This window comes from Aplidium turbinatum, chromosome 16, assembly GCF_918807975.1.
Source record: "Aplidium turbinatum chromosome 16, kaAplTurb1.1, whole genome shotgun sequence".
NCBI classification, from domain to species: Eukaryota; Metazoa; Chordata; class Ascidiacea; order Aplousobranchia; family Polyclinidae; genus Aplidium; species Aplidium turbinatum.
This window is the reverse complement of record NC_137487.1, coordinates 4,502,158-4,644,537: the sequence shown is the minus strand read 5'-3', so window position 1 is coordinate 4,644,537 and position 142,380 is coordinate 4,502,158. Positions and strand designations below refer to the sequence as shown.

The window sequence follows — 142,380 nt, the reverse complement described above, 5'->3', positions numbered from 1 at the left end:
ACTTGAGCGCTATGCATCGGTGTACGCCTTCCGACGTACACCTGACCCACGCTGCAGCCGACAGCAATGTCTGTTTCCGGTTGTCTACTTTACTTATGACTTAAATTTGGTACTACCCATTACTCGAAATCGATCACTGGGTAGAGGCAATTATCGTAAAGTTTCTTGCCTAGAGAAACAACAGCAAGTGCGGGTGGCTGGAGTCGAACATGCAGGCTTTCGACTGTGAGCCCAACGCGCTAACCACTCGCCATTGCTGCCGACATTGCTGCCGATTTAAACCGACGGCATCCAAAGTGACTCTTTGCAGTTTGTCTATTATTTCGTTGTTTTGGATATGGACAGCTTTGTCTGACGCAAATAAATAATAATAATATAATTAAGTAGTTGAGTGAGTTTCGCTTTTAGCAGCATGATCGTTTCTTACTTCACAGTGTAGATTCAAACTATCTGTTATAGCCTGATGCTGCGGGTTCTTTTTGGCAATATCAGGCTATAACAGATCGTTTGAATCTACACTGTGAAATATAATTAAGTATAGCCTTATTATTAGCCTAATGGTTAATCCGACCCTGGAGATAAGTCTAGCCTGTCTCTCTGCTTATTTAAATTTGCGGACGGATCATGTAGTTGTAGAGTTTTTCGATCAACACTATCCCCCCACAGGTACCTTGACTCCAACCTGGCCTCCGTGACTTCAACTGGTTGTTCTCTCTACGGCAGAGGTGACGAACCTGCGGCCCGCGGGCCGCATGCGGCCCGTCAAGGAATTTTGTGCGGCCCGCAAAACAATTTGACAATCGCTCGTGCATTAAAGACAAAAGACATCTCAAAACCTACAATTAGATAAGCTGTGTGGTGTTACTACTGATCAGTGATGGCGCACCAACTATGGTTGGGAAACATAAAGGGTTGGTATCATTGTTGAAGAAGGAAATGGATGCAAAAGGAATTAGACATGATGGGTTGGTATTGCATTATTCACCAGCAAAGCTTTTGCGGAAAATCTGTGAAGTTTGATCATGTGATATCGGTAGTTATAGACTGCATTAACTCTATTAAAAAATAGATCTAAACAACCGCGTATTCAAGCAAGTTCTCAAAGACTTTGATGCTGACTATGATGATCTCTTTTATTTCTGTGCTGTTCGTTGGACAAGTTGTGGGACTGAGCTGGAAGATAAAAATTGGTTGTGCGATTTAAGATTTATGGTAGATGTCACTAAGTATTTAAACGACTTAACAGTACAACTTCAAGGCCAAATCAACTGTAGCACTGGATGTTTTTACGAGGTCAAATCTTTCATGTCAATGCTGAGCCTTTGGGGAAATCAGTTGAAAGATAACAATTGCACGCATTTTCCCAGATTAAAAAACACAATCCAACTTCATGTACTCAATACGCTTTGGAATCTTCAAGTCTTTTAGAAAGTTTTAGTGTTAGATTTTAGGATATCAAAAGCAAAGAACTGGAGCTTGATGTATTTTCTATCCCCTTCAATGTTACACCTGTTTCTGCACCCTATAAGCTCCAACTTGAACTCATCAAACTACAGAATGATGACACGCTAAAAGCGATGGATGTGAACAAGCCGTTGCTTGAATTTTATTGTGTATGTTTATCAAAGGAAGAGTTTCCAAACTTGAGAGCTCATGCTCTCAAACGGTCATTTGTTTTCGCCAGCACGTAGCCTACCTTTGCGAACAGATCTTTTCTAAAATGCATTTCACAAAAAGTCGTTACAGGTCGAGGTTGACAGATGAAAATCTTAGTATGCAGGTGAGAGTTGCCACATCGTCTGTTCGACCTAATATTGAACGCTTAGTCAAGCAAAAAACTTTCCAAAAATCCCACTAAGCAAAAAAATTCAATGCTTTAATGTTATTTTTTAATATTTTATGCTTCAATGCTGCATTAGATAGCTTCAGTTGTATGATTCGCATGGGCTTTTATTTGTTGTTCGAAAAAGAAATTTCATTAACTGGTTTGTTGTTTCGGAGCATAATGGTAGAAACATTTAGTCAACTTGAGCAAAAAGGATAGAGCCAAACAAAGAAGAAATCATACTCATATGAAAGCAAACGCCTCGAAAATTAAACTGTCTTCATTATCAGTGCAAGTGCTATTGCTCTATCCTTTTTGCTCAAGCTGATTTGTTTTTATTTTTTACTGTTGTGTGTTTCGATTCTGCGTAAGATAATTTCAACTGTGTGGGTTTTATTACTTTCATCTGCCGTTTGTTACTTTTCATGAATAATATCATGAGTCGCTTCTAAAAGATTTCATACCCAGTAAACATTGATTGTTGGGGCAACATTGGCAAGAAGTTGGCCGCAACATTGGCAAGATGCAGACGCCAACATTGGCAAGATGTTTTATGCACCATTTGGATGCATCTGGCCAGCGTTGGCGTCTGCATCTTGCCACCGTTGGCTTCTGCATCTTGCCAACATTAGATTATGCATCTTGCCAACGCTGGCTTCTGCATCTTGCCAACATTGGCTTCTGCATCTTGCCAACGGTGGCAAAATGTTTTATGCACCATTTGGATGCATCTGGCCAGCGTTGGCGTCTGCATCTTGCCAACGCTGGCTTCTGCATCTTGCCAACGTTGGCTTCTGCATCTAGCCAACATTGGCTTCTGCATCTTACCAACGGTGGCAAAATGTTTTATGCACCATTTGGATGCATCTGGCCAGCGTTGGCGTATGTATCTTGCCACCGTTGGCGTTTGCATCTAACCAACGACGACTTCTGCATCTAGCCAACGTTGGCTTCTGTATCTTGCCAACGTTGGCAAAATGTTTTATGCACCATTTTGCTTCATCTTGCCAACGTTGGCATCTGTATCTGGCCAACGTTGGCAAGATGGCTTGTGCACCATTTTGCTTCATCTGGCGCCTAAATTCTGGTTGACTTTTATGCACCATGATGCTGCTTCATCTGATCTATTGACTATTGTGATGCCCGCGCTTTGACCAAGGTTGGCCATGCGAAGCAAGCTGGTGCATAAAACATCTGAACAGCATTGGCATCTACATTTGCCAAACGTTTCTGTACTTAAACCTCGCTCATCACCAAAAGTTTATTGTTGAACCTAGCTAATCCTTGGGCGAAAGAACAGCAGCAACACGGATTTATAAGCAACACTTCTCCCTTTGTGACAAAGCAAAGTAACAGCCGAGCTTCGTATATTTTCACATTTATTAGAAACAAGCCACATCAAATCGTATTGATAGATGGAGATTCATTGCACATCAGCAGCTTTTTCTTGTGTATCTTTATCATTGTGAATTCCTGCGAATGAAACAAAAATATTTAATTCAAGAGGGCTGTTTGGCAACAGTGTAGGAATCATAGGCGTAGCCAGGGGGGCAAAAGGGGCCATGCCCCCCCAAATTTTCAAACTTTGGATTCCGAAGTTGAGCCCTTTGTTGAAAATGCAATAAAGTTTGTAGAAATTTATATCGTTTTCCAAGACATCTGGCTATTAACACCCCCAAGGACTTGTTTTACAGAAAGACAGAAAAACACAAGAAACAGAAATTACAGAAAGACACACAGAAAGACACCAATAAATTTTCCAAATCGTAAATCGCCCAAAATTTACGCGATTTACATTTCTTTGAACTAATTTGTGGAAGCAATTTCAGAATGGCTTACTCTGTTGGGCTTTTGTGTAGTTATTGAGTTTTTGTTTAGCTGTGTTTTTGGTGTTCTCTAATTTAGCCGCAGTTTTTGCCAGTTCGTGTGTAAGAGCTATCTTTAATAAGTTAATAGCTGTTTATCTGCTAATAAATTCCATACAAATATTACCCTAAAAGTGTTTTCAGAAAGCGCTATAATCCATTATTTGAGTGTAATTTTTCAAAAATTGTTCGGGGGAGCATGCCCCCGGACCCCCTTAGAATACGCGTGCCTTCGGCACGCTCTAACCCCGCTACCAGTTTTATTGCTTCAACCCACCAGGATACGCCACTGCACATCAAGTGGCGATGGCTTTAAATCAAACACTTTGTTGTTCTCTTCAATTCATCAAATATTTGGTCCCCCCAAAACATTTTTGTGGCTACGCCACTGTGTAGGATTTTGATCAGTTGTCGTTCAGGATACTACGAAGTTAATTGACAATCTGCAATATCAATGTAATATCCCTCTCTCCAACGTGCGTGACAAAAAACTTATCATTCGATTCTGCGCCACGCAGAGCAATAATCAAGTTCCAATACATTCTAATTGCGTGTACAGTAGTTATTCAACAACTAAAGCAACACATGCGCTGTTGTCTTTCAAACATATAACAAGCTCACCAAAAGTTAGTTTTTGCCGTTTTCAGCCACCTTGCCTGTCCTTCCAATTTCGAAATCACTCTGAAACTCTTCATCAATTTGCTGCACGGCAGCAGCTTTGTCGTGCGCCATCACCATGTCTAATCATGAAAGTAAAAAAAGAAGTGTTAAATCAGTATATAAATGCCGACATAGCCTACTAACCACCATGTTCGTTGTTCATATCAATGCGAATACACCACTAAAACATTTTCATACATTACTCAATACTCTTCACAATTACATCATACATTAATCAAAAGAACAAAATGGCATAGTTATGACATAATCATTTAGTCGTAGTAAAAACATTTATCCGTACTCACCAAGAACAATCTTTTTCAGATTCTTTTTTAAACAATCAAACGAGGGCTTAGACTTCACGACGTTTTTTTTTTCCTTTCTTTTTTCTCGACATGCTTTGAACTGTGTTGTGTTCGATAATAATAGTTGGTAATAAGTCCACTGATACAATCGCTTGCATTTTTGCCAACAGCTTGACTTAAATTTGCTATCTGAAAAATGTAAATCGAATGTAATGACAGGGGTTTCATCCATCATATTAAAAAGCTTCAGCACTTGTTAACAGACATTTTCGACTGTTACAAATGACAGCCAACGTTTAAAGTTTATTTCGGGATTCCAGTCGTCTGTTTTGTTGCGTATGTAGGTCGCAGTGTAGGCTACTGTAGGCTATGTTGTCGAAATAGGCGCAAAATAAAACATGTTATTATTATTATTATTCAGTTGACGGCAATGAAAGCTACATTTGCAAATACTCTACAACCATCACAGACCTATCCACACGACATAAAAATACAAACACATTCAAGCAGTCAGGCAAACACTGCCGGAGCAGCAAAATCAAAGATTGAGCAGAACCCTACACATGTTGTGGGACATCACAAGCTCTGCTACTTTGCTGATATCTTCTTAGCACTCATCTAGAAGCACTGGCACTAAATTTGTCACGAGAATATTTCATATGAAAGTTTTCCATTGGTCATTGAGTTTTATAACTTTCTCTAAATTGAGTTTTATAACTTTCTTTAAATTGTGTAAACGTAGCCTAGTGACAAAAACGACTTTACACAATTATTTCAGGTTCAATGAATAAAAGACATTCACTTACCAGGTTTTCATAAACATTGTCGTAAGTCATTCCTATAGTTTCATTTTGATCATTTCTAAAACTTCTTTCGGCCGTAATAGGCCTATCTCAATTGAATTCGATTTTTTATATTTTCGATGCAAGAAGCGAAAATTCCTCTTAGCGCTGTTCACATAAGCATTGTGCTTTCGGCTCTCCACGTAATTGTGTATTGAGCACAACCGCCATGATTGAACAGTCGAAGTGAATCGAGTGACGTCATAATCCCTTTAGCAAAGGATTACGTCATGGCCTTTGTCTTCCTTAATAAAAAAACCAAGTTCTTCTGCTAAATTGCATCTCCTCACGTTGATATAACACATCGCCGCATTCTAAAGCTTTGTTGCCTCTTTCACTTCAACGCGTCATATTGCCCAGTCAAAGTTTAAGTAGTGACGTCATAATGGAGTTTTCACAACAATTATTGTGCCTGTAGTATTGTTCTATGCACCGCGAGAGGAGAAAAAACGATTCGCCGCATCGTTGAAAGTAAAAGTAGCGATCGTTTTGTGAAATCTCGCTTCAAGAAATTGAGGAGAGATTTCGACGCAACATGACTGCTCCTGAAGCAGGCCTATTGTGCAAGCTTTGCTACATTTAAAGTAAAGACGCCCCTTTGTTGGCGACACGAGAATCTCACCCACGTGGTCAAAATCAGACAGTGAGCGAGACTGCTCTCAGAACAAAATCAACAAGTGATACTGCATCAATCGATTTTTTTTACATTGATTCAGCGTCTGCAGACAGGTCAGCAGCGCGGCGGCAGTGCAGCCGCAACTCAATGATTACATGATCACCACAATCATGCTGCTGTGTCGAGCGCTACTAAACATCAACAAGTGAATTCGATTAAGCTTACAAGTTGTTTTAAATTTTCTTGGACTGCACGCAAATTTTGAGGTTAGTCCTGAAAAAATGTTTTCAAAAATATTACAAAACATTTTAGTATAGTTAAACTTGAAAATTAAAAAAGCTTTTGTTAAACACAAGAAAAAAATGAAGACCTGGCAACTTGAATTAGCAACCACGTTTTTAAGTTTATCGCTTGTTAGTTACCTTACCAACGTCTGCAGACGTTGAATCAATGTAAAAAGAACGGATTATGCTAGTTGGGTATTGCAGGCGCCAAAGCCTAAACTTTCTGGAAGTGTTCTCTGAATCACAATACATTTATTGCACTAAATTATCTGAAGCAATTGAATATGAACAAACGATTTTTATCATGGCGTTGTTGGTACAAGAATACGGTATGCGAAAGAAACTGTGTTTTTCCACTAAACCACATGAGTCATTTAGTTAAAGAGTCATTTTATTGTTGGCTATTAATATTTTCAAAGAATAAATCCAGTGAAGCTGAAATAAAGTAGCCAACGTTGCAATTGTTTATTTTGTAGAAACGCGTAGGGCGAATGGAAACTTTAAACTGGTTCGGTATCAAGCACGTTATCGCGTTCGCGTTTTGTTGCTCCAGCCTTTTTCTAGACCTCTGCTCCGTTTGGCATAAACAAACTTGGCAAACTGTTGGCTACCCTTCTGACCAACGCTGGTCTTAAATATTCATAGTATACTTGTACGGTATCAAAAAATAATAACAGCATTGATAGCATATTATAAAAATGTAAAATTGTAGCAAAATCATGGTATACATTTGCATAATTTTAAAGAAAACACCGAAATTGTTATGAATTGGCACAACGCTGGCAATGCTTCTGACCGATGTTAGCCAACCACACAACTGTGTTTTGAAGCAATACCACATGAAAAGAGGTTTGTGTTAGTAATTTTAAAGATTAAAACAAATAAACCTGAAATAAAATCTTTGAGACCTTTTTGAACGCATGATAAGAAATAAGTTATTGAAATTGATGGCGTATTGTTGGCAACATGTTGGACATAATTGCCAATCTTGTGCCCTCACATCCAGCATATAGCCGACATTGCAATTGTTTATTTTGTGGAAACGTGTAGGGCAAATGGAAACTTAAACTGTTTCAGTATCAAGCACGGAATCACGTTCGCGTTTCTGTTGCTCCTACTTTTTCTAGACCTCTGCTCCGTTTGGCATAAACAAACTTGGCAAACTGTTGGCTACACTTCTGACCAACGCTGGTCTTAAATATTCATAGTATACTTGTACGGTATCAGAAAATAATAACAGCATTGATAGCCTATTATTATAATGTAAAATTGTAGCAAAATCATGGTATACATTTGCATAATTTTAAAGAAAACACCGAAATTGTTATGAATTGGCACAACGCTGGCAATGCTTCTGACCGATGTTAGCCAACCACACAACTGTGTTTTGAAGCAATACCACATGAAAAGAGGTTTGTGTTAGTAATTTTAAAGATTAAAACAAATAAACCTGAAATAAAATCTTTGAGACCTTTTTGAACGCATGATAAGAAATAAGTTATTGAAATTGATGGCGTATTGTTGGCAACATGTTGGACATAATTGCCAATCTTGTGCCCTCACATCCAGCATATAGCCGACATTGCAATTGTTTATTTTGTGGAAACGTGTAGGGCAAATGGAAACTTAAACTGTTTCAGTATCAAGCACGGAATCACGTTCGCGTTTCTGTTGCTACTACCTTTTTCTAGACCTCTGCTCCGTTTGGCATAAACAAACTTGGCAAACTGTTGGCTACACTTCTGACCAACGCTGGTCTTAAATATTCATAGTATACTTGTACGGTATCAGAAAATAATAACAGCATTGATAGCCTATTATTATAATGTAAAATTGTAGCAAAATCATGGTATACATTTGCATAATTTTAAAGAAAACACCGAAATTGTTATGAATTGGCACAACGCTGGCAATGCTTCTGACCGATGTTAGCCAACCACACAACTGTGTTTTGAAGCAATACCACATGAAAAGAGGTTTGTGTTAGTAATTTTAAAGATTAAAACAAATAAACCTGAAATAAAATCTTTGAGACCTTTTTGAACGCATGATAAGAAATAAGTTATTGAAATTGATGGCGTATTGTTGGCAACATGTTGGACATAATTGCCAATCTTGTGCCCTCACATCCAGCATATAGCCGACGTTGCAATTGTTTATTTTGTGGAAACGTGTAGGGCTAATGGAAAGTTTAAACTGTTTGGGTATCAAGCACGTTATCGCGTTCGCGTTTTGTTGCTCCAGCCTTTTTCTAGACCTCTGCTCAATTTGGTATAAACAAACTAAAATGAAACTACTTTGTTGGCAAACTGTTGGCTACCCTTCTGACCAACGCTGGTCTTAAATATTCATAGTATACTTGTACGGTATCAGAAAATAATAACAGCATTGATAGCCTATTATTAAAATGTAAAATTGTAGCAAAATGATGGTATACATTTGCATAATTTTGAAGAAAACCCCGAAATTGTTATGAATTGGCACAACGCTGGCAATGCTTCTGACCGATGTCAGCCAATCACACAACTGTGTTTTGAAGCAATACCACATGAAAAGAGGTTTGTGTTAATATTTTTACAGTTTAAAACAAATAAACCTGAAACAAAATCTTTAAGACCTTTTTGAACGCATAATAAGAGGTATTGAAATTGTTGGCGTAATGTTGGCAAAATGTTGGACAAAATTGCCAGCCTTGTGCCAACATACCCAGCATATAGCCGACGCTGGCCCAGCAATCAATGTTTGCTGGGTAGTAGGTTACGATTTAAAAGTTGTGTGGCCCGGTAACTCATGTGTAATTGACAAAGTGGCCCGCGACCGCAAAAAGGTTCGTCACCCCTGCTCTACGGGATCAATCACCACCTCAAAATCATGCCGCCTGGTGGTGTGGCCGGCCAGCTTTTCGAAATCTTTGATGTGGTTAGGCCTATGTGTTATTGTGCTCACCTCACTGTGTCAATCTTTTGTAGGAGAAGAGTAGAGGACCCAACAAGTAGACTTAGAGGAAATTTTAACAAAACACGATGATATGTAAATGAACATTCAAATAAAGTTACCGTACTTTTCTATGTATTAATGGAGGCGATCGCTCGGCATAGATCGCCACTGTTCCTTTGTACCTGTGAATAAACAACTGAACAATTTACTTGGTAGTTGTGCATCCTGCCATAACCCTCGAAACTTTTGTAACTTTACATTTGCACTAAAACTGCAGGAAGTGATTGAAGCACGTTGCATTTCTTGAAATTGAAATGACGCAAGACATGTTCAGCGCGCGAACTGTTTTCTTACCTAGCCCTACAGCAACTCTCCGGACGTGAAAGATTTTACATCGACCGGCAGTGTAAATATCAAGGCCTGTTGTAGCCTACGCTACCGCTGGGTCTTATCTGCTATTCAGCGCATGTTAAATGATTCAACCTTTTCAATTTCTGCTCTTTTATTGCAATTTGATAGTACCGGTAATTAGGCTAATACCAGACATGTACCGTACATTTGGTGTTTTCAATTCCTAACAAACGAAACAGAAGTTCATTCAACAAAACACTTCAACGTTGTAGTCTTACCATCCAATTTCGTAACAAATTGTCTGGCCTCGTAGCTCACTCTACAAACCCGATTTTACAAACGAAGGATACGAAAGCTGCAGAGCTTTAACTTTCGTATACAATCGAGCAACGCCCTTCCAAAACGATGTTCTAACGTCACTTCAACTTTACACGATCGTCGTCGTCGTGTGAGCCACTGGGCAGAGAGTTTATCTTTTTACCACTCCAGATTCACGATGTTCCCGGAATACACTGGAAGGCTGCTAGAGCAGCCAGTCTTCGGTTAATCATCCAAGACGCGCAGACATTTCACTGTGAGGTCGGAATTTCTGATGACCAGGCTATGCAAAACGGCCATGATTGAGCTTCAAAGAGACTGTCTTTGTGTGAAGACAAAACAATTTGTTTCTCGACTGACGAGAAACACATGTTTTTGGGTAAAGTCTTGATGGTTAGTGTGGAGGCTACACCCGTACACCGGCATGGTTAGCGAAACACAATGCTCGCTGTTCTATACTGAGTGCTCAGGTGGTGCTGACGCCAAGAAGATCACTCCTTCTCAACTGACAAAACAATATATTAAACGATTTAATGCAAATTTTTGTTTCTTGTATTTCTAATGATTATAAAGTATTTTGTACAACGCCATATGGTCCAACATTTCCGTAAAATTACGACAAAAAAAATGCTTGACAGAAATCGTTGAGAACAGTAATGCAATATTTCCAGCCAGTTTCTACCCATGTGCGCATCCTTGCATGTTTATGATCATTAAGCTAACAAAATTGGTCTTTTCACATTCATTGAACATCTGCAGACGTTGAATCAATGTAAAACGACCAATGTTCATCCAACAGTCGCAAACTGCTTGTCTTCTTGGGCGGCTAGCCGACAATTTTCATCTATCTAACATTGTCATGGAATTCAATTTCAATATTCACCATTAAAGCAAAAAATCATTCAATAGAACATACAAGCCGCAACAAACGACCCAACTTGTAAATCAGTCCATACATTAAATCGACGTCTGCGGATGTTCAATTAATGCAAAATAGACTGATTTGCTAACCTCGTGTAATCAGGCCGCAAATTATTTTTTGTATTGTTTTAAAGTCAGCAGACGTTGAATGAATGTATCACGAGGTTGATATAAGAGCTGAGAAAGATGCTCATCTACCCGACAAATCCAATTTCAACGCCCACTTCACATTCGATGACGTTTCAAACGCGACATACATGGATCGAACGCTTGGAAAAAAGTGTGGATTTTTCTTAAAAAAGTCAAGTTTACACAGAAAAAAAGCGTGAAGCTGTGTATTGGTTAAAGCGATGAACTCGTAGGAGCTTCTCGCATAGGAAGAAACTATACGACTAGTCAGAGCATGCTGTTATAACAGATGGCACGACAAAAGTAAAGAATGACAAACTGAAATGCTTTAAAGCAAAAAGCGTTTTTGATATTGCACTGGCCCAGCAAAATCAGTCCTTTTCGCATTGATGTAAAAAGGATGGATTTAGCTAGTTGACCTGACGTCAAAAGTGAGATGAACATTTAATTTAACAAGTCTTCATAGAACAATACGTAATACACTAAAAGCAAAGTAAAACACAAAGATTGAACACAAAGTAATAGCCATTTAAACAGTTAACAATCCCAGTTGATACCAGTCACAACTTATGCTGCCAAAAAAGTATGCGCGTGTTACAACTGTTACATTGCATTTCTTATGATTACTTTATCATTACAAACCAATCATAAGAAATATAATCTTCCTTTACCTAGTGATTCAACGTCTGCGGACGTTGAATCAATGCAAAAAGAAACATTTTTCTTGCCCCGATTATCTTCTCAATTCCACCTAGCAACATCGTTTTTATACATTGATACAAGTTTGCAGACGATGGTTAGATGATACAAACCAACCATAAGCTTGGAGAGCAAGATGAGCATGGCTTGCAGCTCAAGAACAAAATTCACAAGCCACAACATTAAACATGGAAGAACACAAACCAATTAGTTGTAACAAAGACATAGGAGTTGAATGTAATGCACTGAATGAGTTTAGAAAGAAATTATGTAGCTTGGCTGATACTGTACAAAGAAACTAGGATTCAATGAAAAATGGAGGCAAAGTGGTGATTGCATCAAAGACAAAAAGTCATGCTGGAATCATTTGCGTTGTATTTTATAAAATTACGAGTCAGTTTAGAAACTATGAGAAGAAAATGCACCTCAAACTTCACAAATGGATGAAAGCGTTTGAATTTTCCGGGAAGATTGAGGTGCCATACTTCTCAAACTCAACGAAAAGATGCCAACTACAACACATTTTAATCAGTTGGTCCGCCAGAGAAACAACTTGGTTCACTCGCAACAATGGGTTGTGACTACGAAAACTCTACGACTTCTATATAGCTTGGTCTGGTGCATGGCTAATGTATAATACGTCAGCACTCAGCAGACGACGGTAGAAAAAACTAACAACTGAAAACAGCTGTTTCAGGTTAGTGTGCCTTGTCTGTGTTATGCCAAGTCTGATCTTGTGAGGTGAACCATCATTTATTATAATCTAGCAAACAAAGCGATGCAGTAAAAAGATGAGTTGTACGTGGCCACTGGCCACCAGCACGAGACAACGCTTCCATCTTCATGCCGGATAACCGTCACTGTGTGTGGAATGTGAGCGTTGGAACTAACATCGGGAAGGGATTGCATCTTTGCGAATGATTTGCAGAGTAAAAAACTTATAAATTCAATTCAAAACCACAGCAAAAGTCCCTATTATTGAAAAATGAAATCACTGTAACTCAAGTGACAAGAGAAATAAAGTAACAAAACAACAACTCAATGTTGAAAACATCCAACCAGCCAGTAAGACTAGTCGTTATTGCAATAATTCAACTGAAACTTGCTAGTTGGGAAAAGTCAAACTTGATATTGTCGTTGAGGTCAACTCTTTGAGATGTTCAATCTAATACTGAAAAGATTATATCGCCTAAAGAAAGTTACAGTTAATCTGAGTCGTACAACTGGTTGGTAAGTTAGCTTTAATAAAAAATTCAGTGGAAAACATGGGGAAACAATTACAGAACATTGATAAGCGCTAATGAAAAGGCTGTGACGAAAGAAAAAGATACGAACAAAAGAATGTGAATGAAATTTTACTCAGTATGATCAAACAAGTCATTGAAAACCTCAGGGTTGCAATACTGTATCTTGACAGCAAAATCCGTCATTCAACGTCTGTAAACGTTAAATCAATGAAAAAAAGACGGATTTTTCTATCTGGACATGTGATGTCATGAAAGTACCCTGAGGCCAAGTGACTACAAAACCAATCCAAATCAAACTATGCAGCCAACCTGTGACCTGCACGATAGGCAATTACTGATCACCAAAATACGACACCCTACATTACTATTTTAGAGATAAATTATTCAACCAACTCACCGCTTATACTCAGCTTTTATTCTTTATTATTAATAGTAACCATGATCTATTCGACTTGAAATCAGAAAACAGGCAAAATTTCAACTGACGCTATAAAAATTTATAGTACGGTAACTATACCAATTATGTAATGTGTGAGAAGGTACTTTGATAATTTCTGAATTCAGTAGCGTACTGGCACTACTTCGTTCAGTGGCATCCGGCTTCAATATTGATATCCGGTTTACGTGGGTTGGTGAAAAACACCACATGTAACCAGGGTGTAATACACGGCGGCCGAGAGAAAGGAACTGGCCACTCTGCTCTCCTTAGGCGAGTGGCAAAGGCTTTGAAGAATGAGAAGTTGAGAACCTTATCTTCTCATCAACCAACGATCAGTGTTGTAATATGGGACCATCTTTGCCTTCTTCATCCATAATTTTCAGCAATCAAGATGCTGTTGTGTTTCGTTTTTATGTTTTCAAACAGTGTACACTGTACACGTTTACAAATTTACATACACATGAAACATGTCCTGGAGTGTCCAAACCTTACCACAAAGTATATATTTAAAGAACCTTAACGCTAATGCAGCAGCAAGCCAAAAGGACAAACTATCCGTTGGGTAACATACAAACAAAAGAAAATAACATTGCGAAGTATCCACACAAACATATAGTTTACAAAGACAGCTTCATCTTTAAGGCAAAATGATTGTAATGCTTGGTCCATCTAAGTAGAAAATATACAGGCCAAAATGTAAAAACTCACGCTAGTAAACGTTTCAAAAACAAACCTGTTTCCATCATCAGTGCCACAAATAAAATTCAATTTTAGCAGTTGCTGTGACAACAGTTTATTTTTCGAAACACATGCAAACACGAGTTTTCTTAAATCAGCTTTTTGAGCTCTGCATTTTTTCTAAGATTATCCAAGCTTGTTTCATTTTTTTGCAAGAACTGGTTAGAATGTGGTTTTGTAGTGCTCAATAATAATGCAAATTAATTACAGCAGTTTCCAATACAAAAAGATTACATTCAAGCCAAATTGGTCCCGGTGAGCAAATCAGTTATTTTTTACGTTGATTCAAACTCTGAAAACGTTGAACCAATATAAAAAAGAACAGATTTCACGATTGGGTAACTACTGGTAAATCGCACATGACAGTTTGGCATATAAACATAACTTCATTACTCATTAGTCACTACTGGAAATGGAGAATGAAATGATTCCTGGGGTTAGACTAAATGCCACCACACCTTCAAATATACGCACACCAAACCTTAAAGTGAAAGCAGATTGTTTAAGTCGATTTCAGAAGGCAAATAAGTTATTTCCAATGTTTAATAAATATTTTTTAAGGTAAAATTGATTAAGCAAATAACATGTTTAGCTGGCTGACATCTGAAACAGGGGGACGAGATGCTAGAAAACATCTCAGCTAGTAAAATCAGTCAACTTTTACATTGATTTAAAATCTACATATAATGTGAAGAGAGACTGAATTCTGGCTGAGATTGTGCATATTTGAGTGAAAATGATAATTTATCAGTATGTTTGTGTGGGTGATAAAGAGTCCAGAAAAAAGAAGGGGTTACTTTACTGAATGGGGGGCACATCTGGGGGTCTGTTAGAACCATCTCGATCGTTCTGAAATAAAAATTATGAATAAACTACTTTAAAAATTCTTATTTTGTTTATTCAATTTGACTTGACAAAAAATCATGTGCTGTTAATGGTCCAAGGCTTCAAGCATTGTTGTGGGTTTGACACCTGTCAAAAAACTGATTGTGATAATCTTCCCCAGACGAAGAGAGCCTCTTTGAGAGCTTGTCTTGATCCTGGCAGTTGTACATACAGTACTTGTAGAGGCTTTGAACCAATAAAGCAGGCCCGATTACCCTTATTGAGAGTCATGAGAGAGTCATGTTACTGCTTATTCTAGTGTAGTCAGTAAATTCTTCCATCCACTAGGTTCCACTTAATGAAGAACAGTCAATAAACACGTTGCTCAAGCGCACACCCGAACAGTTGAACCAACACTGCTTGATCTTTTTTGTTTCTTTGTGCACAAGTTAGGCATTTTACCAATTGAGCAAAATCAAGATTTTCAATCAAGCAATCATTACACACGTCAACCAAAAATGGTAGTGTTTTCAATTTTCATCATCATCGAGTTTTGTCTTTTAACGTGCGTCGTGCAGGATCTGTGAGGAAGTTTTACACTCGTAGCCCCACTTCACATGACTATTGACTAGCTAGCTGCACGCATGGCAGATTTGCAAACTGCACAAAATAATTATTATTGTGAAATAACGGTAGTTGCATGTCTGTTTGGCAACAATTCAATACCGATTGACATTATGATAAAGAATTCTAAATACTACCGGGAGTAGGCTACTTGTGAATAAACAAAAAACAACATTTAAATCAGTGTAGAAACTCACATTAGCACTTTTATGGGGACCAATCGATTTCCTCATACTGGCAGGCCGACTGAAGAACAGAGCAACAAGAAGAAACATCCACAAAACAACAATAAAGAACATTCCCGTGTCTTGCTGGGGTGGTCCAGCTGGTGCTGTATTACAAGTTATAAAGAATGGTATGAAAGAAACAGGGTTGTCACTTGCCAAAAACGTTTCTATACAACAATTAGAGATAGAATTTGTCTTTGTTGTCATATTGCTTATAACCAGGCCAGTCTGACAGCTAAAACAAAAGCCTTTATCTACTATCAGTTTATGCCAAACCCGGCTGCCCCACAGCCCACACATCATCAATTATTGTGAGTCTTACTGGCATAGAAACTACACTGATGTGGTTAGTAATAGCAGAAATTATTTTATTACTGATATATACTTTAATTAATTTCATTATTTAATTACTTTGAATAAAATCTACTGTTTCATACAGAGTACTGAGCTTGAGCACTTATAAGTGAGCTCATTTCTCAACAGTTATATATAGCATTTGTACGGTGAAAAACTTACGTTCGGTTAAACATTCTGTGTCAGTGCAATAGTCCTGAGTAGTTCGCAACAACGATAACAGCCTTCGCATAGCCCACTGAGTACTACAGATGCATTCACATGGATCAAAATTGCCATCAGCCATTGTGTTGTATCTTACAAAGCAACAGACAAACACGTCAGTAGTTCTATGCACAAAACAACCTAAAAGTTATCAAAACAACGTTAACAATATAAAATGTGTTTGGCTGATTGAAATTCTTACTTACAGCCTACTATAAGTAAACTAAGCCTTTTTGTAGGAATGGAGTCTTTTAGGCAATATGATACTTACAGAAACAATCAAAACTATTAATACTACAAAAAGTGCTCAATGCCAAGCAAAAAGCAAAGCAGAGCAAATTAAATCAATAATAAGGACCTTCTGATGATCCTCCTTTGGGTGAAACAAGCTGTCAAGGGTTTAGATCAGTGGTTCCCAACCGGGGTGCCGCGGCACCCTGGGGTGCCAATTGCAATTCTCAAGGGTGCCGCGAGATATTGAGATATTGCAATACTGCGGCCCATTCTTTCTTTTAACTTTAACTCGTTAAGTGCAGAATTTATTTTTTTCTAACCGAGTTTCAGTGCGTATTAAGTTTTGCGTCTCCCAGTTATTCCCGGCTCCTTTCTGGGGAGTCACTTAGTGGGGAAGTCGCTGGCGGCAAGTAGATAATCTGCGGTATGCCTTTGTTTTCTCGTCCAGAAAAAACAGCATGAAAGAGATTTTGACTAGTTGCTGTTCTTTCCATAAAAACGTTTGAAACGCATCATTATTGCCAGGTTTCATGATTTTATTTTGCGTTTCACGGCACACAATTGGGTCTCCAAATTAGCGTATTTAGTAGATATCTTCGACCATTTAAATAACGTGAATGGCAAACATGAAACTCTCTTAACTTCAACCGATAAAATAAAAGCACTGAGAGAAAAACTGCAAATGTGGTCCTTAAAAGTGGAGAACGGAAACTTTGACATGCTTTCACATTTCTTTGAAATGAAGAATAAAGAAATTGTCTCATTAATTACTCAGCACCTAAAATCATTGGAAGAATATTTTCCCAGCTTGTTCACGGAAAATTACGCATGGTGGGTAAGAAATCCATTTTTAATGGACTTTGATATTGTTTTGAATCTTAAAGAAGGAGAAGAATAAATTGACATTCGTAGCGATGGAAATTTTAAGCTTATGCACAAGCCGATGCCTCTTGACGAGTTCTGGATAAAAATTCAAAATGAATATTCTTGCGCTGGAAAGAAAGCTATTGTGCTTTTGCTGCAGTTTTCCACGTCATACCTATGTGAAAGTGGATTTTCCGTATTATCGAATATAAAACTAAACAACGAGAACGACTGCTTAAAGTCGAGGAAGAAATGCGGGTGGCTTTATCGAATATGCCCCCAGATATTAAGGGACTTTGTGCAAAAAGTCATGCCCAAATTTCACACTGACTTTTGAATAAATACATTTATTTACACGCGTTATACTGTACAACTCATTCTGTGTTATTTCATACAGTTATTTTTAATACAGAAACCTCATAAAATTGATCCAGTTTAGCCAGGGTGCCGCAAATTATTTGTCTCTTTGATTGGGTGCCGCAAGGTCAAAAAGGTTGGGAACCACTGGTTTAGATAGTAATAACTATATTTGATTTTATACTTAAATCAAATATAGTTATTACTATCTGAAGCCTTTACAAATTGTTTCACCTAACGGATCATCAGAAGGTCTTATTCAAATAGAATCTTTTTGTAGTATTAATAGTTTTCATTGTTTTGATTTTATACTTACATAATATATATATATATAGGTAATACAGAATTGCAGTGAATGAATACAGAATTGCTACAAATTTTCCATGTAATACCGGTAGGCTACTGAATAAGCTGAAGTAGATCTACCGTATATTGCATAGTCTTATTGCAATCAGCCAACGATTTGCGTCTCTTTAACAAAACTTAACTTGTAAACATAAGACGTGCTAGAGCAGGCAATTAATTACATACATTTTCAGAACAAAATCACTTCAAATAAAAAGGTAGAAAACAATGCAACTTTCCGAATACAAAGCAGAACATGAAACCATTTAGGCTAAGCCAAAACAATGTTTTAATTTAGTTTATTTTCTTTTGGATTGATGTGTACAAATGACGTCAGAAATTTATTTTAGGAAATTGACCGCTACGAGTGCTAGTCAAAATTAAATGCATTTTTTTAAAAAGGATTAAAAAAGCAAACAAGGAAGGCAAAAAGATTGGTTTTCAAATGAAAATGAACAAAAAAGTCATTGTAATACCGGTTTTTAATACATTGACTGAAACAAGTAGCAATCATAAACTTGATGAAATTGAGGTGTTGCGGCCGTGCCATATTTTAAATCGATTGTCCTACTTTGGTAGGCCTATCATGCACGATATAAAGTTTGCGTTTTATCTTCTTCTTCTTTTTCAATTGCCTTGCCTGAACCAGGCATCGACGGCCTCAGATGAATAATTAGACCAAATGTTCTTATTATATGTTGCATGGATGATTGTTTCTGTCTTGTCGTTAAATTGTTTCAGATGTGTTTGTCTTTGTCTGCCAGGTGCCCGCTTTCCAAAAATTTTACCAGTTAAAGAGAAATGCTCCAGTTTTTGCTTTCTTATTACATGACCAAGAAATTTATATTGTCTGGTCTTCATACTTTTTAATAGAGTTCTGGTTAGGTTCACTTGGTGTAAAATTTCTTTATTTGCTTTCTTTGCCAGCCATGAAAGGCGTTGCATTCTACGGAAACACCACATTTCAAAAGCATTAATTTTTTCAGCTATTTTTGTTGAGATATTTCAGGTTTCAGAGTTGTAATGAAAAACAGGATAAATGTAGCATTTTAAAACTCTAGACCTTGTCTTAAAAGAGATACTTTTGTTGCAATGAATTGGTTTCATTTGTTGGAAGCTTGCTTTTGCTTGGGGCTGTTCTTATGTTGAGCTCTGTTTCGTCTCTTGCATCCCAATTCACAATAGTAAGCTACAGAGGTATTTGAATTTTTAGACCTGTTTAAAAATTAATCCATTAACTGATAAATTACAAATAAGAGTTTCGGCTGCTTTTTTCTTTGTTATGACCATTGTTTCTGTTTTCTTTTTTTTTTAAAGGTCGGGTGATAGCACACAACCTTGTCTTACTCCTTTCTACGTTTTATAGCTTCTTCATTGTAATATTCATGAGGTAGGTTGAGCCATGATTTGACTAGCAGAGGCCATTGCTAGTGCTAGAGCTCCGTTGGCCTACTAGGACTTTGCCCCAGCGTTTCTCGATCCTTACGATGAGGAAGTGGAGTTGATCTTCAAGGATCGTTTTATCGCTTCTTCATTTTCTAGACTTCTGCTATATGTTTGGCATATATTGTTTTTGTCATGATGGTCAGAAATAAAAACAATCTGAACGGGAATAACTAACAAAGAAGTTGATCAATATATTTACAAAAAATAAAAAAATAAACTCAAACTGAACTGAACAGAACATAGGCCTACCATGCCAAGGCCTACTGATTACTTTCTATCACGAATCACGAATATTTTCTTTTTTTGTTGCAGTGGCAACGTCCATTGGATGAATGCAAAAGTAAAATCAGATACACACAAGTTGTTTTATTGGTTCACTGCATTACTAACGTTTTGCACACCATAACATTTGCGTAGGCTACTACTAGGCTACTGCACTGCAGTCAGGGGCGCCGGAACGATTTGTGACTAGGGGGGGCAAGATTACGAAAAAAGGGCACTTTTGTTTACTAAAAGGCCAATTTTTTTCAAGTTTTAAGATAAGATATAGCAATAATGATAATGCGGTATACAAAGAAGGGCACCATGTTATGTTATAATGATGTAACTTACTGTCAAGCCTTAAAACAGCCTGCGGCCATGGCCGCTAAGTAGTGCTTGAATGACCGCCGGTGCTACCTCCTCAATCGGCCAAGTTTGGCCGCCGGTCTCTTCTAGACAATTATTTAATTTCGCAATAGAATGATTGTGGATTAACTGTCGAAAACATGTAGTATCAAAGAGTGACGCAAAATTAGGTCAGCGCGTCATAGCCTAATCGCCACTGTTGCATTGTGCGGGAATATTTGTAATTGATGGAATATATCCATCTGCGATCGCCAGCGTTGTAAGTCTTATTTGTAATTCCCGACGTTTATTTTAACAAAGTGTTAATCCGAAGTGCTAATTTACATCGGCTGGCAATATTGTTTTTATGTCGATTCGATGTTGTCGGACATTGAACAGTTGTTAAAAAGGAGAACTAAGTTAGTTGACATCCGAGGGGAAAACATTTTTTGATCATATTTTGCAAAAATTATGCTTCTTTTAGTAATGTCCTTCACATCATTGAAATACTTATTACCTTGCTGTCATCGTCAACACAGTCATGTCGAACGTTGTTTTTCGTTGCTAAAAATAATTCTAGGGGAGTGGCGAACTTCTTTAAAGTTAGCCACATTGGAGACACTCGTTTGAATAGTACTGGATTACAATCCCGATAAAGCAGTGATTGCGTGGTGCAACGATTCTATTGTAGGACATCGCCCAGGCCAAGACTTCAACAACGCTAAGTGATCATTTTAGCATTGTTGCAAGTTCAATTCTATTTACTTGTGCTATCGTTATTTTTATTTTGTATTTTGGCCTCAAAGCATGCAGATTTGGCCCCCGAGAAGGATCTCCCGGTAGGCCACGATGGCTGCCGAAAAAAAAACGAGTTTTAAGGCCTGTACTGTGTTGCAAAATTTTGTGCCGTAAATATTATTTTGAGGCAAAAATGAAAGATTATAATTAGGCTAAAAGCGAATAGCAGAAATTGTTATATTGCAAAATGTGCAGTAGCTTACATGACTTTAAAAGGGCACCATTGCCCCCCCTGCCCCTCTATCTGCAGAAAAATTGAGGGGAGGGGGGGCATTCGCCCCCCCTGCCCCCCTGCTTCCGGCGCCCCTGACTGCAGTGCGGTTAAAGGCAAGAGGAAAATGAAACATAGATTTATTTTTTGCAGTGACCAAAAATTGTGCCACAGTGGCGTTAACAGGAAGGTCGAGGAGGTACTTTTAGACCCTTCCTCAGGACGATTTTAACGGCCCATAACTATTCTAAGGTGCTTGGAAACTAGAAGAAGCCATCGCGTATTCATAGGATATAGCCTACTGTGTAGGCTATATAGTGCGCTTTACTTATAAGTGTGTTGATTTGGGGCCAAGAATCTCATTGATACCGCCACTGAAATATCCTCTCAACGGCCCTGCGTGCAAGCGATTACTTTCCACGTTGCTTAACATAAACCTTTCATACAATTAGGCCGAAGCAGTGTCAAATCAGGTATGAAACCTGTTCGTGAAGATAATAAAGATTCATATAGTATCGGTAGCAAATTCCCATCGTTCCGGTGGAGCACATTGCATTGTTATGACGTAATGTTTATGTAGCAGCTTCCTGCTGTGGTCAGTGGCGGATCAACGAGGAAGAGGGCGATTGAAGCGGTCTCTCCCATCCATGAAACACTGAAAAATAACTCATGTTTGGTATACGGTAGCCTATTTGTAAGGTCGGATTAATGTAGATCTACACCAGCGTTTCTCAAAGTGGGCGAAATCGCCCCTTCGAGCGCCAGGGGGGCGAAAACACTCGAAGGGGGCGAATTTATCAAACCACCAATAAACAGTCCAATTTATCAAACCACCAATAAACAAACCACCACTAAACAGTCCAACCACCAATAAACAGTCCAGACCGCCGGTGCTACCTCCTCAGTCGGCCAATTTGGCCGCTGGTTTCTTTTAGCTAATTATTTAATTTCACAATACAATGATCATGGATTAACTGTCGAAAATATCTAGCACAAATGAGTGACGCAGAATTAGGTCAGCGCGTCATAATCACCACTGTTGCATTGTGCGGAAACATTTGCTATTGTATGGAAAATATCCAGCTGCGATCACCAGCTATAACTCTTGTTTGTAATTCTCGAGGTTTATTTTAACAAAGTATTAATCCGAAGTGCTAATTTACATCAGCTGGCAATATTGTCGTTTTTATATCGATTCAATGTTGTCGGACATTGAATGGTTGTTAAAAAGGAGAACTACCCAGACAACAAAATTCGTCATTTTTACCCTGATTTAACAATTGCAAACGTAGAATCAATGTAAAAATGACGGATTTTGTTGTCCGGGTAGTTTAGTTGACATCCAAGGGGAACCCACGTGTCTTCAGAGTTGAGCAAAGTTTCCGCTGTGGGTTAGTGACTTCACACCCTGAATGGTGACATCATAATGGTATAAATGGTTAGGTTTTATGAAAGGCGGTAATGCAGTTGAAACCTTTTACTGAGCAGCGAGCAGTTCAAACAATTTAGAGTCGTTAGGTGGTCCCGCAATACCGCATTACAATCCCGATAAAGCAGTGATTGCGTGTACAACGATTCTATTGCAGGACGTCGCCCAGACTTCAACAACGCTAAGTGATCAATGTGGCATTGTTGCAAGTTTAATTCTATTTACTTGTGCTATCGTTATTTGTATTTTGGCCTCCAAGCACGCAGATTTGGCCGCCGAGAAGGAGCTCTCGGTAGGCCACGATGGCTGCCGGAAAAAAACACGAGTTTTAAGGCCTGCCTACTATATCCAAAATCTTTTTAACAGGACTGACACATAAATGAAAAATGGTCTTATTGCCTCTTATAACCTATCTTTGCTCATTGCAAAAACGGCCAAACCTCATACTATTGGCGAAGATCTTATTATGCCAGCTGCAAAAGAAATAATCGAAACAGTTATACAACAAAATGCTTCATCAATTTTGAGGGCTGTATCTTTAAGCAACGACACAGTTCAGCGTCGTATTGATGAAATGAGTTCTGACGCGTTGGAACAACTTATTGAGGTTCTACGTGTGACAAACCATTCACTGCAAATAGATGAATCCATCTTGACTGAGAATGTATCGCTGCTGCTTGGATATGTGCATTTTGTTCATAATATGAGAAAAAGAAATGATTTTGCGCTCAGTCTTTGCACAGACACTCGGCATCAAGCATCTTTAATGCAGTGAAAAACTTCTACGAAGAGAAGGGGATTCCACTGAAGAATATTCTACATGCACAACTGATGGTGATCCGGCAATGGTTGGAAAGCATCGAGGGTTCAGTGCACTGATGAAAAGAGAAATTCTTGGACTTATTGCAATACATTGTGTAATTCACCGTGAGCATTGGTTGCCCGTAATCTCAGTCCTGAACTGCATAAATCACTGAATATTGTGATAAAATGCGTCAACAAGATAAAAACGTATGCTCCCAACAACAGATTATTTCGTTCACTTTGTTGCCGCAATGATAAACAATTTGAACGTCTTTTATTGCATACCGCGGTAAGATGACTTGCAAAGGTGCTTGTTGGAGCCGCATTTATGCCCTTTTTGTTTCAGTTATCGAATTCCTATCAAACACTGACGACTTTAGCTGAAGATGTGATAGCCTACCCTTAAAGAATGACATCGCATATTTGGCGGACATTTTCAATGCCTGGACCTCCATGCTCCAAACTGGGTGGTACAACCATTTTCTACCGAACCCACAGACACAAAAGAGCAGCTTCAAGAGCAGTTCATTGATATGCAAACAGATGATGAGTCAAAAGTAAAATTCAGAAATGATAGATACAAATTGTTTTGGTGCCAGGTTGCTGGCAAATATGAGATTCTCTAGAAAGAAGCTAGGATGTGGATTTTGTCGTTTCCTACTTCATATAGGCTATGGTTGAAAAGGGGTTTTCGGCTGTGACATTAATGCTTTCAAAGTAAAGAAATCGCTTGCTAGTTCATAAACGGGTTGATCTTCGACTCTATCTTACGAAGATGTCGCCAAACATTTCAAAACTTTGTAAAAGTCGCCAAGCTCATCCATCCCATTGAACATTATCATGTTACTGTCAATTTCGTTGATTAAATCCCCAAAACTAAATTTGTCTATCACTCTATTATCAATGTTTATTTTACGTGACAAAACTAGGGGGGCGAAATTTTATTTCAATAACGAAAAGGGGGCGATGAACTAAAAAAGTTTGAGAAACACTGATCTACACAGTAGGCTTTTGTGTTTTTTTAAACCCCCCTCTCTTAATCTACTTGTTGGATCCGATCCTGGCAGTAGTGCGTTGGCTAGAAATTTGTTTATTTTTTTCTGGTCAGTTTATTCTGTGATCTTCTTTGAGCAAGTGCAAACTGCGAGCTTATTTTTCATCTTCCATATTTTTGACAGCTCTGCGAGTTTTTTAACACAAAATTTTTGTTGCATAAATATATATATTACCCGCGATTTAATATCTTCTCAGGAAGTACAGGTTTAGAGATTTTTTTTTGGCAGATTAAATTACAGTTGTAATATTTAATATCTTTTTAGAATTATCGATTCTTTACTGTTTGCATGTTTTTTTCAGACCTTCTGATGATCCGTTAGGTGAAACAATTTGTAAAGTAGTTGAATGAGTTTCGCTTTTAGCAGCATGATCGTTGCTTACTTCACAGTGTAGATTCAAACGATCTGTTAGTGATGTTTGAATCTACAGATTGTTTGAATCTACAGTTTGAACAGATCGTTTGAATCTACACTGTGAAGTAATTTGTAAAGGCTTCAGATAGTAATAACTATATTTGATTATACTACCCGCGATATGTTTTGTATGGCCCGCGCCTGTAGTAACACAATGTGCTATTTTTGGCCTACAGACACACAGAAATCATACAAATTGAACTTGGATTTTTCAAAAATAAATAAAAACAAATTTTCTCACAGACAAAAGCGAGGCGAGAAGAGTTAGAATCATTGTTGCGTCATAATTGCGAAATCAACTATATTAATGCCTGGAGAGTAGGTAATAATGTGATATAGTCGAACATTCATTCATTTTATTGCCAGCAAATTCAACGATCGCTTTTGAAATTTTGCGGCAAATGTCAATGCTTGTTGTTATTCACTTTTTTCTTCTTGAACCCTGATGAGGCCCCTGTTCACCTGAAGCTAATTGAGCTTCTCAGCGACGCCGACAGCAACATCTTTTTCTGATGTCTTTTTACCAACAGCTGAAAAAAGTAAATAATTAATTGATTAAAATGAGAAGCAATGATGGAAACAAGAAGTCAGCTTAAGTATCTGCTTTTTACATCAATCTAAAGTCACTTAACGTTGAAACAATGTAAAAACGGCTACTTTTACTGACTACGGTAATAACAGATGGCTGAATAACTAGCCCATTAAATCTGACCTATTTCTACTTTCCCAATTGTCTTTATATACTCATTTTTGAATTTTTTTAAGCTGAAATACAAAAGAGTCACATGAGGAATATCTGCGTGATGTGTTACAATTAGCACAAACACTCATCTTTTGTTTTTCTTTTGCTTTTCATATCCAGATAAGCAAAAGTTTACAAAGAAATGTTGAGTTTGTTTATATTTGTATAAGCAAGCTGTTCTCGATTATGAACTTGAACAAGAACCGCCGGATATCAAACCTGAGCGACTCTCACTTATGCGATAGGCCTATTCTATGCTTGTCTACCACTACCCTCGAACCAAACTTGACCTGCTGGGTACAAAAATCAAGACGTCACTTTCATCTTTCACCTAAACATAGCTGTGTTTTACCAAGTTTTGGAATGTGTTAATTTCTGATGAAAAAGCATATAACTTACACACGTAATGACGTAACTTACCATATCCTATAACATGTAGGCCTATACAATAAAATACTAACCTGCACATTGCTTTGTTGTATGAAAATGACATTAATAGGCTACAATATTGCTATATAGCCTGTGCATCTTTCTTACCCGATACAAGGTTGCCAAAGGTTGTTGGCCCGCGGTCACTTCCACATTATCAAATACGGCCCGCCTGGCAAAAGGTTTAAACAGCCCTGGGTGAAGCATTTAATTTCCTAAAATATGTTAAAAATATGTTTCCTTCTGAAAAAAGAACAGCTTGCCGAATAACGTTTGTGCTTTAGAATCCAGAGGGATTTACACCAAAATACGATCAATCTAGCCTGCAAACCATCACTTTTTATATTTAACGTCTACGAACCTTGAATCAATGCAAAAGAACAATGATTTGCTGGCTGGGAAGAAGAAGTTTACCCTAGCTTGATCTAAATAGCCATTGATCGCGCCAAAAATGAGAAGCAATGATGGAAACAAGAAGAAGTCAGCTTAAGTATCTGCTTTTTACATCATTCTTAAGTCATTAAACGTTGAAACAATGTAAAAACGACTAGTTTTAATGATTGAGGGAATAACAGATGGCTGAATAACTAGCCCATTAAATGTGATCCATTTCTGCTTTCACAATTGTCTTTAGGTAGGCTACTCATTTTTGAATTTTTTAAAGCTGAAATACGAACAAGCTTTGGTAGAGAGTTTGCTTTGTTGAACAAAACGGTTACAAAAATCAACCAATACAAAAAAGTTACATAAGAAATATCTGCGTGATGTGGCAATTAACACAAATACTCATCCTCTTCTTTTCTTTCTTTGCCTATCATAGGATTGGAACCAGAAAAAAATTGAAATCGTAAAATCAACGTTTTCAAAGATTTTTAGTTTCTAGGCTATAATGCCAGTTAGTGCAGGCCCGTAGAGGCAAAAATGAGCACCTTTAGGCTAAACGTGTTACACGTTGTTTTTTTGCATTTTTTTGTAGTTAATGAATCTAACTTCAATTTTAGTGGGTGCCGCAACTTTTTGGGTCACGTGATCACCCCCAAATCGGAGATTCCCCCTTATACGTTATTTTTTTACATTTGGACAGACTGCCACTATAAAATACACGAGATAAAAATCACATTAAATTATGTTATTAATGACGTCATTGTGACGTCATATATTAATTTTTTTGCTTGTTTTTTTCTTATTGTAGTCGCTTGTTTGTTGTTGGTGTTACTTTTTTGGTTACAATAAGTTACCAATTCTAAAATAATTACCCCTTCAAATATGACGTCAGCATTGCATCATGAATGATGTCATAATTTTGTTATGTGATTTTTTTCCAGATGTTTTTCTTATAGGTTAGTATGGCAGGTAGGCAATAACTACCTGCCATAGGCAATAACTATAGGTAGGGGCATATATGGTTTAACCCCAAAAAAATTGCAACGAAAGGTTTTTCAACTGATTTGATTAGCATTGGGTGTCAGTATTAACATATTCAAAATGTTAAGGAATCTAACTTCCGGAAAGTGGTTATTTTCAAGATGGCCGCCAAACCATTGAAATAACAGTAAATTGACCATAACTCGAAACTCCATAACTCGAAAGCACTAATCAAAACAAACATCGGAACAACCAGACGAATCGATATTATAAAAGGTGTTAAGCAAGGAGATGTCTTGTCTGCTATCCTGTTTTGCATCGTAGCTGCTGCAATAATCTCAGAAACAGAAAATGAGTGTACAACTGGATTCACCATCGGCGGTCATGTAATATCCAACTTATAAGCTACGCAGACGATATGGCCATTTTGAATAATTCTAAACTGAAAATGCAGGAATACCTAGAATCCTAGATGCTCTGTCAAAAAATGCTGCTAAATAAATGTGTCCAAAACCAAATGTATGACAACCGACAAAACTAACAACACACTCAATCTCACTCTCTATGGAAAACAAATAGAACAAGTACCAGAATTCATATATCTTGGCCACCGACTATCCGCGACCAACGATGGAAAGAGTGCAGTGCAACACCGAATTGGCTTAGGCTGGGCAGCATTTGAAAAGAACAAAAAGATTCTAACATCCAATAGACTCCCAATCAAACTGAAAGCAAAAATCTTCAACACCTACGTTTTACCAGTCGTGCTGTACGGTCTAGAATGCGTAAATTGGACATCATCAACAATGAAAAAACTCACTACCTTCCGAAATCACATCATGAGAAGCATGACCAACAAAAGGTTACTTGATCACACGAAAATAGAAGATCTTCTAACTATGACAAAACTACATCCAGTTGCAGCAATAATAAAATCAAAAGTTAAAACTGTTCGGCCACACTAAATAATCACAATTCGGAATCAGCAAAGTTTGCACAGAAGGCAAAGTAGAAGGAAAAAGAAAACGTGGCAGACAACCAAAACGATGGCAAGACAACATTCAATCATAGACCGGACTCAACTTGACGACACTGGGCGAGTTGGCTCAAAATCGCCACTCTTGGAAGCAAATAAGCCATGTTGATGCGCAATCAGCCGCAGGCGGAGATAACGACTGATGATGACCATAACGCGGTCATCACATGACCAAAACATGTAGTTTTCGTGTCTATATCTAGGTTTTTATACCCTGTGAAGTCAACGAGACCATTCTCAGAATTGTTAAATTATCTGATAGCCTATAAATTCAATATGACCGCCAAACCATTAAAATAATATAGTAAATTGACCAGTACTCGGTCATCATATGACCAAAACATATAGTTTTGGTGTCTATATCTAGGTTTTTGCACCCTGTAAAGTCATTGAGACCATTCTCAGAATTGTTAAATTATCTGATAGCCTATAAATTCAATATGGCAGTCCAAGATGGCTGCCAACCAAGACGGACTAATATAGTCCGTCTTGCTGCCAACACAATTAAAAATGTACAATAGCAATGCATTGTTTATTAAAAAAACCGGTAAATCTCTATATATATTTGGGTAAACTGAGCAGGCATAAAAAGAGTTTATGCGATGCGGTCAGTAGACTCTTGACATAATCAGCGTAAAGAAAGCAAATGAATCAAGTATTACTAATGCTCATCGCTGTCACTCTCGATGTCATCGTCTGTAATTATGTGATTGCTGTATGGACACATGAACCAATTTGTCATGGTCCACATCTAGCATGGTATGGTAGCACATATCTCCGGCAACTGTAGTGAGGTGGACACGATTCGCAATTGCAGTGTAATCATTTTTAGTTGGTTGTCCGCAGGGGCGGATCCAGAGGGGGGCGATTGGGGCGATCGCCCCCCCTAAAACCTAAGAAAGTAGCTTTATTCTTCATTTATATGTAGGCTATAGGCTACGATTTGGAAAACGACATATCGAAAGCAATGCTGAATAAGTCTTTCGCCATGTTCAAAGATTAGGTTAGTTAGGCTAAGGTAGGCTATAATAATAACATAGTATTGAGGGCTCCAACTCGTGTCCGAGCATTGGTTTGTCTTCAAATCGAATTTGGCTTTGGATGGTGATGTCGTATGTGGCTTTGGAGGCCCAGTCTATGATGGAAAAGACGTGGGCAAAAGGCACATTGTATGGAGGATGGAGGGTGTGGTAGTTTTAGTTTTTCTTTTCTAATCTTTCGTTTTTCTTGGACATTTTGTATCTTGTTTTTTTTTTGAAATTTCCGTGCCTTCCCTGGTTCTTTTTCTCCAGAGCGATATGTCACTAACATTGTATAATAATAACATAGTAGCCTATAAGCAGTGCTATATTCGTAAAAAAAGCACAGGGTACACTGTCAGATTTGCCAAAATGAAAAATAATACACAACTCGCAAAATAGGCTACTAAGCTTATTACTAAAATTTAAAAAAGTTTCTAAACTTTTTGCCGGCACTAGAGCATGGTCGCAACTTTGGCGGTCAGACGTCCATGGGCGCCTAAGCCGTGGGGGCGCGGGGGCCAGGCCCCCACGCATATTTCTGCGTGGGGGCAACTTTTTAAGCTGTATTGATACATAAAACAATAGATGAACTAGCGATCGGCAGCAGGAAAACATTTTTTGAATGCGAACCGCAACAGCTTCGCGATAAATAATCACTAGAACGAGTAGCGATGCTACAATCCCACACCAGACAACAAAATCTGTCATTTTTACATTGATTTAACGTCTGCAGACGTTGATTCAATGTAAAAATGACTGATTTTTCTGCCTGGGACATGTGTTGGTTTTGCGTTGCAAAAATCTACCATTTTTTGTGTTGCAAAAATCTACCATTTTGTGTCGATTCAATGTCATCAGATGTTGAATGCACCCAAAAACAACATAATTTGCTACGTTGACGCAGCGTGCGTTTAGCTTTATGCGCTTGCAAACGGACTCGATGTCGCTTTCGAAAGTCGAAATCTCTGCATTGAATTGTCGCTGCAGTGAATCGCTCGCTGTGAAAATGAACTTGAAGTCTCGGCCCGAGGTAACCACTAACCAACGCAACAAGGGCTGGTACAAACCGCATCGCGCACAAGCGGCATAATCAACGCAACAATGGACTCGCGCAAACTGCATGGCGCATACACGACCGTTGCCATAGAAACCCGATCAAAGGCGGGAATATGCGCATCTTTTGTTTCATCTGCAACACGAAAACGGGCGTTTTACAGCGAATTGAAAGCAGGTCAGTCATAAGTTGCGATATTGTAGGGAAAATGGAGCAATGTCAAGTCGAAAACTTAATCAAACGTCTCTCCCTAACTATTTTTCAAGGGCTGTTTACTCATGTCAGCAACTTTTAAACTTATTCAAGGTGACGTGCTGTTGAATTGATGTAAACATGAATGATTTTACTTTCAACAGGTATATTTTCAAGCGTATGATTCCAGTATTTGCATTCCATTTTCAAAACGTTGTCATTCTATTTACAGTATACCTTTTAGTAAACCTTTTCGTCTCTCGTTTCATACTAATAAATCTAGTTCGTTGCTAAACTTGTGCTCAAAGAGTTGCAGTCCATCAACCGCTAGCCAACGCAGACGCATGGCATGTGTTTGCTAAACCGAAGTGGTCGAGTTTCGTTTATAATAATTAACGGTAGGTCGAACGTAGCGATAACTCCAAGTGTGGCAATAAAAGCAATCCTAGTGTGACGACATAATTACGTCATCCATCTGCGTGACATTTTGCTGAATTTACGTTGCTGTTGATGAAACACGCTTTCGCCCCCACGGCTAAAAAAATAGTTAGGCGCCTATGCGTGGAACTAAAACCATTGGAATTCTTACATACGTTTTGAGTTGAAGAAGTGTAATTATGCGAGGTTAATTTGTAAGCTTATTTTTGTAGAGCATTTAATATGATATCTCTCTTTTAGTCTTAAAGGAGCTGAGTATTGAGGAGCGACACCATAATGAAACTATATTGCAGTAGGCTATTACATGCTTTAAAAGTTGTCAGCAAAATTAAACGACGCAGATCGCAAGAAACCTTGGATTTTTATATAAAAGAGTGACAGGTTGTGTTTTGAAAGAACCGTTAGAGCATGGTTGTGATGCCAGTTTTGTTAGCACTGAAACTGAACTGACTGGGGAATGTTCTGCTGCCGTCGCTAATGTCAGTGATAGGCCTACCAATAAGACTTTCATTATTCGACAGAATGACGTAGGATGCCACATTGATTTGATTTCTAATATTAATGACTTAACAAAATGCGAGTTTCTAAAGAAACCCTGGAGACCTTCACATGATTTTAATCTGCCATTTTCTACTCGTCATAAAAAAGGAAAGGAAGAAAAAAGATACTGGAACCAGTCCCACTTGGATAAATTCCCGTTGTTGGTTTATTCTGATGCCAAAAAAGGACTATTTTGTAAATATTGCAGCTTATTTGTTATTGGCCGCGTGTTGAAGGATCTTACAAGCACGTAGGCCTACCCCTTCAAAAACTTGTTACAAAGCCTTTGACTGTTTTTGCGAAGCTTCTTGAAAAAGATGGCGATCTAACAACTCACGAGAAACAGCAGTACCATAGAGATGCAGTGGAAGGGGGTAAAGATTTTCTGAAGACCTTCCACACACCAAGACAACACATTGCAAACCAGTTATAACAACCTCAATGTCTATAGCCTATCAATATTATGCTGTGACATTGCGAAGATAGAATTAATTACCTGTTATTATCTTTCGGTGGCCAATTTTTAAATTGCTGTGGAACAATCAAGAGTGAAACCATCATCTCAACTATAGGCCTAAATACGGCTAGGTTGTTCAGGCTTTAAGTTCAACTTGACATGGCAAGGGCACATCAGCCCTTTATCCCTTCCTTTTTGTTTAACAACAGCATTGTTGAGTTTTTTTTTTAAGTTATAGAATTTCTCATAATTAGTGTTCGAAGTGCTCTCAGAACGCACCAAATTTAACCTAAATTTTCTAGGGGAGACCTCCCGTCGTTGTTCGTGCCAGGCTGATCACTTGTCTGAATGTCAATGACATCGCCCCCCCTAACGTTAATACCTGGATCCGCCCCTGGTTGTCCGGGGCGCGAAATTTTTTTTCCCACGAACTTTCTGTCTCATTGATTCTAGTCACTCTAAAAGTAAAATTTTCCGAAAGTATTTTGAGAGATTGGTTACTTCAGATTGCGAAATAACTATTTGCCAATGAAATTCTGCAATGATAATAAAATATAAGCTTTCCCTAAACCCTACTTTTTTTGAAAAGCTCTTGTGCACCACAAAAATTAATTTAAAGAAAAAAAAAGTTTGACTTCGACGGGCGTCGAGCCCTCGTTCTCACGAACACTTGGCAGAGGATGAAACCCCTGAACCAACCGTGCCAACGAGAAAATGGTGCATTTACACGGTTTTAATACACACTTTTACCAAAATATGTAAATGAGACAGAAAGTACGTGGGAAAACAAATTTCGCGTCCGGGCAGCTTTCATGTCCGTCATGATTGGAACCATCTGATTATTGTCTACTTTCCATCCTCAGTCTAAAGCAGAGGTCACCAAACTTTTTTCTCTGAGGACCGGATTGCTGCGACATTAGCAGCTGCGGGCCGGATGCAAATTGCGAAAAGATATGCAACTGTTTAGAATCTCCATTGACTTGAATTGAGCACAATAAGTAACAAAGTCAGCGATGGAATAGCAAAGTTGTGATGAAAATCGAAAGGTTGCTGGAAAAGCTATCGACTGCTGTGATACATTACAGGGCATCGTGCTCTTGAAAAAACATTACATCTTTCCAAATTCGGCCTAGGCTGTCCCCATTCGTGGTGGCCTAATGATAAAAACAGAACACCAACATGTAGGCTGCCTGGTAACTTTTTTCTTTAACAGTTGTAGTGCGGCTGTTATTTCCGCAGCACGTGGCCGGCCGGAATCAGTTTGCGGCCGTAGTTTGGTGACCCCTGGTCTAGAGCATCCATACCATCGTCAGTAGCCTACTCATCCTGACCATAATCTGGTAGTAAGCTCTGAAGCAGTGGAATTTGGTAAAGGATGATGTAGGTGGCAAACGTTCAGGGTGAACAAAGGACTTTGCTGTTTTAATTTTCTTGACCAATGTATTGTAGCGCTGTGTTTCTAGGTTACTACTGCCATCGTTGCCAAACATAACGGTGATAGCTTTGTTTCCAAGATCCTTAATGATGTGGTCTGTCTGATTTGGGAGAATAAAACAATTTGCACATTCTTTGATTACTGGTTGACCTTTTACTAGTTTCCTGAAAGCCGTCAACTTCCCGATACCAAATATCCTTGACGTTGAATCACAGCCGGTGAATGCATGAATGAAGAGGAGCTGTGAGCATATGTCTGGTTCGATGATTGCTTTAAGTTTGTTGATGTCGTGTATCTTGGTTGAGTAATCTTTGTCGGAGCGGAAGTAAGGGTCTTTAATGTCTGGGTCAGTGTCAGCATAGTGTATAGTAACAATATTAAAAGGTCTGTGTCTTCACCAAATAAAGTCGTGCTATGTCGATGGGAGCAATCCATCTGCCGTCTTGACGATGTCCACATCTGCATCACCTGGTGCATTGATCATATTGCAGCTTCTATTCCTCAGTTGAGCAGAAATTAGAGAAGTCAATCTTTCTTTGTTGGAAGCTCGAGACAAGAACTGCTCCTTCTTTCCAATGAACTCGGTGTCTACAGTAAAGTGAACAACCGGGTGAACGTTCATGCCGCGTCTTTGATGGGTATTGTCTTTGATAGACGGACCACCATATCCATCAAAGACCACCGTTGCTAAGCGATAATGACGAATGGTAAAATCTGCATACGACTGTGCAATAGACCCATAACTGTCTCCAGCTTCCATGGCACTTGATGCAACAAGAACCCTCCATCAAGGACGCAGTGATCAGTTTTCGAGGCTGATTCTTTCACTACTTCATAATCGCCTGACATCACACTGCTGGCATGTTCTGTGATGGCGGTAGCAATTTGAAGCTTATCTTCTGCAAGAAACAGGCGAGGGTCTGGATGTTACGTGGCTGTCACAAGTAATACTCGTCTTCCTCTCAACTGGTCTGAGTTTTTGAGAAATGACAGCAACAAAACTGCGTTATATCAACTGGTTCAACAAGCTGTGATAACTTCAGTCGATCCAAACTTGTCTACGATTGTTGTTACATCGTTAGATACAGCTCTTAGCAATCAAACATTGGACATGTCTGAGGTTTCCCCGTGTGATCACGAAGAGGCAGACACCCGTATGCTTCTCCATGTGAAACATGGAACTTCCGATGCCATAGTCAAAACAGTAGATACTGATGTGGTAATTATTGGAATTTCGCGTTTTGACAAGTTATAAATCTGTAAACTATGGATTGAATTTGGAGTTGGAGAAAAAACTCGCTTCATTCCAATCCATGACATTGTTTCATCTTTACCTCAATCTCTAATGATTTGCGCTTCTTTACCTTTGTTTTGTACTATCACAATCTGTGATACTGTTTCGTCTTTGGAAAAAAAAAAGGCTTGGGATTGTTGGATGCTTAATCTTACCGAAATGTGTGGCTTATTTAACTCTCTGAATTTCTCAAGCTTTCCTAGTTCTATAAATGACATACAAAAGTATGTCATAGCATAGCTCTTTATGGCAATGGTCCTACTATCACGGATGTAGACGAATGCCGTTATATGATGTTTACCAATGGTTGCACTATTGAAAAGCTGCCACCAACGTCAGCTGCTCTGATGCAACATACACGCAGAGCGATATATCAAGCTGAAATATGGTAATCAAGCCTCGTAAATGTTCAGCAACTATCTTTTCCTTTAGCTTGGGGTTGGAAACATAATGATGCAAATCAGCTTGCTCCGTTTTGGACCTCAAATCAATCCGCATCATCGATTCACGAAATGATAGGTTACAACATTGTAATTGTCAGTCTACTTGTGGCTCTCGATGTTCCTGTAAGAAAAAATCCATAAAATGCACAAAACTTTGTTCATCCGAGTACGAAACATGCAATTCGACCACACAATCTCCAATCCTCTCTGCTGTTTCATCTTCAATCCACATTGACGTTTCATCTCTAATCCACACTGATCATTCAAGAAATGCTTTTGACTTTCTAAATTCTATGTTGTAACTTGAAAAAACTTGTCGTACGAATTTTCTTAACATCAAATTACGTATGGTATGAATTTAACATCGAAAACCACTAGTTTTTTCATCTTGAATTGACAGTGTTAAGACTCTGACATTGCATCATCTGGTGTCGTGTATTAATTTGATTTGTAGATCATAATTACTGTACATATTATTTTAAATTTTAAAGTGGCATGACTAAAAGGGAAATTCACCCCTGGTAGCTGCTCTTCTGGTTATACCCTCGATGACGTCGTTATTGCGTCATAATGTAGTGGAATTATTGTTATTGTTTGCAATTGTAAAATTTTAAGCATTTGCAAAACTTAGGCCAATAACACTGGTCAACAATACTTTTCTTGCATGGAGTTTTTCAATGGATTTAGGGTAATTTGGGGGCATTTCATTTTCATCACGGGTATTTCATCACTTTGGGGACCGGTCGTATAGCAGATGGTACGCTGGGGCAGTGCCGGTCTTTGGTGTGTGCAAACCGTGCGATCGCACAGGGCCGGCAAATTAGGGGGCCCGCAATTTACTCAGAAAATGCAGCAATTTTTGTCATTTCCAATGGAAAAATTCAATTCGATTCACAAGCAAGTGCCGGTATCCTTGAAGTCAGTTGCGGCTTTAGGGTGAGGCAAGTGCTGAGATTGTCGCGTCGGGCCACCTTTACAAGCTTACATGCTTTTAGGCCACACACGACATTTCTCTCAAATTTTTGTTGAACATGCTCTCAGAATGCACCAAATTCAAAGCAATTTTTCAAAAATTTCTGGAGAGACTCCCCAGACCCCCCACCGCAGGTTGTTCGCCCGCCGGCCGTCAAAACCCCCCTCCCCCTTCAAAATACCTAGCTACGCTATTGAATTGGATCATTGTCATTAGGGCCCGCAAATCATATTCCGCACAGGGCCCGAAATACCCTAAGACCGGCACTGGCTGGGGTATTGCAAGTGATGCTTGTTTTTCTTATAAAATACATTGACGTTTATAAGGCAGAAGTAGCAGTCATCTACGAGTCGCTGAGCTCAGATTCGGATTCAGCAACCCAAAATTACCCTAAATCAGTTCTCAAAGCACATGCAAAAAAAAAATTTTTTTGCTGACCAGTGTAATGAGAGTATTTGATCGCTTTTTTCGGAATAAACTTACCTTTGGTTCCTGAATTTCAAGTTGTCTAGTCTTAATAATATAATGATGACGTCATAAAAGATGCAATCATGACGAAACTACTTTTAGGAATTGTGAAATGGTTTTAGTAACTGGTACTCCAACTAAAACCAACAGCAAACGACCAAAATAGGTTAAAAAAGCAAAAAAAACTGTGATGACGTCATAATGACGTCATAATGACGTCATCAATCAAATGATTTTGTGTTTATTTTGTCTCACTTATTTGTATGTGCTTTTTAAGTTAAAATGTGAAAAAATCAAATACGTAATTGCACAAAAATGCCGTAAAAAAAGCTGAAACTTGATTTCTGGGGAAATCCCCGATTTGGGGGTGATCACGTGACCCAAAAAACTGCGGCACCCACTAAAATCAAAGTTGGGTTGACCAACTGCAAAAATATGCAAAAAAACAACGTGTAACACGTTTAGCCTGAAGATTCCCCTAAGGGCCTGCACTAAGTATTTTTCTGCATAAAAAAACAAACAAAAAAAAACGTAAAGTTACACGAATAAAATAAACAATACGAGTTTTTTTGTTTGGTGTTGTGATACTGTCAAGTCAAGCATTTGACATTCAAAAAGAGTAGCAGAAGAACGTGACGTGTGCAAATGACAGCCAGCCTTCGGATTGGACATGGCACGTGATGATGATTGTGATACTGGCGATACCAAAGATAAGAGTGCCATCATTATTACAACGATTTATAATTTTCTTAGTACAAAAAGCGAGTGTGTGCGATTGCGTGCTCCGAGCTAGCGATGGCACTTTAGACAAGAGACTTAGCCTATGGCACCATGGCTCTAGCAATAGATGGTGCATAATGACAAAAGCAACCAAAACAATACTGGTTGGACAGAGACACTCTTAATGAAAATAGCCGAGTAGTGAGAGCCTGGAACGACGCCCTCGAAAGATTTCTGACTTGATACGGCTCAAGAGCATGCAGCTGTGTCTTTAGCAGGGCACTGATTAACATGCCTGCCCCGAAGGTCACACGAAGATTGGCTTCGTTGCTTTCCGTTCACTTCAATTCAAATCTTCAATCATCAAAAGTAAGCCTGGAAACGACAAAACAAATTTGGCGGTAGAGTAAATATTAAGCTATCGAAGTACAGTAAATGTAAAAGGCATGCAGTAGCCTATATATACAGTAGCCTATATATACAGTATATACAGTAGGGTATGTGCAATTATCTTGAAATGTTACGGAGTGCAAACTTTTCCTTGTCATTTTTTGCTGTAAATATATATGCAACCGCATCTTCATTCGGATAACCACCAACAGTATATTTCAGGAGCAGAAAATTGGATGGCCATGAAAAAAAAGTTTGAGTACACTTGGATGACAAAGTGGAATCACATTCGTTATCTCATCATCATCATCGGCCATGCCTGAATAAGGCGTCGGCTACCGTTAGTCTCCACAACGATCGATTGTCCATAGTTCTAATTAGGTTTTCAAAATTTTGGTTTGTCCATGTTGTAAGATTTTTGAAGATTTCCAAACGTGGACGCCCTCGGTGCCTCTGACCAGGAAGTCGCCCCATCATTGCCGAGTGTTCAATTCCGCGTTTGCGGTAGACATGCCCGATAAATGTCATTTGCCTTTTTTTGATCGTTGTGATGAGGACGCCAGGGGTGCACCGAGAGCGTCTCCACACTTCTTCGTTAGTGATCTCATCCATCCAGTTAATTCCCATCATTCTTCGAATGAACCAAATTTCAGCACTGTTGATCTTCTTCTCTATCTTCGGGCACACAGTCCAGGGTTCACATCTTTCGGATTCGTTATCTAAGTCTGATTATTTCACGTGTCATTTTGTTGTACTCGAAGTACGTTCACATGTCTTCCTTCACAAGATATTCGCTAAACTATCTACTAACTATTTATTTTTACTGCATCTCACATTTTATTTGTATTAAGCCAGCTGCTCCATAGCGATCGACCAAACCAACATGCGTCCGACAATAAACATCTAATGTTTTCTAATCCCTCCTTTTCGTATTAACCCAATTATTGTCCATCTTTCCAGGATAATCAAATTAGTGTCAGAGATTAACGCGAAACAGAAGCCGTGTCTCAACGCCGTAGGCATTTTGTCAGGTTACCAGAAACAAATTACTTCATTTGGTTTGGTGATGAGATTTAATTTTCAATCACTGAACCACTCTGTAAGCCAAGATTTTTTCTTGTGCCGAAATAATGATTGAAACAAACAAGTGAACAAGTTGTATGCATCAAGAAAACGAACCTCCTTCTATTGAACATTTCAGTTCATTTTTATTTCTGACCATCACAACGAAAAGCAATATATGTCAAACATAGTACAGGTCTTAGTAAATCAATATAATATAGCAAAGGTCTAGAAAAATGTAAAAGTCAGTAGTGCAAGTAATTGGTGCTAATAGCCTACCAAGGAGGAAGCCTTACTTTTTTTTATTACAGTGGGTAAAAAGTAAATAGTTTTGCTGCCTTATTTGTGCTCATAAAGAACACTATCAATGTAAACTTACATATTTTATAGTGGCCTACATGCAAAAGGTTTAGATTTAAGATTTGGGTTTAAATTAAAATTTAGAAGGGAAATGCAAAAACAGTGCAACTTTTGTCCTGTTGCTTTTTGTTGTTTCCAGTCAGCTTATTTTCTAAGGATTTATTTTTATTTTTTCAAGTACAGTATTTTTTTCTGCGGCATTTTAATTTGGTTGCGTTTGGAAGTGGGGGAAAAAGTCAGACCCCATTGCATAGGCCTATTGTCAGACATTGAATAATCCTATTCAAAATACTTGTTACAGAAATTTAATGAAACATTCCAGTCGGCAAATCTATTATTTTTACATTTATTTGAAGTTTAAAGACAATCAATGTCAAAAGGGCTGGTGTGTTGGGTGGTGTATGGATACCATGCTTATCAAAAAGTTGTTCAATTCTTCTTGTCAAACTAAAACCATGAGAGGCACTGGAAAAGATAGTTTTACTTTTGCATGTCCAACTTCTGTTTCAAACTACAAATCGCTCTCTGTTCGCTCTCTAAACAGCAAAATCTGTCATTTTTACATTGATTCAACGTCTGCAGATGTCGAGTGTTCGCAGACGTTGACAGACTGTCTACAAGCGTCTGCAGATGTTGAATTAATGTAAAAATCACGGATTTTGCTTTCTAATAACTTATTTCACAATTATGGATGCAAACGATTCGTTTCAGGCTGAAACAGCTTGTTTGTATCTACAGTTGTGAAGTAAGTAAAGATTCTGCTGCTAAACACGAACTCAAATCTATTATATCACCAAAAGTTAACTTGCACGCTTTAACAGCCATTGTGAAAACCCAATCTAAGGTTTACTCTGCTGTATATTGATCTGCAGGAAAAAAAATGGGACATAAAATGACAATTACTTCTTAGTAAAAAATGTAAGGATTCAATAAAAAATGAAATGCCAATTTGGATATCACGTTGGGAATCTCAAAACTACGGCATGGTCATTTTGAAACAGCAGCCATAAAGGTCTGCCATATGGCGGACTCTTTGTCCTAGGTTGCATCTAATTTGCAATGTTTCAACGTCAAGCAACGTATAATAAGTGAAAAGTCAGCAAGAAACAATGTGATCAGCTGGTCTCTCTTTTTTAACCATGACAGAAATAAGTCAATTGAGTTTAGATGCAATTCATTCTCAAGTATTCGGTTTGTAAGAAGGACTGCAAAAGATTTATATCTGTCTTTGTGAAGTTATTTTCTTTTATCTGGAAAAAAAATATTTAGTGAACGGTCAAAAGCAAAGGATGTTTAATCAACATCTTTGATTTTTAACAAGTAGTCTAGTTGATATGTTGTAAGGCTTGAGCAAATAGTTCAGTATTATGCAGTTTGGTTAAGTTACTAATCGTGGTTTTGCATAACTATAAATTATTCCCACTTCCCACTAATGTCCGGCATGGCCTTTCGCTTGTAGGTTCCAGTTTTCTTTGTTTCATCGCCAACGAAATTATGAGGTTCTTTACACCAGCAGTCGCAGTGGAATGAAAGCCATTCTTCAATAACGTTGTGTATTAATTTTGTGAAGTGGGATTGTGCACTGTGCAGCGTTTTATTTAATTCCGCCTATCATGTAGTCGTCAAAGATAAAGCGTCAATTTACTAACATTCATAAAAGTAGCAAATAAGGCATTCCAATATGTAGTCAGAATTGTTTTGCAGGTTGAAATAACCTTAAATTTTCAGTTTCCGTTAGTTCAAGAGTCAAGACAGTTTTACGTTCGTCAATTTCTTTTGAGAGCAAAATACCCAATAGTGCTAGAGATAGGTCAGTTTCAAAACGTGTAACACAAGGATCAATTTTGAAGATATTGCCTAAATACTCAGAATATTCAACATCTACGGCTACTAAGGCAGCTTTAATATAGTCAAAGGTACCTCTTAAGTTTGTTCTATTACAAAAAAATATCTGAAAGCTGACCACGTGCCACATTTGTGATGCAAGTGTAATATTATGACGGAATAAAGGCAAAAAAGGAGCTTAATTTGAATCTTTTGTTACCCACTGATCTATTCTTCCCGCTGTGAGCTGCACCTCTGTCGCATTGGTTGACAAAAGGCCAGTCGCTAGGGTTAACAGAAAAAGAGTTGTTTGTCCCAATAGCTCAGTTGGTTTGCCCGTGACTTCGTGAAAGAAGTTTCAAGATCAAGCGGTGCTGGTTCGGCTCTAGTGGTGTGCGCTTCAACAACGCTTTCTAAGGACTGCTCTCCATTCAGCGGCACCTGGTAGATGCAATAATTCCCCGGCAACAACACTTCAATAATCGGAAAACTTCACTTTGCCAATCTCGGTAACCGGCCCTGCGTCAAGATCCTCTACAAATATGCGAAGCTACCATGAATAACCTACCAAGGCTTTGTCGGTCCGAGGATCAAGATACAAAAAACAAACAATCTTCTTTGACAGTTAAAGTGTTGCTTTCACTTGTTGCATTTTTGCTTACGGTTTTTCCCCGTGAGCAATTCCTTCCTATTATGAAGTTGAATGAATGTAAAAATGATACTTTTGCTTGTCGACATAAGATTTCATTTTGTTATTGCGTGTCGCCGCCTGAGATCTTGCCAGAATAACAAAAGAAAAACAATGTAATTTGATTGTTCTACCACTTTGTAACATTTTGTTGTGATCAAGGAACTCCAGATGGCTGTAGTACAGATTAATTTCACTGATGGAAAAGATTCCTACAAAGCAGGTGATGTCATCAGTGGTGAAGTCATAATCAGTACTAAAAAGGAAATCAACACCAGAGGTACGAAATTTAACTTTTATTTTTGTTCATTTGTCTAAATAACAGTTCTATTTGAAAAAAAATGAAACCAAGCAAATTTTGCTTGACCTCAAAAATTCTTTGTTTTAGTTTTCCTTTGTTGCAATGTGAACCTCACGCGTACCAGAGCCGAAACGCAGCTGTTATAGGAATCTTGCGATTTACATTAGGTTTTTTAAAGTTTCATTGATCATTGAGGCTTAGGTGAGCTCAAAAATATTTTTTCTTTCCTTCTGAAGTAAAGTTGTTTTGTGTCACTTCGAAGTCTTTGTAGGCAACGGAAGACGTGATGACCATATGTAAAAAAAATATTGATAAATTTTCGTCTGCAAATGTTTGAGATCCTCAAAGAGAAAAGTTAAAAAACATTTTTCTTTGTGATTCCTGTCAAAAGATTCACAATGTACTGTAAATGTAACAATGTAAGAGTACAATGTAATGTACTCTTTTCAAACAAAATGTTCTGTTTTGAATAGACTTTGCTTTTAGCAACATGACCGTAACTTATTTTTACAAGTGTTCTATCGTCATCAAGAATGTTTTATTGATGACGTTGTTTGAAGAAAATCTAAACAAAATTTATCTGTTTGTTTCCCACTAAAGCTGTAGGAAACAAATTTCCAATATATAAAAAGCTTGCAAAAAAAAAATCTTAAAAAATCTTAATTTCCTTATAGCTTGGAGCTCTCGTCGACATAAAATTGCATTGACTTTTAACCGAAAATAAAACTCGAATAAAAATTTTGTCAGTTGTTTTAAGCAGAAAATGCTGACCCCGTGGTTCCGTGGAATAAGCAACTACTGCAATACATTTATTGTTTTCTTAAAAAGATTAAAGAGATGTGCCACATTTACTGGGATTCATTGTGCTTATAGAAATGCCCATCTGGTAGGTAATTTTGGTTTTGCATCACAGTGTATCTCAAAATTACAAAAGCCGCTGGAATTTGTTCTTTGTTTTGTTTAGTCACAATGGATACAACCGTGTGAGCTTCTTATTTGGATCAATTCAAACCGATTTAATTTTGTTTCTCACCAGATTTCAGTCGGTTCGGTAACGCAACTCTGTGTGTCTGGGCATTGGTTGTTCTGGTGTTCAACACAAGATGAAGTTTTTGTTTTGTTGCTTCTATCTTTACAGTATACATGCTGGTTCAACGGACCCTCTCATTCCTGATTGTTTGAAAGCACTTAGGATTAGATTAGTGGTCGTGCAAAATTTGTTTTTGTTTATTGAGGCATTTTCCTCCGCATTGTACATGCATGCGTTACTGTAATTTGTATTCCTTTTTTATGTTTTTTTTCCTGTCGGTCTACTGTTGCTATGACTGTGTTAAACATTATTTTGCATTGCGATCATGAAAATAACTTTGATTATGTCGGTTTCACAAATAGGCTTATCCCAGGCAGCAAAGTCCGTCATTTTTGCTATGATACAGTGATTACAATGATTCTCAGACGAATTGCAAAAATGGCGAATTTTGCTGTATGGAAGCCTACACGTTCCACAGAGGGACTTTAGATACACAGATTCCACAGATAGGTTTAGAAGACAAATAGGTCAGTTGCTATCACAGCTTTGATTGTATGATTCGTAATAAGAGCGATATGAATTTTGTATTGTGGGCGAGAGACTGCAGCATTCTACTTTTTAGTTGAAGAAAAAGTAGTATCCAGCCCTGCCGAGTTACTTTTGATGTGTTTTTAGAACGACCAAGCAAACGTTCTACCAAGGTTGCATGATCAATTCATTTCATTCCATTTTAAGGAATACTGTTTCGAGTGGAAGGAAAGGCTGTGAACAAAGGGTTTTGCTGGCAAAGAAAAAGCATCTCAAAGCATACGGAGACGTACATAGACAATCAAACTTGTATATGGCCGGAAGGTAAAGAAACCCTTAACTTTTTGAGTGACATAAAATCCTTGCATTTCGTTTTACATTGAAAAGACGAGTCTCAAAAAAATTGGCAAAAAAGGAACAGAATTTATTAGCGTTATCAAAGATGAAGTTTGTGATCAATGTTTTCAAAGGGGGGGGGGGGGGGGGACTTCAAAGACTTTTGTAGAAAAGATGATTGCCAAAACAAAGCCGGTGCAGTTTGTTGAATTTTTTACTTGACTCTAATTCATAAAATGAATAAGATCAATTAGTAGTCACAGGATACAAGTTTACTTTAAATCTCTTATTACAAGATTTTTTCAATCTCTTAATCATACTTTGAGTCAACATTATTAACCTACTTTGCAGGGGGTAAAGAAACAACTGGACTTGTATTAACCCCCGGCAAGCATTCACACCTGTTTCGTTTTACTCTTCCCAGCACAGCGCCATGTTCGTTTGAAGGTAAGATGTCATACCACTATACCAGTGAGCTACAAGCAAGACTGTCGAAATATTTTAGGCCCGGTGTTATTAAATGTCCGCCTCTCATAACAGCATAACAACAAATCCCTCAAAACAACATTACACCTTTCAAGGGTAAAGAAATTACGGAAGTCGTGGTAACTTGATTCAGTAAAGAACTAGCCTAATTTTGCATTCAAAAAAACAAGGACTATTTCTATAAGAAATAGATTGGATGCAAGCACACAGTGGAAAGACTACGCGGTGTCTCCTTTAACTTTTCGGTTCCTGAAAAACGAAAGATCTATTTAAGCAAAAACAAAAGCAAATACATTTCCGACCGACCAAAAGTCAATTTTGTTTGTCAAACTATAATCATGAAGACTTTTGTATGTTTGATTATTACTATTTTAGCGTACATATATTTATTACCGGGCTCCTAAGGACTTTGTCTTTAACCGTACCTAAGCAGAAATTATTCCGACGAATTTCAGAGCAAGACTGATACCAACGGCCACGTTTCTATGTCACATCTTGACAGGATCGTGAAGTGAAATGGAAGCTCAATAAATCAAAGTTTCCTTCTCGTTCGTTTAACTTTCGTATTTTGTTGCTTCCACTCTTCAACTTGTGCTATGTTTCGGCAAGTAATATTTGCCTCTTTGATGGCCGGAAACAAAACATTAAACTGACGCCTCTCTCACAATTTCAATCTCAGGAGAACTAGGCTGGGTCCGGTACAATGTGAAAGCTGTTGTTGATCGAATCAGAAAAATCCAAAACTATAAATCGTCGAAACGATTTACAATCATGCGCGGTCATGACCTCAGCAGTGACGTCAAGCTAAAGGTTAGTGACAACAGGTGGTCTGACGTATGGAGTGACGAGGTTATCCATGAAAGATATCATTTCAACGCACACTATTTTCTACGTGACCAGCAGCGGTATTTCTTTTGTTTTGGAGAAACAAATTTAATGACAAAGTCGAATTTGTAAGGTAAAAGTTCTTTTAAAATGCAATGCTTTAAATTTGCGTGATATCCTTCTGTTTTCTTCACAGTAGGCTATGTTAAAACGCTTGTACGTAATTCCTGTTGGTAGCTGATTTTTTAGTTAGACTTTGGTATGAAACATCTATCCGCTTTGTATCACTAGATTGCTTAAAGTTAAATTGACACTTCTTGCCGTAACTACGTAGGCTATTGTTAGTTCCCGTTCTTAGATTCTTATAGAACTATAAGGTTTGAAAAAACACATGTTTGCTGCAGAGTACACAAAAAACTTGCATTGTTGCTACATGTAATATTTTATCAATAAATCAACATTTAAGCAATCACAATATGTGTATTAACGTCAGTGGTTATTCACAATAACGTCAGTGGTTATTTTTTTATTGTTTTTATTAAAGTTTAACCTAATTCCGCTCATATTTACTGTTTTAGAATTTAGTACTTAGCCTACAAGAAAGTTCCTTGTTTGCTTGGCTGCGTTCATTTTATTATCGACATTACTTAAACCATATAACATGCATTTTTACAGCCAGGAGAAATAGTCAAACAGTGCAAAGGATGTTCTGGAAGATTCGGAGGCGGATCTATTAATGTCATGGTGTCATGCGACAAAGGAGGCTACAGCTTCGGTGAAACAATTAAAGTTCATGCTACAATTACCACAAGAAGCAAGAAGCCAATTAAAAATATCACTTGTATGTTGAAACAGGTATGAAAATAATCAAGGCATAAACATAATGCTATACAATACAGAATATATCTGATAAAATTCTCAGCAGTATTTGACAAAAGACTTGGCAGGGAGATCATATTTGATGAACCTCTGTCTGGAGATGTTCCACATGATTCAGTTCTCATCACGCATCATCTCTCATCAGTATAAATATTAGACGCAGTATTCTGTTTCTTCAGTCAATTGAGTGCACAAAACAAAAAGTGCAGTTTTATGGGATCAGTCATTCTGAGCAGCAGCCCAGTCTATTTGTTGTCTTATCCAAACGGGCAAAGCACACTGTAAGAATTGATTTGCAAGTACGCTTATTATTCTGGACCTATTTTCTATGTGAATTATTTTGGAACCAGCTTTTTATGTTCATTTTATGTAAATTTCAGTACTAACTGTATTTCTATGTATAAGCACATGCGAGTGAAATGTGTAGGCTACAATAAGACCTTATAGTAGGCTAAGAATACTTGAACAAACGCAACATTTACAGAATCGAGTGTTCGAAGGCTCTTGGCCTTTGAGAACCAAAACCATTGAAAAAGAAATCTGCAAGATAAAAGAAACTTTGCAAAACAACAGTAAGTAGGCGAGTGTTACGAAAGTTAAAAGATGTAATAATCTTTTGGTGCTGTAAATATGATTTACAGAGCAGCTGTAGGCTACTCTTTATAGTTATTTCTCAGTCATTGTGTATGTTTAGGCTAGTAACGAAACTATGGTACTGTATATATATGTAGCCTAACTACTATTGCGCACGGATTTGCAACGACGTTGCATCATCAAAAACACTCATTTCAAAAATCAAAATTATGCAATGAAGATTTTGATTTGGGATTGAGTGACTTTTACTTCAAACAGAAATTTTGCACTGAAAATGTATCTTGTGATTTTAAATATGAAGCCAATATATATTGTATAACTTAAGTTTTAAACCTCACCAACTTTCTTCTATTTAGGTTCTTCTAATATTACAAACTGGAATGGGAATATGACTGTGCCAATCGTGCCACCGTCAGATTTGCCCGGATGTTCCATCATCAGTCTGGGATATTTCCTTGAGGTGAGAAAAAGGGCATAAACTTCATAAAAATAAATTTCTGATTTTATAAGTAATTCCACATAAAAATAGAAGACCTATTGAATATAACGAAGCTACAACCAATAGCAGCAACAATAAAATTAAAAGTTCGAAAACTTCTCGGCCACACTAAAAGGACAAAATACAGCTTCAGAAAAATCTACATGGAAGGTAATGTCAAAATAAAAATAAAACGAGGCAAACTACCAAGACGATTGCATGATAACATTTAGGCATGGACCGAACTCAGTTTGGCGATACTGGACAAGCTAACTCAAAACCGTAACCCATGGAGGCAAATGACCCATGTTGATGCTCAATCTGCTTCAGGCGGAGATGGCGACTGAATATATTCCAAGCTAGCTCATCAATTTTTTAAGGTTTATTTTTATCAAAGTAATTCATAACATTGGATAAATAAATTCAAGGGTTGCATTTGGCTGACCTCCCTGACAGTTGTCTCTATTGTTAATTAACCTACAGTAAGAAATGTATTTGTTAATCGCGATAAGTGCTTGCATGCTTTCATACATACTATAAATAAAGTGGACTACAAAACAAAATAACACAAAACTGTAAAAACTTGAATCTTGATTACAGTAACATGTGACTTGGCAGAAAAGTATTTTTTTTTTGTTAAAGCGACATGATTTCTCCTGCTGTGCAATGTGCATACCTGCTATGCCTATGCTTGCTAAAAACGCATTAAATAGCGTCGATGCGTTTAAGAATTGGTTTAAGAGTGTTTTGCATTAAAAAGTTTTATTTTGCATATTTTATGTGTTTCAAGATTCATGTGCAATGCCAAAACAAAATTAAAGTGGCACTTCCTTTGCGTATTGGCTCTTCCCCAATTATCCAAGGCAAGTAAAGTATTGTGTGTTAGATGTATTTGCAATGTTGGTCTATAATTTCAATCAGTTTAGTATTCTGTAAGTGGTGGAAAACGTGCTTATTTTGTTGAAAGTTAAAATATAGTTAAGCGAATACTTTTAGTTAAATATTTATCTGGTAACACTCACGAGTAACTTGAACACTTTCCAACATCGATTTGCGAAAGGTTACAGAACTAACGTATTGGACAACTTACTTTGAGAATGTGTTTTGAGGGTTAAAATATCTTTTTAATGCATCAACTCAAGTAATGATCGTATGGATTATCCGCAGTAGATAATGGTTAGGGTAGCCTACCTGCTGTAGTAATGCATCACTAAACTTACTCTGTGGCTCACATCATTGATGGCTGCGCAGGAGGCCTTCCTTCTTATGCAAGCGTGTTGGACGAATCTCCCATTACAGCGGACGCTCCACCCAAGGAAACCACACAATCATGAGGTTGCCTAATATTTGTGTATTTTGCGAATAAACAGTAGAACTTGCGGGATTCAGCACCTTTTCATCTGGGGAATCATTTATATTGTCCAGCTGCTGATTTAAAACTGCGTTTGAAGACAAAGAAAAAAAACTCTAGGACTCTAGTCTAGGTAATACGCAGTCTAACCAGAGGCTGCTGATGCCAGGAAACAAATCGTGATATCTTACTTCTAATTGATGACGTGAAAAGATTGATTGGGTGACAACTGCACAGCTTAAAAATTATTTAAAACAAAATTTGAATTCAAATTGCTAAAAACTACAATAACAATCTGTTACTACTGTTCTGCTGTCTTGCTTTTTTAATTAAGGTTACTCTGGTCAACTAACTTTACTAAATTTTCTAATCACAGGTATAATTACACGTTTTTGGATGCAATTTTTGCGTTGGTTTCAAATCTGCTTTCGTTTTTGTTTCAAGTCCATCAGGTTTTCAGATTATTCGCATTGCAATATTTTACATATTTAGTAATAGGTGGTCTGACCACTCGGCATGCAACAACTCAGCAAGTACATTTCAGCTGCTGCCCAAGTCAGCAAATGAAATTTTCATCTAGTATTGGACTTGCTTGGAATGCTTGGTCATCACTTGCTAAACTGAATTTGCTGACTTGTTAGTTTTTGCTTAGTTTTTACTTGCTTAGGTTCATCATTTGCCAATTTCAGCCACTTGCTGAAATGTTGCTAGCTCAGTTGTCACTTGCTGAACTGTAATGTGCTGAGTTCACAACTGCGTAGTTGTAGGAGGCTAGTAATATTGATGATATAAGCCAAATTTATTTTCATGTTAGGGATTTCAAAATACCCTATTACTTTTCATTTTATTGTCTCATAATACTTGTGTACTGTATCAATATCCAAAAGTAAAAAATATTAATGCTAAAATCCGCATTGTCCAAGATTTTATTAGTCACTCCTTATGAAAAAATGCAAATAGCCTATCCTGAAAACCTGATGTGCTAGCAGCAAACCAAAGATATTTTTGAAATCAGCATAAAAATATGTTAAGAAGTACGTAGGCATACTGCAAAGTTATCACTGATTAAATTTCTTATTGACCAGTGATATCTTCAGTGACTGATTAACCGATTAATCGAGTATCAAACTTTCCAATAAGAAACTCACTTTTCGAACTTCATTCTACTCGTTTTCACACACTGGCAGACTTGTACTTCAAAATACCTTCAATGTAGCCAAAGTCTTACAGTGTGAAGCTTTAGCTTTGTGTTTGTCTTCTGAAAGACATTTCTTTTACCACGTGCAATGAAATAGAAACCAGTTCTTGAAGTGCGTTGTTCAGTTCAACTGCACACGCCTTGATTCATTCTACTATATGTTGGTCTTGGTATTGCTTTATTCATAGAAGGTGTCGATTGCTCTTCGATGAATTATTTGTTCTCTTTCTGCAATTTCCTGCACTGTAAATGTTTGTTGTCTGTTGTTAATATTGAAAACTGACTGTTGTGGCATATCAGAAAAAATAAATAACACGGTTTAACAATACTAGAGTAGCCTATTCTTCACTGTGCATCAATGGTTAGGCTACCTTGTTTTCTGAATTTTACTTTCACAAAAAGCAATACAAACCCGGCTCTCGCATCTGAAACATCATAAATGCTTTGAAATCCATTTGAATAACTATTATATTACATATGACCAGCAAGGGGATGGAGTAAACAGATAACTTGTCTTTGAATTTCAACGGAAAATTGACGTTTGTATTGCTGTTGTCTCATGTTTAAACCACAAATGATGGGTGTTAGCATTATCATTGCTTGCTTTCAATCTGCATTTTCATTGTGATCTTAATTAAAGCAATCGAAGTTATTGCTATTGCCAGCTTTTGCTTAATTTTTATATTCCAAAAGCTCAATTTCCATCGACCATGTGTGACGTTACAATATAAAAGCGTTTATTAGCATGCATCGCCAAATAGTTGTTTGGTATTTCATTACTCTATCTGTGACATGTAGCCTATTGGGTATGAATTGATGCTGATCAGGAAATTTAACTCTCTAGTAAACATAGGCAAACTTATAAAAACAACAGCAGAAGCAAACAAATCTATTTTCAACTTTTGTGCTTGCTTTCGAAGTTGTCTCGTTATTTTTGTGAGTAAAAATAAAACTTTTGTGAATATAAAGTGGGTGTTTTATATTTAATGCCTTAGCTTGTTTATAAGCACTAAGCAGTCTTGAAAGCAGTTTTTAAAAAGCTCCATGCGGTTTGTTTAGTTAGGATCAGTTAAAGCATCATTTGACCCCCTGGGGGAGGATTAAAACCAGAAGAAGTCATGAGCCGTAAGGGGTGAAACATATAATATTTAAGCGCCTCTTTAAACTTTGCCCCATTGAAATAATACAAGAGTCTATATAACATTTTCTTCGATTAAACACGAATATTCCTTATTCGGCAATTTTGTTTGTAATATGTGGAATGCTTGTATTATGTGCAAATGGGACAGCAGGAACAGAAGCCACCATTGGATTATGCATGAATTGTGGTTAAGCTTTTTCACATTTAAAACAAAAAAATATTTTGCAGCCTGCTCTTTTTGACAGATCGAGTCCAATCTTCCACCACTGCGCCTTCATATTAAACTGGGTCTTACGAAACAGTTTGTGAAAGTTTTCAACAAAGAAAGTGCTTGCATTAAATACATTCAAGAGAGATTTCCTACTTACAATGCAAAAAAATTGTAAAATGATGCATTAGTTGGACCTCAGATCAGAAAACTTATTAAAGACACTGAAATTCTACTCACCATGATGGATGTGGAAAGACGTGTATGGCTTTGTTTTGTAGAAGTCGTATCAAAGTTTCTTTGTAAAACTAAGGATCCTGACTATCAGAACATTGTGGAAAACATGTTCATTTATGTTAAAAAACTTGGATGGTTTGTATGTTCATTTGTTACATGCACACTCGGACAGTAAAGAAGACCGCAAACGCTTTCACCAGAACATTAAAATCGAGGAAACACGGACCAACGTCCATGGGGTAGAGCCATAATGGCAGACCACTGTTGGTGCCTGAAACGCAACTGTACAAATAGTGACATTTCAAAAAAGTCAAAAGAAGAAAACTTATGCCTTAATTCAAGAGGAAAAGCCATGCAAAGTCATTTGAATAAAAAATTTGTTGAGTGATAGTTTGGAATATGTAGACTCTGGTGCACGCAGTGGCTCAAAGTGACTTATCTGGTTGGGAGCTGGGTGGGAGGCACTCTCAGAAAAATAAATCTTAAACTTGACCTGAAAATTTAGCCTTAGGTAATTTTTATTCCATAAAATTCAAAGTTTCGTCCATTATCCAAACAAAATTATTTTGATAAACCCATTGTCACACTTCTAATTAGCTTTTTTACGAGTTCATGCTATTTCTCGACAGCAGGTAGCGCACGCACAAATTATCACATTGTCAAGAAACTCTGTGCAGTGTTGTGCGAAGCCAGCTATACATATTTGGTAAATGATCTTCATAGGTCCTCTCGATGGCTCAGTTGTTTAAGAACCTGATGCATGAACGAGGAAACGTCAAGATCAAGCAATGCTGGTTCGACTCTTGGGATGTGTGCTTGAGCAACGCATTTAACAACAACTTTCCATTCAGCAGTACCTAGTGGATGGAATAATTTACACACAATACTTTGACAACTACAGCAAACTTCACTCGGTCAACCTTGGTGACCGGCCCTGCGTCAGTATGGTTCAAAGCCTCTATAAATATAACAACTGCCAGGATAAAGCTCTCATCATCCCTCAATCAATTAACTTCCAAAGAAGAAAGTTTGAAAACGTTTGGCGTTGAATGGGAATGTATCACATAAACAAATAAGTTGGCTAATGCACTTTGGGATGCTTGTGCATGAATGCAAATGTTTATTGCAGTTATCCTCAAAAATAAGTGCAAGGTTCTTACTTTTCTTCGGCAAAAATCAATTATAGGCTAATCAAAAGAACTAGCTTGCTCTCTCTTAGGCACATTTCTCCTGTAGTTTATAACTTAAACTCTAACCTCTAAGTCAGTTAGTCTACTCTGAGTGACGTAACAGGCGCTCATTTACAAAGTATTGAAAAAGAACGAAAGCTTTTTCTTTGATGGAAACAATTGTGATTAAGCTTGTTAATTTTACGTTACATGCCTAAATAGAAGATTACACGTACTTACCCAACCATTAAATCTCTAATAACCTGTATCAGTTGCAACTGGCTTCTTTACGGCGTACTCAAGTCATTGGACTTTGGGTAAAATCAATCATATTTTCGGCTTATATGACGTATGCTAAAACTAATTCTAATTTTTAACATAGGCTACCTTTCAAGTAGTATAATATTGCAAAAGAAATAGCAAATGTCTGCTTCTGACGTGGACTGAGCAACAAATTTAAGTTACCTTTTAATTTGACAAAACATTGGAATGACTTGTTGCACAAAGATGGCTATCGATATTAAAAGTTTGCCTACTTTTGTATGTTTCTGAGCAACAAAAATGTCGAAAAAATAATCTCATATATTTAAGTTTGTTTGATTGAATTTTTATCCTCGGACCGGGAAGGCTTCCTTGAGAGCTTGATCCTGGCAGTTTCGCATACTTGTAGAGGCTTTGAACCACTGGCGTAGTTTTTATATAGAAGAAAATATAATTTTTAGTAGGCTATTTGAAAGGTTCACAGAAATAGTAAACTTTAAAAAAATTGAAGGGGAATTTAAAGAAGTAAAAATTTTGCAAAAAATGAACAAAGCAAAATTTAAGGTTCAAAAAAAGCGAACATCAAGTAGGCTAAGTAAAGAGGTTGGCGACTATGGCGAGCTTGGCTCTCAAAATATTTTGACAAGTTTTATCTTGTTGTGTTCGCGGTTTGCGTATTTTGCTGGCCGATATGCTACTGTCTTTTCATTTAAAACACACACTGTGTACTTGACTAAATTCAGCAAATTAAAATGAGATTTTTGTACAAGTTGAAGTTATAACTTTTATTTGTAATTTAAAGTAGTGTTAGTTTCGCCTTTTTTTTCCAATTGGCCTACCACAAAATTATTTCCATAATTTATTTATAACGAAGTTTTGCATGGTTTTACTTGCTGTAATGTTGCATAATTTTCTTTGTTAAATTTCAAAAATTTGCCCGAAGTGCATTGGCGTAGCCAGGGGGGGCGAAAGGGGCCATGGCCCCCCAAATTTTCAAAGTTTGGATTCCGAAGTTGAGCCCTTTGTTGAAAATATAATACAATTTGCAGAAATTTATATTGTTTTCCAAGACATCTGGCTATTAACACCCCCCAGGACTTGTTTTAGACACACAGAAAGACACCAATTAATTTTGCAAATTGTAAATCGCGCAAAGTTTACGCGATTTAACCTTCTTTCAACTAATCTGTGGAAGCAATTTCAGAATCGCTTACTCTGCTGGGTTTTTGTGTATAGTTTTTGAGCTTTTGTGTAGTTGAGTTTTTGGTGTTAACTACTTTTAGCCGCAGTTGTTGCCTGTTCGTGTGTAAGAGCTACCTTTAATAAGTTAATAGCTGTTTATCTGCTAATAAATTTCATACAAATATTACCCCAAAAGTGTTTCTAAAAAGCGCTATAATCCATTGTTTGAGTGTAATTTTGCAAAAAATTTCCGGGGGAGCATGCCCCCCGACGAAAACGCGTGCCTTCGGCACGCTCTAACCCCCCCACCAGTTTTATTGCTTCCCTTGTTCAACCCACAACGATACGCCACTGCACATCAGGTGGCGATGTCAAACACTTTGTCGTTCTCTTCAATTTATCAAATATTTTGCTCCCCCCAATTTTTTTCTGGCTACGTCACTGCCGAACTGTTGACACGTTTCTTTATGATGATATCTTCTTCTTCTTCAATTGCCTTGCCTGAACCAGGCATCGACGGCCTCAGATGAATAATTAGACCAAATGTTCCTATTATATGTTGCATGGATGATTGTTTCTGTTTTGTCGTTAAATTGTTCCAGATGTGTTTGTCTTTGTCTGCCAGGTGCCCGCTTTCCAAAAATTTTTCCAGTTAAAGAAAGATGCTCCAGTTTTTGCTTTCTTATTACATGGCCGAGAAATTTATATTGTCTGGTTTTCATACTTTTTAACAGAGTTCTGGTTTGGCTCACTTGGTGTAGAATTTCTTTATTTGTTTTCTTTGCCAGTCATGAAATGCGTTGCATTCTACGGAAGCACCACATTTCAAAAGCATTAATCTTTTCTGCCATTTTTGTTGAAATATTCCAGGTTTCAGAGTTGTAATGAAAAACAGGATAAATATAGCATATAGCTTATGATATACAACGCATATTTCATCTCATAGGCTACATATCATGAGGTAAGCTGATTTAATTGTTAACTAGTTGAGTAAAAGGAATGTTTACTTCGGAATATTGCACATTTTCGGAGTCTTTAAAGAACACATGAAACTATGTCTTATATCCACTGATAAAAGCACTCTTGCCCTAAGTTTCCATTAATGAAATGTGAGTGAGCTACCATACCGATCTAGAAACTTAAAACGCAGAAGCGTTCATGATTTTTCTTGGCTTTGTGTGAGGGTAGCGTGACTACTTGCCTGACCCCTGGATCCGCTACTGGTTTCCATAGAATTAGTTTTTCTTCTGTACACCAGAGAACTAACCATTACTTATCATTTTTCAATAGCCAACGATTGAGCATTGCAACTACTTACTGAGACCACATTTGTAGATACAGTATAACATTGAATAAAACTATCAATTTTAATACAAAGTTGATTTTCACTTCACTATATTTTAGTTGTTGTTTAATTTTCCTGTACGACTGTCAAAGCATTTTTGTTTGTCGTATCCAGGCTTACGCCCGGTGGTTGAAGATTTAGATTAAGTGGACAGGAAGGCAAGGAAGCCAATTTTCGTGACCACCTTTAGGCATGCTTTTAAGCGTCCTACCAAAGACTCAGCCGCATGATCTTGAGCGGTGTCGAACCGGCGCCTTTTCGGGTGTCGTTATACAGAGGCACACCACTTGGCAACGCAGCTAATGTCAAAACATTAACAATAGATTAATACTTCTAAATTTTGCTTTTTTAAAACTTTTTTTTTCAATGAAATCAATCTAAAATAAAACAAATTGGAAACAAAGTAATTCATCTTGTGTTGAAATAAAACCAAACAGTTAGAAATATTTTGTCTCAAGAAGTGTTAAATGTAGAGAAGCACTAATATTCTGGCCGAGATATGTTTTTACTTCTGCGTGCAATCATTCATTTCAATAGAAGTTTTGCACTCAGAGCTTAGTGCATAGTGCATTTTGAAAAGTTTTGAAATAAGCGACTGGGGCCAAATTAGACACTTTTTTAATTCTTTGTTTCATAGAGCTGTTTTTCATCTATCAGCATGTTATGACGTAAGCAAAACTAAACCGAAAAAAAGCTTCCGCTGACGTAGCCTAATGTCATGTTCAGCAAAGCTTGCATTTAAGCAACAATGAAGCCTACAGTAATTTGCGGACAACTTTTAAATGTTTGTCATGTTAAAAAGTCATAGAGATAAATATTTGTGAAGTTGAACGACAACCGTTTGTTTTTGTTTTCAATTTTCTCAATTAATGCAAAATGTAAAGCAATTTAATCTTGACTTTAGAAAATCTACCAAACGTTAAAAAGCAAACCGGCACGCCATTGTGATTGTGACGTGGCAAATCATGCCCTGGAGCAAGTTACAGTTTTGACAAACCGGATCAGTAACTTTGCATTCCTTAAGTATTTGAAGAGGAACCTTGCTCTGCATACAACTAATTCTATTATAGAAATTTTAGCTATTTGTAATGGGGTCAAAATGACGAGATGAGAAAAGAACAGCTCAAGTCAGAATCACAAAACGGAATGGTGATAAATCAATGAAAAGTATTGACGGTAATGCAGAAGAAAAAATCTTTATTGGCATCTCAGCCATACAAGTTTAGATGAACTTTAAATAACAGTACAACGTGTAGACAAAAAATCAACAACAAAACGACAAACGTGGCACAGAATAAATTAGTTTTGTTAAAGGTGTTCCAAAAGTTTTTTTTGAACAATTTTACTTTGAAAATACCTCAAGCTCACAATTTAAAATGGTAGGTCTTGGTTGGAATTCAGGCCCGGTCACACTATAGACTTTAAAGTGTTACTTATACAGTAATTTTCATAATTACTTGAGGTAGTAAGGATGAGTCGGGTAATAAATGTGGTTACATTACTGGTTTGGTACTGGTAGAAGTTAAAAACCTTAAAGTCACATAAAGGCTTTTGCTGTTAGACAACAGTAACAAACAAACAAATCATAATTATGACTGTTCTCACTTTTTTAGTCTTGGCGTTGCTGTTAGTCATGTAGCTATGGCTAACGATGTACAGCAGTCATGATTACCTTTACACTAACCAACATAGAAAAGGATCATTGATCGCGAGGACTACAGGGACCATGGTATCTTGGGCAGTTAATCTTTTTTGGATCTAAGAGAAAATGTCACATAACAAGCAAATCACAAGAGAGGTTCAACGGTTTGAAAACGATAGCAAAACCTGATTGATAAAATTTATAAACTTTTTAGCTATTTACATTACTTTTTATACTTTGTAAATACTCTAATTACTTTTGAAAATGAATCCTGGTATCAAAGATGCTACAAGAGATGATGATGACATAAAAAAGGTGCTCGTAACAGGAGGAGCGGGTTATTTGGGGTCTTCTGTTGTGCCCATTCTTCTCAGTCAAGGCTATGATGTCACTGTATTTGACATTTTCAAGTGAGTAGATTTTAAAGCCTTATTAAAATATTTTCTAAGCTTACTCAATCATACTTTTTTCTAAAATCGTTGTATTTTCATCAGTGTTGTCGTAGCCTTAGCCTTAGCTAAGGCAGCAGAAATATACTTGTGGGTAAAACGTTAACGCGTGCAGTGCCGCATATGCTTTTAAATATATTTTTGTTCCATATTATATTTTAAATTAAGCAATTTTTTCTGTCCGCAAACTTTTGCAAAGAAACAGTTGCTTGGGTCACTTTGAATGAAAGCTATGTTTCTTTTGAAAACCACCACAATTAGGTAGTGGCGTACCGTAGCTTAGCCACTTTTTTAAACTGATTCTTTTGTTTCAGTATCAAGCACTTTGTGACGTTCGCGTTTTGTCGCTTCTACCTTTCTAGACCTCTGCTATGTGTGACATATTATTTTTGGTTGTAACGGTCAGAAATAAAAACAAACTGAACTGAAATGCCGCCAAACAAGCCACCGCATATTTCCATGTGCCATGGGTGAATAAACATCACATAAAAAATGTGTAGCGGATATTTGTAGATGTGCGTTGTTTCGGGTTCATACGAGCCACTTTGGTAGGGCTAAAACCAGCAGTGTTCACAGTGGTTTTCAAGGATGCTTTTGGATGAGAACCAGGAATCATTCTGAAGGGCAGGAATAGGAATTTTTTCGGGGGGAGAGGATTTTGAACGGGACCTAGTGCCTGTCATTGGTACCGAGTTCAAATTATTCTTTCAACGGCCCTGATTAAAACTATTTGGAGTACAGAAGATCGCATTTTTGCTAGAAGCCATTTTGATGTGATTAGTTAATTTGCTTCAATTCACCATATTACTAGCGCAACATAACATTTGCTAAGTCTTGAATTAGGCTATTTAATTAAATTGTTGAAAGTTATTAACCATAAATCCATAATCAACTTAGCTAAATAAATTGGGCAATTGATAGCTACTGTAGGTTAATTATTTGGTCGAAAGAGCTTTAGGAAAAAATATTTTAAGCTTCTACACTTACAAATATAAGTTAATTGCCTAGGTGTGTCAAGTGATTGCCTGGGGCTAATATTACTGTACTGTCGTTCTGTAACGTTAAAGCACATACTTGCAGTTGAAGCTCATGACTGAAATATCCGGACAGCAAATCACTCGTTTTTCAGGTAAAAATGACTTATTTGCTGTTTGGGATATTTCGGTTTAACTCTTTCTTCCTTTTTTGCTCAAAACTATTAGATTAAAAAGCCTACTCAAAAACATTAAGAAATGTATTAACACACAGGTTTTATTTTTGGCATATCTATCACCATCGACTGCACATTATTTCATTTGATGCTGTGCAGGCAAGCGTTGTGTCTATTTGGCATAATTGAATTTAAAGGTCAAAGCAAAACGTTTGATTAACTCTTGTCAGAGCGGTCATTCGTGCTTTGTTTTTATTCATTTATTTGCACTTGTAGACTGGTGCGTATCTATTGAATGTCAAAAAATATCGTACTTTTAGCAAAAACAAAATCTTTCCAGGGATCAAAACAAAGCAACTTATTATGCTTAGTTTACATTCTTGACCGGTAAGTTTAACTAATACAAAGAACATTAATTAAAGGAAATGTAATGTAAGATAATTTAATAATTCATTCTTTCTTATCGCAGGTGGGGCATATCACCATTGCAGCCAGTAGCTTGTGATCCACGGTTAAAGATCGTAAACGGAGACGTATTAGATCCTATACAAGTTGCTGCGGTAGTTAAACCTAGTTGCATTCATTTATGTTTTTTATAAACATGATTTTAATTTACTTCAAAACTGGTATCTCCTATATAGTGGGCTACTGAGCAGATAGAAAGCAAGAAGTGGGCTACTGAAATTTGTTGCGATTTTTAAAGGATGGATTTTTTGGTTTCGTTAGAGCTTTTCAGGAATACATATAACTTTAAATGATTTCAAAAAGCACTGCCAAATTATAAAAAGTAAAAAATTAATACAAGTGATAACACCAGCTTTTTAAGATTTTTCATACAACAATAAATTCGAGTTAGGCTATAGTAAGTTACTTTCTTAGGGTCGAGGTTCAGTTTGCAAGTTTTATTCAAAACTCATAGTTTCCATGCATTTTTTTTTTCGACTAAACATTTGAAATAACATGAACTAGTATTTTATATGTTACATTTCATCTTTGTTTGTACGAGCAGAAAAACCGTTTTAAACAGTCTAAATTTCAAACATTTTATTTGTGACCACAAGGTTGCGCTAAAGATTTACAATTTCTCGTTACCACAAATGTGGACTTCCACAGTCTGGAGTAAGAAACAAGATTGAATTTATATTATGATGCTTATGGTATTCTCAGACAGGATAATTATGATATTCATGTTTGAATCAAAAAACTTTATTGTTATTTTCAGTACTGGCAGTGCAAACCCACAGTGCCCAACTGCCCATTTATAATGCGATAAAACGCATGAGAAGAATTGCTGATGCACGTTCGTTTTGTATTACAGATGAAAACAATACTACTTTTGAAACGTTTGCCGAACATAAGTTTAATAACGATTTTTGTGACAGATAAATAAAGGCGTTGAATATGGTGCTGGGAAAGCCGCGGAAGAACACACAGAGTCAAAAAAAAACAGCCACCACCCTCACACAAATAAAAACGCCATTAAAAAAACACTAATAGCTTGTAAGAAAATAGCTTGTAGAAAACTAAACACACCAAAGCTTACGCTTGTATTCTACATTGCATGAGCACTCCCCCATAGGTTTTCGTTGTCAGATCAGTTCAGTTCTTCTTATTTCTGACCATCACAGTAAACACAATACATGTTACGGTAACATACCAAAAGCATAGAAAAAGTACAAACAACAAATGCGAAGGTTACAGCGTGCTTAAGGCCGAGATAAGTTATTTAACACCTTCAAAAAATGGAAAAAGAATTACCAAAACTTTTTCCAGAGGTAAAGGTCATTTTATACGTTGCAAAAGTAATGCTGGAACACTGGAGTTAATTTGAAAGCGTTATTCATGTCTAAGAATCGAAAAAAAAAAACGCTTAAAAATTTATGATTTAAAAAAAAAATGTGTTATAGGCTGTGGAGGACGTTGATGCTGTGATCCATTTAGCTGCAATTGTTGGTTATCCTGCTTGCTCTAAGAACCCAGAAATTGCAAAAGCAGTGAACGTGGAAGGAACAAGAAACGTTGCAAATGCTCTTGCTCCCGGAAAACGAATGATTTACGCATCCACAGGTTGGTAACGGGAAATAAATTTAATTGCAAAACCAATTTTTTTTCATATTTATTTAAAATCTGCAAATTAGTAGAAAATTGTTCGAATGATATAAGTCTACAATATTTTCTCTCTTAGAACTCTTTGAGAACAAAACTATTTACTTACTTTATTTCAGGTTCTTGCTATGGAGCAGTAAGCGGCACGTGTACCGAAGATACTCCTATTAGCCCAATTACTCTGTATGGAGAGACGAAGGCTCAGGGAGAGAAGATAGCGAGAGAAAGAGGAGGAGTGGCGCTTCGTCTTGCTACGGTTTTTGGGGTATGGTGAAACAAACTTACAATAAGATAGTAAAATCAAATGGTAAATTTACCAGTGGCAAAGTTACGCATGAAAATCGAAATAGCAGCAATGTAGCAATGATGATAGACGTTGGATTGATAAAATCTTAGTTGATGCAATAAACAATAAAATAGCAACAATACCAATACGTTGCACTTGACTTGAACTAATGTGTGACTAAAATTATCTGAAACAACCCGGCAAACTACGATTGCACTATAGTTACTACTTGTTGTGCAATATTTTGTAGATCCGGTTACCCAATGACAAGATACACTCGCATTTTTTTATAGATTGTAAAACGTTATTTCATGAATAAGCAAATAAAATTGTCTGAATGAAAGTGAATTTATAAATAGATAATTTAGATATCTTAAAAACCATGACTCAAGGCAGATAGATACAGTATTAGGGGAAGGGCTTGAGCGGTAATTTTGAACAAGGCACCGGGGTTACTTTAACACCTCCAGAACTTTTCCTAAAGCCCCAGAAACTTCAAGAAACAAGCAATCACAGCGTTTTCAAAAGTAGGCCTATAGCATAATGATGTCCAATCCATATTATTAGCAGCTTGTGCTTTCATGGGAAGTACGACCCAACCACAGCAATTCCTCTGATTTATTCTATTGATATTTTTCTCCATGCAGAAATCATCTTTTCAACTCCCTTTAAGATAAGTCAGTAATTTGATTCAATGCAAAAGTCAATAAAGTGCAAAACAGTCATCAAATAGAAAAAACGTGTCGAAAACATTTGAGTTATTATGTTATATGTTCAGCATATACCGTACATTTTTTGGGTGGAAATGCATTATGTTAAACCCGCTAAGGTTACTTTGTTTTGTTTGTTTATGGTTCAAAATAGAAAAAAAGCTCTAAATACTTAATGATGGGGAAAAAATGTTTTTAGGTATCACCTCGACTTCGCTTAGATTTGCTTGTGAACGACCTCACTGCAAAGGCAATCAACATGAAAACGTTTGATTTGTACGAAGGTGGATTCAGGCGCACTTTCTTACACGTCAGAGATGCAGCAAAGGCTTTTGTTTTTGCTCTTCAACATTACGGGTATGAAATATATTCCAGTGTTTATAATTGCACGACAGTTGATCTAAAGTGTGGTTTGAGCTAAAGAAATATTTGCCAAGGTATGACATGTTGATCAAATCTATACAAGCTTTGCCAGCTATGTGACACTATATAAATGATGATGATTATGTACCTGTTCTGACACAGACGTTGGCGATCATGATCTTTCAAACTTCTCTGCCATTTGTCATTGGTATAAAATCGTTAGTTTTGATTGTTGTATTTGTGGCCCATTGATTCAACTTGTTTAAATAAGTTAATCTTTGTCGACCTCTGCTTTTTTAAACTTGTATCCTGTCCAATATGCTAATTTTTCCATAGATACTACGCAGACCTACATAAATATAAAAGGTAAAATAGCATAAGCTCATTTAACGATTATATTGCCAGGTGCTCTTCCAGGATTCCAGTGCTGGAAAATTAGTCCAACCACAAAACGTGAAAAATGTATTTGCAATAAATCAGTTTTAACTGTTAGTTCAGTTCAGTTCAGTTTATTTTTTGTTTTGTTGGCGAAAAAGAAAGACACAAAAAGCAAAAACAAATAAACACAAATAATTCGCACAACAAGGATGGCAGCGAAAGACCAAAAGGTCACCTTATTGCTTATTGCTTTTAATGTTTTTGCATAGGCCAATGAGTGGAAAAGCTTTCAATATCGGCGACGAATCAATGAACATGACGAAGATTGAAGTGGCAAAAATGATTGAGAAGAGTGTGGATGGATGCAGCATCACTGAATCAAATAGTGGAACGGATATGGACAAAAGAGACTACGCTGTCTCCTACGCCAGAATAAGGAGCCTTGGTTACAAAGCAGATATTTCCATGAAAGATGGAATAGAAGAACTTTTAAAAATCATTCCTAACATGAACGTCGATGAAGTACCTCGGTGTAAAAATGTGTGACTTAAACAAAAGTGTAGTTAATTATAGACTTTGATTGTTCAAGCTCTGTTGTGGCACATCTTCTTCTTAGATTATACGTTTACAAATTTTATAACCATCAGAGCATTAAAGTTTTTATTCCAAAAGCTAGATTTTAATTCAGTGTTAGTTGGCTGTACCATACAGACACAGTTTAGTATGTTTCTGAAGCTGACAAATGAAATGAGAACATATTACTTTTAACTAAATCTTTTCATCTGTATTTTAAACCCTGAATAGGATTACATTCTAATACATGTTTGGCGTATGAGCTAGGCCATATTTTAAACAAGTATACCAATATTCGGAAAACGTAATAGAACTTCCCATGTTTTAAAGGATTATTATTTCTTGCGCTATTCAATGTGCACTTACTTATAGATCCTCTCCGACATTGGAAAATATTCGTACGGAAAGGTGAATATATAAGCAACTGCAGTTACTCATCTACACCATCTAGCCTATTGGATGAAGCAGTAAACAACACCCCATCATATTTGATAATATGCTAACATTGAATACAACATAAGCAGACATAGCTGAGCAAGACTACAACATTTAACATTATGACAAACAAAAATAAAACAAAGCGAAAGTTTTTGACTACATGATTATACAGTATAGCTCTTATCAAACCTAAGAGAAAATATTGCATCGTATAAGAAAGCTACATGTGTCGCCGAAAACGTTCGCTTTATTTTATTTTTGTTTGTTAGAATGTAATATTTTCCGTGTTGCTCAGCTAGGTCTGTTTAAGGTTGAATAAAACAACTTCTCTACCATTATTATAATATCAGATTGTACAATAAATGTTTAGTATGTTTTGCACCCACTTTTGTAGTTTTTTATCTGCTTAGAAAAATACTTATCCGAAATCAAATCGCACTTGCTGCTATATTTACTGTATGATGCTAAATAAAATTCTTAATGTGTAGAGTTTCTTTGTATGTACTTGCGAACAATTTATTCCTCATAATACTTTTTTAGAAGGTTATCAGAAAATAATATGATGACTTTTACCAATTACTGTAAGTTTGACCTGAATAGAAGGAACTAAACTTGTCACTAAAATTTTATTTTTAGTATCTCAAACTAATTTGAAGAAAACCAAAATGTTTCAAAAGATTTATCTCTGTTTTAGGTCTAGAATTATTTAAAGTGTGATGGTGTAGTCCAGGGTTAGCCTACTCAACTAATGTTAACAAAGGTCCAGCATCCCTGGTCCAGTTTGACAAGTTGAATATTTTTAGCGGTCCAGTAAATAAGTTATTTTCCACGCAACCACGGAAGTTAAATTACCGGTAACCTATTGTACCAAACCACTTTTTTAGGTAAAATGAAACTCGAGTTGGATTTCTGAGAAAATGTTGGGGAGTCTGGGAGTCGAAGCCCCCCAGCAACTATGATAATAACAGTAAAATGTGCTTCCTTCGAGTAGAAATCTGTTTAAAGCCCTGAAATGTGGCGATGAGGTTTTTCTTTCAAAAGTTCAAGGTCCACCATCAACACCGAGAAGGTCCGGATTCGGACCACTGCCCGCCAGTTGAGTAGCCCTGGTGTAGGCTAATATTGAGGTGAAGAGTATTCTAATCCACCTGGTGATGATCTCCACACAGCTATGACTGATGACATAAAGCTGTATACAACTTAAGTGCAGGCAAGCAGGAACCATTTTAAAAGGGTACTACGACAGTTTATCGAACGACAGTTCATCGAACTACAGTTTATCGAACGACAGTTTATCGAAACGACAGTTTATCGAACGACAATTCATCGAACGACAGTTTATCGAAACGACAGTTTATCGAAACGACAGGTCATCGAACGACAGTTTATCGAACGACAATTTATCGAACGACACAGGGCCGTAGCCAGACCGCAGAGCAAGGGGGGCCAACTTTTTTTAAGGGGGGCCGAAAAAATTTAAATGGGCAAAATCATTATAAATGTAGCTGCTGCTCTTGAATGTTTGGATTTTGCCAGGGGGGGGCGGATTTGTTTTTAAGGGGGGCGAGGCCTCCCTGGCTTCCTGCTGGCTAGGGGCCTGGAACAACAGTTAATCGAAAACCTAACCCCTAAAACCTAACCCTAACCCCTAACCCCCAACCCCCAACCCCTAACCCCTAACCCCCAACCCCTAACCACTAACCACTAACCCCTAACCCCTAACCGTAACCCTACCCCTAACCCTTAACCCCCAACCCCTAACTCCTAACCACTAACTCCTAACTCCTAACCACTAACCCCTAACCTTAACCCTACCCCTTAACCCCCAACCCCTAACCCTACCCTTAACCCCTACCCCTAACCCTTAAACTCCAACTCCCAACCACTAACCTCTAATTCTAACCTTAACTCTTAACCTCTAGCCCCTAACTCCTAGCCCCTAGCCCCTTCGATGAATTGTCGTTCGATGAACTGTCGTTTCGATAAACTGTCGTTCGATGAACTGTCGTTTCGATGAACTGTCGTTTCGATAAACTGTCGTTTCGATGAATTGTCGTTCGATAAACTGTCTTTCGATAAACTGTCGTTCGATGAACTGTCGTTCGATAAATTGTCTTTCGATAAACTGTCGGGTCACGTTTTAAAAGTAGGTGGGCCCAGAGGCGCAACAGTCAAAGTCAATCCAACTTCTGGGGAGCTTCGACCCCATAACATTGTTGCATTCCTAATACTTGAAATCAATCGTTTATAGCCTACATTGTTTTTCATGATTGACTTTCGTGCCAACAAACGAAAATTTACTATTTTTGGGCCCGATTTGGCCAAAAAATTTACAAAATTGTTAAATTGCTTTACAGCGCTGTACAAAATATGGGGATGTACACACAAATAAAAAGGCAAAAATACACACACAGTTATGATGCCACCTGCGAGTAATAATCTGCAGCATTATACAGTACGTGCATGCGCAATGATATCATTGTTTGAGCAATAAAGAGCATAGAGAATAATTATATTGATTGATAGATTGCTCCACAAATCACCCGCAGCCACACCAACACGTGCTGCCCATCTATAGTGGGATCAACAGAAAAGTTTGAAGATTGGATTTCATCATTGAGCTATCAAAGATAACACTGGCCGACACAATTTTTAGTGCCGGCAGTTTTAAAAGTTGTGACATTCAGCAGTTCTTTGAAATTAAATGTTATTGAAATTTGTTTTTGTGCTAATTTGTATATCTATAGAAAACATAGCAGGAAGGGGGTTGCAGGCTGTATTAAACACCTAAAAGGGGTCATGAACCACAAAAGGTTGAGAAACACTGAACTAGACAGAACAATATTGAAGCGAGTTCATGTAAGTTTGTTAGAGGTCGCAGCTGATCAAACTTGATTAATTTGTTGAAGAAGAATACGCAAAACAACTTAGGCTCTTGATTAAAGACACAACGTAATTGATTATGATGTCACAATGTCAAACAAACTTTTCAATTTATCAATAATTCTAAACCAAGCAGAAATATAAGAAGTGCAATTTGAAGGATAACGCGAGTAAAAATGGATTCAGTTGTAAAAGCATTTCGCAAAGAATGATATAATTTATTGAAGTGAAAAGTGCCCTCCAATAAGAAGCGTACGGCCACAAGCACCTAGAAAGAAGAAGCAACTAAAATAAGATGACGACAAAACTTCATATTAATCAAGAATCAAATTTTAACGATGTTAGTTGTGATGAAAAAGAAGCTGAATATGTATGGAAGCATTTAGCCTCTGAGTACACAACGGTAAGTGCTGGTAACAATAGCCCGCAGATTAAAATCCACTGCTTTGATTGGCTGTAAAATACTTGAGTGTCACGAAAAATGTTTCACTTACAGTAGAAACTAAACTTTGCTTCTAAATTTTTCATTGTTGTTAAAAACTAATCTAGAATAACAAAAGTTAACTTTTAAACAAATGATTTATTTTGATGCCAACTTTAAAAACGCGATTTTACATAAGGTGTTGTTAAATTCAAAAGAAAATTAAACTATAGTCAGATAATTGATAGCAACTTGATTGAATTGCTTAATTCAAAAACTTTTTGAATTATGCAATTCTTTATGAATTGTGAATATGCATTTGAATTATGCAATTCAATCCCATCAAGTTGCTATCAATTAATTAATTATCTGTCTATGATATTCAAAAACTATCCCTCTACTAAAGCTATAAATGTAAACTAATTCTAAAGTAATATCACTTTCAAGTCTGTTTATCAAATCTCAACTCTGTAAAAAAAAAAAAAAAAAACTTTAGTTATCACGAAGTTTTTTAATGTAATGAAAAAAAAAGAACAGTCAGAGTGGTTTTAATTCAAGAACAACGATCAAATTACAATCTTCTTTCTGCCATGTTATACTGGATATCACATGACAATAATTTAGTTGTTACTCCGTTAGAAGCAACTTTTCAAAAATACTCATTGGACTTTGAAAATTTCTGATTATGTTAAAAAAAATTCTCATTATGAGTCTGCAATTTAAAAAAATACTGATAAAACCACTTTTTTGCGTGCAATGTGATATAAATTTTTGTACGCCTTTTGTTGTTTTGTGACCTTAACCTTCATAATGTTGATTGGGATGGTGCAAAGCAAACAAACAAGACGACACTGCTAAAACAGTTGGACATTATGGACAATATTACGCAAACTGCACATCGGCTAACTGAAACAATGCCTAAACACAGGCAAACTACACAACTTAAAAACATGTAGAAACCATTAACAACAATGAATGGTGCAACAAAATGGAGGAAGTTCACAAGGGGAGCTAATACAGCTACAGCTGATTAATCAATCTGATGAAGAAAACGAGACCTCATATTATTTTTGATTCAAACATTTTTGCTTTGTTTTCAGTCTTACCCAAGATGGCAATACACAGCAGTACATCCAGTTCATCCTAAGTCCAATGGGGACATAATTAGCCACAGCGAGTCGCCAATGAATTTGCACACAATGTACAACGACAATTACATAAGACATAAAACGACAGCGCCCGTAATGATAAGGTTTGTTGAAGATTTAATTTATGCTTTACGGTTTCTGCTGTTACAAGCTATCGATTTTATCTAACTCACAATCAGTGTTTCAGCATTTATGATATTTCTTACTTTTTATTTTCAATGTCAAATATAAAGTTTGAAGAAATTTATAAGAAGGCAAGTGTGGGACTTATGAACCCTTTTGGTTGCTAAAGCCTGGTTAGCTCAGTGGTTAAGCGATTGACTTTGTACACGAAGAAACCTCAAGATCAAGCGGCGCTGGTTCGACTCTCGGGGTGTGCTTTTGAGCAATAGTACTGCTCTCCATTCAGTGGTACCTGGTACTGTAGATGGAATAATTACATACAACAACACTTCAATAACAATCGGAAACTTCACTCTGTCATTTCGGTAACCGGCCCTGCGTCAGTGGTTCAAAGCCTCTTCAAGTATGCGAAACTACCAGGATTAACATTTTAGGCACTTTGTCACTCCGAGGATAAAGATTCAAACCAAGCCAAGCCAAAGAGCCCTACGTCTACATATTAACTTGAAACTTCACGAATTATTTTTTCCCGCTTTGTTGTGGGACTGAACCTACTTCCACAACTAAGTTACTTAATTTTTAAACTAATTATCAACACAAATTTTTCTGCAACAAAGATGAGAGAAGTTTTGGAAGTTTTCGAGGGTGAGAAATCCGAAAATGAACTCCGTTTACCTTTATCAAACCTGTTTTTTTTCACTGCCGCCATCACACGTTAACCCTTTTTGGGCCAGTAGCCTAGCACATTTTTGTAGGCTACCACAGATGAAACCTATTCAAAATTAAATTCTTTAAATTTTTTTAGCCTTTTGCATCGAATCCCATGGTTTTAAATACGAGAAATTCGAATATGAAAACCATTTTGCTCTCAGATGAGGGGATAGCTATCCGGCTTCAAGAGTCTTAGACATTTTTTGCCAAAATCATCCATTTTTGACCTGTCCTTGGCCATTCTTGGAGGCGATGAAGCTGTGATCTTGCCAGTAGAACTCTATATTTCAACAGAAAACACTTTCATGTAATGTTATCTGGTTTCGAAAACTAAACTATTTTCATTTTCAGTGCTATTGAAAAACAATATATTCTTTTTCTACAATTGAAGATGAAGCATTTCAGTTTTCAAAACGTTTGCTAAACATGAGTTTAGCATCTACATGCACAATCTTAAATTGTTATGCAATTTTCAAAACTGCTTTATTTTGAAGATGAAACATTTGCTGAAAATGAGTTTAGCATCTAGCCTGCATTTTGGTTTCGTTACATTTTGATCTGATTGGATTGGCATTTCCAACATTTTGCTTCTAGATTTAGAATTTACATTTGAAATGACAACATAAAATTTGTTTTATTTCTCAGAAAGCTATCTCATCGCAGAAAAACTTGTGGTGGAAGAATGTGCACAAAAACTACTTACAATGACAGCTACACGTATAAGCCTACTGAAGTACGTTCTCCATTGATACCGCCACCTTCTCAGCTGCATCCTATGAAAGTGAGATGTTGTTCTTCAGATTGAAAGTTCAAAAGTAATTTTAAACGTGCTCTCTACGGAATAAACATGATTATTTGCAAGATGCTTAAAAAAAAGAACTTCCAGATAACATTTCTTGAGTAGATCTCCACGAATCCACCACATGACGCATAAATTTGATCAAAGAAATACATTTTCTTTTAATAAATTTTTCCACAGCTTTTCAATATTTTACAAGCCAGTTAGTCGGTTGTATATAACTTACAAAATATTTCGGAAGGAGGAGAGCAATTGCCCCTTTTTTTTGCCCCTGACTATGCCCTTGGTTGCAACACTGGAAGTTGATTACGTCATAAGTTCAACTCAACAGTTTGTCTTTAGGGTTGTGATCAGACGACCCAAACATCTGCGAATCGAGAGGCTTACAGGCCTTATACTGCAAATGAACTCACCGCGGCAAGGCGATACCAGATACAAACGCCTGAAAACATGATTATGCCCTCGCCTGAAGAAAAAACTTCATTTACCACAATGTCAAGAGAATCGTATAGGTATGAAACTGTTAACTGATCAATATATTGCAACAATATTTTAAAGCCTTAATTCTTGTTGTTAATTAGTAAGTTGGTTTGAATCTTTATCTTTGGGTTGAAGGGTTGTTCCTGGTAGTTGCACATACTTGTAGGTGTGAAAACTTTGAACCACTGACGCAGGCCCAGTCACCGAGATTGGCAATATTATTGTCTGGAAATTATTTCACCCAATAATCCACTGTCCTTGAAATGCGTTGCTCAAGCGCGCATCTCAATAGCTGAACCAGGGTTGCATGATAAACTAAACTTAATAAACTAGAAAATGTATATCATTCTGTCTACTTCTATTATATTTTTATTTTATAGTGCGTTATTTTTATATATTTTGAACTGCATATTTTTGGTGTAACATTTAGCTATTTCAATGGAGTGTTTAGGCTATATAAGAAACACGATCAGTTGAATGTGACCTCAACGATATCAAAGCATGCCGTTAATGTGATTCAGGTACCCCGATGGTTGCTACCGTCGAAGTCCCATCATCCATAGCAGCGAGATGTCTCGCTCACAATCAGCAATGGAATTGCAAACAACACAGCAAGCAGACTACACAACAAAAAAGATAAATCCATCTCGTAGCTACCATCATGCTACGTGTAAAGCGAATAAGAACGAGAAATGGCGACCAGATAATCCAAAGATAGCCTTCGCTGAGAGGTCTACTTTTCAGGTAAACAAGTATTTTTTTCTTTTGGAAAGCACGATAGGCCTAATGTTTCAAAGGTACCAGAAAAAAATTAATCTTTGACTGGATGCTTGAAGATGTTAATGTTACTAAGAATTAACTTGAAACCGCTGATTCGTTGCAGTTTATACTTTTCAATGCGTAGCCCAACAGAAATTAGACAATCAATTATGCAGACACCAAGCCACCCTCGTTCCATGTTCACTAATGATGCTTCAACAACTTTTCGATCCCACAATCCCATGTACATTTCATAGCACTCGGCTTGATTTGTAAAAGTCGCTTTTAAACTGGAAACTGCATTTAGTCCTGTCAATTACTTGTAAACACAAGACAATACTGCTTGAATAATTTGGTGCCACTAGTAACTTACCAAAAAACTTATTCTTGAATTTCGTTAAAAATATTAATTACACAATTTGGGTAGAGAGGTTACTTTTTTAAACCATATGCATACATAACTCAGCATTAAGCAACACTTTATTTTTATACAAACAAAACAGAATAGTGAAATACTTGAACTGTTGTGCTGCGTAATCTTGTCAGTTGTCATTTTGTGTGAGCAAGTTCAGCAATTTCTCAAATGTTTAAATTAGAGTTAGACCATATTTTTGCTGTGATACTGTATGATTCTTTAGTATTTCTTCACAATATTTTGTTTATAGGCTTGAAAAGAACTATGTGCATAACCGAAAACGTTCACTTATTGTTTTTTTTGTTTTTGTAATGCTAAATGAAGTGTTGTTGCTTAATTATGTTTGTTTAATATTAATTATATTCATGCAACGCTTGTTAACATATGGTATCCGCTGGTTGCAACTCATTGCCTGCAAGAGTTGATTGTCTATAATTTCAATGACGAACACAGGCATCAGATGCATTGGTGTAGTAGGCTACTCACAAAACTTTTGTAGGATGCAAAGCGGGAGTGGCGATTGTACCCAGATAGCAAATCAGTCGTTTTTTTACATTGATGCAACGTTTGCAAACGTTTAATTGCAGTTGTTTGTCAAGGCTGATTTGAGCCAATGCAGTTATTGGATCACAAACATGTTAAAGTGAATCGTTAAAAGGCTTTTAAAGCATAATTTCTTGTAGGGCAATAACCCACCTTTACATAAACGACTAACTTTCAGTAATATAAAAAAACATTGTTGAATTAATGTTAACCTTAGGTACAGTATGTGTGACTTTCTACTTAAACGTTTTTTTTGTAAGTCACTGTTCCAACTACGTAGTCTGTTCGATATAATACGTCAATAACAAAAGCAAAATCTGTTAGTTTTACATTGATTTACAGTTAGGCTACATTGAATGTACAAATGGAGGATTATTGTCGGAATAAACTCATCTGGTAACAAACAAGACTCTTGTATAAGTTATTTCCCCTAAGGTTATTACCCTGATTTGAATACTTAGCAATATATTTTGTTTTGTAATCCTTGATATGCATTGGTTTTCTATTAAATACTACTTTGATTTGTAGGATGAATATCCCTGTCATAAGGGATACTACAAAAGACCTAAATGCTTGAAGCATGCTAGAAGATATGAACGGCCAAAAATTCCTTTCGATACCAGCACTTTATACCGAGAAAATTACACAGAAAAAAATAAAAAGGTATGAAAGCTTTAAATTATTTTAAAACAAAGATGAAGAAATGAGTAGGACAATTAAAAATCTGTGTGAAAGGTCATAAAGTCTGACAAGTATTTTCTCTGGGAATTTTGTATGGTGAAATTTTATGAGGTACGGTAGCCTATGTTTAGGACATTGAACGTCAAACTGACAAAATGCTTGCAAATACTTGCACCATGATAGTTTTAATGCATACACAATAATGGATGATCAATTCGCTTCATCCGCGAAGATGGATGATCGATCTAGAGGTCACCGCCATCAGGCCCGGATTTAGGGGGGGGCAGAGGGGGCAGGTGCCCCGGGCCCCCCGACTTTTGAAGGGCCCCCCTACGTGTAAAAAATGTGATTTTGTGTTATTTTTTCTTCCTTTCAGCCTTTGAAGTTTCTGCAAAATGCTGTGCAGTGCTGGATTGATGCTGCTGTAGACGCAGAGGTATTTTTTCGCGCCGTAGGCGCGAAAATTTTTTTTGCAGGGGGGCCCCCCTATCTAAAAGTGCCCCGGGCCCCCCATCAGCTAAATCCGGCCCTGACCGCCATTGTGCCTGTTCAATTATGGCAGAAGGGACCGGCAGCCGGGCTGACATCGGCTAATATGGAGCTCTCTCTGGTAAAAGGGCTTCCTGTCAGGAAAGCGTGAACCGTGGAAATATTGGCCTCAACCGCTTACGAACTGGTATTGGAAGATGTAAGTCGTTGATGCGACACTGGGGGTATTTCTTTAGGAGCACAAGTTGTAAATGTGGACAGGAGCAAACGATGCAACATCTTGTCCAATGCCCTGTCCTAAAAGTAAGATGCTCTGCACCACAGGATTTAGCAGAGTTCAACGTTAGAGCAAGAGCTTAGGTGATGCTCTGAGTTGCGGCCGCTGTGACACACAACGGAGAAGCTCGTTTTCCTCTAACTTTGCAATTTTGAACAGTAAATTAACAATGATCGTGATATCAGAAACCTTAGACACAAGTTTGGAGTTCAACATTACCAGTACCACCCTATATCCACAACTTTGTAACCCTACGTTGACAATATCAATGAATAAGCTTAAAAAAAAACTTTGTTCGAGAATTAAATATTCAGTTGATTTAGTTTGAAAATCAAGCAAAATTTCCTTCTACAGTGTTTATGTTAAAGCGTTAGGACAAACTTGAGTACAGGAAACATCACTGTTTTGCATCATATAGCCTATATAAATACTCTAAACACTCTATTTGTTTAAACATTGTTAATAATCTAACTTTAGAGAGAAAAAGACTGTAAATTTGGCTTAGAAAATAATGATCTCGTTTAGCCTATCTAAATACAAAAACGTAGACTGCACCTGCCATATTTACTCGAATTTAATTTTAGATTGCCATTCATGCATTGTTGAGAGTTGATAGATAAACAATATAAGTTGCAGAACGCATAAAAGAGAAGTCCACTAAAATTTCAGCTATGATTTTTAAGACTTTAAAAATGTTTTTGTTATAAGTAATTTAATGAATCTAGCTTGAAAGACCGAAACTCTGGATCCCAAAAGATAACTTGCAAGTTTTCGAAAGACAAGAATTCCAAGGTTCTGCAAAATACAAAAACTGTCATCACGCAAGAAAAGAAAAAGACTATGAAAGACCGCCCTTGGGACCAAAACAACCTGTCGTAAGTAAAATCTCTTTTTTGATTGAGCTTAAATTCTTTCTATTATTACATATTTGGTTTTGCTATTTCATGCCAGTATTTGAATTTAATTGAGAGACAAGGTTTTTCAAGTTTTATTATTCAAACAATAAGTCAAACATTACCATAATCTTTCTCGTTGATCTTATAGACTGTAAACTTATATCTCAACGTTAATAAAGGATTTTATCAAAACTTGTTTTTTCTTGATGTTACACCACACTGCTACTTGCTTATGATGACGCTATTGCACAAGATGATGTATATTTTTATTATTTATTTGTATCAGACAAGGTTGTCCATTGTCCATATTAAAACCAAAAACACAAAAAAACACAAAAGACAATTTTGACAATTTAAAAAACACAAAAAGACAATTTTACAACTGAAGACCCGAGTTGCAGAACTCCTTAAATCACATTTGAGGAAATTGAGTTAGAATCAAAAATATGTTGTATAATGGTTAATAGGGTGGCTCGTTTTTGAACTTTTTTTTTTAATTCTCTCGGGGTAGTGGGGAAATGGTGCCAATGAGTGAGAAAACGCTCATGACAAAATTTGAGATTTGTAAAAAATTGTCTTCAGCCTCCTCATGGGGCCCAAAAATAAAAAAATGGGGTCAAAACGCAATTTTTTTTTTAATATTTTTAGTTTAGGTAGATACAATATTGTTTAGATATATCTAACTAACCTAAGAAAAAAGTTGGAGTCATTTGAATTATTCCTTCAGCTTCCTCACAGCTTCTGAAAATTTCCATTTTGCTGAAAATTTCGCATTTTTGTTTGTGGGTACATGATACATAATTGCGTTAGACATTTTTCCAGCTATAAAACGTCATTGTATTTCTCTTTATAGACCTGCCCTGAGCTGTTGCGTCATTTTTTAATAAAATTGGGTTAATTTGGTGGGAAAAAGTGACGTCTTTTATTTGAATTTACGTCACTGACGAAGTTTGTAGTTATGTAACCACAAACAAAAATGCGAAATTTTCAGCAAAATGAAAATTTTCAGAAGCTGTGAGGAAGCTGAAGGAATAGTTCAAATGACTTCAATTTTTTTTTATAGGTTATTTAGATATGTCTAAACAATATTGTATCTACCCAAACTAAAACTATTTTTGAAAAAAAATTGCGTTTTTGACCCCATTTTTCGATTTTGGGCCCTATGAGGAGGCTGAAGACAATTTTTTACAAATCTCAAATTTTGTCATGATTGTTTTTTCACTCATTGGCACCATTTCCCCACTACCCCGAAAGAATTTAAAAAAAAAGTTCAAAAACGAGCCACCCTAATGGTTAATGCATGTCCCTCGGAAAATTTTAATTAAAAATACAGCTTAATTTTGATATAACACACCCTTTTATTTCTGATCATCACAGCAGAAACAAATCACGTTTTATGTTGCGATAAAAGTTTTCTTTAATCTGCTAACCACAAACAAACCAAAACAATAAACTTGCAATACCCTGTGCTTGGAAGACAGTGAAGTTGATGATGGACAATACATGGGCAATGTATGGGCAATGCATGGGCAACAGTAGTTGAGCAGATGCCTTTGTCGGATGACACAGTGTAATGCGTGAATTATTCTGATGAATCAAAGGTAACATAACAAGTTATACATGATGTCAAAACTCTTCTCAGCGCGCTATACAATTTCGGAATGAAAAAATGACGTCATCATTGCTCGAAAACGGTTCAGAGAGCATCACGAATTTGTTGGGATTGAAAGCTTTGAATTGAAAATACATATCATCAAATTTCGTCCTGTAATTTGGGTTATTCAACGAATTGACAGATATGGTCATAATTATCACAGATTTTACTCAAAATATATAGACAAATGTTGCTTACACATTAAAGATCTCAAAAGAAATGTTTGTACTATTACTGAATGCTTTGAATACTGCTGAAGTGTCTTAAAATATCCTGGACAGTATCTCAATTTTTGCTGAAATAAAAGTCTTCTGATGGAAACTGCATAGGCTCCTATGGATAGCGCACTGTTTTTGTTAAAACCCAATCCGATTCCAAGTGAAGCTCAAAGTAAAATATTCGTCGGCCAATTCAAAGTTGTTTATGCATGAAAGAAACGCATGTTTACATTTAGATTTAGGGTGTATTTGTAGTGCTTAGCAATTGCAAGTTTTTCAGTAAGAGACAAAGGAAGCATTCACTAATTGCCAAAAACGAGATACTGTAGGCTGCTTCAGAATTAGACGAAGATGCTAAGTTTAAGTAAAAACCTTGAAAGGGTCAGTAGGCTAACAAATTTAAAAGTAACAAAATAGTTGAGATGAAAACGACGTGAACCAATGTTGTGAAAAATCTTAAGAATATTGAGAGATCGCTTTTTTTGGCCTCGCTTTGTCATTCTAATATAACCTTTTGTTTCAGCCATTAAAATGGCCGCCAATTAGCGGTGATACGTCATACTCGGTAGACTACAAGCACTTTTCTCCCTCTGACATAGGAGAAGTAAAGAACTTCAAGCCTATCCCTGGCTATGCGCCACCTCCACGATTTAAGGTTTGACAAATATAATGTTAGTTTTAAGTGAATATGCACAAATTCTCGTAGAATACAATAATTGTGTTAGGCCTATTACTGATTTATATGGGACAAGATAGATTGGTGATGTATTGAAGCAATCTATAGACCTACGCTGTGACTGAGAAAACCTCCACAAGTTTAATTTCTCATCGCATAGCAATGTTGAATCACTGACTGCTTTTGTCACTGAGGTTGAATGTATGAAATTTGTAGTTGTTGCTGCAATGTGGTTGCTATCAGCACTGCTGAAAAGAACCGGAGCCAGATCTTTTTTACTGTACAACGGCTCCACACTCCTAGTTGTCAGGAGATTGTTGTTTCTACTATAGAAGCCGCTGAATGAAATGTGGTCTTAGAAATGTTTAGCTTAAGCACAACAGATATACTAAGAAGTTTAAAATATTACTTTTGTTTTCAAATGTATATTTAATAGTTCAGTTTAGTTCAGTTTATTTTTGTTTTGTTGGCGAAAAATAAAAAACAAAAATATACAAAAACACAAATAATTCGCACAACAAGGATGGCAGCGAAAGACCAAAAGGTCACCAAACTCAGCTGCCACCAATATTGAATATAATCCCTTCAACCAGTTGTAAATATGACTTTTACCATACAGTTGTAAACAACGTTAAACTTTACAGTTAACAAAACGTTGTGTAAAAAAAATGCATCCACAAATTTACAACTTTTCTGGACACACTTCGTCTCACACGAGCGGTTGGATTCATTAACTCTAAAAAAAAGTAGGCTACTGTACCTATCGCCTATTGGCGCGACATCCATTAGGACTGCAGCGTCGCGCCCACCAGCGAGGTTTTATTTTATTAGAGACGGAAAAATGCAACAAGTTTGACACATAGTAGACTATCAAGCATTAAAACCATTACTCCACTCAAACCAAAACAAAATACACGCTTTAAATCAATCCCAAAATACTTATGGCACTAAATTGGAGGTGATTCTATTGCCAGCATGCGATGATTTGCAGATGAGTAGCCTATAGTTCGTCGTCGTCATGTGAATCTCAGGGGCCGAGGGTATCTCCTTTTACCTCCCCAGATTAACGATGTTCCCGGACTACACTGTAAGGCTACTAGAGAGGAGCCAGTCTTTGGTTTCATCATCCATGACACGCAGACCTTCCACTCCGTTAGATGGCTTGAAGATGGTACAGTCATTAATGAAGTGGTCTGCGGTCTGCTCTTCTGCACCACATTCACACGAGGGGGAAGAGTCCATTCCCCATTGGACATGAAAAACCATGATGTGCATCATTACCAAAATCTGTGAAGCATATCTTCCAATGCATCACAATCGAACTGAAAGATGTCTCGTCAATAGCTGCCGTGCTCAAGATGCCACTTCGCTATTGCTGGTTGCCTCATTGTAATAAAGCTATTCACTTAATCGCTTAATAGCAGTTTTTTTTAAAGCTGCTATCACAAATAGTCTACCTAGCCTACTCAGATAGTCATTTAATCTGGTGCAGATCTTCACCAGATGAGAAGCCGATTTGACCGACCTAATAGGGGTCAGTCCCAAGTTAAATGGCTGGCAAAGGTTGGATGATTTACGCTCCTGTCGGTTTTTGTTTAGAATCAAAAGCGAGCTAACCAACATCAACTTGGTTCTTATGCTTCATCAATTTATTCACTTTGCTTTTATTAATTAAGCTTTGGTAGAGAGTTTGCTTTGTTGCAAAACCAAAACCAAAAGTGCAAAGCCAAAAGTGCAATTAAAGAGCACATCGCCTCTTGTGAAACGTGCACTGACAATGTCTCGATCGACCAATTTAAATCTCTTGAGGCAGATCTGAATTTCAGACTAAGATCAAGGAAGCCTTAAGAATCAAATGTAATAATCCGTCTCTCAACCGGCAGTTATTCGCCTGAGGCTCATCGTTCCTTTTGTGTGTGTTCTAATTGTTTGTCAAACCCCATGTGATCTGTTTTCCACCGTATAATTTACTTGTAATCATTCCTGTGTCACTCGTTCAGTTTGTGCTTTTCAGTCTGGAGTGTCGTTAGTATACAGTTATAGTGCAAAGTCAAATTTACCTTACAATTTTCATTTTATGTATATCATATTGCAGATATGTAATTCCTGATGAGGACACACGTACGTGTCGAAAACGTTTGAGTTTATTTTTTAATTATGTTATACAGTATTTGTGTATGCGTATGTAATACATCATGTTAAACCCGCTGAAGTTACTTTGTTTTATTTCTCTTTTATTAATTCCTTACAAAATAAAAGACAGTTTATCGATGTAAAACTACTGTAAATAAAAATCTAACCAATTAAAATTTGTTCAGGGAGTATCAACAACACAAGATCATTTCAGAGGCACTTATGGGCGTCCAAGTGATATCTGTCGTCCAATTGTGAAAGAAAGAATGAAATACATTCCTCGAATTTTGTCCTGATGGATATCTGGAAAGATTTTACAGCGAAAGATGTTTAAATAAACTTAGATAATTAACAAACTACAGCTCCTGATAGTTCGCGAGCTGTTTTGGGAATTTTATAAAAGAAACTCTTTTCTTCGCCTACTTTTTTTAGGAGCCAGAAATAGCATCGATTTGTTTTACAATTTGGCATATTGACATAGGTTTTAATGCAGAGTTTTCTCATTGCTACGTGAAAGAGTGGGATTTTCGATGGTATATGTTTGTGATTTATTGTAATATATTGTGAGAAGAAAAAAATAAATTGATGAATTACATTTTCATTTAGGTTTTAAAATGGTGAGTCGCTTCAAAAATAATCAGGCTTAACTTATTTTATTCTTTCAATCAAGATGAATACGTTTTACACTTTGGTTAATGAATAATGGTCTGCAGTTGCACCTCACAAAAACAAAAGTGATGGCCATAAGTAAAACAGATGAAACTTGTCCAAGCTTATACATTGGTGGAAATGCTGTTGAAAATATAAGTAGCTTCTGCTATCTGGACAGTGTCGAAACAGACAGTTACGATGATAGCACAGAAACTAGAAGGCGAATTGCAATGCCAAAAACAGCTGTGACATCACTTACAACGGTGTGAAAACAAAGGTTTACTGATAAAAACACGAAACTAAAATTGCTGCAAAACTTTCATATTTCCAATTGCCACATATGGATGTGAAATTTGGACATGCAACAAACATGACAAAAATTAAAGAAAGTTTTGAAATGTGGTGTCACTCACAGGTGACTATAGGCTACACATCGCTAGACAGAAAGAAAAACAAATGAATTTGTCACTTAACAAATACAGTAGACGATAACTGGAGTTTAATTAACAAAAATCTCAAATAATTAAGATATTTTGGACACATTGCAAGAAGTAACTTATTGGAAATTAAGTTAAATTGGAATGAAATCAAAATCCGGATACAATTACCAGCAGTCCTAGCCTTATAGAAAAAAAAGGCGGACGCCATAATCAGACTTCGTTATGCAAACAATCCTTTTTGTATTATATCTGCAAAAAATATAGTTCTAACTATTCTAACTAGGAGAAATATCTTGGTTCAACTGGTTGCTACTATAGCCTACTATGACATCATAGAAATAAAACCCTCACCTTCAAGCACTGATCGTTTGTAGTCAGCGAGCCAAAAACATGCTATTTGGTTTCACAAAATTTTATCGGACGTTCAGCAGAGTACTGCAAATCAGATTTTATAAACTGCTAACGAAAACACAAACAAATATTACCTTTTATACAAAAATTTAAAAAATCCATTTATAATCTCTTTTATTACCGTACAAAAAAGATTTTGAGTGTACTGGTATAGGACCATGAAATCGACGATACCCCAGCAGTTATAAGTCTATGTCCATTAATTAACTTATTGTAAGTCTACATAACGTTCATATCAAAGCAGTTTCATTTCAATGGCCCGTCTCGAATAAAGCATTAAATTTAAAAAAATTATTAGACAAATACAGAAATTAGTTTTACAAAATTAGTTATAAGCTCATTATGCAATAAATATGAACCGAATTAAAAAATTCGGCAATGTATGTCACAGAAATAAAAGAAACCGCTTATACGTGTAAAACATTCCTTATAAGTTGAATACTGTAACGTGGAAATCGCAGCAAAAAAATCATAAATAAATATTGAAAATTAGAAATCAAGTAGGTTCGATGGACGGTGTCAAACTACCCAAAACTACATCAAACCTTGGTTTTTGCATTTCAGCGTTCAATGTTATTAACATACCTTAAAGTTATAAGGTCAAGACAATTATGGGTTTCATAACAACGTCGGTTGAGAAAGTCTGTTCAGTTCCTTCAGATGTAAATATAAATATAGAATGCAACGATTTGCGGAATGTTTCGACGATTTACATGTGAGATCGCGTAAATAAAACAATAGCATTTTTTAATATTAGAACTTTAATAAGAATTACAAGGCACTAATGATGCTCTACAGTTGTAGAGCGAAATGCAAATGTCATAAATAGGGCTCTGCTGATTCTCCATGCATTTTTAATAATAAAACTTTAGTAAGAAAGCAGTTGAATGTTCAGTGGCCTATTTCTGTTTATATATTTGGCTCATATCGTAACAAAAATATCCAAAACTTTCTGCTATAACTGCACCTGTGAAGCACAAAGACAAAAGAATGGTCTCATTAAAGATAAGTCATCAAAACTTTGAGCCTCGACCTTCAAAACCTAGATAGGTATTGTCTGCCCCGTTAGCTCAGTGGTTACGTGCCCGCTCAAGATCACGCGGCGCAAAGTTCGACTCTCGGGGTGTGCGCTTGAGCAACGCATTTCAGGATTGCTCTCCATTCAGCGGTAACTGGTGAATGGAATAATTCCCCGGCAACAATACTTCCACAATCGGAAAACTTCACTCTGCCGATCTCGGTAACCGGCCCTGCGTCAAGAGCCTCTACAAGTATGCGGAACTACCAGGAATAACTTATCAAGGCTTTGTCAGTCTGAGGATAAAGATTCAAAACCAACCAACCAACCATGTCTGACGTCATAATATCGAGAAGAATGCGATGGAAGTCAGTGAATACGCGATTCATAAAATCCTGACATTGTTTGTCGGTTCGACACCAGTCGAAAGCACGCGGCCGTGTCTTGCCTAAGGGATTAGTGACATGCTGTGCTTCCACTGGGCCTAAGGTAGCTACGCAACCACGCCAACACGCAAGAAAAGATGGACATGACAAGTGACTTGATTGAATTCTCATCTACGTAATCTAAATAGCAAAGTACAAGACAGATACACGATATGAAATCAATTCGTTAAATTAAATGTTGTTTGCAACATTTCATTATTTGAAAATTAACTGCAAAATAGATATATTTTCTTTCTATCAAGTATAGCCTAACCAACTTAAACAAGAATAGTAACAAGTTAATAAAATATAAGTTTGATCATAGATTGATATAGTTCGTTTCTAGCACTAGTTGCTACGTTCATCTGATGAAATTGAAAGTAAAATTAACAACAAACAAGATGGTTTATTGCTTCACTGACTTTGATATAGTCAGACTTTGACTTTGATATATAGTCAGACTTTGACTTTGATATATAGTCAGACTTTGACATTGATATTGATATAGTTTCCAAACAAGTTAAGACAAAAAATGTTGTCAGTGTGTTCTGCACATCCCTGGTTCTGCACCATCCTATGCAGCCGAAGATATAGGCTACAGTTGCTATGTTAGCAAAATGTTTTAGAAGTTGCGGTTATATCAATGGTTTCTCACATATCGCTTTCAAAGATCTTGTGCAAGACAGGTCGTTGAACAAATAATCATCTTTCTTTATTTCAACACAATCCTCATTTCTGTTTGGGCCGTTGTTTGGCTCCCCTTCACGCCAAGGGAGGGATTCTGCAACCACTTCATCCACCCATACAAATTGACCTTCTTCTGTTGCGTCGTCTAAACCAATCCAAATAGGAGTGTTTAAAATTAAAAGTTCTTCAGCTATCATTCTGAAAATAATTTCGTGTTATTTAAATGATTATAACTAGAAGTTCCAAAGACGAAATTTTATAAGGTTGTACAATGGCTCAATATATTTTAACAATAGCTTATCTGGTAGCCTACTTTTGCTGAAGCAATTTAAAAACCTTTGAATTAGAGGTTTCAGTCAGTTATATTGTAGTGCAGGCATATCAATCAAATCAGTGCAGTGAAAGTCAACATTTACAAAAGATAAGACTAGCAAGAAAGCATGCTCTGTGGGCGCATTGCCGTTTTAAAACCAACTCGTTGGATCCCGAGCGTTCATTACCATAGACCGGCGCAGCAATCAACATAGAGCTTCTTGTTGCTTCTTTTAATCGATTTGATGATGTATAATTGTATACCATCATATTTAAATTAATTCAAATAAAACGTAAAGATGAAAATCTCTCAATACAGCATGCGTCCGCTTTCCCAGCCAGCAAACCAGTCATTTTTTGCACTGTAAATAACGTCTGCAGACGTTGAATCAATGTGAAAAACGACCGATTTTCTGTCTGGGTTAGCGCTGCGTGACACATGATTGTAATAGGCAACTCTCCTGTGTTTTCTTTTAATCTGCGTATATCGTCGAAACAATATGATGAATTTGTCTTCATCGACCACGTGATAATACGTTGAAATTCTGGAAGAATATTTTATTGCAAAGACAAGCAGTACAAAGCAACAATCGACTGATGAAAAATAATAACTACAAAGCGCTGATAGAAAAATCTGTTTGAGGTCGATGTTTTCCACGTAATGTGTGTGCGATTGCTACAAGTGTTTCCATCTACTGGGCTTGGATAGACAGGACTTTAGAAATTTCCTTGCACACTGAATAAGTGTGAGTAACTCATTTGTGAGTCCAACATATCAATTACTCAACCAATATCCAGGTTGCCATCTGCACATGCATGTCGAATACTATGTCATCATCACCTGGCGCAGAAGACTGCTCAAGTGCTCAGCACTTTGGATATGTGTTGTGTTGTATTGTAATAGTCTATGTCAGGGCTTCCCAAACTTTTTTGCTCGCGACTCATTTTAATCTCCTAAAATTTTTCGCGACCCCTTACGATTAAAACGACGACCAGTGTAAAATATACATTTGTGATATTTATTAAAAAGCTTAGATCAAACGAAAACCAAAAACAATTCACCGGCCCTCAGTTCAGTTTGTTTTTGTTTTTTTATTTATTTCTGACCATCACAACGATGCCTATGGGCAGCCTACTGGAAACAAAAGCAAACACATTTATCCGGTGTGATGGGTGTGACTGCTTTCTGCCACAAAGCAAGTCTAGCCGTGGCTCGGTGTTTGTTAATGCAGGTTTCAAGGCGGTTTTAATGTTGTTTAGGTTGGAACGGTAGGCGAAGTGAGAACATTTCAGATAAATAATTTTGAAATTTTGGTATCCAGATGTTCAGTTTATTGAAGAACGCATCAATTTTTGATTTCAATGCAAAATATTAATGTTTTCTCCTGGGAGGGACAAATTAAATTCGTTCAGTTTTTCAAGCAAATCTGACATTCGGCATAATTCCAAAAGCTAGATGTCATTGCGAAATTGGTGGAATAAGACTGATTTTTATGCTGTTGGAAAAATCACGATTTCGGTTTTCAATGTTAATTGGCTAGCCATTTTAAAGCTTTAACTTTTGAAAGTCACCTCACTTCACGATGCAGTAAAAGATTTTTTAACTCTGATTCCATTTTGCCTTATAAATTTTCAAAAATACAGGCGCCAAATTGAGTGCGCCAATCTTAATAAAGTTAATAACTGTCACAGCATCTTGCACAGAAGTGTTAATATGCAGTAGGCTACCTTGTGCAAATTGGTATACTTTCTGCGACCGCCAGTTTGGGAAGCCCTGGTCAATGTAACAAAACTGATCTAATCGCAATGAACATCGTGCTAAGCTGCTGTGAGCCGCTAAAGAAGGGATAAGTTGTTTCACTTGTCTGGACTAAAAAGTAAGGGTATGTGGTCTGTCAGAATAAAATTTCTGCTAAAACAAAATACTTCGAGAACTTTGTCGAGTCAAAGATGGTAAGTAGCCTCAGAGATGGGCAGCTTCCTTTTGAATATATTGTGATCGCATTGAGATTTTCACGTTTTCTCACACATTGGCAATTAGCCTCCCACTTCATTGAATTCATTGAAAAATGTAAAACTTTTTTTTTGATAAGCCGCGTGCATTTTCAAAAGGAGTTAAAGGTTACATTGATCAAGAACTTTAGAGAAATAGCTTTTCATCATTGTGAAATTGCAATGCTCTAGTGAGCCGGGTTTCAAGAAACAGCATTCATAGTAAGAAGGTACAATAGCTTGGCAACCGTGGAAAAGTTCACGATAAACTTTTAGAAAAAAAAGGTGCAGAATCTAGAAAGAAATAGAGAAGAAACATTGGCAGAGGACACATGTCAAGTATGTCATTCACTTTCCAACCATCTGAGGTGTCATGCTTGTCAGGACGTACCCCAGACTACTGCAAACTTGTATTCTTTCTATCTGAAATATTTGTAATGAATTTGGTGTAACATTTAGCGTATAAATTAAAGTTAGTGGTTTTAGTTTTAAATGTGCTAACAAGATTTGTGTACTTTAATGTTCTTAAGTTTAAAGCTGTGCTTATACAATGTTAAGGATAGTTTGCACACACGTTTTATATCTTGCTGTTTTGTTCTAATTTTGTGCTTATGATCAGGTTATATTGTGCTTTAGCACGATTTCAGATCAATAATAATCCCGAAGCAGTTCACTTTGCATCTGAGAAAAGCAACTAATCGAAGTTGCTGAAACAATTCGTTGTTTGGGAAATTAATGGCTAAAGATTGGGAGAATGTGTTGCATTGCCAGCTGAAGTTTGTAGGCTACTTTCTATTCCGGTAACTACAGACAAATTCCTTGTAGACATAGCGGCATATTTGAACTCTCTTACTCAAACAGATTTGGGTCTATTAGACACGATCTAACCACTGGTTGGCCAAATATCATCAATGTCAGGTTTGTCCAATTTATGTGCAGCTGCCTAGAAATGTTATGAACAACTTATAATATCAAACTATAATAATAGCCTACCATGGCTATGCAATAAATGAACATCCACGTAATCGGGCCAATTTTCTATTGTTTCCAACAATTTTGTAATTAGTAGAGTTGAAATTTAAATAGTTTATTGTAAAAATAACGTACTTTATGAAAAGCCTTCGGAAAAGATTGTTTATCAATCACTGAATATCTCTGAGCAACAAGATTTAGATTATTTTTACACTCACGAATATTATTGCAACTTATAAACTCAATTAGCCACAAACTTACTCTCGTGCTTTATCATTTCGCATCCCAACAGCAGCTAAATTTCCTCCCATCTTTTGACACAAGGCTCGATTCCCATTCCAATCCTTTTTTTCTGACGTCAGCATGTATTGGTATCCGTTCTTCGGAGAAAACCAGTCCTGGTCTGGAGGTGGCTGCTCTAAAATGATTTTCAGTGATTGGAGATTTTTGTTTGTATTGTTTTTAAACAAATCAGTGAAAATTAATTTAGTTACAAGAACTTTATGATCACATTCAAAGCAACACGTGACTACGCAGACCTACGTTAAACCATGGCTACCAGAGATAGGCTATATGGCTTGATTCGTTATATGCTGCAGACTTTTCCAGATTTTTTCAATTTTTGGAAACTGTCTGAATGAAACACTCGAAAAATAATATTTTGATATAATTTTACTGTCTTTCCCAGGGGACAAGTTGGGTAACTAGATTTTTAACGTTACCAAACTTTGGAAAACAAAAACAATTAGATTTATAAGATTTCAGTCAGACTGTTTGCCGCTTGCTAACAGTCTGATTGAACGTCTTTTACTTGCTTTTTAACTTGCTTTTTTAATTTTTAATGCTTCCCCAAGGTAATAAAGCGGTTTTATTTCATTACGAGTCAGCATAAAGTAAAAAAAAATAGAAAACTTTCAGTCAGGCAGTTTCAATAGCGCAAGTAAAAATCTGCAAAATACGACAAATCAAGTCGCACCAGGTTTAATGGCGGACCAGATTTAGTGGCGGACCCAGAGGGGAAAAGGGCGATTGAAGCGATTGCTTTCCATAAAACAAACAAGAGTAACTTGATTCAAGGTGTATTTGCAAGTTTAAATCATTGTAAACCTTCACACATCATTGTGTTTTGTTTAAATATGAAATAATTGCCCCCTAAAACTACTAGCCTGCATAGCCACGGTTACACTAAGAAATTGCCAAATGTAAATTGCACTACCAAGTATTGGTCAGGTAAAAAAACAAACAAGGCAAATGGATATGGTCGTGTGCTACAGTAACACACCTGCAAGCGCCTTTGCCAGCGAGATCAGATCTTTGCCTTGCGATACTTGAGAGGGAAGTAAATCAATCAATTTACCTAAAAATATACAAAAAAATTGGAAATGTTGTAGTCCACTTAAAATAGGCTACGTGACAAATATGCTTAAAAGTCTAAGACCAGAGTGGGCCAATGCGTTCGTCAGGAATAATAAAATTGTTTCTATTCCTTGGGGTTTTAAAATCCTATACTTCTCAATCAAAAAATTACAATTAGAAAATTAAAGTATTACACAGGTCAAAAATGGATGATTTTGTAGATTTTTCAAAAAAATAGATAAAAATATTTAGGGCTCTTGGGTATCCCTTTATCTGAGAGCAAAATGGTCAGTTAGCCTATAGGTTTGTCATAAAATGTGTTATAGGAAGCTTGATGGCTAGAATTGATGCTACAAAGATATGGTTAGAAAAACGCAAATTTTCGAAAACTAATGAATACTCATGCAGTAGCCTATTGTTCAAATAACTTACAGTAGATAGGTAGATTATTTAACTTTTCTTTCTTAGTGAAAGCAATAGTTGTCGGAGAGATGCATATTTCCGTTTTACGACCTATTTCTTTTTTTCACAACTTTTTCCTTGTTTTAGGACATAAATCGTAAATAGAACTGCAACACTAGGCAGGGTATGGGATGGAAGCATGGCGTACGGATGGAAGGGAATACGGTTTTTCCATCTTCCATCCTGAGATTTTCTTCCATCTCATTTCCATTCCAATATACAAATCTTCCATTCTATCTACCATTCCATCTTCAAAATTTCTTCCATCTTCCATCCGCAAATTTTCTGATTTCTGCATTGCTTATGCTAAATCGGATGATGGGATGGCGCAGCTAACAAGGCGCCTTTTCAATCATGCAACCCTGGTTCGACTCCAGGCTTCAGCTTTATAGCGAGGCAAGCCTACTTTCTATTTTAATGCTTAGCTTTGTACTGTATACATTTGTGGAGGCGCCTTGTCTCAGATAACCACATGTTTTTTTTTGTGCTTCAAAATATAGCTTCAATATGGCTAAAAAGGTAGGCTATGCGATTGATATAGCCTTATTATTTTTGTCTCCAAGTTTTTTCAAATGCACCGTAACGGTATGTGAAGCTATAGACTGAAATAAACTTAATTAGTAGATTTATTATTATTATTATTTATTTGCATCAGGCACTAAAGAGACAGGCCCATATTCATAAACACAACACAAGTCACAGAACACACAAGGTTACATATATAAGCAAAACCTATGCGTACATAGTGACGTTATAGTGAGACGCATAGTCAGAAGAACTTAATTAGTTGCTTCGGTTTTCAAAGTAGGCTACTATGCTTGCTGCACATAATGTTATTGTTTCTCAGACTGTCTGGTTGATTGTTCACATTTTCACAAAACTGGTTCAAGAGCGATGTAGTGTATTTACAGTAAATGACTGAAGTGAAACTAGGGATAGTAGACAGGCCCGTAACTAGCTTGGAGCAGCAGGGGGGGCAAAAAGTATTGTAGAGGGGGCCCAACTTTTACCTTCCGTATCATGTACGAAAACGACGTTTGTACACAATGTGGGTAGGCTATATTTACGCAAGAACATTCATCGTAGGCTTAATACAACGTTTATATTAGAATAGTTTATTATAGAAACAGACAAACAGTCAGTGGCGTAGCCAGGAATTTAAAAGGGGGGGGGGGTTAACGGCCAGCGGGCGAAGCCCGACGGAGTCTTCGCCAAAGGCGACACCCAGCAGCGGGGGGTCTGGGGGGCCACCCCCAGAAAATTTTGAAAAATTATTTTGAATTTGGTGCATTCTGAGAGCAATTTCAACAAAAATATGGGTATGAATATTCCTGTAAAATGGTGCTGTCCGGTGGTATAGCAAAAGGATAAGATCATGTTTTCTAGGGCATTTCTCGGTAATAAAGCTAAGTCTCTATATTTTCTTGTTGCTAATTCCTGGCTGAAATATTTAAATGTTGGTATTGGCAAAACTCGCTCTTTTAATGCAGTTTCGTTTAAAATTAGGCAAACTTTGTTTTAGAGACAACATTCTACCACACCATTAAACACACAATGTTTACAATTAAACAACACAAGAAAATTGAGTATAAAACTGAAAAGTCAGCGACAGAGCAAATTAACATAATTTTTTCCAGGGGGTGCCAACATTTTTGCAGGGGGGGCTTCGCCCCCCCCTGCGCCCCCCCTAGTTACGGGCCTGATAGTAGAAGTAGTGTACCTAAGTGAAACTATACTACTCACGAGGAAGTTTGTGAGGTTTGTTGATTTCTCGAATAACCATCGCGTTGGTTTAACGCGAAACGCAAATCGAATTATTTCAGTTAAAGAAACGTTATCAAACAGCAACTTTTACTCAAGTTATTTTACAATTTTTTTATGTTTCAAAAAACCGTGTTAGAAAGTTAATGGTAGAAGTTTGTTTTCCATCCCATCATCCAAATCTTCCATCCCATTTCATCTTTGAAGTTTTCCATCTTCCATCGCAAAATATGATTTCATTCCATTTCATCTTCCATTCCATTCTATCCCATCGCATTCCCTGACAATAGGATTCCATCATATTCTTGACTTTACATTGACAAATGCAACAGAAAGTTTTACACAAAGAGCTCAGTTTTGTGAGCCACGATATTTTCATGGTTGGTGCTCACTGGGTGTCGTCGTCAAGCAAAAAAGCACTCACTCAAAAATGTAAGCGAAGTAGGCTCTCAGGCAATTAGAATAAGAGTCTTTGATGACCTTCTTTTATAAGCACCTTCCAAGCCATTGAAAGAAGTTTATTGTTGAGCAAAAATTAATTAATTAATAGCCTACAGATTTATATACCAGCTCATACTGTAAAGCATGCAGGCTATTCTAGTAGGTAAGCTAAGGAAGGTAGGTAGACTAAAGAATGTAAGGTAAGTAGGCTACGGTACTTAACTTGACAGTAATGTTTAAGCCTAGTTCACTCTAGTATGTTCTAATTTCTTTAGTATCCTACTTTTTAGAATGTCAAGTGTTTGCTCCAAGGTTTCAATTGAGGTGCATTTTTCATTTTCTGCATTGCCAGTAGAGATGGATTTAGGCAAAGACAGCATCACAAAAACGGGAACACAAACTTTCAAATTCATTTCATAAAAATTTGCATAATCTAATAAAAAAAAAAATTTGTTATCTTTAGTCTTTATCACAACTAAGTAAATAAAGTTAAATTTATCATAAAGCGCAAAACGAAATTAAATGTAAGCTACTGCAGGGACGAAGGAATCGCCTGTCCAAAGTTTTATTTTGCCCCTACAAAAACGGGTTTTAAATACTATTACAGCGTCTTGATGACATTGTAGCTAGTATTAGCCTGTATGTTGAATGACGTTTCATAAAGGTTTGGCTGCATTCAGCAGCTATATTTGTAAACAAACTCATTATTTCAAATGTTTGCTTCATGGCAGTTGCTTTTTCTCCCCTAAAGTTTTCTGTTTAGCTATGTCATTGAGCGACTGAGTACGACGGTAAGAAGGGCGATATTAGACATTTGGTTAAGTAGCCTACTTATTCGAATTATTTACTCCTACTAATTTTTATGTCGTAGGCTATCATCATGAATCTGTTTGTTCAATTCACCTCTCTCAAGGCCTGAGCAACGCATAGCCTACAGGGCAACTCTCCCTTTACAGACAGCAAGGAGATGAAATGAATCACAACAGGCAACGCAACCTTTTCATCAACAGACTGGAACTTTAATCTGTCTATCTAGATGACCGGGTTTGCGTCAGTGCTTCAAAGCCTCTAGCCTACATTAGTAGGCTATGCAAAACTATCAGAAATAAGCCAAAGCTTTTAATAGGCCATCTCAGTGCGAAGATTTCTTTAAATGCTGCTATGCTACTGGCCTTTACTAAGCTAAAAATCTCATCAGTTGCCTGGGCAATATAGGGTTAACATTAGACTACTGCAAGTTATGGCAGTAGGCTAACTTATGATAAACAAGAGCTGTTTGGTAGTCCTTAAAGTTTTAATTCCTTACATCACCACTACACAGTAGGCCCATGGTCTAATAGGCTACCACTTATTTAATAATAAGTAAATTTCAGTGAAAAAAAAGAACTAGAATTAAATAGGCCACAAAAATTAACGTGTCGGGGAGTAGCTTCTAAACTCACTTCTTGTTCAAAGTTTTTTCGCTGTTTAGCAATCCAGCTTATGCAAAAGATTGAGTTTCACTCTTAGCAGCATGATGCTACGGGTTTGCACGAGCTTTGGGAACAGAGTACCCTAGTCATGTGGAAGGACGACTGGTGTTGGAGTCAGTGTGTTGAAGAAAAGAACTTTATAAAACAAGACACACTGACTCCAACACCATTCGTCATTGCACATGACCACTGACCAGGGTACTGTGTTCCGAAAGCTCGTGAGAAACTTCTACTTCCACAGTAAAACCTGAGCATCAAGCCAAAACAAGTCGCTTGTATCTACATTTGTGAAGTTATCCAGTTTATATTTCACCACTGCAGGCCTGTCAAACTCACTATTGCTTAGTCTCAGGTAGCAATGAGGAGGAGGCTGACGTCACTATCAAGATGTCCCATGCTTTGCAAAGGTGAAAAATGTATTAAAGCCGAACGTTCATTCACTCAGGATACCACGCAGTTTTTTGTGTGGAGTTTCTTAAAGTGCACTTTGCTCTTGTGTATCATACGTGGGTAGGTATTTTTACACGGCGAGTCAAGTGACAAATCAGTTGCTTGGCAATTAAATGGGATGTTGGGCATGAAAAATTTCTGGCTTATCAAAACACCTTCACACTTTCAAGCACTTATTCTTAAATTATTAGTAGAATAATCTAACGACTATTTTTTTGACTAACGACTATGTGGGCAGGACCGGGTTTAGCTGATGGGGTCCCGGGGCACTTTTACATTGGGGGGCCCCCGTGCGAAAAACTTTACAAGGTAACTTGAAAGTCACCCACACCGCTAATGCTAACAATAACACAAAATCGCATTTTTCCATGTCGGGGGGCCCGGGGCAACTGCACCCTCTGCCCCCCTAAATCCGGGTCTGTATGTGGGCATGTGGGTGGTGCAGTACCCCACAACCTCTGGGGATGCGTCAAGTAGATTGCTCATGACAACTGTGAACATGAAATAGACCTTTTACTTTTATTTCACTGTTTTGGTTTAATGTTGAATCTGTCAACGTGGTCGGTGATACAAGTACGGATTGCTCAGCAATACAAATGTAACTGAAATATGCTGCAAATTCTAAACGTTTGTCATTGTCGTGTGAAAACAACACTTTCCGTACAGTGGCCTGGTGAGGCTATTGCCACCGACGGGTCGTGATAGCTTGGTTGAACGCACAAAGGATATTGTCATCACTATTCTTAGGCACAAGCATTCAGATATCAAATATATCTAAAAAGGACTAAAAAAATTCGGAACTGAAAGTACTGGTTTCAAACAATTATTGAAACGTGCACGTGGAAATCACAAAAGCAATGCAGTTGGATAAATAGAAAACCGGTAAGTCGCATACAGGCATAAATACAACGAGGGGGATAGAAAATGCTTTCTTGCAGTACAGCATAACATTTGTTAGAAAATGTAAATATCTAAGTCAAAAATTTACCAAGGAGTTCCATCAACGAAAAACCGATGAGTTGAAGAAGCAACAATTGCGCTGCTTAGCATGGCTTGTTACGTCATAAAATTAATGGAAAGAAAATTTCCTTGCTGGCCGTAAACTCATACAAAAACTTTCGTTTTAAATGTCAAACAGTGCAAAAGTGAGTCAGCAATTTTTGCGTTCTTGATGACGACCATGATGAACACCAGAATGATGAAAAACATCAAATTTTGTAGCAGCACAAAATAGTCCAAGGTAATAACAAAACAATTGGCGGTGAAGTATACTTTCCAGCCCCCATCAGCACTAAGATAGCTGCAGTACGACAAAACAGGTGAAATAATAAAATCTTGATAGTAATAAAATAACATAACCGTGGAAACCCATTGCAATAAGAGCAGTTACGATGTCAAAACAAGGATAAAAAGAGGAAATAGAACGTTAAAATTAAGCAAAATGATGCTGTTGGAACTAACGTAAACAAAAACGAAAATTTTTTCATTGATTTAACGTCTGCAGACGTTACAACAACCACAAAAAGATCTACTCTGATGAAGTTTAAAATAACAAAATCCAACAAACTGTAAAAAGATTTTGAGGATATCATACTTGAAGTATTTTTACGGCTGTAGATTTAAGGAAAAACATTCGCTTTACAAGAAGCAATCTTACCGATTATGCCGACATAAACAATATTCAGATTGAAAATAAACAAGATTCCCGATGGGTGCAAAAATCTATGAGTGAAAACATAGTGAGATGATGCAAAACCAAAGAAATTCAAGTCTTCTAAAAAATAAATGTCAGGCGCCGGTACAAACATTTCAAAGATGGAAGAACACGATGCCCAGATGATCATTTGTATTAGACTTTCCAGACAGCAAAATCCGTCATTTTTACATTGATTCAATATCTGCAGAGGTTGAATCAATGTAAAAATGACGTATTTTGCTGTCTGGGTTGGTGCAAACTACAAAATTGCATTAATTCCAACAAAAATAATGCAATTGCAGTTTCCCCGATTCTGATACAAGTCCTGCCATTTCTGTGTTTGTCCAAAAGAAAGCATAACGAATAAGATGTTTGCACCAAAACCCAATTCCATGGTCTAATACAAGACACAGAATTCTTAAATTGGTAGTCAATAAAACTTGTTTTCATTAGGTACAACTCGAAAGATATAAATTAGAATAGCAGTGGGAAATCAACCATTTGGAATAATCCAATTCGAGTCTTCCGAGTGACAAAGTTGGTTATTCGGCGTAATTGTGATGTCGTTTACATAGAAAAATCCTCAGCAATTCGGCACAAAACTACATACGGGAACTCATTGTTGTGGTGACCAATACATTAGAAGCTAGAGTTAAAATCTTGAAAATGAAGTTTCTGATGTGAGTGAAGAACAAAGAACAGCTTTAAAACTTAAGTCAAGTTATTGCCCTTCACCGCTCGCAGGTTGGGTAGCAAGAACACTGTTGGCTCCTATGCATAAAATGAGAAGGAAATTGGAGGCTCACGCTTAAACTTGAAAGAAAAGGTTGAGCTAAGATTACACATTTTCACTCTAGCCAACGAATGTTGCCGTGTTTACACCTAAAAACGATCCAAAAATAACGTAACTTTGCTACCTGGAACATAATTCAACTTGCAAATTCATTCAGGGAACTTTGCATTTGTAATTGTCAGTTTGCATTTGTAAGTTAGGGCCTAAATTGTACAGTCCGATGAGGAAAACGTTCGTCAGATCACGAACAAAAAATTATTCCGATTATAAAATTCATTTTAACATTGCTTCAACATCTGTGGATTAGTGTACAGACATTTTCTGATTGAGTTATTTCAATTGTGTGGAAAACTATGCTCATATGATAGCAGTGCTAATTTATATAAGCGACACGGATGCTCAAACAGCAAAATCCATCGTTTTTACATAGATTCAATGTCTGTAGTGTAGACGTTGAATCAATGTAAAAACGACGGATTTTGCTGTCTGGTTGGTAGTGATACCATACGTTCCTAGAGTTTTGACGAAAACAACGGAAGCAACAAAGTATAACCAATAGAAGATCTCAAGTCATTGGATGCGAGTGCGTTGGTGAAAACGATAAGTCGATGATTTCGTTTTATTGAAACAAAAATACGAAAAATATCAAAAACATTAGACGATGCAGAAGTGATGAATAAAAACTGTGCGAGATAAGCGGACACGATTGCACCAACAACGACGAATAACCGCTTCAATCCAAGCTACTTAATCTCAACAGATTTCATTAACTTAAACGATCAATGAACGTTAGCATGGGGAACATCAAACAGTGATGCGAGGGCTAAACATACGGAACCATTGGATATCCGCAACACTTCGGTAATTACTCTTGGTTTCGTCCAATGACAGCAGCGCATTCAATCACGTGACATCACGATCCTTCGTAAGGTTGATCCCTAAATATTGGAGTCAAACAAGATTTTTAAACTGTAAGAGACAAGAATTAAAAAATAGGATTTTTAAAAAAGGCATCACCCTTTGCAAAGCAGATCAGGCAAGTTTTCTGGGATGATACTTCACTGATTGGATATCACCAATAGAAAGTACAATGACACACAAGTTTCAAATTGCTGCACAGACAATTATGCAATTGTTGCATAATAGACCATTGTTTCATGCCCAGGCTTATGTCTGGTGGTTGCAGATTAAGTGGATGAGAAGGCAATCTATTTAACCTTCAAGCATGTGAGTGCTTGCCAAAGACACAGCCTCGTGCTCTCAATAAGTGTCGAAAACAGTCAAAAGAACTTGCAACAGTCGATCAGCCGTGTGTTTGTTCGGAAGCCACTAACATGACGAAATTCTGCCAAATCCCAATGACTGCAATGACACCGCCAACCATTCAGAACATGTTATAAGAGGTTACCGTCCAACTGTGAACCTTCTAGCGCTCAGCCAGAGAGTAAATCCTTGCTTTGAATTTAGTTTGGTAATTACAGAAGAAAAACGAGTAATGGACTAATGGTAGGTGTGAAAATCGAACCAAGGTCATCGAAATGACGACTTCCTAACCCAAACCACTAAACCAAGCAGCTGACGGCAAAACCATTAATTTTATTTGCTTTGTATCATCTGCTTTCGCGCTTTTAACGTCACGGAAAACGTAACTTATGATTGGTTGGAGGTTCCAGTGGTTGTGGCAGAATTTTGTCATGTTAAAATGTTCATTTGTTCGCTTACGAATAGAAAGGAACACAGCCAGACACGATAAGAACACAATACACTGAACATTAACAATTAAGAGCTAGTTGAAAGCCTACAACTGGACCAACAACCCAGTTATCATGTGTTTTGTTACAGGCATACCCATGTGACGTTACAAGTGACCCAAGTTGCAAGAAGCTGATGTCATTCAGGCCAACAAGCAATATAGCAGTAAAGTGTCGGCTGCATCGTCGAGTGGGAGTGGAAAACTAGCCCACATACAACACTCGGAAGAGCATGCGTGTGTGTCTTGGGCAAAACACTTAATGGCACGCTTGAAGGTGGACACGAACAGTTTGCTTCCTGTCAGCACAATTTAAATCTTAAACCACTGAACATAATCTACAATAAAACAATATAGAAAAAATAGGAAACTATATCGTGGCTCAAAACATGCTTGCTACTCAAGATCAACTTACCTTGTTCCTTGTAATGCGTTCTGCTTCTGAACGGACTCTTGGTACTCCATGTGGATGCTATCTAAGGATTGGATGCACTGGAGGATGGAGCACAAAGTTCGAAAGGTCTGCCGTGTGTCCCGGATGTTTAGGGAGGATTGTTTAGGAGGAAGAGGAATACTACTTTCACTTTCGTCGACGCTGTCCGTTCCGTCAGACTCGACGAATCCACTCGTCGTGGCGACAGGACCGACGTATACCGCTTTGGCACCGCATTCCTCTACGAAAAAATTCGAGAATGAACAAAAACGGAAAGTTTTGAACTGACACAGAATTACTATGTTTCTTGATGCTAGCTCTACTTTTATGGGTTGTTACTAAAAAGGAAGCGAAAGCAATGACTACCTGCATCAGAAACTCGCAAGTAAACAGCTTTACAAAATATGGAAAACGAAATGGTTCGAACTGAGCTCAAGCCACACAAAACACCACTGCAAGAACTGAATGAAATTCAACGCACGGTTGTTTTCGTACCTTGTAAAACTTTGATGTTGTCTACAGAATTGGATAGCAATGCATAAAGCCTTTGTAAGGCTCTGTCTTTGTCAATGTTGAGGTGAACAGACGCTGACAACCTGCAATGTCTCATTGATAAACAATTCGCCATTTTTTATTTAAAAAAAAAAACGTCATATATTAACACATGGTCGTGCAGCTCTTCATTGCCGGGGCCACATTGTAATAGTGTATCCAGACAGCAAATTAACCGTTGTTTTTTTAATTTGATTCAACGTTTGCAAACGCTAAATCAATGTAAAAAACGGTTGATTTGCTGTCTGGGTAGTAACGGTAAGAGCCACCAAATTAATCGATAAGTACAGCCGCCAAAAGCCCCGCTACGCTACCTCTGTCACTACACCTCACACAAACTGTTAGGAATGATAAAGCCAAAAGGCTTAGTTTAGTTTTATTTAACAAAGTAGAGCTCCCTAAAGAAAGTATCACATACACAAGAATGGTGGGCCGGGTGCTGGATCGCGAGTCGTGTAATGGAGGCGTCTAGATTCTCTAGTCTAGACAAATGCGTTAATAGAAGACAGCGTTTTGTTTTTGTGTGCTTAGCCTTGGTGGTGCAAACCTCTTTTCATATGTGTGTTTGGTCTTTGTTATATCGTTTCCCTCTATTTGGTGCAGACAACCTTGCTATGGGCCGACAAAATTATAAACCTATGGCCCAACCGCTTGGCAAAGTAAACCAAAACCAGAGTCAAGCTATCTTCAGTTGGTCAAGGGTCAAGTCCTTCAGTTGTGAACTTTTGTTCGAGATAGAGAACAACAGACACAGGCTCGTCAGCATCTGCAAAGACCCTACTTGGATTGAAGCAACTGCTTTTCAACTGACAAATATATGTTATGAATATAGTTGGAGTTGGTTGTTCTTTAATAATCGCATATCTTTCTACGGATTATGGAAGCTGGTTAATTACGTCACACAAGAACAGCAACCCAGACAGCAAATTCCGTTATTTTTACATTGGTTCAACGTCTGCAGACGTTGTATCAATGTAAACATGACGGATTTTGTTGTCTGAGAATGAGTTAACCTCAAAGGTAGTTGGCAACACCAATTGATATAATCTGCAATGGTCAGATTAGAGAAGAAATGGATGAGCAATAAATTCTACTTCGGTGGCTAGGGTTGCCAACACAAGGTCACGTTTATTGTTTGCTTGAACGGACGTTTCAAAATAAAAAACCTCCTTTTGAGCCGATGACACAAAAAATCTTGTGCTCACGTATTACTGCTTATTCTGAACGTCAAATCCCATAAAAAAGGCGAGTGTGGAGTATCTGTTTGAAATCTTAACTGACGCCGAAGTGCGCAAACCCTGCATATAATTATATTCTACATGGTGATAAAGATATGAATGTACTTATCAAAGAAACGTTTCTCAAATTTTTCCGTCTGTTTCCGTTTAATCAATGTTATCAAAGTCAAAGATAAGAGACAAAACAATAATCTACTGAGCACATCAACGTGGTGACAGTAAACGAATGAAGTGAAAATCAGTTTATATTGAAGTTTAATATAATCAGCTTTGTCAATACGAGACAATGTTACGTGGAAGCTGACTTGAAACATGACATAAAACATAAAAGACGTCAACAAAACATAAAAATCATTTTTGTACAAAATAAACGCAGTTCGATTGTTAGGTGAAAAAAATTAAAGGAAATACGACAATACAAGATTGATTTGACCTTTAAATGCTAGCCTTCATCATGCAAACTCAATAAAAACCAACACATTGAAAACAGCGCTCATTTCAGAGGCCAGGTGTCGTCAGTACCTCTCCAGTCGTTAAATATATTTCTCACATGATTTCAGAACAGTGAAGTGACTGCAACCTTTACCATTCTTGTTGTTAGTTTATTGATTCAAAACAACACCGACCAAATCAGAAAATCAGTTCTTTTCACATTGATTCAACGTTTGCAGACGTTGAATCAAAGCAAAAAAGGACCGGTGTTCTGGCTGGGAACCCAGACAACAAATCAAACGTTGAATCAATGTAAAAAAAAAACGGTTGATCTGCTGTCTAGAAATTAACATGCTTGCAATTGACAGACAAATTTCATCATCCTGCGTCGATTCGACGTGATATGATGAGAAATCAACGTTAAAATGAAATGTGGTAAAACTGTTTCTGGTTTGTGCAGTTATTACATTGCTTCACGTTAAAAAATTGAACTTAAACAAAATGCACAAGCAAATCACAAAAAAGACACGAAAATCAACAGCAGCAAAGCACATTGCTTAATACAAACACACTAAGATTTCAAGTGGTAATAAAAAATGGTTTCAAGTTGAATCAATGCTGTTTCTACGTGAAAAACCGTAAAAGTTCAATTTAGAGTTTTTCCAAACCCAGCACCTTGTTTTAACATTATTATATCGCAACAAACTTACCTACAACGTAAGTCATGAAACGACATTGAATCAACGTAAAAACAACAAGGGAATATGCAAATTAGCAACCAGCAAGGAAATAAATCCCAGGCACATGTGTTTCAATCATGAAACTAACCAGGTTAAGAAATCCATCCTTTTTACATTGATTCAACGTCAGCAGATGTTAAATCAATGTAAAAAGGAGGATTTTCAAGCTGGGATAAGCACCAACACAAGTTACCCCACGCGTTTGTCTCTAATGAAAGGTCCGGAAGAGGGAAGGCGGGAGTGGCTGGCAACCCCATGGCACACTTTATTGAGGGCGTCCATCCATTCCTTCTGCTCGACCGAGTTGTTGACTTTGCAGTAAAGCGTCCGACTTGGTAGAATAATTTTAAACATCTGCAGAATCGAAGCAGTTAATATCAGTTTGAACTGGATTGTCGGTAGAGTGTTTCAACATGAACAAAAAAAGTTTAAAAATAAATTCCAACCTTGTTTGTTGGAATTAGGTAACATTTCTATATTTTCTTGTAAACCATGATGCTGTGATCACACAAAGAAGAATACTCACATATGGCATCCTGAAGGATTCCTCTTGCAACCTCTCGATCCCTTTGATCTGATGGATCGGGATCACGCACAGTGGCTTCTCATTCTTCTGTTTTCCGTATGAGAGCTCATGATTGGTTAATGAGAAATATTGGCTTTTAAATTTTTTCCTTCCAAGAAACGTCTTTCTTTGATCACGTTTCATCATTTCACTAAATGTCGCAAATGTTAACGTTGAATCTACGTCCAACAAAGAATTAATCCTACAACGCACAAAATCAACCTGAAATGAGCTCATGCTGGATCACAATGATCACAAATTTTCTTTGCTCATAATGTGCTGACGCTCTTTGCATGATATTTCAAACATTCTTCTGTTGCATCAAAGTCAAAAAAAAACATTGTTTATAATATTTCACTTTTAACTACAGAAATAGATGTAGTCCATTGAAGATGTAGAGACAAGTGCAAAACCACGTTGGTGAAATTACGAGTTTTAAGTGTAGTTTTTCATTCAGTTTGTGGTTCTTACGTATCATCAGTGCACCGTCCACCCCACAGCTTACGTGTTGATTTTGAGTTTTATTTTGCAGTTTGAACACTTATTATGAACATCGCACAAGACTACAACTGTTAGGCTGGTACATTGGTACAAAGGTCTTGAATATCTTTTGAAATAAAGTCTTCCACATCTTGTAAATAGACTGTGGTGAATGCTTTGCGTTTCTTAGAATAAAAGTATTATGCAAGAAGGTTACGATACGTGTATTTGACATGGTTCAACCATAGTATGTTTTATGTTGTAACATCATTGATCTTTAAAAGATGTTGGTATTGTTCTTGCGTTTGAGTAAGATTTTTTTCAAGATCTTTGAATACTTGCCGCAGTTACTCCACTGTCTCTCTTAAGAATGTTCAGATACACAATGCTTTGTCAAACCAGAATTCCCCACAGGTAAATGACGAATTAGTTAAGATGACCATACCATGTGCAAACATGCAACTTCAGCAGGATCAGTACATACATGCTGTGGCGACAACAAAATATAGTCCAAATGATTCTTTTAACTCCACCTCCCTCATGTGTCAGTTAAGATTCAAAAGTTGGATGTAATTTTTGTCTACATATCTCGATCTTCAGCTTTCTGCTTTGTTCTTCGATGCTACTCGAGTCCACTAATCAACATCATCTAACATCTTCCACCATATCTTTAAGAAACAATTGATGCAGGTGGCGCGCCGATTCCCTCAGAATATTTCCATCGAACGTCATCTTCTGTATTTCAAAGTCATTTGTTCATCTGTCTTGCACTTAATTCTTTGCTCGTAATGTGCTGATGCTCTTTGCATGATATTTAAAACATTCTTCTGTTGCATCAGAGTAAAAAAAACAACATTGTTTGTAATATTCTAACTTTCACTTGTAATTCCAGAAATAGAAATTTTAGAATTGACAGCAAACATCACTTGATGAAGTCCACAGATGGGCTCGGCTGACAGATATCTACTCTAGCTGCCCACCTTTCATACAAAGCCACAAGGTTTCAAGTCTTACGCTAACCTTCTTGATACGAAGAAATACCTGTAGTCTTCTTTGGTCCCAAAAGCGACTTTTTGTCCAGTAATCAAAGATACCATAGTTTGTTGGGCAAACGAAAACGTATTTTATGGTCACCAGAAGCTCGGCAATTAAAATGTAAATCTTTGAGACTTGACTAGCTAGAATAAACTAAACACTAATTTTCTCCTGAAGCAGTAACGTGCTTACTAATAATATCCAGGCAATTGCTATTCAACAAGCAAACTTCGACCTTTTTATACTGATTCAACGTCTGCAGATGTTGAATCAATGTAAACAGGACGGGTTTTGCCAACTGGAGATCTGTAAAAGCTTACTCATGTACGATGTCATATTAAAAGCGAAGAAAATTTGAAAAAGTTGTCTGAACTTTTCAGAAAGTTCTGTTTCTTTCAACTCACCCCTCCTTTATCACAATCTTCTCTATTGTTGAAGAGGTCCGGGCGACACCTTCCCCTCCAGCGGACGTTGAAACATCGTCAATGTACTGAAATACAACGCTTTTATGTCATTATTGATGACTAGGATGAAGCGTTCTGATGAATGGCTATGGTCATGCAAATGTGCCTTTCAAGCAGCAAATATTGGATCTTTTTACATTGATTCAACGTCGGTAGACGCAATATGTGAAAAAACTCACATTTCTTATGCTGTCTAGATGCTCTTGTTTGACGAATTGACTAGAAAAGTTCTTGAGGAAACTCGACGTTGTTGCGAAGCCGCCGTGGTGGGGTAGGGACAAGTTGCAAATGTGCTGAAGTATCTTTGAGATCAACGTGAATGTTCTGGTTGTTGTTTGGCTCTGAAACGTTTTTATTTCATCAGTTTCCAGTAAAACTCATCCGTAATGAGAGTACTGCGAATCGTTTTGGTTAAATTTCACCCAAAACGTCAATCGCTTCTTAGAGAACCACATCGAATATTCGGTTTAAAGTTTTTGGATATTTTGAAACAATGCTTCTTAAAGTGTAGAATGTTGTAAACTATTCGATTGGAGTTCCATCTCTACTCTCCAGACAAAAATGTTAGCATATTCTTAGAAATTCGAAACACAGTTTCGGACCTTCAAAGCTTGGCGTGTTATCCGACGTATCCGGTCTTCGATCAGCCATTGAAACTATATTATTCGGTACACGTCCGCACGCTATTTCAATGTAATGATCACATAATCAAACATTGCGAAGAAGACACAATTTATGCCACAATGCTAAAAACGTGTTGTTGGTGCTGGCAAACTCACATTGCTACGAACTAATTTGCTGAAATGTTTTCAGAAAACACATTTACCAGATCGTCTGTAATGATCTTGTACTTCCTTGGACATAGCAAGATGGAGGAAAAGTTGCGGAGAAATAGAAAGTTGGTAACCACCCTATACCTCACATTGACGTCATCTACAGGAAATGTTTTGATTTTTACTTTTTAATATTAGTAAAGGTTTTCAGATAAACTACAATCAGGCTTGGTTGGTTACATGGGTCTTCCCCATCTTGTAGAATAAATGAGATCGGAGCACAACAAACTATTCGTAGGGCACTCGCTAAGTGGTTGCAGAGAATGAGGCGGTTATTGTTACTGAGAACCTAACATCCTCAGCAATAACATGGCAGAACTGATACGCAACAGCAGTATACAACATATGCTGCAAGTGCTCAACATTGTGGATCCTATTGTGGACCGTTTCACAAGTCACACAGGGTGGTTCAGGAAGAGAGTGTGTCTGGTTGGTTTAATTAAAACAAAAAGATGGTAAATTATCAAAAAATGTCACAAAATACATTAAGTCTTTGTCAATCCAATTAAGCACAATAAAAACCCATATCTTGACGCATGGAAAAATGACGGGCGCATAAAAATTTTAAAGCGCCAACCAAAATAAGAAGAAAAAAAGCAATCTTATTTTCAAATCATTTTGTAGCTTCCAAACCAAAACTTCGTTATTAAACTTGTTATCAAATCTTCTTATGATTTAACTGATGATGCAATATTTATAACCAAACTTAATTTTTTGACTTAGTGTGAAGCTTTATTTTGCAGCTACCTGGAAAATGCTTGGTTGCAGAATTTCTTAACCCAGTGAAGATTTCAGATAAAAGCACAGGAAATTCTGAGGAAGAGCTCACAATCCTAGTGATAATGAGCCAAACATACTCCCATAAATTCACCTGCGCCAATGAAACATATGATTAGATCATCATAAAAATACTAACAGCCTCCGCCGCAGCGGGCTTCTTGCAGCAACAGACAAGACACGAGTCTCGTGCCATCTTAATTATATATAATACAATCCTGCTGCTACAATTTTAGATTTTGTTATCAAAAAGTCTAAAATGTTGGACACAAACCCAGTTCCAATAAACAATATCCCAGCATGCCAACGAACACACAATAACGGAAAACTTGGTAGGTTTCAAATTTCACAGTTGCATGAAAAGTTGTATGGAAGCAGTTAGCAAAGTTAATAAAGTAAACGACACAATCTTTAGTTTGGATGCCACTGATGCCAGTATAATAATTTGCACTATATCAACACCATCAATACAAGTCATCGACGTATGGACTCAGCCGATACTTGTTCAAGCACAGCTAGGTGGCACTATTCTACCCAGATAGCAAAATCCGTTGTTTTTACATCGAATCAATGTAAAAATGACGGATGTTGTTGTCTGGGTTTACAATCATGTTGATACAATAGAAAGTTGCTCATAAACGTTATTCCGAACAAAAGTTTGCGGTGATTTTCCCTGTAAAACCCGTAACTGCCGTTTTTTTTAAGTGGGAATATAGAAAGACTATCATCATCACAATAATATCAAAGAAACATCGTGCTCGATGAGAACGACCATCAATAGATAAGCCTGATAATGTAAAATTGCTTACCATGTTATTGTGCAACGTTTCATTGTCGCCACTAAATGGGTCAAGAGACCTTAAAGACGCGTTGGAAGTGTTGTTGGTTTGAGGTAGTCGGCTTGGGTCAATCTCGCATTGCTTGGCTTCTGATTTTATTCTCTCCATGGACTTGGAGAAGATGTTTCGAAGGTAGCTCATCCCAATAGTTCGGATGCTTTCCTCAATGATGAAAGACACAAATGAAGAACTACGGAAAATTGAGTTCAAATTTCTGAAAAATAAAACCACGTTAGTGCCAACTTACACAATAAAGCATGTTTTACTTGATCCAAAGTATTTTATTGAATATATCATACAATATAACAGAGCTATTCAATCAAATGGTTTGTTTCTGAATTTCAATGTAAGATTGAAAATTATTCTCATTATATACTAAACCATTGGCACTACCGACAACAGGATGGCCATTTTCCCTCGGTCTTAATGTAAATCATTAAAAATGTGAAAATTTCAACTGATAGACGATGGAATCCGAGACAACAGATGGTACGACTCCGCAAGAAAACATCATCAGAGCTAGTCACAGTCTCATATATATGAAGAGCTTTTTCAATTCAAAAGCTACATAGGTAAAACTGGCTGCAAGCAAATAGTTATAAATGCTGAAATATTGAGAAGTTCTCATAAATGCTTTTTGCCAAAGTTCCAGTGGACCGCAAAACCACAACCAAACCTATGTTCGGGCTTAACACCACGAATTTTTAGATTGATCAGGACAATTTTAGGGCAATAAGTGGGGGGTAGAGAATGGAGATGTATCGAATGAGGAACTCGCTTTCCAATCACGCCACTTTGGTTTAAATCCCGGCCTAGTCTGGCAATGACAACCACCGCTCACCTCTTCCCAGGGTGGAGTACACTGTCGGGTCGTGGTTGCATTAGAAAAGAAACTTTAGGAATTTGCCAACCTACCTAAAGTGGTGAGACGGCGCAGCGCGCTCGCTTTCTAATCATGCAATCCTGGTTCGACTCCCCGGCTTATGCTAGTTGTTGAAAAACACCGCTCACCTCTACCCAGGGTGTAATAAATTGGGTGGGCGTAGTTGCTGAAGGAAAGGCGGCGGAGAGAAAGGAGCTGGCCACCCTACTCTCGTTAGTGCCGAAGGCTTAGTATAATGAGAGCCTTATCTCCTCATCTCCCGATTCTTGGACTCAGGGTTCTGTTCTCGGCCCTGTCCTGTTTTGCCTCTACATAAAACCTCTGTTTGACATCATAAAGCGACATGGGCTTTCATACCACTCATATGCTGATGATATACAATTGTATTTGCGTGTTACTGATGAAGATTCATTGTGTTGTATTAAGTCAAAATTCCAAAAATGTATGGTTGATATCTCAAATTGGATGTCTTATAATATGTTGAAACTGAATCAAGAAAAATGTGAGTTTATTGTATTTTCTCCGAAACGGTGTATTTCAAAGTTTAATGACATGACCCTTACCCTGAGTAATATCAATCTTTCTTCTTCTAACTCAATTAAATTGCTTGGTGTAACATTAAATCAACATTTGTGTTTAGAAAACTTTGTCAGTTCAACTGTTAAATCTTGCTTTTTTCATCTTAGAAATATTGGTTCCATCAGACAGTTTATTAATGTTGATGCTTGTAAAACTTTAACTCATGCACTTGTGACATCCAGGCTTGATTATTCAAATTCATTGTTAAATAACATTCCACATTGTACTATTTTGCGTCTTCAAAGAGTTCAGAATGCTGCTGCTCGGCTAATTACTTTAACACGTAAACGTGAGCATATCACTCCTATACTAAAATCTCTGCATTGGCTTCCAGTACTGTATCGTATTCGCTTCAAAATATGTCTATTAATTTATAAAGTTTTCCATGGTTTTGCTCCGAACTATCTGGACACTTTGCTTGTTCATTATAAACCTGCCAGAACTTTGCGTTCTCAGCATCAATTGCTCTTGTGCAACCCTTCATGTAAGACACAATATGGAAATCGTACCTTCCCAGTTGTTGCTGCCAGTTGCTGGAACTGTTTGCCTATTTGTGTGAAAGAAGCTGAAAATTTAAATGAATTCAAAGCTCGCTTGAAAACGTTCTATTTCAATGAACATTATGACTGAATGTACCGTATTAATTAGCACATAGCACCATTGTCATGTACAGCGCCCAGGAGCATAGTTTGACTGTGGATGTGGCGCTATATAAATATTGTTATTATTATTATTATAAGTATGGGACTCACCTTTACTTTTTGGTTTTACTCTCATTAATGGCGAGGGCTTAGTGCAATAAGCCAAGAAATAGAACGATGCCCCCATCAATCACAGATAAGCTGTGGTCATGTGAATAGATACCTCATAGTGTGCACTGCACTGATTAAACTTGCACGTCTTTTTACCGCACGAAATAAATACAAAGCATAATGGAAAAATATTTTCACTAGTAAATTAATGAGTTCATTCGAACCAGACTCACTTAGAATTGGCTATTTCGTTATCAGCAAGAGGTAGTATGAGATTTGGAAGTTGCTCTTCATGGAAGAAGATGTGAACAAGACTTTCGGCAGCCTTCGATTGTTTCCTGGAGCCACAGATGGCTCCAATCAAAGTTGGCCAAGAAAATGACGCGTCCTTAATGATGACTTGCTTTTAGAAGTTATATATTAGTACGTATTACACATAACAGGCGTCCGAAACAGCAGACTTAATAACAATTGTGCACAAGAGGTAGACCGTGCATAATCAACAGTGGTACATTTATCACACCAAACACCACTCTTTCCAAAGCAACGCAAATACGACAGAATTATAGCCATTAATTAAATAAATTTACACTTAAACTAGACCCAAGATGGAAAAGTCCAGCTAGTGTGTGGTTATTCGTCGCACTCAATAAAGCAACAACCGAATCTGCATACGCCGAAACGGCGCGAAGATGCAACAATGGTTCAACCCTTGTGGTGTGCACTAAAGTAAGGCTTTAGAAGGATAACTACTATACATTCAACGACACTTAAAGCATGATACAACACACAGACAAGTACACTTTAACAATAAGTGAAAACTCCACTGTGTCAACCTTGATGTCCAAAGAGGTCTAGAAACCGACTGGATTGAGCTCCATGAAGTTTTTTTTTTAATTTACTCAGCCAGCAAAAGCCGGTTGTTTTAGCATGTAGCATAGGGTGTTTCATTTTTTCACCATTTTTGAAATTCAAAATGCCTGGGGTCCCATCTGGTGGTATTTGGGGGAAAAAGTTTACACCCCAAATTTTTTTCAATTATGACGTCATATTGAGGTGGTCCACGAGGTTTGAAATTTTTGGGCCTCAAAATCTCGAAATTTGGCCATATCTCCGGAACCACTCATCATAGATCGACAAAATTAGTATCAAAATGCGCAGAAGGGTCGGTTTCCTATACCTGATGTAGAGAATATTAAGGTCTATCTGCTTCAGAAAAAAAGTTATTTCAAAAAATCTGATTTTCGGTCTATTTTCACCTGATGAACAGAGATCAGGTGATCAAGATAAAAAGTTTTTCTGTATTTTTCCACTCTTGGAAGCTGTTATTGCGTAATAATAGTTGGTGTTAAGGTTTCAGTACTGGGCCTGTCTAGTCTTGCTATCTGCTTAAGCAAAGCCCCATCTTGCATTGCTCCGGGACCCTTCTTGGCGCCGTCCACAAAAGACATGACATGGGACAGATATATTTCGTTTATGTGGAACATGCATTTAAGCGTATGAATATCATGACCAACTTCATCATTAAAATAATTGACCAGTCGAGTATTGACTCCGGACTTTTTTCCTGTATTGAGAGCAGTCGTATCAGCCATGACTGAATAGTGAATATACTTGGGATAGGTGAACTTTGCAAGCCTCCTGGATGATGGTGTCAAAAATCAGTGCTGCAGTGACTGACACACTTTTGGGAAAATATTTAACAGCAAGCACACTTTCGTGCTTCATGCCATTATCATCAACAAGTTGACCCAAGAGAACGTATCGATCTATTTTATCGACAACGCGCCCATCATAACATAATTGCATGGTAGAAGCTGAGTTGAGAAGGTTCTCACTTTCCATCAAAGATTTTTCTCTTGTTTTTTGTCGTTGGCGGTATACTGTCGAAGGTGATGCAGCTATTTGGTCTTTTCCAAGAACCGATCTCATAAGATCTGACTGTTGGCGTACCGAAGTCATCCTACAATCAGCAAGTAAACAACTTCTATCATTTATTGAAAAAGAATGTACTTTCTTGTACACTTTTCTCCCAACAGCTGGTTTCAGAGGCTCGTATTCCCTATCATCTTCCCAATTTATATCCTCATCAGAGTCGCTTTCACTACTGTGTAGACATCTAACTGCTTCATTTCTTTTTCTCTGTTTCGAACATAGTAGTGCCGATGCTTTGGCAGATTGTATGCCAGAAGTGCTGGGTTGTTCAACTTCACTGCTCGTTTCCCACCTCCTTTTATGATTTTCTGTTCCAAAGCCTTTTCTACATGGTTGACATCTATGCCACCGATAAACATTTTTCGATCTTTTCGCTGATCTTTCAAGAAAGCGATTTCTTTCTGCTGGACTCAGTTTTCGAGTTCACAGCTGCAAGAGAGTTTCTTTTGAAAAATAACCGGATTTTCGGAGATCGAACACTTCACTTACATGCACATATATCGAACAAGTTCTGCAACCATTCTTGATTAACCTCATTAGAGTCATTACCTCTGCGTTTCATTTCTTTCTTTTTTGCTGTATTGTACTTCTCTATCACGTCTTTTAACTTGGCTTCAATTCTCTGTTTGCTAAGCACTGGAAGACCAGCTTTGTTTCATATGCCAACTACATCTTTCAGCAGTTCATCTCTCAAATCTTTGAAATGGGGTATTTACTTCAAAAACTTGGGATTAGTTTCGGCTACCATACTTTCTTCCTCAAGTAAAAATAGTGATGACTATATCTGAATTAAGGGGAAGCACATTTTTCTCTGATTCCTTGAAGTTTTGCATCGACTTACTAATACTTGACCTTAATGCCATAATGACACTTAATCAAAATCTAAAGCAGGTGAGCACTGAGCAGCATACCTCTTCCTCAACGGTCACATTATAATACTGTATCCTCGACGAGGGATAGCCATCATCATTATAATAGTAATACCTTCAATTATTACCATTTCGTCTCTTGCAAAACGAACAAGGACTATTATTACGCAATAACAGCTTCCAAGAGTGGAAAAATACAGAAAAACTTATTATCTTGATCACCTGATCTCTGTTCATCAGGTGAAAATAGACCGAAAATCAGATTTTTTGAAATAACTTTTTTTCTGAAGCATATAGACCTTAATATTCTCTACATCAGGTATAGGAAACCGACCCTTCTGCGCATTTTGATACTAATTTTGTCGATCTATGATGAGTGGTTCCGGAGATACGGCCAAATTTCGAGATTTTGAGGCCCAAAAATTTCAAACCTCGTGGACCACCTCAATATGACGTCATAATTGAAAAAAATTTGGGGTGTAAACTTTTTTCCCCAAATACCACCAGATGGGACCCCAGGCATTTTGAATTTCAAAAATGGTGAAAAAATGAAACACCCTAATGTAGCATGTATTAGCAAAATCCATCATTCAAGAGAGTTCTCAAGAAACCTAAACTAAGTTTATGTCAAAAGCTCAACCATGTTAATGGGAACCTTCAAAAGTGATTGCTTAGTTAGACAAGCAATGTTTTTACATCGATACGACATCTGACAACGTCAAGTGTCAAGCAATAACGTTTATTAAATTAACAGGCAAAATCGAAAGCTGTGACGTTTAATCAATTTGACACCAACATCCACTCAAATAATTGCAAGGTAGTGGCAATTATATCTACCTGATCCTTGGCCGAACAAAGGGTTTTGCTTAGCAAGTCGTGGTACGCTTCTGATGGAAAAATAACGTCTTTCGCGTATGTTGTTTTTATCCGTAACGATCCAAATTCGTCTTTTGAGACTCCGGACTGTGGTTTGTCCACGCCAGGGTTTAACAAATACCTGGACAAAACGAGCGCATTAGCATCACGTACTTTGCACTGAATCACTAAAACAACGTATCTAGTATCTACCTAAGAAAACTTGCTTTTTTAAGTCGTTGTAAAACGGAAAACTTTTGCTAGCAGGGGCAACCCGTTTGAATCATCACAAGACGTTTTGTTTTAGGTCGTTTTATTTTTCAAAGGTTTCATTACTTTCGTCACAAAGAATGCATCAGCAACACGCAAAAACTCCACTTCACAAGTCAAGTACTCTGAAGGTTTTGTGATTATATTTCATTCTCTTGGTCATTGTCAGTGAAGGTGAAACATAGGATACACTTATATATTTGCAAATGCTAAAGTTTTTTTCTGTACATATTAAATTCTGCCATGGCTCTTGATATGGTGAAAATCGAAAGTCCAACATTAAAACACTTTAGCTGTCTTAATGATAGAGACTCCTACCATGCAAACTTCGTGAATTTCCATTAGATTAGGGTTTCATTTTAAAATTTAGGGTAATCTGAAAGAAAATCCAAAAATCTCCAGTAAAGCAAAATAACAAATTCATTTCTAATCAAAGTCCCAAAATAACATGTAAATCAACAATCTTAAACCAAGAGATCACAAAAATATTGGTTTAACATAAACGTGCATAGTTTCAATCATTTTGTCCAACTCCTATAGGCAATAGCTGAATCCACCATTTTTAATACCCAAACAAACCTTTGTTAATAAAAAGAAATCTTAGCCTATTCACTTTGAAGATTTCGTGAGAATTTTCATAAGACAACTGGGTATCTAAAACAAAAAACAATAGATTTGCTTTCACAAGCTTACCATCCACTGTGTGGGGTGTTGAGGTCGATGTCACAGAGTTGAATACGAACTTCGCCCATGAATACGTCGCCAAGTGTGCCAGCACTGTAGACTGCGATTCTGCATCAAAATAGAGAAATAATGTAAAACGAGGAAAAGTATCCCATGAGGGCAATCAAAAACAAATATCCGGCTGCTGAAAGTAGGCTCTCGGGAGGTATGGGTTGTGCGTGCTGTAGTGATCAGGCCCAAAAAGCGTTCCTTAGATAGGTTGGTAGCTATTCTACAATGAAAAACATGAAGTAAAATATGTCAGGGAATCAGTGATGCCTGTTTAAAGTTTTTGATAGAAAGCAAAGGTAAAAGAAAGTAAACTGAAACGTCGTTGGCATGCAATAACGTGCAGCATATCTAGCGATACTAACTTATATCTTAAGTTTTTAACTACATATATATATACCCATTGTTGTGTTAAGCACCAATGCTGTGATAAGATCACTTACTCAATTATTTTGGTCAAGTCAAGTCCTATTCAGTCTGGACAACACACAGCACTGCAGTCCCTTCTTACTATGTTAACTCCTAAGTTTTTAAGCGTAGCTGACTGAGTCATTCAACGACCAAGCCACTTTCACGTTGAATCTCGTAACTATTGTAACGCCATGCATTCATTCAATCTGCTTCCCGTCTGTACTAAGAGAAGGTAGCATAGCTAGAAAAGTATGGATGGAGTACGGTTTCTTTGCCACCACACTACATCCAGTTGTGCGTGATTGCAATTGTTCCACATTTTCTTTCTTCATATTGACTTCAAAACTTTCATTGAAAATGAAAAAAAAAATGTTTCAGCGTAATTTTTGGTAACAATTCGATTGGAGAAACATTGAAATTGTATCATAGTCCAAGGTTTAGCAACGGAAACATTTTCAATATATCAACAAGGATCAGCAACAGTAGCACAACATCCCAGACAGCAAATCAACCGTTTTTTAACATTGATTCAACGTCTGCAGACATAAAACGGTAAATGGTGGTAAAACGGTAAAACGTCTGCTAAGTAAAAGCGGTTAGTTTTCTGTTTGGGATACAACCACCACATGCTCCTATCTTGAAGCAGAGTATACGCACTTGAGAACTTGTGAGGACCAGTGTTCCTGCTCGTTCAGCTTCGCCTCATTGCTGCTCAACGACAAATCGAACCAGGACCGGCGGAGATTATTATTCTTATTCAGCTGAAAGACACATTATCACCAGTTACTTAAATGGTCACTGACGAGATGGAGTTATGCGGAAAAGCATAGCGGTGGCATATTGAACTGAACAAGTCGGGTTTTAAAGTTACACGGCTTGGTTTTGTGAACTTTTTGGGGCTTTTTCACCTGACAAGTCAATTTATAGATTCGCTCGTGTACCCCCAAAAATTTTCTCATATTTTTGGCTTTAGAAAGTTTAGATATTGCAACAAATTAACAGTAGAGCTGCATTAGAAGACTGCATACATGATATTTTGTACCAATCAAAGCACACAAAGTTATTCATAACAATGTAATCCAAGGTTAAACAAACACTACAAGCAATCAAACAAACAATATGCCGGCTGAATAAGCCCAGCAATCCTACCTAATGTGATGGATGAGCTTGCTTTTTAGCAACAAGCTCATTAATACGAGGTGAAACATTAGCAACAGCACAACGAAGATCATGTCCAGGTGTTTTGAGCTGTGATCTGTTTTTTTTATTCCAAGCAGCACCGTAAATGTTGACTCACACAACCATGTTGATGGAAACAACAACAATGCATGAATAGCATGTTCCGCAATCTTTTTGTACGACTTGCACATCGTAAACCAAAAATCATGTGAACTTGGTAGTTACTGTAGTTGTAGTTAAAGCTTCTACTGGGGTGAAAATGTGACTTACTAAGGAGTTCTTAATCTCAGGTCTTCAAATTAGGCTATTAACATCATCAGGTGATAAAAAATATTTTAAGGCAGATTAGAAGTTATGGAAAGAATATCCTTATACTTAATCTAATGTACCCCTTGAAAAGTCGAAATGTACCCCTGGGGGTACATGTACCATTGTACCCCAGTTTGGGAACTCCTGGTTTAGGGTGAAACAGGCTATCAAAGGTTTAGAGAGTACTAACTATACTTAATTAAATTTCAAAACAATGCTTACCGAATTTCCCACGATATGCAGTAGATATATATTAAACAATAAATGCTAGCCTATTAATACTACAAAAAGTGCTCAATGCCAAGCAAAAAAGCCAAGCAGAGCAAATTAGACCAAATATTGTTATTACTTTCTAAAACCTCTACAACCTGTTTCAACCTAAAAGGGAGATCATCAAAAAGTCCTTATTCAAATAGAATCAGTTTATTATTGTATTTGAATAAAGATTTTCTGATGATTTCCCTTTAGGGTGAAACAGGTTGTAGAGGTTTTAGACAGTAATAACAATATTTGATGTAGAAATATATTTTAGTATAAATAAGAATAAATATAAAACTCTGTTTTAATAAGAAACTGTATACTGTTCTGATGAAAACGAAGCCACACTTGTGTAGAAAATGCTGTGTAATACACTTGAATTTATCAACTTAGTGTAGCAGTCTCTGCTTTTTGATTTTTTTCGCATTGCGCATCTTTTTGGGTCATTGGTGACTTCAAAGAAAAATTTCTAATAAAAAGTTAAGCGACGAAGTTTTATTTTGAGATTTGACATTTAAATGTATAAGAAAAATGTTGTTCAGAAGCATTTTTTTATAATGTATTATAATATCTGAAAAACGTATTACTGTAAATATTACGAAAAAAAAGTCACTGAGCCCCTTAGCGGAATGTTGCAGCGAAAAGAAACGGAAACTCTTCTTCTAAAGAATTAAAAAGTTTAGCATAAGCCACTTGCTTTTGTTTTGAGGCAACCTAGAACACGAGCCACTATCAACCGGAACAAAACTAAGTGTCGCGTCAACCCTTCACACTACGCACGTGCGATGACGTCCAACAATGAGCAAAAACATTCGCCCAAAATATTTACCAAAGAAATTTCTATTCATAAAATTTATAAAACAAAAAGGTGGCATGACTGAAACAAGCCAAAAACCAGCACGGCGGTTAACGCAGCAAAGGTGAAATATTGATTGCTCCGCTGCAACCTGTCCCTGTTGTCAACAAATGCACAGCATTCTATGTAAATTGAATTGAATGGAGTCCCCTCAACGGATCACCTAAAAGGCAGCGCTTCATAAAGAGTTGACATACATAGGCGTACTTTGATGCATAACGTCACGTCAGGCCATAGAAACATATTATATACACTATGCGAACCTATAGTATAATAGTGACTGGAAACGGATTAATTACTGCTGTAATTTAGATTTCGAAATCTAGATTAAATCTTCTATTGCTGTGGCTTTGTGATGTCACAATCAATGCCTGCACCAACTGATTGTAGTTCAATGGGTGAATGCTGCACATAGAAAGGTTTTTGCTCATTTTTATCTGCTCAGGAAAGAGCGGTAGCCTATATTTAGTCACGAATAATTAGTTTCACATTATTTATGATGGAGAAATTTATTACGACAAAACGAAGGCCGACAATGTCAATCAGAGTGCAGTTGTGACAGCTAAAACTGCGAGAGACGAGTGAAAAAAAACAAAGAAAGCTCGCCTTTATTAGGACAAATATTTAAATATAGGCTTTACTTGGAGTGATGAAGCAGCATAACCTATACCAAATTGTGTTATCTGTAATGCAAACATCAAATGAAGCCATGGTACCAAGTAAGTTGACGAGACACTTTATAAAGTTTCAAAAAAATTAAAATTCACCTCAAACACAAATTCTTCGTCAAACGAAGGATTGACGTTTGCTTTTCGAGCACGCGATTTCTTTGTGTCGCTCCGATGTCGCTCACCTTGGATGGACACAGCCACGTAGGGATCACAATTTCCTCCGCTCATGTGCAACCCGTCACACTTGGGGACTCTTCAAATAAGAATTAACACTCCTCAGCTACCTCACGATATTTTGTTGGCAGCAATTTACAATATTGATTTGTTGACAACAGTGGCTGGGTTTTCGTTTTGTATCCAGGTTTACGCTCAATGGTTGAAGATTTAAATTAAGTAAACGGGAAGCGAATCTTCGTGTCCACCATCAGGCATGTATTAAGTGTCCTAACAAAGACACACACGTATGCTCTTGAATGGTATATCACCGACACCCTTCCGAGTGTCGTATACGAGCTTTCACCACAGCCGCCACTGCTCTTACCAGTATGGGGAACACTATCACAAGATACCATCGCGCACAACCGCACATGACATGTTGTTCTATCAAACGCAATACACGCTACTGCACCATAATGGCTTGGAATGCAACAGCGCAATTTCAAATGGAAGTTATTACACAGTAATTACACATACAGTGCCTAAATAAACTTAAGCTACATTAAGTAACATAATATATATGGTATGTTTCTGGGCAGTCGAGTGTAAACCTCATTGCTAAAATCTATAAATCTGTTGATGAAATTAGGTCATGCGTATAAGATATATGTGCATGTTTATATGTGCAATTGTGCAGCTGTCCCTGGCTTGTAAATAAATATGTTTGTCCACAGTCATGTTGATAACACTTTTCTTTCCTTTCATTACTTGGCAGTTAACAATATTAATTTAACAGTAAACCACGTAGGGAAAACGCAAAAGTAAATAGAATGCAATATGAAACATAACATAGAGGTAATTTCACCACAGCATAATGTGGCACTCCCAACTCACTTAACGCAAAGCTTGTGGCTATCTTCGGATTGACTATTGTGGCTTAAAGTATAATATTGCTGGAATTTCAACTCAACATAAACTTGGCCCTGAAAAACATTGATTGCTTATTTGTTAGCAAGCAAATTTATTTGTAAAACCTGATCGTGTAGAAAAGAGTAACGAGATACTGCCAGCAAACAGGCAGGTTTATAACTATAAAGGTGAGGAAGTAAATAAACATCAATACGTGGTCGCACGCCTGCCATTGAAACACAAATTACGTTTGTCAAAACAGCTTAATGAGACAACAAAATGCATTCACAATAACAAAAAAGAGACAAGCACTAGTTTAACAACTGTACATCAGGTAATTACATATGAATTAGCTCATGAACTGGTTCATATATATACCAGATGTGTAGCATTGTAGCTGTCGCTGACTATATTGTACATAAACTAGTTTGTAGTTTGTAAAGAGGCCACTAAACATTTCCCTTCACAAATTGTCACTAAAAAGAACAACATTGCGAATACATTAGCAGACCAGAGCGTCGAACAAGTATCGATCGATCAGTTACAAAACTGCTTGAGTTATTAAGTAAGATCAATCACATCAAAACAAAGTGTGTTCATATGTGGAGCAAACAGTCAATGTAATGTCGTTGGTGTTTGGAGAGTTCAGTGTAGAGCTCAACACAGTGTGCTAAGTAAAGCCTGTCGCGATTGGTTTGATTAAGTAATTCAAGGGCATTCCCATGTGACAGCAACAACAGTGACATTGAAAACGCCAATCCGGGAACGATTTTAAGCAGAAATGAATTTCACAAGCTTGTTTATAAATATTGACATCCTTGGTTAGACCAGAAGCTCGCAATGAAAAGCACCACCGGGTGAGGAGCATGATTCAATGCAACTATGGAGCCGTAGCATACAATCATACCGATCCATATTATACACAGGATACGCTAACATGCGTAGGTCTGACTGGAGGTCTACGTAATTTCGATTTTACACTCTTGGCTAAATTTACTTTACATCCTTTTGAAATGATAGTTTTGAGAAAATGTGATCACTGAATCACCACATGCACATTGCACACAATGCATTGTCGAGCTTTGTACTCGCCTATTTAGGCTTAGCACGTTGCTCCCCGAGCAACTGTTCGGCGTTGATACACGTTTCTAATCTTACTATTGCCACATTTTCCGGTTTATTAGAATACAAGCATGCAGGATTGCAGGTATAGCAACGACTTTCGGTTTCGTTCAAGTCACGATAATAAAAGTAAAAAGATAGGTGTGTGAAACAATAACATAAAATAGCATCACACATAAAAGTCATCTAGCGATTACCAAAAGTGTTGTGTGCTGCATGTGCGTTGTGCATTTGTGGTATCTTTTTATAAAACATATTAACACCCAATACATGTTGGATGTTCATTACATACCTGAACTTCGGATATGTTATCAACAGGAGAGAGAGGAAACCAATGCTCCACCCCATTGTATTTAGACAAATCAGATTTCTTTATTACAACCTGAAACAATAACAATGTTTACTATAGCCACCATCAAACTTTAATTATAGCTTGATGATATAAACATTAAACACAATTTAACAAGTGAAAGTAAAATTTATTGTCAGTGCTTGTAAGTGCTAGGCTGCTATCACCGGTAGATAACTAGGAAGTTAATTCTCTGTATAAATGGAAAAACTGTATATATTGACTCTTTTCATAAGCAACGGAAGTCTTAAACAGAAAGCATAATATATATGAATTCGTGAAAGCAGCTTTTAATTAAGCTTAAGCTAAATTCAAATGAAGGAACCTTGGCAAATACTGTGTCTCGCTTTGTCAAAACATCGTCTTGAAGGTCGTGAAGGTAAAAGCAAAGGAGATGAAATTTGTGAGGAATGTCGAAGACAAACTCTTCTTGAAAATATGGGCTGTAAATATTATGTTGGTTAGGATTGAATAACATTAACAATGAACCACAAATTCACAAACCTCAATAAAAACTACACACCGTCGCATTGAACAAGAGAGACGGCAAAATAGCAGCGGAACAACCTCACGTGACAAAATGAACCAGTGAAAACTTACTGTTTTCAGTACAAATTACAGCAGATATACATACACATTAGGGTCAAATCATTATATTTCAACAAAAAAATTGCAATTTGTAACCCAATGTCTCAAAAACTCATAAATTTTTGATATAAGGTGCACTTGAATGAGCTAAATCCGATAAAAGAAATTTCAGTGAAATCCATTGAGAAATGGCGGAGCTACACTGATTTGATTGTACCACTAGAGGCGCTGTGCGCAATAAGGTAAAAATACAAATATTGATAAAATCTGCAGTTCTAATGCTAGGAATGTGGCGAAAACTGGTAATGTACCATTTTTGAGGGTGTAGAATTCAAAAATGAGGTCAAATTAAGCAAAAAAGACTTGCAAATGGGTCAAAACTGGGATTTTATTTTCAAAAGTGACCCATTTCAAGCGCGTGCCCTCCGAAAAGGGGACAATGTTTCAAAAAAATAAAAATAGGAAAATGACCTTAATAGTTTTCATTGTTTTGAGTATTATATATGTTTTATTGATCTAGCAAACTGATTGTGTACATGACTAGTGATGGAAGTTAATTACAAAGCACGACTTGTAGGCACATGTTACCACGGGAGCCAACACTGTGGCACAGGGCGATTTAGGTGCTGCCTCACTTTGATGCTGAGTGATTTAGACTTTATTCCCAGTATTTTATTGGGTACTTGCTTGGTCATTATATTTTATATAACAAGTGTTCCATGGCATAATAACATGCTTATGCTCAAAGCTTTTGTCATAAATTTACTGTTTTCTAGCTTAGTTTGTCCATGCTTTCTCAGTTTGTAATAAAAATGTATTGAGTGGAGTGAGTGACACTGACAGCACCGAGTATTGAACACGTTCAGATGGAGTGAGGCGGCATTCAACAAGTTAAAAAGTATAATAAAATAAAGTTTAAAAAATAACTAAGTTAAAAGGCAGCAGCTTCATCACCTGGCACCAAAGTGTGGACGCCTACCCCTACATGCGTGCACCTGCAAATTATGGCCCAATAATTAAACAATAGGCAACAGAATATTAGCAGAACTTATAGACCTCCGGCAGTTTAAGCACTCTAGCAAGGTGGGTGAAAGCATCAAAAGTAGTTCCTTGTGTACCACAAATGGAAAAATCACCATGCTGAATTACGGTACTTATATAATTATATACATATGGTAATAAGGCATTCAAGTCTAGTGGACGTTTACTGCGTTAATGAAGTCGAAACAGTGACGTCCTTCTTGCAACTTATGTATTATTGCCTTTAACAATTTACCTAACACTCTTCTCTACAGTGTGTGTCCTGTATATTTCCTCACAGTCAAGTTGAACTGAACAATAACAATTTCGAGTTTCTTTGCTTCCTGGAACCAACTTCTTTGCTTCGGCTACATAACAAAAAATACACAATTACACAGCACATCCACATTCCACAGAAAACAAATTTAAATCAACTTTTTTATCCCGACATATTATATATATATAGTTGTTTTAAAGTTCTCAAATTAGCACCAAACTATATGTAAATGTAGTGCCCTATTTTCATGTGCATACTTTATATATGATACGGTATAGTTTTTGTTTATCTGCAAAAGTGAATATCAATGCAGACAGTGAACCAAGTTATGAACCCAATCTTTCACAAAACATTACCACAGTTTGCAAATTTTACAAAACTTACAAATTTTTATGTTGAGATTTTCCAAAACTTTCACTGCAGAAAAGTCCACTTCAGACTTGCTGGAGTGGTCAACAGATTTTCTTGCAACGCTTTTTATTTCACAGTTCAGCTTTGAGTTTTTAATTTCTTTAGAAGGCACTTCCATCACTGTAACAAGTAAGGTGTACCGTAAGTGAAATATGTAGTTTATGTACTGGTAATCTAGCATGTGGCAAACAGTACCAGTAACACAAAATAAACATATTACTACCAGTAGCCTACTATTAATGCGTATATATTTATTATATACTTTTGTTGTGCTGTAAGAGTCTAGTAGGGTGCAGTAAAAAATAAAAAATTATGAATGTAAAAAAAAGTATATAATATAGTTCTAAAATAAATAATTGCTTAGACCTAAAAAACATGTCCTATCATAATTTTGGGCAATTGCCCCAAATACTGCCCGACGCCCATGCAACCTAAGGGAGTATCAATCAAAAGGAAATGGTATAACTTGTAGTTGTAAACCGTAAGTGATAGAAACCTGATTTTCAGCTCTATAGATTTAGAAATATTACGTTCCCATTCTTCTTTAAGAGGGAATTTTGCCTCTAAAGCAGTTGGGTTTTTTGTAAATTTTAAAAAATGTACATTTTGCATATAAACTGATTTCAAAAACAGATTGGAAAACAGCTAGATGCTTCAATTTCTGATCGACCTGTTGTAGATTTCCACCAACTAATGGAGTAAAAATATTTTATTAATCTTCCAAACAAAATCATTGTTTAAAGTTAAGACCAGTTTTATGCATAGAGAATTTTTTGAGCTGTTGTCTACAAATATGTAGAGTAGACGATAAGTAGTATTTTATGGTAGAGGGAGCCTTTGTACACTTATGGAAGTTCACCACTTTGTCGATGTGTTTCAACAATCAACATTCAAGAAACTAAATTTAACAATATGGTTTGCACAACTCACATTTTGAACGAAATGGCCCATTTCGGTGAGTCCGATTCGGTGAGTTCCCTACTCGGTGAGAGCCTTTTTTGGTGAGCGCCCTATTCGGTGATTTTTTTTTTAAATTATTGGGTACCGTAGCCTTATTATCATTGCCGTTATAGGGTTAGGGGTTAAGGGGTTAAAGCTAAGGGTTAGGGTCTTATTTCAACGTTAAAATGATGTAAAAGCGGCAATGATAATTAGGCTACGGTATCTGATAATTTTCAAAAAAAAATTCAAAAAAATCACCGAATAGAGGGCTCTCACCGAATCGGACTCACCAAATAGTAGCAGACCCCATTTTGAAATAGGGAGGCTTTGGACAAATGTAGAAAATTATATTTTCTCCAGAAAACACATCGTATTGTGAGCATACCCTATTTAATGATTCAACTGTGATAAAACAATCTTGCAGATTGAACTTAAATGATGAAGATGCAGAACTCTCTGTATTTGGAAGCAACTTTCCGTCACTAAAGTATCGGCAAAGGAAACATTAAGCTGGTAGTGACAGCTGCTAAATTAGTTGTCAAATTCAAAAAGCAAAATGGCATTTGTGAAGTCAAAAAGATTTTACAAAAAGATAGATTACAAACTTTCTACTCATTCACCATTTGAATCACCGGCATACATGTGTGCATCATGTATCTTTTTATTATAAAATTTCTGGGGTTACATCAACACAAAAGAAGAAACAAAGCTGTGTTGTGTATTTTACAGGTCACTTTTTGTATTTTTATGAAAAATTGAGATTTTACAAAATTATTTAAAAACTATAGATTTTAGAGGAAAAATTCCTCCTTAAAGCATATGATATAGGAACATAACCTTTCAGAATAAATAATAATGTTTATGAATAGGTTTTACTGAACATTATAACTCAATGAATTATTTTATCACGATCATCATGTGCATCACCCAGCAGCAATATGGTACCATTACCACATAAATGCTATTAATATTTCTACTGGTGCAGAGTCTTAGCTGCTGTATTGTATATTGCATGCTGCTCTTGCAGTTCAAGCACTCAGGCGAGGTGAGTGAAAGCACTGTATGTGGTCACTGAATGCAAGCTTCAAATGGACCATCATAAACACAGGCCTCGAAATTCGTTTTTGTTGACGGCGAACAAACGTGTCCGGTCTGAGCAGCTATCTCGGCAGACAAAGTAAGTCTCACGGCGGACACACCAGTTTTAACGTCGATCGTCATGCTTAATCCCTTTATCTTGATAAATCTTCGCCATTTGAAAACCATAGCTACGGTTTAGGCTTTTTTAAATTTCAGCAAAGTCACTCTGAAAGGCTTTCATCAGACCAACAACGTGCGCTTGACGCCGTGTAGCTACAAAATATGATGATGATGATTGTTAAAAATTTGAATTCTATGGACTTTTTGTGTCTGATGCAAATAAATAATAAAAAAATAATACGCCGCATAACTGATTAAATTCCACCGAAAGAGGTCGTGTGGCTTCTTGCGTCACAATGCTCTGGGCACGAGTCGGAAAACTCTAAAGCGTAACGCTACTATTTTCTGATGCGCAAAGTTTCACTATAGGCTTTTTTCTTTAGGTTTATTTTTGCATGTCATGTGAGCGAAAGTGACGAAAAGAATAAACAAAACATTAGAAAAAGCACAATTATTTTTCCCCCTCTCCGTGATGCGGTCGCCTCTCCAAAATAGTATCAGTATTCCACGAGACCACGGCAGGCTTGGAGTTATAATCAGCGCAGTCAAGGCCATCCAAACATATGCGCATGATGAGAGCTTCAATAGCATCGATCTTCAAAGACGTGCGCCAATCTCCACGAGATCACTGCTTGGATTAAGCTCTGCAAGAAGCTTTCCCAATCCGAGGATAAAGATTCAATCAATCAATCTATTCCGTGTCTTTTCTCCAGACCGGCTAGTTGAGGAAAAAGCGTAAATGCGAGCTCTTCTTTAGCGATGAAATATGCGATTTCAAACAACCTCTTAATTTTGATTTTTTCGTTGTCACTCATATTGTCGATGGTCTTGATGATCGGAAATTGATGGCTTGGGGTAAACGATGTGTTGTGATCTTTGACAGAGCTAATCCTTACATTCGTTGTTCGTTTAATATATGCGTCTATCACAACTAAATTTCCTAGTAGTAGGTTCATCGCCCTCATTCTCACTTTCAGAATTTTCCCTGGGCCTTTTCTTTCTTACTGTAGGCCTAATACCGAAACTTAAGTTTTGCTGCATCTTGCTATAGTAGCCTACTCTTATAATCTAACTTTGTAACCAACATTGCCTTATCAATATTACGCGGAGATCAAAGCCAGACATTGTGACATAAAACTTGAACTAAGTTGCGCGTGATTAGTGTAGAAGTACCGGTACTCCCATCGATTCTTAGCGAAGAATTCACCTTTGTTACGCTGATTCAATGTCATCAATTGTTGAAGCAACGTAAAATTCGAAAGTTTTTCTGCTTGAATGGAAGCTAAGAGATACAGTATTATATTAACTTTTTTCTAGATGCGCGCTTGGAATGCGATAATTTCGCATTCCTAGCGCAAATTATATTCTGGCAACAGTTGTTCGTGCTATGCAGAGCTGGGCAAGGGCAACAGTTGTTTGTGCTATTCAGAGCTGTCTGCAATGACGATTTGTATCGCTAGTTTCTGCGATATTTCTCGGCGGACAAATATGACCGATCTAGAGGGTACTTCCCGCGGACATCACATGCTGTGACGGCGGACATGTCCGCCATGAATTTCGAGGCCTGTAAACACATGCCGGTTCTATAGAATATGACAGTGTTTTATGTAGTACGGTATGCCATTGCAGGCCTCGAAATTCGTTTTTGTTGACGGCGGACATACGTGTCCGGTCTGAGCAGCTATCTCGGCGGACAAATTAAGTCTCACGGCGGACACACCAGTTTTGACGTCGATCGTCATGCTTAATCACTTTAACATGATATTTCTTTGCCATTTGAGAACTATAACTATACGGTTTAGAAGATTTTAAATTTCAGTAAAGTCACTCTGAAAGGCTTTCATCAGACCAACGACGTGCGCTTGAAGAGTAAAAGCGCCGTGTAGCTGCTTAATACGCAGCATAACTGGTTAACTTCCACCGAACGAGGTCGTGTGGCTTCTTGCGTCACAATCTGGGTTTCTTTTTTTCGGTTGTTTATCGGTGATTGACCAATTTTTTAGCAAAACGTCCGAAAAAAATATAGTCAATTCGCTTAAAATGTCCGAAAAAATATGTAGTTGATTCGGTCAAAATGTCCGAAAAAAATATAACTTAGTCAATTCGGTCAAAAAGTCCGAAAAAATATATATGGTCATTCCCCCAAACACGAATTTTTTTTTTGAAGCACGAAATGTTTTTCATCACCCACTCTTTAATTCTGAAGATATATTTTTTTGGTGGTAATCCACTTCTAGCTACTTGCGTCTACCTTACAAAACAATTTATTTCAGGCGAAAACTCCATCAACTTCGGATAGACGGAAGAAAAGCGTCACATGGGGGAAGCATTTTCGAGGAAGAGGAAGAATTCTTAATGCGTAAATGCGCAGTTGGGGAAGTTCGTGGATAATAAGTTTTTTTCAATTGCACGTTTATTTCGTAATAAATTTGCTTCCATTTGACATGGTTAGCTCCTGCATACCTACTGATTATTTTCACATAGTTTCATTTGAAAATAAGAACAAACCTTGGTGTAATGGATCCCGAAAACGATGTTGGTCGGTAGGAAAATATGCATAAATTTCCTCGGATCCGCAATTTTCCTAATTTTTATTTATTTAGTGAAAAAATATCAATCCAAAGATTTTAAAGACTTGAGAACACAATAGCAGAGATAACATTACTCAATTGATTGATTGAATCTTTATCCTCGGACTGGGAAAACTTCTTGCAGAGCTTAAACCTGGGAGTTTCGCATATTTGCAGAGGCTTTGAATCACTGGCGTAGGCCCAGTCACCGATCTTGACCATGTGAAGTTTCCGATTGTTGAAGTCTTGTTGCTGGGGAATTATTCCATCCATTAGATGCCGCTGAATGGAGAGCAGTCGTTAACGTGCGTTGCTCAAGCGCACACCCCGAGAGTCGAACCAGCGCAGCTTGATCTTGAAGCTTCTTCGTTCCAGAAGTCACGCGCTAACCAACTGAGCTATCAGGGCAGATCTTGTGTTGCTCACGGAAGAAGGGTCCGAATAGATTAAGTAAACACCCAAGAAAATGGTCACCGTACATAACTGAATGTAATGGAACGAAGGATTTATTGAGGAAAACTTTATCCTTTGATTAATAAAGCTTCTTTGAGATCTTAATACTGACAGTTTCACATAGTCTACTAACAGTGGCTTTCAACCGCTGACGCAGGCCTGTCACCGAGGTTGACAGAACGAAATTTCCGATTGTTAAATTGTTGTTGCCGCGGAATTATTCAATTAATTAGGTGCACATAATGGAAAGCTGTCCTTAAAGTGCGTTGCTCAAACTCACACCCAGAGAGTCGAACCAGCACCGCTTGATCTTCAAGCTTTTTCGTTCCAGAAGTCATGCGCTAACCAACTGAGCTATCGGGCGCTAACCAACTGAGCTATTACACAACGCAACAGTGGAAAAAAGAAATTTATTAAAGAAATTAAAATCAACAACACAGCATCATACGACGAAGAAGAAAACAGATATGAAAAAAGCAGGGTTGCCAGGTCCACTTATGGAAAAAATGCCAAACAACTAAACAAAAAATGCCAAATGACCTAAAAAAAAATGCCAAATAGGCAAATCGGAGCAAAATCGAAGGTTTCTTCATTAATAAATAATGGAATTGGTAAAAAATAGGTAAAACTGCAAAAAAGCTCAGCCTACACTTGCTGCTATTGCACAACCTAGCTATCTTCATTCTTGAGAGTACCGTATTCTTCAGAAAAACAATTTTGAAAAAATGCCTAACAGGATTTTTTTCATGCCAAACAACATAAAAAAATTCCAAATTTATGAAATTTGGCATTACAAATGCCAACCTGGCATCCCTGGAAAAAAGCATGGTCGCTATTACGCAGTGGTAAAATTGCTCTAAACGCGCTTCTTGCTATCGCTATGTAGTGGTTGCTGTTTCGAACTTTATTTGCCGCAAGGTGGTAGAGTATTCTTTTCTGATTTCATTAATCTTTCAATGGTCATTCTAGGTTCACTAGAAGAGATTTAACAGCAAAGTTAGTGCAGACGGTCAGAAAGTTTCAATTTTATTAGGGAAAGGGTTTTGGGACTAGGCCAAACATTTGCTGATTGATTCGTGTTTGGGGTAATTTTACCAAAAATTTGTGTTTGGGGGAATCACTATAGTCATAGTCAATGTTTGCGGCCGGGTGTTGCAAGGTTGAGTTTCGCTGATGAACATTGAAGAAACGTTTGTCTGCTTTAACTTTTCTCAGATAAAACACGACAACGTTTCTCAGCGAAACTTAATGTTGTAGCTAGTCAGAAAGTGCAAATTTTGGGTTGTATCACTCAGCTACTTGAAAGGAAATATTTTCATCAGAAAAAATGACCAAAACGAATAAAAAATGACCGAATTTTTTCAAGTCATTTCGGACAAATAACCGAAAAGTCTCAGCGAAAAAAAACCCAGGTCACAATGCTCAGGGCACAAGTCGGAAAACTTCTACACTAACGCTACTATTTTCTGCTGTGCAAAGCATCACTAATCAATAGGCTTTTTTAAGGTTTATTTTTGCGTGTCATGTGAGCGAAAGTGAATTTTCCCTGGGCTTTTTCTTTCTGTAAAACCTAAACTTAACAACTGTTGCTGTATCTTGCTGTAATAGCCCACTCGCATTTCTAATTTTGTAACCAACCTTTCTTTATCAATATTACTCGGAGATCAAAGCCAGACATTGTGACATAAGACATGAACTAAGTTGCGCGTGATTAGTGTAGAAGTACCCGTAGGCCTACTCCCATCGATTCTTTGCGAAGAATTCACGTAATGTTACGATGATTCAATCGTTGAAACAACGTAAAAATCAAAAGTTTTCTGACTTGAATGAAAGTTAAGGGATTATAAGGGATACAGTAATCACATTTTCTAGATGCGCGCTAGAATGCGCGGGAAATTGTATTCTCGCAACAATTGTTCGTGCTATGCAATGACGATTTGTATTAGTTCCTGTGTTATTTTTCGGCGGACAAATATGACCGATCTAGATGGTACTTCCCGCGGACATCACATGCTGTGACGGCGAACATGTCCGCGGTGTCCGCCGTGAATTTCGAGGCCTGCATTGTAATAGATAAGCACTGCAGATCAAAACAGCAATCCTGTCTGATGGTCAAAACCATACTAAAACAAAACAATACTTCCCAAATCGACTGACAGCATAATAGTAGCTGAAGCATGGCTTGGCTAAGACCTGCCAAGAAATGAATAAATGACTTTGTATGCTCTTGGTACTGGTGCTGTTTGCTTTAAACACGGTTGCCAACGTTAAACAGCACAGCAGTATTTCAACCTACAGGACAAATAGTGTAACCCTAACCTCACAGTCTTCAACACTGATACAGTACACTGAGCGCAGCAGTTGAAGGCGTTGCCTGAATTCCTGCCTGATATGCAAGAAGAAGTAGTGCGGTATATATATAAACCTTGACAACAGGGTTTGATAGTTTTAAGTCTTAATAAATCTTCTACAATAAATGTTATTAATACTACAAAAAGTGCTCAATGCCAAGCAGAGCAAAGTACATAAAATTTAGTTGCTGTTTTCTATTAACCTCTTCAACCTGTTTCACCCTTACTTGGGGATCATCATTCTATTTGAATAAGGACCTTCTGAAATTCCCAGTATGGATAAAACAGGATGTAGAGGTTATTGAAAAACAGTAATTAAATTTGATGTAAATCTTTTAAAATATACATAGTTATATATAATATGGTATTGACGCTCTTGGCTTATGCCGATTGAGCACTTTACTGGGGGCACCTAACACCTTGCTATGCATTGCGCAAAGCTCACTGCTTGCAGTTTAAGCACTTTGGCAAGGTTGGCAGTAGTAGGCCTACTATTTTGGTGCTTACGTACCACAAATAGGAAAATGTCACATGGAGGTATATACCTTCATGGCCATTCCAGTGTAAACACTGCACTGACGAGACCGGAAGGTCGAAACGATGTGCACTGTCTGCAGTAATATGGTATATATATAATATACCATGCAAATTAAAAACTTGTTTAACAAAACTACAGAAAATTCTTAAAATCATAGGCTTAGCACTTGTACACACAAATAACATACTTGCCTGAAATTTTTAATTTTTCCTCATTTTGAGAAATTGTCTTGACATGTGCTAATGTAACATTAAATTACATGATATGTCAAACATGTAACATTTTTCCATGTATTATCCCACTAAAGTTCAATACATCAGACAAGGCACAACAAATATTGTTATACAATGAATAGCCTACTTAGTTTTAATCAGCACTAGGTTACAACACATGAAGTTTAATCAACGATGTTTTTATTCTTACAGTTGCAAATAAGTATAAACACATGACAATATTAAATTCAACCAATTTTAAGGTGATTTACACCAGATTAAAAACATGCTTTGCACAGTTGTAATAAATTCATGAATTGATTTATTTTCTCATAAAAAATATTTCTGTCTTAAAAAATAATTTAAAATCTCTAGCAGGTAATATGCTCATTTGTCAAAAGCTATATAGGCTACAGTTTGAATTGAATGCAATTTTTTTCAAGAATAGATTGAAACCTCATCTATTTAAAAATGCACAATTGCACATTCTCATGAGCAGGTGCAACCCAGCATTTCATAAAATTGCACTAAAATTGGGAGCTGGTATACAAGTTCCCCCCCACCCTAAGGAACTCATGACAAAGAGGAATTGACCAAAACATGTGGATTGAAGTGTGTGAACAGTAAAGCAAGGGAAAAGTAGTTTCACCCTGTATGTTTGGTTGAGTCCTGTCTTTGTCATAAGTTACCAGGGGGGGGGGGGGGGGCACTTGTATACTAGGGCGGTCCTTATTTGGGGCTAAAAATTTTTTTTTATAATTTTTCAAGTCTCACCCCCCAAAAAGGTTCCATTTACCACAAAAAACCCTGTGTGAAAAAATTTTTGAAAAATATTAACGTTTAGAGGTTCCTCGAGGCCTCTGAAAATTTCACGTTTTTATGCATGTATGTCATACCTCTGTAAGCTTGGTTTTGCCATGCGGATTTGAAATGCACAAGTGTTATTGCTTGTTTTCATCAGCATGGCATAAATAATAACCCAGTTTGGTATACCTAAGACAAAAGTTCTTTTTTGTGATCTTGATGATAAATATTATTAATAAAAAAAAATGATAATGTTCACATGTTTGAAAGTGATGAAGCAAATTTAATTGCTTCGAAATACTGCGCAACAAACAGTGTAAAGCAATAGCTATAAGTGAGCCTTTAGTTGCAATAAAAATAACAATACACGCTGAATAGATATATCGCTCACCTAGAACCGAACTATGTTATGTCCATTTTTCAAGTTTTGAGAAAAACAGGAAAATAGATTTTGAATTGGGTTTTTGTAAATTATCTCCCGATATATATGCAAGATTTTGTACCAGTGTGACTAGTAATATCTTGCTGGTTGTTAGGCATCATTTATGATACTTTTTAACCACTAGAGTGAGCAATATAGTGTTTTTTCAAGCATCGGACGGACTTAACATTGTTTGATTTTGAAAATTCTAACTGGTAATTTCATGAAATAATGGACATAGCATACTTATAAAATCGATTAAAGTATTGCAACCACTGTTTTTACATTGAAACAATTTGAGATGGAGCTATAAATTGAGATAGTAGCCTCCAGGTAGCATTTGTAAACTTTTTGACAGTGTAGAACCATGATTTCCTTTTTAGCGCACAACGTCAACGCATACTTTTTAATGTATTTTTTTTCGCTACAACACACCAATACCTTCCAGCGCTGCAGTTGAAAGAATGTTTTCAATGGGCAAAGACATATTGGAACCAAAACACAGCAAAATGTCAGATGAACACTTCAGATGCTTGTGTTTCTTCGTGGAAACTCAAAACAAAACTTGTTTGTTTCGAGTGGTTTATACCGTGTGAATGTTTGGCACCTAGCAAACAAAATGAGTTTACGCTAGTGCAGTGGTCTCCAACCTTTTTAAGAAGCGACCCCAATTTAAGCGAAAACGAAATCAGCATTTACATGAGACCCCATTTTGTTTTCCAATACAGAGAAAAATATTTTAAATAATGCTGAAACTAAATAGGCCTAATACGAGTAAGTATGCACAATTACAGAGAAATGTGGCTACACAAAAGTATTCCAAATGATTGTTTGTTTGTTTGTTTATCTTTATCCTGCATTGTTTTTAAGAAGTTTCACATGAACGTGATTTCCCGAACACAAAATTATCAATTTGTTTCAACATTTAATTTGCACTGTGCGATGGTTTCAATTTGGTCAAAAAAGTCATTGGGTGTATCTTCAATCCTACGTTATACTGATAGTGAAATTGAATTCAAGAGATTGCAATTAACGTTCAAAAAACTCAGATGGTTTATCCATGCAAGCAACCTGGATGATTTTTTTTTCAAAATGACATTTAAGTTTATTTTTCTTCGTCGATTCTTCTGCGAGAACTTTATGACACTTTGGTTTGCGATTTGAATCAGTAAAACCAAGTTTTAAAAAAGCCTCGTCATATGATCTTTTTCTGGTATTTTATGCTGCCATTTTTATGTAATATTTAGCTTTTCTTACTAGCTACAAATTAACATTACCGTACTAACTGCAAAGCAAACCGAAAACAGCCGATAAAATGTCTGCACACTACACCTGCATAAATAACTATTCGCTCGTTCTAGAGCAGTGATTCCCAACCTGGGGGTAATTACCCCCAGGGGGTAATTTGCCTATTTTCCGGGGGTAACGAGACCCGATTTAGAAACAGTGAAGCAAGTGAAGGTTGTAAACTTTATAAAAGCGAATGAATTGAATAGCCGTCTTTACAAGGAACTGTGCAAGAAGATGGGTTATAGATCCGAAGTATTACTGTACCACACAGAAGTACGATGGCTGTCTCGTGGCATAGTGATAACCCGCCTGGTCGAACTTCGTAAGGCTGTCCATGTTTTTCTGATAGAAAAGAATTCCGACTTGGCTGAATACTTCTCTAACCAACAGTGGATTTCCCAACTGTGCTACCTGGCTGATATCTTTGGTGAATTGAACTAAGGCAATCTTTTAATTCAAGGCAAGAATGTAACTGTGATCGACACCAAAGTACCCAGAGCAGCATTTATCGCAAATGTTAAATTGTGGAACAAGCGAGTTGGAAGAGGTGCAGTTTCAGACGCATGACATGTATCTCGAAGGTAATGGACTTGAATTGACAGGGGCGTTGAAGGAGGACATAGCTGAGCTTCCCACTTAGGCCAGCTGGCCAAGAAGATGGACAACTACTTTCCGAATTTGAACACGGCTAGTCTCCAATGGTGCACTGAGCCCTTCACATGTGATGACAGCCAGGTGGATGATGACGACTTTCCGGCCAAAGAAAAACTTATCACTCTCCGAATCAATGAACAAAGCGTTGAAAATTGATTTCAAGGGGAAAGGCTTGGATTGGAACCCTTCTGGTTTAGCAGACTCCAGGATACACCAACATTAGCGACACGGGCATTAAATATCCTGACATCTTTTTCAACAACGTATCGCTGTGAACAAGGATTTTTAACTGTCTTGGGAATGAAGACAAAAAAGCGCAATCGCCAGGATGCCGAAAGCGACACAAGAATCACCCTCAGTAGCCTACCACACAGCCCAGGATCACAAAGCTGGCGGCTGAAGTCCAAGCCCAACCTTCGCATTGAATGTTTACAACGCATTGTTATCTTGTATTCAGTATTGCATTGCATTTTGATTGTCACAGTTAGCCCTTTGAAATACGTAGCAATGAACACTTTTGTTTTTGAAAATTGGTCGTGGGGGTAATTGGCTCACTTCTAGGTGGAGATTAGGGTAACAGCCAAAAAAAGGTTGGGAACCACTGTTGTAGAGTCACCATGAATACAAAAAGTTAATCTAAACTAGCATCGTAGTCTTTTTTTTTCGGTAATAAATTGAATATGGTGAGTTTTGGCGACCCCAGGAAAAGTTAAGGCGACCCCACATGGGGTCGCGACCCACAGGTTGGAGACCACTGCGCTAGTGTATGCGCTGACGCTGACAACTTTTTTTACAAGTTACGATGACGCATACGGCGTATGGTTTTTCGAACGTTTGCGTTTACGCTGACGGCGTCAATATTTTTTGTATGCGCGTACATCACTGCAAACCAGGAATGCATTCATAAAACTAGAATTCAAGGAATGGGTAAATAAAATCTCTATGCTAATTTCCAAGAGTATCTACAGAACGAACAAACAACATAATGAAATTACAAGGAAAGATAATAATTCTGCGACCTAAATATCAGCAAAATTGATACTTAGGATCTCAGAATTTTCAACATTTCTTTTGGAAGTCAAGATGAGTCCAGCTGAAACAAAAGCAAAACTAGCATTGGTGTTCACTGTTCAGCTACTCTGGAATGTCTGCATAAAAGTGGTGATGGTGTGGAGGAATGAGGTTTTTTTACAATAACTTCATCAAATCGGCTTTTTTGTCCTTTTTTACTGCAAGCTGTGATTTGTAACGTTTTGGTAGTTTCACAACTAACGGCAATGAAAATTCAGTTGCAAGTCGTCTGCTGCTCTGTCGACTTGATTTTATGAAGTCTATTTTACTGAAAGACGGCTTTGAACATTTGTAGTTGTAGCTTGACTGGATTTACCTTGCAAAACTTTAATTGCATAATCTTGGTCCACAGTATTTTTTCACCGTCAGAATCAAAAGTTGAGCCTCGCATGATATGTGAGTATTGTGGTGAATCATTCACAATTTTTTTGAAGTCAACAACTTGGCTAAAATCAGTGATTGTCAGTATGGTAGGATTGGTTTAGAATGACTGGAGAAAAAACTGACTGGACTGGAGAAAAACTGAAAGGTTGGTCATTATCATTAATGCCTTAAGTCAAAATAGCAGCCTGTCACTAGGGATGCCCAAAGTAGAATTTCGAATCCTTGAGATTCGAATCCATCCAGATTCGAATCTAAAAACCGCTTTTTTATCGGGTAATTGGATTCGCAAATAATACGGAGAAAAAAAATTATAAAAAAATTTAAAAAAATACGCCTGCAAGTCTTGCAACAAAGCAGACTTCCCACTTTTGCACAATTTAGCTGCAAAATACGTGGCAATTCCAGCAACATCAGCTTCTTTGGAGCGATCGTTTTCAAGCGAATAGGATTCGCTTGAATCGTTTTGGAGCGATCGTTTTCAAGCGTTTTCTAGAATAGGATTCGAAATTCTAGATCCGAAAATAAATTCTAGAATAGGCAATTATTCTACTTTGGGCATCCCTACCTGTCACACAGAAAACAAGCTGTGGGATGTTCTCTGACCCATCGCAACCAGCCTTACACAGCCTGTGTCATCTTTGAGTGATACAATGGTAAAAAGGTGCTGAAAATTTACCATCAATAAATAAACCCGAAGATCACCTTTTCACAACATGCATTATGTCCAGCATTTTCAATCAGCCAAAAGTAGCAACTAGTTTAAGTCCAACAAACTATGTTATGTCCAGACACAGTTAATAGGTTGACATTACGTTAAGTCCATGTAAGGACATAGCACAGTTTAGTTTGAACATTTTGAAATTTCTGCAGGACTTAACATAGGCTAAAAGCTAAAATAATGGACATAAGAGAAATCTGAGCATGCCATCAGATAGAGCTATGTCCAAAACCCAAGAAAAGTTGAAAAAGTTATTTTTGCAAAAAGTGGACATAACATAGTTCGGTTCTAGGTGAGCGATATATTGGATGTGTAACTTAGAAAAATTGGGATTCATGCGATATTGCGGTCCTGTTAAAACAAACTTGCTAAATGCAAATTAATAGTCATTGGTTAATGGTTATAATGGTAAAATGTCACATCAAAGCCTTTTTAAGTGGTTCAGAAATGCATTTTTGATGTTGTGAAACTACTTGAAGAAGGTACTGCAACTGTTTCTCATCTTTAGTGAGTCGCCCAGAAAAGTTTTGGATAAGTGCTATAGCTCTTTCTGCATGATCATTGGTCATAGCTAGAGATTTACATAGTTCTCGAGCAGTCTGATAAGCACTGTTTTCTTCCCACTCTGATGCAGGAAGATGGAGAAAAGAATCTGGAAGGCTTAATTTTTTGAACAAGAACTTTGTGTTTGTACTGACTGCAAGCAGTGCACCACAGATCACCACCCATCTTTTCAGTTGTTGCTTCTGAGATACCTTTGTTAACAGTTTTATAAGCTTCCAATTCTTTATATAAGGACAAATCGTTGTTGGGAGCTTTTATCCACGCCTTGATATAGATACGTGTAAAAAACACACATAGGTCATGGAGACCGTTTGCTCACGGCCCGTCAGGTGAAACTGACTTCGAAATAACCACACCTTAAAGGTGTATATCACTTTCATCATCCACCGTGCATGATGGCTTGCACCAGGTGCTTTAAAATTAGCTTGCCCCAGTGTAGTATCTCCAAGAAAAAGCAATAAGATTTCCATTAGTTCACGATAATCATCTCGAGGTTGCTTTTCCTTGCCCAATACTACATGAATGAACTGAATAAGTTCATCCTTAATATCTTTAACACCCGCTGCAGCTTCTTCATCAGTGGAAGAATCTTCATAATTCTCTTGAGCTATGTACTCCTACTGCTCGTTGAATATGACCGATTTAGATGGTACTTCCTGCGGACATCACATGCTGTGACGGCGGACATGTCCGCCATGCATTTCGAGGCCTGCTATTGTGTCTTCTAATATTACAACTGTGTTTTGTGAGAATTGTGCAATACACAATTACACATTTATGTCGTAGAGTGGAACAATTATGTCTTTTGAGAATTAAGCAATACAAATTTGTGTCTTAGAGTGGAACAATTGTGTCTTGTGATTGCTGTTAAAATACTGTGATTAAGAGTGCTTTCAGGTGTTTTCATGTCTGCACAAAGTTGTTTAGAGGGGTTTCAAAAAGTTTCTTTCATACCGCATCACACCCCCTATGATACATAGTGTACGGGGAAATTTCTAGGGCCTTGAGGAACCTCTAAACATTAATATTTTTCAAAAATATTTCACACAGGGTGTTTTTATCCAAAATGGAACCTTTTGGGAGGGTGAGACCTAAAAATTTCAAAAGTCAAAAAATAAGGACCACCCTATTGTATACCAGCTCCAAAGAGGCAAATTGAGGCTATGATTCCCTCACATTCACTCAAGTATACTTTTGCAAAAAATGTAATTGCATAAGCTCATGTTTTTGTTTTTAACAGCTTCAAACTTTTCTTAAATTAGAGCAGAACTGGTACCGGTATTCCTTATCTGGCAACTTTACTGCGCAACTTTACTGTACTCCTTATCTGGCAAAATATATACCGGTAGCCACTATAAAAAAAATGGCATCCTGACTTTCAAGTGGCAAAAAAAAATAAATATGTCAACGAGAAATGTTTTTATCAGGGTTTGCGTGTTGGTTTTGAATTTTTATCCTTGGACGAACAAAGCCTTGATAGGTTATGGTATTCCTGGTAGTTTTGCATACTTGTAGAGGCTTGAAACAGGGCCAGTTACCCAGACCGACAGAGTGAAGTTTTCCGATTGTTGAAATGTTGTTGTCGGGGAATTATTCTATTCATTAGGTGCCGCAATCTTCAAGATAGTGAATCCCTACCAAAGCAATGAAGACTATCCAAAGGTCTTTCAACAAGCAAAATGGAGGCTGATGATGCTGATTTTGAGTTCTAAGCTAAATTACTTTGCAAAACTTTGAAACTATACTGTACTTTTGAAAATTGAAGTTGTCAAAGTGTGAACACTGAAACAAATAACAATAAAATCAAACTAAAATAAAATGAATCTCAGTCATATCATTGCAAAGTGCTAAGTTTACCTTCAAACAAATGACAAATCTTTCGATTCTTTCCCTATTTTTTTAGTGTTTCCAGGCGGTTTTTGAATTTTCAGCACAAGTGATAAAAGCTGGTCCACCACGTATTTGTATGGTGAGACAATGGCACAAAAGTCAATCAATCATTTTATTTTTCGTCATTAATGCGTACGGGACGAAAAAGATAATAACTACAAAAATCGATATAGACCTACCAGTTAATGAACGGGAAAAGGTGGCAAAACCTTAAAAGGTTTAAAACGTGCCTGAATGAAAAATTATGTAGCAGGCTATATATCAGTAGCCTAGTTAGCACGGCCACAAAACCCAAAAAACAAATAGCAAAAAATAAAGCAAAAACAGAGAGAAGCACACATGTAGTAATGAATGACAGCCTAATGAAAAGTGTTGTGGATTGAATTTGCCAGTTCCAATATTGATGTGGATGAGTAGTCATAATAAAAATAATAGGATGGAGAAAGAATACCGGACATAAAAGAAACTTATCCTCAGGTAAAAGCCCGTTTCGATGTGGCCCAGGAGAGCAGGTGTTGAGCTCTTTCTATGGTCAGACTGCTAATCACACAGTAGCCCAAGACGATTGAGGTTTGATATCCAGTTTAAGTTATTGTTTCTTGTCCTGGTAGGTGATGGAATGGATGAGCTGGTAGATGATGATGTCCTGAATATACACAAAAACTATATTGATTAACTATAGTAGCCTACTCTAACTATCAACTTATATTTAGCAATTTTGGCTATTAAAAGTGGGACCCGTTAACGTGACAAGATCAAGTGGCACTAGTTCGGCTCTCGGGGTGTGCGTTTGAGCCTTGAGAAACGCATTTCAAGACAGCTCTCCGTTCAGCGGCACCTAGTCGATGGAATAATTCACCGCAACAACATTTCAACAATCGGAAAACTTCACTCTGCCAATCTCGGCAGCCTACCCTGCGTCAAAAGCCTCTACAAGTAGGGGAGACCGGGACTAAAGGTAACAGGGGTAAGTTGTAACACTATCATTTTCTCCCCAACTAAACAGAAAAATATATTTCTCTATTGCGCCCTCTATCAAGTGTATTGTAGCTAAGTTACAGAGAAACCCTCGTTTCAATATCTCTCCGTACAATTGAGTTATGACGAAAAGCATTTTTTGCCTACTGAAAGTAAAATTTTAGAAAAATAAACTTGTAGTTACTACGACAAGAAAAAGTAAGATAGAGGGCTGGTCTTTTTTTTGATATAACCATTTACTTAGGTGGTATTTAAAAAATTAAAGTTGACCAAAAATATGTGGCATTTTATTGGTGAAATATCGAACAGTTTATGGCTAACTGCTATTGGGGCAAGATGTAACAAGAGCTGTGTTATGTTCTTTGGCAGTAGGCTAAATGAACTAGATTACTTGGTAACTGTTACAATTATGCGCAATAATAAAAGAAAAAGTGAACGTGGGAAGATTCCACCTGCTGTATTAAAACGTGCTGCTGAGGAAGCCATCACTGGAGTCTGGAAATGAGTCTATTCGAAAAATTGCCAAAGATTACAACATATGCCATGTGACTTTGTACAGACTGGTTAAGAAAGTTAAAGGTAAATTTAACTAGCCTACCTAAGATAGCTTACTGATTTTAAGAAAAAACATTGAACACCTGTAGGCCTATGTTTTTTTCTATTTAATTGTTGGCTAAATTAGGCTTGTAAGCCTGTTTTGAAGATTACAAAGGGATGATGTAAGCAGACCATCTCATGTCGTAAATAGCTGGTTGTCACACTGAACTTACAGAACAACAGTTGAGAAAAGATTTGTTGCTATACGGTCTCATTTCAGGCTTTGCTTGTTTTATTATGTGTTTAAATGTCAGTAAAACAAACTAGGCTATAGCCTACAAGCTAGCTTATGTTAAACTATATATTCTTTTTTATAGCAACTGCATCTTCCCAAGTGCATGAAGTTAGGCAATGCTTGGAGGATCAAGCCGTTGGATACACAAAGCATAGAAAAGTGTTTTCTGATGAACAAGAAGAAATATTTGCAGATCAAATTAAACTTATAAGTGATATATATTTTGGCCTAGCTCCTTCTGATATTAAAATGTTGGCTTACAAGTGTGCTGTCACTTATGATATTGCAATACCATCATCTTGGAGCAAAAATGAAAAAGTGGATTGGTGGATTGGTTTTCAGGATTCTTGAAAAGACGCTCCGAATTGTCAATTCGATCTGCTGAAGCAACTAGCTTAGCAAGGGCAACAAGCTTTAATAAACACAATGTTCAGTTGTATTTCAACAAACTTGGTGAAGTTTTGAATCGTTACAAATTTAAAGCCTCTGACATTTGGAATTTGGATGAGACAGGGGTCACAACTGTGCAAAAGCCCCGTAAAGTTGTGGCTCGAAAAGGCAGCAGACAAGTTGGTGCTATTACTTCAAGGGAAAGGGGAGAATTGGTGACTGTCAAGCAGTTAATGCCACCGGCAATAATGTGCCGCCAATATTGATTTTTCCTAAAAAATTTTAGGAAAAATCTGGACTGGTTTATTCGTGGGGACCACTTGGCTGCATTGGTGTAGCAAATGGTTCAGGATGGATGCAGGAAGCTCAATTCTTGGAGTTTATGCATCACTTTATTAAGCATGTGCGACCCAGTAAAGAAGCCCCTGTTTTGCTACTGCTAGACAACTATTCTGCACATTTGTCTATTTCTGTACTGAACTTAGCCAAAGAAAATGGGATTGTGTTTCTGTCTTTTCCTCCGCACACTACCTATAAACTCCAGCCTCTGGATGTTTCAGTTTATGGGCCTCTTAAGAAATATCTTGCTAGTGGACAGGTTAATTGGATGAAAAATCATCCTGGTGAAGTAATGTCAATTTATCATCTGCCAGCCATTCTTAATGAAGCTTTACCAAGAGCCAACACCCCAATCAATATCATGAATGGGTTTAAGAAAACTGGTATTATGCCTTTTAATCCAAATATTTTTGAAGATCATGAGTTTGCTCCTGCTTCTGTTACTGATAGAGATGACCCTATCCATGGCAATGCTGCCCCTGCTCTACCTATCATCACAGATGAAAATACTTCCACTGAGATAACAAGTCATGAACAATCCTGTATCACTCCAAGTGAGGATGTTTCTACTGATCAACCTTCAGTTGCAACACCTTCTACTTCTCTTCGTTCAAGTGAAACACCAAGTCCTTCTGTTTCTTTGAGTGCTGGTTCAGCAGTGTTTTCTCCTATCCAAGTAATGGGAAGATTGCCTAAGGCTGCACCTAGAAAAGTTGGGGCAAAGAAACGCAAAACTAAGCAGTCTGCAATCTTGACAGACACACCGGAAAAAGAGAAGCTTGAAGAAGAGCAACATGCTTCCAAATCCAAGCACACAAAGAAGCGAAAGCTTACTTTTGAAAAGAAAAAGAAACAAGGCTGCTCGAAGAAAACCAAATGGTATTGTTTGGTGTGCTCCGAAGCGTATTCGAACAGTAGACCGGGAGAAAACTGGGTCAGGTGTGAAAAGTGCCATGGTTGGTCGCATTCTCAATGTACCGAGGGATTGCCAAAGTATTATTGTCACCTTTGTGAGGAGTAAAGGAAAAATGTGAATTTTTGAAATGCCTATTATATTGTGTGCAGTTTTGCTTCAGTGTGTACCTTCTGGTGAACATTTTCTGACCTTGAGGAGTGAATAAACCTTTCTTGAGCAAAAGTGAATGTTCAGTAAAGTGTTTGCTATATATTAGCAGCAAAAATGTTCTGTTACAACTTTCCCCTGCCTGTGTTACAACTTGCCTCAGATCCGGGGCAAGTTGTAACGCCCGATTGATGTTTTTCTAGGCCAATTTTCTCAAAATCCTTAATAGGGCAAAGTGGGGCGTGTTGTCACAATTTTTACAAATCAGCATATATCTCGTTCTGTGCCAATGATATCGAGATGCTATATAGTGCAATTGAAAGAGGTATCATTCGACTTCTTTTAGCTACAGATAAAGTTTTTCTAGATTATTTCGTTTTTACATAAATGCATGTTTAATGCAAGTAAATGCGCTGTGACAACACGCCCCACCCCGGGGCGTGTTGTCACAGAGCACGGGGCGTGTTGTCACAAAATTTCTGCACATGCTTTATGATTAAAATATGACAGAAACCAATAAAAAATGGTTTTAATAATTGTACAAGAACAAGCAAAAGAAAGTAACCTTAGCGGGTTTAAGATAATGTATTACATTCAAAATATCTAACATAATGAATCAAACGTTTTCGACACGTACGTGTGTCCTCGTCAGGAAGTAAATCTGCAATATACATAAAATGAAAAATCGTAAGATAAATTTGACTATGCACTGTAACTGTAACGACACTCTGGACTGAAAGCACAAACTGAACAAATGATACGAGAATGATTGCGAGTAAATTATGCGGTGGAAAACAGATCACGTGAGCCTACCGGTACTACAGTATTTTTTTATGTTCTCATTCATTTGTTCAGTTTGTGCTTTCAGTCCAGAGTGTCGTTACAGTGCATAGTCAAATTTATCTTACGATTTTCATTTTATGTATTGCAGATTTAATTCCTGATGAGGACACATGTACGTGTCGAAAACGTTTGAGTTTATTTTATTTTAATTATATATGTTATATTTTGTGTGAAATAAAGTATGCTAAACCCGCTAAAGTTACTATGTTTTATTTCTCTATGGTTCAACAAAGAAATTAATTTACAACACATTGGTAAAAAGTTTATGCCCATTGTCAAAAGCAATAAAAATGTCATCTTGAGAATTACGTGTCACTATCGAATAAATGTGCGTATCATTCATCTAATATTTTTTTTTCCTAAAAAAGCGTTTTATTTTAACAAATACGCATATTACCTCGTTGTATAAGCAGAAATATTTTTTTATGTTTCTTAACATCAAAAATGCACACCATGGGGCGTGTAGTCACAGCTGTGACAACACGCCCTGTGGTATGAAATCACGTGGTTTCAATAACCATGTGCACATCTCTACTTGCATGTCTTATCTGTTTGGTATGATGAAAAGAGCAGGCTTAAAGCAAACGAATGGTGTCATTCCTGATCAGTTATGATCATACCTTAGTTTGCCAGACCATTTTTTAGTTTAGTTATAAAACCTGATTTTACCCAAAATTCAATGGCACTCCTCATAATTTCTGTTGTAGTGACAAATTTATTAACTTTCACTGCTTGTACGAAAGAGAACTGAAAACTATGCCTTCCATTGAAAACTCGTAGTTATACGCTTGGGTTATCACATGGAAATCGTGCTGTGACAACACGCCCCTGTGACAACACGCCCCACTTTGCCCTATATATCACAGGGCTTTAGGTGGAATAATATGCGTAAATAGCTAGTCTACCTATACAACTAATCTCCAAAAAATTCGCTCAGACTTGTTTTTACAGACATATAATAAATAATTCAAAAAATGTTACAACTAGCCCCGGTCTCCCCTAGGCTATTATTATTGTTTATTTGCGTCAGACAAAGTTAATGTCCATATCCAAAACAACGAAATATCAAATACACAAACTGCAAATGCACAAAGGTCACAGAGAGCCACTTTGGATGCCGTCGGTTTAAAAGCTCACTAAAAGCTCACTTTAAATGGGCTATCTAGGCATGTTTAGTTGTTTTCAGCAATATGTCCTGTGTTTTGCCATAGAAAGGTAGTCACTACATGGTCTAGCCCCCTGAAGAAGTCAGTCGTGTCTGATTGACGAAACGTCGGAATAAAAGCAGATTGTCACTGTATACATCTTGTGATAGTTTAGCTTAATTTGCACCAGTAGAACATCTCATATTATTTAATTTATCTAGGCTACTGTTACAAATTTACATAATATGAGCGTTGGAAGAATTGAAAGTATAAGGAACGATAAAAACAATCAGATAACATCAGGTCTGATATAAAGCGATTTGAGGAGTGAATGCAACGGTTGATAAACGAAAACATGCTTTTCCTCAATAAAGCATCAAACGTTATTATATTATTCATTACTTGATATTCACGAGCACTGACATAACGAGGTAAGTTGTGCAATATTCTAAAAGAGTCGTTGTAAGCAACACATAATCGTTTTATACTGGAAGATCTAAACTTGTTCCACAACTGGGATGCGTAAAAGGACATACAATAAGAGCGAAATGCAATGTTTTTTTTTACAGCGGGTAAGCATTCAGCGAAATGAGATTTTGCATTGTTTGCAGCACAGTAGCCTACTGACAGTGATGTACGCGCATACAAAAAATATTGACGCCGTCAGCGCAAACGCAAACGTTCGAAAAACTATACGCCGCATGCGTCAACGCAACTTGTAAAAAAAGTTGGCGGCGTCAGCGTCAGCGCATACACTATAGCGCAAACTCAGTTTGTTTGCTAGGTGCCAAACATTCACACGATATAAACCACTCGAAACAAACAAGTTTTATTTTGACTTTCCACGAAGAAACACAAGCATCTGAAAGTGTTCATCTGACACTTTGCTGCGTTTTGGTTTCAATATGTCTTTGCCCATTGAAAACATTCCTTCAACCGCAGCACTGGAAGGCATTGGCGTGTTGTAGTGAAAAGAAGTATTTTGGAAATCTTTCGTTGGAAAAG

The 142,380-nt window shown here is 37.2% G+C and overlaps 7 protein-coding genes and 1 long non-coding RNA gene across 8 annotated transcripts; 3 read left to right on the top strand and 5 right to left on the bottom strand.

Annotated features, from left to right (window-relative positions):
- Nucleotides 1-3,122: 3,122 nt before the first annotated feature.
- LOC145785980 (uncharacterized) lies at nucleotides 3,123-4,709 on the bottom strand. The gene is made up of 3 exons (XR_014291233.1): nucleotides 4,656-4,709; nucleotides 4,312-4,430; nucleotides 3,123-3,298 (listed from the first exon to the last, which is right to left on the bottom strand). It is a non-coding gene; the product is annotated as an uncharacterized LOC145785980 (long non-coding RNA).
- Nucleotides 4,710-10,539: 5,830 nt separating this feature from the next.
- Nucleotides 10,540-16,545, bottom strand: LOC145785544 (small integral membrane protein 14-like). Its single transcript, XM_082597204.1, has 3 exons — nucleotides 16,369-16,545; nucleotides 15,823-15,956; nucleotides 10,540-15,025 (listed from the first exon to the last, which is right to left on the bottom strand). The coding sequence occupies exons 1-3, from the start codon at nucleotides 16,490-16,492 to the stop codon at nucleotides 14,975-14,977; spliced, it is 309 nt and encodes a 102-aa protein (XP_082453330.1). The 5' UTR covers nucleotides 16,493-16,545; the 3' UTR covers nucleotides 10,540-14,974.
- A 25,531-nt stretch (nucleotides 16,546-42,076) lies between these two features.
- LOC145785926 (arrestin domain-containing protein 1-like) lies at nucleotides 42,077-47,709 on the top strand. Its single transcript, XM_082597620.1, has 8 exons — nucleotides 42,077-42,185; nucleotides 43,972-44,088; nucleotides 44,452-44,547; nucleotides 45,266-45,396; nucleotides 46,087-46,266; nucleotides 46,775-46,862; nucleotides 47,241-47,344; nucleotides 47,596-47,709. The coding sequence occupies exons 1-8, from the start codon at nucleotides 42,077-42,079 to the stop codon at nucleotides 47,707-47,709; spliced, it is 939 nt and encodes a 312-aa protein (XP_082453746.1).
- Nucleotides 47,710-57,318: 9,609 nt separating this feature from the next.
- Nucleotides 57,319-64,038, top strand: LOC145785625 (GDP-D-glycero-alpha-D-manno-heptose dehydrogenase-like). Its single transcript, XM_082597302.1, has 6 exons — nucleotides 57,319-57,506; nucleotides 59,165-59,255; nucleotides 60,603-60,762; nucleotides 60,921-61,066; nucleotides 61,997-62,154; nucleotides 62,808-64,038. The coding sequence occupies exons 1-6, from the start codon at nucleotides 57,361-57,363 to the stop codon at nucleotides 63,082-63,084; spliced, it is 978 nt and encodes a 325-aa protein (XP_082453428.1). The 5' UTR covers nucleotides 57,319-57,360; the 3' UTR covers nucleotides 63,085-64,038.
- A 2,547-nt stretch (nucleotides 64,039-66,585) lies between these two features.
- Nucleotides 66,586-79,456, top strand: LOC145785805 (uncharacterized). Its single transcript, XM_082597516.1, has 9 exons — nucleotides 66,586-66,835; nucleotides 67,954-68,105; nucleotides 69,481-69,616; nucleotides 69,977-70,146; nucleotides 70,636-70,858; nucleotides 72,360-72,494; nucleotides 74,004-74,153; nucleotides 76,570-76,701; nucleotides 79,041-79,456. The coding sequence occupies exons 1-9, from the start codon at nucleotides 66,728-66,730 to the stop codon at nucleotides 79,149-79,151; spliced, it is 1,317 nt and encodes a 438-aa protein (XP_082453642.1). The 5' UTR covers nucleotides 66,586-66,727; the 3' UTR covers nucleotides 79,152-79,456.
- A 36-nt stretch (nucleotides 79,457-79,492) lies between these two features.
- On the bottom strand, nucleotides 79,493-90,196 carry LOC145785925 (C-type lectin mannose-binding isoform-like). Its single transcript, XM_082597619.1, has 4 exons — nucleotides 90,067-90,196; nucleotides 87,046-87,120; nucleotides 86,025-86,181; nucleotides 79,493-82,685 (listed from the first exon to the last, which is right to left on the bottom strand). Exons 1-4 carry the CDS (start codon nucleotides 90,194-90,196, stop codon nucleotides 82,436-82,438), a joined length of 612 nt encoding a protein of 203 aa, XP_082453745.1. The 3' UTR covers nucleotides 79,493-82,435.
- Nucleotides 90,197-92,141: 1,945 nt separating this feature from the next.
- Nucleotides 92,142-119,841, bottom strand: LOC145785924 (ras GTPase-activating protein 3-like). Its single transcript, XM_082597618.1, has 18 exons — nucleotides 119,697-119,841; nucleotides 119,292-119,403; nucleotides 117,753-117,870; nucleotides 117,371-117,460; nucleotides 115,942-116,030; nucleotides 114,988-115,144; nucleotides 112,276-112,379; nucleotides 111,169-111,267; nucleotides 110,188-110,347; nucleotides 106,780-106,934; nucleotides 104,303-104,546; nucleotides 103,464-103,587; nucleotides 102,710-102,816; nucleotides 102,063-102,224; nucleotides 101,824-101,909; nucleotides 96,873-96,973; nucleotides 96,360-96,618; nucleotides 92,142-95,132 (listed from the first exon to the last, which is right to left on the bottom strand). The coding sequence occupies exons 1-18, from the start codon at nucleotides 119,839-119,841 to the stop codon at nucleotides 95,108-95,110; spliced, it is 2,337 nt and encodes a 778-aa protein (XP_082453744.1). The 3' UTR covers nucleotides 92,142-95,107.
- LOC145785857 (ras GTPase-activating protein 3-like) lies at nucleotides 99,529-100,421 on the bottom strand. The gene is made up of 2 exons (XM_082597565.1): nucleotides 99,866-100,421; nucleotides 99,529-99,693 (listed from the first exon to the last, which is right to left on the bottom strand). The coding sequence occupies exons 1-2, from the start codon at nucleotides 100,139-100,141 to the stop codon at nucleotides 99,529-99,531; spliced, it is 441 nt and encodes a 146-aa protein (XP_082453691.1). The 5' UTR covers nucleotides 100,142-100,421.
- Nucleotides 119,842-142,380: the final 22,539 nt, after the last annotated feature.

Coding starts and splice junctions, on each gene's coding strand:
- LOC145785544 (XM_082597204.1), bottom strand. CDS start 16,492: ATGGCTGATGGCAATTTTGATCCATGTGAATGCATCTGTAGTACTCAG. Junction 15,957..16,368: donor CACAGAATGTTTAACCGAAC/GTAAGTTTTTCA, acceptor CTTGTAATACAG/CACCAGCTGGACCACCCCAG. Junction 15,026..15,822: donor GTCCCCATAAAAGTGCTAAT/GTGAGTTTCTAC, acceptor TTTTTATTTCAG/AACGATCGAGATGGTTCTAA.
- LOC145785805 (XM_082597516.1), top strand. CDS start 66,728: ATGACGACAAAACTTCATATTAATCAAGAATCAAATTTTAACGATGTT. Junction 68,106..69,480: donor ACAGCGCCCGTAATGATAAG/GTTTGTTGAAGA, acceptor TTTATTTCTCAG/AAAGCTATCTCATCGCAGAA. Junction 70,147..70,635: donor ATGTCAAGAGAATCGTATAG/GTATGAAACTGT, acceptor AATGTGATTCAG/GTACCCCGATGGTTGCTACC.
- LOC145785857 (XM_082597565.1), bottom strand. CDS start 100,141: ATGAGCTCATTTCAGGTTGATTTTGTGCGTTGTAGGATTAATTCTTTG. Junction 99,694..99,865: donor AATCCTTCAGGATGCCATAT/GTGAGTATTCTT, acceptor TCGATTCTGCAG/ATGTTTAAAATTATTCTACC.
- LOC145785926 (XM_082597620.1), top strand. CDS start 42,077: ATGGCTGTAGTACAGATTAATTTCACTGATGGAAAAGATTCCTACAAA. Junction 44,548..45,265: donor AGCGCCATGTTCGTTTGAAG/GTAAGATGTCAT, acceptor TTTCAATCTCAG/GAGAACTAGGCTGGGTCCGG. Junction 45,397..46,086: donor GCAGTGACGTCAAGCTAAAG/GTTAGTGACAAC, acceptor GCATTTTTACAG/CCAGGAGAAATAGTCAAACA.
- LOC145785925 (XM_082597619.1), bottom strand. CDS start 90,196: ATGAATTTGAAAGTTTGTGTTCCCGTTTTTGTGATGCTGTCTTTGCCT. Junction 87,121..90,066: donor AACACTTGACATTCTAAAAA/GTAGGATACTAA, acceptor GTATATTTTTAG/GTAAATTGATTGATTTACTT. Junction 86,182..87,045: donor GCTGGCAAAGGCGCTTGCAG/GTGTGTTACTGT, acceptor AAATCATTTTAG/AGCAGCCACCTCCAGACCAG.
- LOC145785625 (XM_082597302.1), top strand. CDS start 57,361: ATGAATCCTGGTATCAAAGATGCTACAAGAGATGATGATGACATAAAA. Junction 57,507..59,164: donor ACTGTATTTGACATTTTCAA/GTGAGTAGATTT, acceptor TTCTTATCGCAG/GTGGGGCATATCACCATTGC. Junction 62,155..62,807: donor TTTGCTCTTCAACATTACGG/GTATGAAATATA, acceptor GTTTTTGCATAG/GCCAATGAGTGGAAAAGCTT.
- LOC145785924 (XM_082597618.1), bottom strand. CDS start 119,841: ATGGAAGTGCCTTCTAAAGAAATTAAAAACTCAAAGCTGAACTGTGAA. Junction 117,871..119,291: donor ACTGTAGAGAAGAGTGTTAG/GTAAATTGTTAA, acceptor TAATATTTACAG/CCCATATTTTCAAGAAGAGT. Junction 96,619..96,872: donor CAACATCAAAGTTTTACAAG/GTACGAAAACAA, acceptor ATTTTTTCGTAG/AGGAATGCGGTGCCAAAGCG.